The sequence below is a fragment of the Cornus florida genome, unplaced genomic scaffold (assembly GCF_030987335.1).
Source record: "Cornus florida cultivar Cherokee Brave unplaced genomic scaffold, ASM3098733v1 CherokeeBrave_3.0.0_Hap2_Chr01, whole genome shotgun sequence".
Lineage (NCBI taxonomy): Eukaryota > Viridiplantae > Streptophyta > Magnoliopsida > Cornales > Cornaceae > Cornus > Cornus florida.
Genome location: NW_026775571.1, coordinates 109215591 through 109359769, shown reverse-complemented (window position 1 = coordinate 109359769; position 144179 = coordinate 109215591). Strand labels below are relative to the sequence as shown.

General features: G+C 36.1%; 13 protein-coding genes, 2 long non-coding RNA genes and 1 pseudogene across 19 annotated transcripts; 6 read left to right on the top strand and 10 right to left on the bottom strand.

Annotated features, from left to right (window-relative positions):
• Positions 1 to 10597: 10597 nt before the first annotated feature.
• Positions 10598 to 11638, top strand: LOC132280436 (uncharacterized). Its single transcript, XM_059782437.1, has one exon. It carries the CDS (start codon positions 10598 to 10600, stop codon positions 11636 to 11638), a length of 1041 nt encoding a protein of 346 aa, XP_059638420.1.
• A 1515-nt stretch (positions 11639 to 13153) lies between these two features.
• LOC132280420 (uncharacterized) lies at positions 13154 to 13615 on the top strand. Its single transcript, XM_059782436.1, has one exon. It carries the CDS (start codon positions 13154 to 13156, stop codon positions 13613 to 13615), a length of 462 nt encoding a protein of 153 aa, XP_059638419.1.
• A 19864-nt stretch (positions 13616 to 33479) lies between these two features.
• On the top strand, positions 33480 to 37195 carry LOC132280389 (uncharacterized). The gene is made up of 4 exons (XM_059782435.1): positions 33480 to 35725; positions 35818 to 36126; positions 36232 to 36319; positions 36422 to 37195. Exons 1-4 carry the CDS (start codon positions 33480 to 33482, stop codon positions 37193 to 37195), a joined length of 3417 nt encoding a protein of 1138 aa, XP_059638418.1.
• A 537-nt stretch (positions 37196 to 37732) lies between these two features.
• On the top strand, positions 37733 to 38248 carry LOC132313375 (uncharacterized). Its single transcript, XR_009483421.1, has 3 exons — positions 37733 to 37760; positions 37845 to 38083; positions 38189 to 38248. It is a non-coding gene; the product is annotated as an uncharacterized LOC132313375 (long non-coding RNA).
• Positions 38249 to 75782: 37534 nt separating this feature from the next.
• On the bottom strand, positions 75783 to 77741 carry LOC132280343 (uncharacterized). Its single transcript, XM_059782433.1, has 3 exons — positions 77670 to 77741; positions 76747 to 77627; positions 75783 to 76614 (listed from the first exon to the last, which is right to left on the bottom strand). The coding sequence occupies exons 1-3, from the start codon at positions 77739 to 77741 to the stop codon at positions 75783 to 75785; spliced, it is 1785 nt and encodes a 594-aa protein (XP_059638416.1).
• A 4639-nt stretch (positions 77742 to 82380) lies between these two features.
• Positions 82381 to 86056, bottom strand: LOC132313369 (tubulin beta chain-like). Its single transcript, XM_059812104.1, has 3 exons — positions 85337 to 86056; positions 83653 to 83922; positions 82381 to 83221 (listed from the first exon to the last, which is right to left on the bottom strand). The coding sequence occupies exons 1-3, from the start codon at positions 85728 to 85730 to the stop codon at positions 82551 to 82553; spliced, it is 1335 nt and encodes a 444-aa protein (XP_059668087.1). The 5' UTR covers positions 85731 to 86056; the 3' UTR covers positions 82381 to 82550.
• A 3236-nt stretch (positions 86057 to 89292) lies between these two features.
• On the top strand, positions 89293 to 91170 carry LOC132313354 (uncharacterized). Its single transcript, XM_059812083.1, has one exon. The coding sequence runs from the start codon at positions 89623 to 89625 to the stop codon at positions 90970 to 90972; it is 1350 nt and encodes a 449-aa protein (XP_059668066.1). The 5' UTR covers positions 89293 to 89622; the 3' UTR covers positions 90973 to 91170.
• Positions 91171 to 92814: 1644 nt separating this feature from the next.
• On the bottom strand, positions 92815 to 93611 carry LOC132313362 (putative germin-like protein 2-1). Its single transcript, XM_059812093.1, has 2 exons — positions 93472 to 93611; positions 92815 to 93350 (listed from the first exon to the last, which is right to left on the bottom strand). The coding sequence occupies exons 1-2, from the start codon at positions 93581 to 93583 to the stop codon at positions 92815 to 92817; spliced, it is 648 nt and encodes a 215-aa protein (XP_059668076.1). The 5' UTR covers positions 93584 to 93611.
• A 5248-nt stretch (positions 93612 to 98859) lies between these two features.
• LOC132313322 (putative germin-like protein 2-1) lies at positions 98860 to 105804 on the bottom strand. 5 transcript variants are annotated; one of them, XM_059812040.1, is made up of 5 exons: positions 105454 to 105804; positions 103573 to 103692; positions 102736 to 102859; positions 99695 to 99825; positions 98860 to 99540 (listed from the first exon to the last, which is right to left on the bottom strand). In XM_059812040.1, exons 4-5 carry the CDS (start codon positions 99804 to 99806, stop codon positions 99005 to 99007), a joined length of 648 nt encoding a protein of 215 aa, XP_059668023.1. In that variant the 5' UTR covers positions 99807 to 99825; positions 102736 to 102859; positions 103573 to 103692; positions 105454 to 105804; the 3' UTR covers positions 98860 to 99004. The 5 variants fall into 5 exon arrangements, with proteins under 5 accessions (XP_059668023.1, XP_059668040.1, XP_059668031.1 ...); XM_059812057.1 differs by having other exon boundaries at positions 103573 to 103658; XM_059812048.1 differs by lacking the exon at positions 102736 to 102859.
• Positions 105805 to 107249: 1445 nt separating this feature from the next.
• Positions 107250 to 108011, bottom strand: LOC132315853 (putative germin-like protein 2-1). Its single transcript, XM_059814302.1, has 2 exons — positions 107900 to 108011; positions 107250 to 107785 (listed from the first exon to the last, which is right to left on the bottom strand). Exons 1-2 carry the CDS (start codon positions 108009 to 108011, stop codon positions 107250 to 107252), a joined length of 648 nt encoding a protein of 215 aa, XP_059670285.1.
• Positions 108012 to 110366: 2355 nt separating this feature from the next.
• Positions 110367 to 111513, bottom strand: LOC132315761 (putative germin-like protein 2-1). Its single transcript, XM_059814196.1, has 2 exons — positions 111402 to 111513; positions 110367 to 111146 (listed from the first exon to the last, which is right to left on the bottom strand). Exons 1-2 carry the CDS (start codon positions 111511 to 111513, stop codon positions 110611 to 110613), a joined length of 648 nt encoding a protein of 215 aa, XP_059670179.1. The 3' UTR covers positions 110367 to 110610.
• A 2019-nt stretch (positions 111514 to 113532) lies between these two features.
• Positions 113533 to 114311, bottom strand: LOC132315713 (putative germin-like protein 2-1; annotated as a pseudogene).
• Positions 114312 to 121479: 7168 nt separating this feature from the next.
• Positions 121480 to 122933, top strand: LOC132315660 (uncharacterized). Its single transcript, XR_009483764.1, has 3 exons — positions 121480 to 121653; positions 121729 to 121856; positions 122698 to 122933. It is a non-coding gene; the product is annotated as an uncharacterized LOC132315660 (long non-coding RNA).
• Positions 122934 to 124851: 1918 nt separating this feature from the next.
• On the bottom strand, positions 124852 to 125650 carry LOC132315567 (putative germin-like protein 2-1). The gene is made up of 2 exons (XM_059813932.1): positions 125539 to 125650; positions 124852 to 125387 (listed from the first exon to the last, which is right to left on the bottom strand). Exons 1-2 carry the CDS (start codon positions 125648 to 125650, stop codon positions 124852 to 124854), a joined length of 648 nt encoding a protein of 215 aa, XP_059669915.1.
• Positions 125651 to 127827: 2177 nt separating this feature from the next.
• LOC132315413 (putative germin-like protein 2-1) lies at positions 127828 to 128588 on the bottom strand. The gene is made up of 2 exons (XM_059813899.1): positions 128477 to 128588; positions 127828 to 128363 (listed from the first exon to the last, which is right to left on the bottom strand). Exons 1-2 carry the CDS (start codon positions 128586 to 128588, stop codon positions 127828 to 127830), a joined length of 648 nt encoding a protein of 215 aa, XP_059669882.1.
• Positions 128589 to 130745: 2157 nt separating this feature from the next.
• On the bottom strand, positions 130746 to 131525 carry LOC132315254 (putative germin-like protein 2-1). The gene is made up of 2 exons (XM_059813886.1): positions 131414 to 131525; positions 130746 to 131281 (listed from the first exon to the last, which is right to left on the bottom strand). Exons 1-2 carry the CDS (start codon positions 131523 to 131525, stop codon positions 130746 to 130748), a joined length of 648 nt encoding a protein of 215 aa, XP_059669869.1.
• Positions 131526 to 144179: the final 12654 nt, after the last annotated feature.

The window sequence follows — 144179 nt, the reverse complement described above, 5'->3', positions numbered from 1 at the left end:
TGTTGACCTTGTAATTCCAAATATGTCAAATTAGACCACCCTTAAAACTCCATGCACACTACAACTTTTCATCGCAAAATCAGAATGACACATACATGATCAAGTCTAAATGTCCAGGATTACATAGCGTTATGTTTATGAAATTCTTCAGAAAATTCTCGCATCAATACCAAAGAACCAAATCATCAAATGCTTCAGAAAATAGACTCAATTCTTGTGTATGTGTGTGTGTGTGTGTGTGTGTCTATTTATATAAATATATATATATATATATTTTGGTTTTGGGGGGGGGGAGGGACAAACAAGTATTTCATCAATCTAAATCAAGATGTCATATGTTTGTCAAGCATAGAAAAATTTGAGATTGTGCATCGTAATACCATACAATGTATAATTTGAGATCGTGCATCTATAATTCCATATTTATGTTTGTCCGTTGCTGTTGTCATTGAGGTTTATTTCCAAATCTTGTTAATGTACCACCTTGAGTACCACATTGTATAAATTGAGGTTGTGCGTCTATAATTCTATATTTATGTTTGTCCGTTGCTGTTGTCATTGAGGTTTATTTCGAAATCTTGTTAATGTACCTCCTTCAATACCACATTTTCTCTCTTCTTGTGGGACATGAAAAAGTTGTGATTATTGAAAGGTTGAGCATGTTGTGTTTACTTTGTGATAACTGACCAATTTATATGATGAATTTACTAAGGCGCGAGGTCCATATTATTTTACCCCCTGCATTTTGACACCAAATCCTCCAATCCATAACAACAAATTTATCTGATTCTCGAAGTCACACATTCGTTTGTTTCAGTATCAGTTCCAAAATCTGCCCAACTCCAAAGGAATCATTTAAGGAATTTGATACAGCTCTATCTACCACCTTCAAAATGCTACAAGCCTATATATGCAACCCGCTAAACAGATAGAGTTCTAGAGTTCGTAAAGTACACCGCCTCTGCCTTCCTAAAAATCACAAAAATGAAGGTAGCATCACTCAAATTCCTCTCACGTTAAGTTATACCTTAGAGATGTTGCTCAAATTCCTCTCAAGCTGAAAAACTTTGTTATCCCCTTCAAAATTAATTTAGTTTGATCACTCTAGTTTGGTTATATTTCCTGTTTAGGCAGCTAATGAATTCACTAACAAGATTCTGCTTCATGTATGTACCTGAATGTGAGAACCCACCTTTTTTGTGCTTGAAAAAAAAAATAATTACTATATTTTCTCTCACTTCTTTAGCATGCTGTTTTCATTCAAGCTTGAGTGATATCCCCAACACATTTATATTGTTAATTAATGAGCATTATTAATAATTTGGTTTATATGTTGTTTCAGCTACTTGCATACTTTTGCTGAAAGAATGATATTGGGGAAGCATTGCGAAGAAATTCTGTAATGCAAAGAAAATATGGTGATCAGGTCAACAACCATTCCGAATCCTTCTAGTACTAGTACCACTGCATATTTTTATTGTTCAATCACAGGGCAGTATTATGTTTAAGAACAAAATTTTGAGCTGTAGAAGTTTTTGCTGGCTTCAAATTTGCCACAAAAGTTCCAGTTGGGTGATATCTACTATCCGTTAGGACCTTTCTTTTCTTGTCATTTTTATGCCAATGGTTGATCCAGATGGAGAAAGCTATCACCAAGACATTGCATTCTCCTTGTTAATTGGCGGTTTTTGCTTGGTCCAATGTTGTGGATTTTTTTCAAGTATAAAGATGACAATTAGTTTTGCCTTAACTAACTATTGAAATTCTATTGACAGAATGTCATTGCATTTACTCAAAATGGAGCACTTGTGAGTTGCAAATACCGTGACTGCCAGCAAAAAGTTTTGGCAGGTTCTTATGATTAATGTTACTCTAGAAATTTAAATTCAGTAATTAACAAATTTTGGCAAGCTTGAAACACTGGCAATAATTCCTCATTGACTGTGGATCTGTATATTTGTGTTTGTGTCCGTACTTTTGTTCTTTTACTAGACATTTGTTACTGTGAACTCGGATTATATTTCTTTTACTTTAATCTTTTAAAATGTACTCTGATATTAGATTGTCACTACTATGCTGTTAATTTGCAGGAAAAGAAGTAATTAGATTTTAATACTAGACATTACTTTTGTCAACTACTATGCTGTTACTTTGCAGAATTGCAGGAAAAGGATACTGAAAAGATATTCTATGGACGATGATATAAACAACATGTCAACAGCACGAGTGATATAATCATTGTACTGTACTCATAATGTCATACCTTGTTAGTGTTCTGTAGTCTATGGAGCATTCTTTGAAATTTTGTTCTCCATCTGATACTCTGTTTATATTTCTGACTGTAGGTTGAGGGTGAAATGGACAAACTTGCTTAGCTTTTATATATATTGATTTTTTTTTTTTACCTTGGCCAGAAGCGTGCACTCACTTGCCCATGAATACATCCAACTTCCTTTAGACTCTAAAAAAAGCTTCAACCTTTTCACAGATCCCCGGTTGCTCTTCTTGTTCTTCTCCAGCTCCTCCACCACCCCCTGCAAGTCATCGATCACTATCTTCATCACCATAGCTCATGGTACGCGTACGTCCCGGTGTTCCTTTTGTCGATCACAACAATTCAGAAAAGTCATATTACGATTCCAACAACAACAATGATGACTATTTTCATTTCTTCAACCTTTCGGAGCAAAGTCAAATTAGGGTTCCGAAGAATCTTACTATACTGTGGCAGAGGGACCTCCTTAACCCTGATGCCGGACCATGCGTGGGCTCTTCTCATGGCTGGCTGGCCTTTAACCACCCTCGCAATTGCCACCCTTATCTCTGCAACCCTTTAATAGTCTCCCCTCATTTCCCCCACATTCCCCTCCCTGCCGTCGAAACTCTACCCTCCGTTCGCGGCGTTCGCCTCCTCAAATCCGATCACCTCTTCCCTTCCCCTTCTCTCATCACCCGATTCCAGATTTTGGACAGGACTCTCCTCAGTTTCAAGGGGGACTATTCAATCTTCTCCGAGCACAATTTTTCCTTTGTAGAAGCCTGCTATTATTGTGTTCGGAGGCTTGTTATGTCATCAGCCCCATCGCCCCCTCTTCCTCATCAAAACTAAAATTGAACCATGATTGCACTATAATGGCCATTTACGTCAGAGCTTCTGGAGTTGTCTTCTGCAAACCCCGTGATGATAGGTGGACCATCTTGGACTGTTCGCTACAACATTATACTGACATAATGTATTTTAGCAAGGATCAGCGATTTTATGCCATGAAAGCAGGTTGTAGTAGCTTTGAAGCTTGGGACCTCAGAGATCCTTCTTGTCCCAAAAATCAAGTGTTTCATAGTCCTGAATTTTGTCCTGGGATGCTTGAGGACCAATTTCGGAAATCTTATCATTGTATTGACAATAATTTTTTAGTTGAATCCTCTGGGGATCTTTTGCTGCTTTCCAGGTTCATAGCTGTCAGTGTTGCTGAAAATGATGATGATCAGAATGAGGAACGAAAAAATGATTTCATGCACGATGAGGAGGCTTATCGGACTCTGGGATTTGAGGTTCGCTAGTTCGATTTTGATCACAATAAGTGCGAACCGGTGGAATGTTTAGGGAACCGGGCACTATTTGTGGGTTCTAATTGTTCTTTTTCTCTTTCAACTCGCCATTATCCGGAACTGATGGGGAATTCCATTTACTTCACGGACGACAACTATATGCAATTTAACAATAAATATTATGGCCATGATAATGGCATATTTTGCTTAGGAGATGACCGCATAAAGGCTTATTACCCGAGCAGGTTGAAGATCATCGACCCACGTCCAATTTGGGTTGCCCCCAACACAATATAGTTCTACTCAGTAATATATCTACTTTTGGCTTGCTTATTAGGTATCCTTTTCCTCCTTTCATCTAGGTAAGCTTGTTGATTCCTTTTCATTATAGTAGGTTTGTGATTATATAGCAATTTGCCAGATAGTATAGATGTTGGCGCTAGCTAACTGATTTATATTGGGGCATCTTGTTTCATTTAATATGTATTATAGTTTGGATTTCAGCTTTTTATTTATTTATTATTATTATAAAATGTACCGAGTCTTGTGCAGAAGCCACAACACCGTTGAAAACCTAGTTTTTGTTCTTACTTAATCCAAAAATATATATATATATATATATATATATATATATATATATATATAGATTGTTTTTGTTGGTTTATCCTAGAAATTCAAGCACATATATAGACATACATAATTTCCACATAGACGCACACAATTTGAAGCATGGTACGTCGTATTGGTCATATCGGTTGATTCGTAATCCTTTTTAAGAGTCTCATGTCGTTACATATCTTCATGAACCAGTCGACTCATAGAGAAGGTTTTGGGTGCACATGCAATGGCCTGGTGACTGGTCAAACTGGTCAAACGACTCAATTTTTGTATTGAGTTTCACTAATTATTAATTATTGATGAAAAATGAAATTTTAATCCAAATTTTTATTAGAGCTTTGGATTATTCATATTGTTAAGAGAGAAAAGTAGAGAACCCAATGAACCAAGAAAATAGGCACATTGAAAATGCACGTTAACCCGTGTTTGGATTGACACAAATCAATCTAAACCCGCTAATATTCTTGTCATGTTTATGTGGTAAGAATACAAAATTTCACTAACAGACCTGTGGCCTAGCTGGATAAGGTTTTTATTTTTCAAAGGGAGGTCAAGGATTCGAATCTCAGTAGAAGCAGTGTGTGTGAGTCTCAACTAGAAAAAAAAAAAAAAAATACAAAATTTCAAAACGATAAAATTTTGAGATTGAGATTAATGATAAATGTATTGGTAACTTGCACTCACACCTTTTCAAGTTGATAATAAAGATAGGTAAATATAATTTGGAGAGAGTGTGATTCAATTGTCTCTTTAAATTTGCAAACTTGTACAACATTCTCAACATAAGAGTACATAATTGCTATTTGACTTTTGAATTGACTCATTTAAATTATTAAAGTACAATATTAAGCTTTATAAGCCATTTTATTTGACCAAAATGATCATTAGCAAAATAAAAAAAAAAAAATCAAACTCCACCACTATAGCCCCTGATGTCAGGGGCGGAACTAGTAATTTTTAATTGGGATGCAAAACTAGTAATGTAAAATTTAAATTTTAAAATAATATAAAATCATTTTTTTTTTTTGGGTGCATGTTTAATGCACTCATTGAAATTAATGGATTAGTTATACTATGTAATACATAAACAAAATTCTAATACAAAACTGACTTTCCATCTCAAAAAAAAAAAAAAAAAAAAAAAAAAAAGAAAAAAAGAAAAAAAAGAAAAGAAAAGTGAGGATCTATAACATGCTTATTGCTGATGTAGACAAATAATAAATTGACATGTAATATTTAATTACCAAATAAAAAATGGTGTAGATATTCAGATAGTGATTTGATTACTATTTATAATTTGGTAATTAAAATAAGATATGTCAATTTATTATTGGTCCACAACAGCGGTGGAGTATGTTATAGATCCTCACTAATGATAACTTAAATATTGTCCTATCATTTATTATTTAGTAGTAATATACTACCTCCGTCCCACTTTAATGAACGATACTTAGGTCCTCACTAGTAATGTGGACCAATAATAAATTGACATATCATTTTTAATTACTAAATTTAATATGGTGGGTAAATCCACTTACCAAATCACAGAATAGTAATTTATTATTGGTCCACATTATTAGTGAGGATGATGTAGATCCTCACTAATAAGGACTTAAGTATTGCTCCACTTTAATTGTCCTGTTTTAGGAATCGTGACGTGAGCATTAAATATTAAAAGATCATTTTTAGTATTCAAATATTAAATATCACCTTCAAATAATCCACACAAGCTAATCTTTTTTTATTTTTTAGTGTTTACTAAAATATTACTTACACAATATGTCACATTTTTCTTTCACTAAAACAAAGCAAAAAAAAAAAAATGTCACAATAAAATTATACTTGTTCTTTCATTCTTGAGAGTCATTTCCGTCAATTAATAAGAAATTATAAAGATAATTTAATGATTTTGATCAATTTAAAAGTCAAAAGGTAAATAAGTATTTTTATTATTATTGAGATGTCTTTATTCATTTTACTAAATTATAATGTCGTTGCCCAAAAAATACTTAAATTATAAAAAACTGTCTTTAATCCAAACCCGGGTTATCCTCGATGTATAAATCACTCCATCTCAATTACTATTTGGGCAGGGGACTTTCAATTCAAACCCACTAAAATGGGGCTCGTCTCGGATAAGCCGATTGAATATTGAATATGGGTTAGCTATATCCGTTGTTTATATGCCGTCATCAGAGGATTGAAAAGACTGATAGGCCCCCCTCACACCCAACGTCCCCAAATTTGAGGACTTCTCACCACCACCGTTAGCGGTGGTGGGCCGGCGGCTGTTAAGCAACACCAACCAAACTCTTCACTATCCTGCTTCCCTTTTCACATTCTCAAAGTCATTATGTATACGTATGTAGGTGTATATACACACACGTAGGCGAAGCTAATTACAGAGAGAAACATACATATAAAGACCGCTTATGAGAGCCATAACTCATAGCTTACTGGTTTATCTGTATCCACCAACCATTGGAAGGTACTGTGATTTTCTTCAATTTGTTTTATGAATACCTTTTTCAAAGGTCGTATGGTAACTGGGGAGTCAATTCAATTACATTGTTATTTGATAAAATTTGCTGCTCAATTTCTTGATCTGTTCACGTGGCGTCAAATGTTCATTTCAATTTCTCTCTTTGATTCACTGTGTTGCGTATACTTTTGATATTGTACTAACCCTAGAAAAATTAAAACTTCTGTACATCGTTTGTTAACGACCCTGAAGGGATTTGATGGTGGCCTCAGAATCAAACATCGTCAAGATGGGTCTTGTTGAATAGATAAGTGGTTTGAGGTCTCGTGACGAGGAATTTGGGGAATTAGTGAAAGAGTTTGAAACCAGATATATATATATATAAGGGCATTCGGGGTGGGGGGAGAGGTGATTTTCGATTTTTGATATTATATTTTGTTATGAAAAAAAGGATCGAATAGGAGTTTTGAAAATAAAAGAAAAAATTAATGACAAGAAAGTTAAAAAAAAAAAAGGCACACACACAAACGATACAAGAATTTACGTAGTTCGGCTATACCTACATTTACGGGGAGAAGACAAAATAATATTTCACTATAGAAATAAAGAAATATAAGGCAAAGTGGCTCACACTCAAAATCCCATTACACCCAAACTCTTTCACCCACTAATTGATATTACAAACTCACTCAATTGATTTGGGATGCTTCAACACCATAGAGGGCAAGACTATTTATAGCCAAAATGAGACACCAAAATGAGGCTACTTAGTGATCACTCAAAAGACTTGCTAGGCACACATTCTTGGAGGCCAAGAATAAAGCTTGATGAACACATATACTTGGAGGTCAAGAAGATGATGTCATGGGTAATGTAAGCCTCAAATTGAGCCACATGTTCAACAAATCTCCACATTGGCAAAAATTCAAATGAGCAACTGTATCTCTGTAAAACAAACTGTCTTCTCCGCAAAACAAATTAATTAAAAATTTTAGTTAAGTTGAGTCATCCTCAAACTTAACCCTCGGGGTCCCATTCTTCAACCCATGCATGTCTTGCGCAGCCACAAACATACCTCCAGTATTTTTGTCAAACTCTAAATGCTTATCAAAGACACCCTTAGAAATTCCAAGTTTGACATCTCCTCTAGCAACCTTCTCCAACTGCCCACAAACCACCGGTTGGTAATGAAAAGTCATCTTCTCACCCTTGTAAAGAATAGGACGTCTTTGACTTTTCCTCGCATATCTGTTGTGACCAATTACTTGCCTCTTACGCATCTTAATGGCACTCGAATGGACTATCTCATTGTCACTAAGATTATTGCAAGTCAATATCACACCTATTCTCATGGGTCTGCCTCCCTGTAAAGACTGCTGCAATTTCGGTTGCCATTTGAAAACGGATTTCATTCTCCCACCATGTTGTGTAGTCCCCTCACAACCTTTTTGAGAACTAGGATCGTAACTCCTCTTTCAAACTCTTCTTTTACCAAGACCTGAACGCAAATTTCTGCTAGCTATAGAAGACTCTGCAGAAGCTCCACCTGTTACTGTATTCCCTTGGAGAAGATATAAATTTTTCACCTTGGTGCCCTGTAGCACTACAAGAGAATCCATCACGACCATCATTACTCCACCTTCTGTTACAACCTTGTAACCTTTAGAGTCTAACACACCTACTGAAATAAGATTCATCTTCAGATCCGATACATGTCGCACATCTGACAATGTTCTCACTAACCCATTTTGCGTCTTGATCTTGACTGTTCCAATTCCCAAAATTTTGAAAGCTTTCTTGTCCGCCGTCAAAATCGAACCACCTTTCACTTCTTTATAAGAAGAGAAAGAATCCCTACTGGGACACATATGAACGGAGCAACCAGAATCAAGAATCCAACTGTTATTAAATGACGTACCTGAACACGAGGTTGTCATGAGAACATATTCGTTACTTTCTGAATCACTCGTTGTAGCAGTTGCCACAGAAGCTGTTTCTTAAACCTTTTCTTTGCCATTCCCATTCTTTGCCTTTAGTTTGGGACAATGCTTGATGATGTGCCCTATCTCGTGACAGTAGTAACATTCCACATTTTTATGAGATCTAAATTTGCCCCTACTAGCAGAACCCTTTGTCCCACCTTTGCCTCTTACAAATAAACCCTCGGCCTGTTCATCTCCAATATTCTCAGACACCTTTTTCCTCAACTTCTGAGAGTTCAATGAGGATTTAACATCCTCCATACTAATAGTGTCTTTTTCATAGAGCAATGTGGTAATAAAATGCTCATAGAAAGGAGGCAAAGAACACAACAAAATAAGGGCTTGATCCTCGTCATCAATTTTAATATCTGTATTTTTCAAATCCATAATAATATAATTGAAATTATCAATATGCTCCTTAAGAGGCATACCTTCCTTCATACTAAGGGTGTAGAGTCTCTGTTTCAGGTAAAGTCTGTTGGTGAGAGACTTCGTCATATACAGACTTTCCAATTTCAGCCACAACTTTGCCGCCGTGTCTTCATCAATAACTTCACGCAGCACCTCATCAGCTAGATTCAAAATAATCGCACTGCGTGCTTTTTCATCGACCTCTTCCTTGTCTTCATTGGACATAGTTGTTGGTAACTTGCCCTTCCCGAACAACACATTTTTTAGACCTTGCTGAGTCAGCAGGGCCTGCATCTTAATGCGCCAAAGACTGAAGCTAATCTTGCCATCAAATTTCTCAATCTCGTATCTGGTCGACATCTAAAAAAAACTCCCCAAAAAATTACTCGGTGAATAGTACAGTATTTGTGAACAGTACCCGACTAGTTTTTGTGAATAGTACCATATGTGTGAACAGTATCTGTACACAATACACGAACTCGAGCTCTGATACCAGTTTGTTATGAAAAAAGGATTGATTAGGAGTTTTGAGAACAAGAGAAAAAATTAATGACAAGAAAATTAAAAAAAAAAAGGCACACACACAAACGAGACAAGAATTTACGTGGTTCGGCTATGCCTACATCCACGGGGAGAAGACAGAACAATATTTCACTATGAAAATAAATAAATAAAAGGCAAAGTAGCTCACACCCAAAACCCAATTACACCCAAACTGTCTCACCTACTAACTTATATTACAAACTCACTCAATTGATTTGGGATGCTTCAACACCATGGAGGGCAAGGCTATTTATAACCAAAATGGAACACCAAAATGAGGCTACTTGGTGATCACTCAAAAGACTTGCTAGGCACACATTCTTAGAGGCCAAGAATAAAGCTTGATGAACACATATACTTGGAGGCCAAGAAGATGATGTCATGGATGATGTAAGCCTCAAATTGAGCCACATGTTCAACATATTTTGGTTTTGGTAACGTATTTACTGAGGAGTATAGCCATTTTTAGGGTTAGGAATAGGAATAGGGAGTGCTGAATAATTGAAATCTTGTAGGAGAAGAGAGTGGCATATTGGAGGAGTTTTGGGGATCGTATGCTGCATTGCCGCCGTTCTATACTAAAAACATGGTGCAATTATTCCATTCCGGCCGGATTTCACCATTCCACATGTGGTGGTGGTGGTGGTGGAGGTAGTTTGCTCTCTCCGGTCCAATCATCCGAGCATTTTCATCGTCTTGGAGAAAAAGCGGGGACCTTTTCGTTGATACAAAGTTTTTTCTTCTTCTGCTGTTGCTCAAGCAACAGCAGCAGCAAATGTAGTAGGAGTTAATGAAGAGGAGGCACGAGGACCCCTCCCTCTTCAATCAGCACCGTGCCTAATGCTACCTAGTGGCTCTGGTTTGGTTGCTCAAGGTGGCAAAAGGTTCAAACTTATAAAAATGGAGGAAGATGAGAGGGATTACTATCGGTTCTTTAGTATTAGGGAGAAGAAAGTGGTGAAGATGAAGGCCAATGTTATGCTTCCATGGCAAAGGGAATTACTTCCCCAGGATGAGGCCATCTGCTTCGGTTCGTCTCATGGCTGGCTCGCCTTTATCCACCCTCGTAATTGCTCTCTATACCTTTACCCTCCCTCCCATCCAAACCCTACCTTGTGTCATCTCGAGCGCTCGCTACAATTCCAATATTCACACCTCTTCTTCTTCTTCATCACCCATTGTTACTGAATTCAGCATTTGGGGTCAATTCTCACCCATATCATCCCAATATCTGAGTCAGAAACCTTTCTTTAAGAAGATTGTGTTATCCTCAACCCCGTCCCCATTCCCTGCCAATCATCATCATAATGAAAATAAAATCAATAATAATATTAATAATGGAAAGAAGAAGTATTCTTCTGACTCTACTGTGATGGTCATCCAAGGCTACAAGAAATGCAAACTCCCATTCTGCAGAATTAGGGACACCGCATGGACTGCCTTAGATGGTGCAGCGGTATCATACGTAGATGTCATATATTTCAGCAAGGACCAAAAATTCTATGCCTTGTCCACCTCTTATGAACTTATAGAAGCTTGGGATCTCCGCGACACTTCCTCTTCAAAGAACACTACCATCATTTCTCATTTGCCTCCTTGGGTACACCCCACAATGGGCCAACACCAACACTGGCTCAGACATCTTTGCATTCCCAATCACTATCTAGTAGAGTCTTCAGGGGAGTTGCTGATGGTTGTTAGGTACTTTGCTCACTCGTTTGATGATAATGGCAAACATGACTATTCCACTCCCAAGAACACCATTCTGTTTGACATGTATAAGTTAGATTTTGATAACAAGGAGTGGCTACTCTTGCCAAGTTTAGGCGACAGGGCATTGCTTATCGGTCTTAATGACTCTGTCTCTGTCTCTGCTCCTGATTTCCCTGGGTTGGCCAAGAATTGTATTCACTTCGCTAGTCATGCAAAAATCTCGCAACAGTCTCATGATTTGGGTGTCTTCAACTTGGAAGATAACAGCACAACTCCAATATATAAATATGACTTGAAGATTCAACTGTCTTCTCTCTGGGTTGTCTCAACTCAACAATGAACAAAATTGAAGCAACCCCTTGTTTTGTTTTGGTATGGTAGTTTGGACTTTAGACTTCAGAAAAATATATATTTATATATATATATGCATGATTGTTTTTATTTTTGTATACTTAAATTATATACTATATATTTTGCATAGTTCTCGGTATTCTTGCTTACCCTATCTATCGTTTTTCTGTTGGAGCCATACAGAATTGTTTCTTTAGAATGCAGTAATTACATTCTTATCTAGAAATATACCCTTATATATACTAGTATATTGTTAATGTTATTGATGTCATACTGCTTGGTGCAATGAATAGAAATTTTACACTGGGGTATGCATGACTGCACGTTGCAGTCAGTAATGTTTTTTCTGGTTTTTTTTTCATTGATATATATTAGCATCTATACAATTGTTGTAATTCTGGTGAAAAAAAGAATTTAGCAACTATTGACTCCTAATTATTCATTTGTTTTATTCCTATTTGTTGCTGTCAAAGTTAACTATTTGGGTTTTGGAATGGAAGATGGGTGGTAAAGGCATGAAGATTTGTTAGCTATGATTTTTTGGTCAGATGGTTTCAATTGTGTTATCCCACTAAAAATGGGTTTAGTTTTATTCTAAATTTTTGTTAGTATATACTTTTTCATACCCGTGTCATATTTTAGTTGGCTACATATTGGGCTCATTTTCAAGAAGCTAGACAATATATAAGCGAATGTGAAAATGTACAAGGGCTTTAAACTTGAAGGAATCAATGGTAGAAATCAACTGCAAGTAGTTTTTTGTTTTTTTTTTTTGACCACTCTTTGGAAAGTAAGAGCCTGATATCGTTAAGTCATCGGTATGTCGGTTTAAGTAATTTTTATTTATTTAAAATAGTTAGGTATTAATATGATTGCCTATTTTTATTTTTATTTTTTGAATATTAAAGCAAACACGCATTCACTATATTTTGCTCCAATAAGGATCGAACTCAACCTCCCCTTTAGAGTGAAAGCACATACCATCTAAGCTAGAGTCCAAGGCAATATTACCGGGTGCAAATCCACACACATTTCAGCAGACACAACAAAAGGCCAAACATGGGAATCTAAGCATATATATAGACAAAGCAATGTTCTAATTTCAGTAGAAACCATGTATCTTTATTACAACTATTTTATTTTTAGTTATCCATTTCATTTGTTATAGTAATGTTTCTTTCGTTTGTTTATAAAAAAAAAATTGCATACTGTGTTAAATGTTAAGTCTTATGCTTGAATATTAGGCCCTACAGCATTGACCTGAAAGTCATATACCTTTGAAAATATCCAGAGAAATTAAAGTGACTCCATAATAGTCCTCTCCAAAAAAATGTCCATCCAAGAAACAAACACATAAACAATCAAACTCAAATCACCTATTTAGACTCTCTTCCCAACTCCAACCATCATCATCAGTCTTTCCATTCTAATCATCCCTAGTTCTTTTCAGTCTTCAACTTCTACGATCTCTAGTACTTATTCACAAAGCAATAGAAATCTGAAAATGAGAAGCAGAGGACACAAACAGAGCAAATTGAAACAATACATTGGCGCACCTACCAGATTTCTAAGCAAGGCTAGAGACTTTTACGTCGAGAGCATGGTGAGTTTGGATGGGAAGGTAGGCTATGGCAATGTCGTGGGCTGTTCAGCTCCGCAAATGCCCAACTTACCCAACAGTCTATTGAGAAAGAGAAATGATGATGATGATATTAGGGAGCTTTTCCGAACGGTATCTATGTCGAAGGTGGAGTTGGACAGCCATCGGCAACCAGGACGGAGACAGCCGGTGGTGGGTCCGAATGGCATAGGGAGGAGTTACAGCGTTGGGTTAGGAAAGATTGGAACAATTGATGAAGACAAGCCCTGTGATTTTGGGGAAGAAGAGTTTATAATGAAGAGTGATTTCATGTTTGCAAGAAGCAGGAGTTATGCTGTTACAAAGAAGAATGTTGGATATTATTAAAACAAGATTACCAGTACAACTGGGGGGACACGTGGCAAAAATCATTTGGATATTTCCTTCTTCTGTATGTTATTCTTTTATTAAGCTATAAATGCCTTTTGTGATCAATTCTATGTACTCGATGTAAATTAGCCAAAAAAAAAATGTAAGATCAAACAAGTTCAGAGATAGTTCTGAAAATCCACTTTGTGTTTTTTTTTATTTTTTATTTTTTTTTTATTTTTATTTTTTTTTATTATCCTGAATAAATCCACTTTTTGTGTTGGCATCATATTTTTCAAGTTTGTCTATATAATGACAAGCAGTAAATCATGGATCAGTTAAACATAACGAAGAAGCAATAAATATGGCTTTTAAGCGCGCACACATGCTATATATAAAACTTGACGAATGCGGCTAGGCTTAAAAAAAATCTAAAAAAGTACCATCTTCACTCTTGAAAAAGCAGAGTTGAAATAAAAAATTGTGGGAATATTTATTTGGATGGGTTAATACTACTTATATCAATTTTTTATTTTTAATTTTTTTGTTTCTTTCTTTCTTCCTTCGTGAGTTCAGGTCCACCCCGGATCCGCCAGTGCCACAACTACTCCGGCTTAAGACCAGCGTTTTTCACGGGAATGGGAATATAGCTTGCGCGAGGAATGGATGTGTACAAGGCACTTCAATTTTCACAAACATTTGTAACACAAAATGAGTAATCATTTTGGACAAATACACATGGAGATTGAGTCGATTGAACCATCTGTGTTGCAATTTCTTCCACTTCTCGGGATGATATATGCGCTTTGAAACGCTTTTATATTATATATATTTATGAGAAGGCAATTATATGCGCTTTGAAATGCTTTAAAACGCTTTTATATTTCCAACAATTTATCCATTAAAATATGAGAAGGCAATTAAAGCTGGCTTACTAAACAGAACAAGAAAACAAATTATGTCAATACAATACATAAGGAGAATTTCAACTAATATTCTTGCCAAATTACACAATAAAAATTCGACTGTCATGTCCAAATAACACTGATACTATCTTAACCGGTATTTAACATTAATATGGCAAAAAAAAAGTAACGTGTTACAATAAGGTTGGAATGAAACTTTATTTAAGAAAAGGTTTATGAATTCATTTTGAAAAATAATAATAATAATAATAATAATCTAAAAGGTAAAAGACACATTTTAATGCTTGCATTTATTTATTGGATAAATAAAGCGTAAATTGAAAGGAAAAAAATAATTACAGGGGCAAACCCCAGGCTGCATGATGGGCCATGTGCCCATATGCCAAAAATCAAAATCAAAAGCCCGAAATAAAGAGAGTACAGATCCATATTGCCCAAAAGAAAATTGGCCCAAAGTGGGAAACCAGTAAACATGCCATGAATTGGGGTTTGCATAAAACCCACATTTTTGTTGCATTCCATTCTAGATGACCCTTGAGTATGAACCCTGATTAAAGATGTGTTCACGACTCTCGGCAGCTCTTAAACACAATGTACACACATTAAGTCCATCGAAGGTTTTTCCAAAGTTGATAATCCTACCTGAATTGCAAATCCAGAGGCAAACGAAGAATGTTTTGGTACTTGTACCAATATTTGTTAGGAATGGGTTGGGAAATGACTGTGATGGTGTGTTTGAGAGAGTTTTTTTTTTTTTTTTTTTTTTTGTTGTTGGTGAGGTGTCCATTGTAGTATGAGGTCTTTGGTTAACTTCTTAGACGAACAAACCAACGTCTGCTACAAAGAGCAATTGTTATAATGTGTTTTGATACATACATCTTAAATATCTCAATTGAAAAAGTACTCTTGAGAAAAACAAAGTGCTTATAAATAATATCAAAAACTACTACTGAACGTATTAAACACCTCTAACACGCAAATTCTACAATTAACTTCTATGATTAAAGAGCTCACAATCCACAAGTATATAAACAAGGTCTAATGTGCCATTATCACAAGACTCTACTCCAACCAACTAAAATTTTACCCTTGCGGCTCGCCATCTTCAGTAGCTGCAACAGAAGAAAACCTAGAAGCCACAACTCCAGAAGAAGCAGTATTTCCTGTCATTAACAAACACAATTTTTTTTTTAACACAATGTTAGATATGTTGGAAAAAATAGTTCCACAAAAAACTATATATACAACAAGATAAAGAAAACTTTGGCAGTGTTAAATAAATCAAGTGATACATACTTTGATAGATGCGGCGCACAAGAGAATCCAATTTCTACATCAAAATAATAAAAAATTTATTGAAGTTATAAAAAAAATTATTGAAATTCTAAACAAACAGGAGCTTAAAACAAGTGTAAAAATACTTGATATAAAATTTGGGTGTTGAACAATGCAAAACAAGAAACAATGTTAGACATAGAACAGAACTACTACACTGAATAGTACCAAAAGGTAAAAACAAATGAATTCCTTGGTATAGAAAGTTTAATGGCTGATACAAATATGTGTGTGTGTGTGTGTGCGCACGCAAATGGACATGGTGTTTATACCTCATCCTCTGGCCGGAAATACGGAGTTGCACCGCCCTTACGCATTATCGTGAACTCAGCTAAGCAATTTGGATTTGTGCAATCATGTTCCATTTTGGTCCAAGTTAAACCTATACATCTCCCATTCTGTGCCTGTTATATCCAAAACCAAATTAATTAATTAATTAATATACATATAGAGAGAGAGAAAGGGGGACGATAAATAAAATGATCTAATGAATCTTGTCTATAACGAACGTACTACGATTGATTTATCTAGTATGGTGGAAATCATTGACTGTTTGGGCATGCGGTTGCCACAAGAGTTGCACATGATACTCATCGGAAGTTTGCCGAACAATAGCTGATTGGACCAAGACTTTCCCTAGGTCGATGGGGAGGAAGTGGCCGTCGCGGTTCCAACAACCTGCTGATCTGATCGGAAGCGGAGACTGCCATTAGATTTTCCCCTTGGCTCGCTTCGTATTTTTTCCTTACTCCATCAAAACCCTAATCCCTATATATATATATATATATATATATATATATATATATATATTGTAATCCCTAGTATATTTACCTTGGTCGGTGGATGCTATATTTGACCCCAAGCTTTTCTGCCCAATGTTTAGAATTCTCACTAAGACATCTGATCTTCATCACCCCAATACCATACTAAAATAAATAAATTTCACCAACGCTACCTGAGATTTGGCAATATTTTACTTATACTCTATCAATATTTCATAATTTTACCAACCTCCATAAGATTTGAGTTTACTTAGCAAATTGCCCCTTGTCATTGAGCAACTAACAGTTTGCCTGATGTCAGCAGGAAAATATTGGTAGAATTACAAAACTACCCAACTTTTTAAGTTAAAAGTACAATAATATACTTTGCATTTTTTAAGATCATCTTGATTTAATTATCTGTAGTTTGTAATTTGTATCATGGTGTGTGAATTGTGATGTTCAAAAAAACTATAATTCTACACAAGGCAAAGTGAGAAAAATATCTCTAATATTTACATTATGAAAGAATAATACCCCTATCATTTATGTTGTGTATATAAAGTATGTTAAGTTCGAAAAAAAAATGAACAAAGAAGGGTTTGAGGTCACTGCTTTGTTAAAAATTTTGTCATGTATTGTAATACTCCTAATTTTTTGAGTATTTATTTTATTTCATTAAATTGTTCTATTTGAATTAATTGTTTAATTATGCTCGATTATATGATTTAATTATTAATTGTTATTTTTATTAGATGATTTAGTTGTTATTTAATCGTTTGTAATTAAATTAATTGATTATCTATTAGTTGATATTTGGTTAATTGTATTATTTGTCATTACTTGTAATTTAGTTGTATTGTGTGTTGTTTTATTTTATTTTTAGTTTAATTAGTAGAACCAAAGGTATAGGTTTGAGCTAATTGGAAAAGGCCTAAATAAGTTATGTACACTTATGGCCCATGGGAAGGTATATATATATATATATATATATATATAGGTGGATATATATACATATGTGTAAGTATCATATTTGTATTTTACTTGGGAAAGATATACGTGTAGGTGTTTATAATTACTATTATTATTTTAGTTGGACTTAGGTTATGATTTATGGGTTGGTATATCAATTATTTGTCCCATATGTTTATTGTTGGAGGAAAAAGGGTTTGTGTTTTTAGATGAGTTGCAAAGAAAGATTTGGCTATAAAGAAGAGAGAAATAGAAGAAGAAGGTGACCGGAACAAAGAGAATTGGCCGGACATTCCTTGAAGGTTACCGAAATTTGGAGAAGAAGACTGGAGAATTTATAGAGAATTTGAAAATCATAAGGCAAGTTCCTTATCTATCTCTTCCTCTTTGAATCCGAAATCTCCCCATCACATGCTAGACTTTAGGTCTTAAATCAGAGAATTAAATGGGACAAGTAATTGATATGCACGAATTGAATTGAATGATTTTATGTATGTATTTGTTCTTCAACTTGATGGGTTCTTTGATTTAATGCATAAAACTTGTTTTTAATTGTTGGAACTTATGTGTTTTCATTGTTTATATCTTAAGTTCCAAGCTTCAACCTTAGATTTAGTCTATTTTTAATGGGATTTGACCAAGACTGTAGAAGGAAATGTTGATCTACAAGTCAATAGCATCATTTTGGTACCAAACTTGAAGGAATTTGGACATTTTCGAATTTGTGGAAGCTAGGATTTTGATCTCCATTTGAGGTATGGGTGTCTAACCCACTTCTCTTTGTTTCTTATTGAGTATTATTGGTTTAAATGCATGTACAAGTATGTTTAAATTGAAGATTTTCATGTGTTTGTTCTAGGTTAAATAGTGCAGTTATGAATGCCATGACCCGTGCTTGTTAAGTTGTGAGTTTTGGTGCTTAGAAGTTTATTTGCTTCATTATGTGATTATATGCCAAACTTGCGATGCAACTATGATCATTGTATTCATATATGAAGAAATATATGCTCTAGTTGCTAGCTTTTAACTTAACCATTCTATCCTTATTCAAATGCATATTGTTATCTACCATGCTTACCAATTGTTTAAAGAATCGACTCCATGAAGATGTGTATTGATTTTTGAATAGAAATGCCATGATCCTTTGGTGTACAGTGTTTATACATGTATGATAAAATCATGGGAACACTCATTTTAAATCATTAGCATTGGCATTAACATGGTGGTGGGAAATTGAGTTGAATGGCCTAAGTTCAGAATTGATTTCCAAAAGTTTTGATAAAAAAAAAAACTTTTTGAGAAAGGAAAGGCCGGAAGGCGCGATCCGGTGGCAAATTCAACCAAGAGGGAGCACATGCCAATTAGGATGTGTATAATTGAATTAATGAGGCCCTAAATGGTTTTCGGTTTTGAGGCGAAGGATAATTAGTCAATTTCGCCTCGGTAAAATTGATTAGTGATTTTCAGTAATAGGAATTTGAATTGTATTTCATTTTCAACCCTTTCCTTGGTTGTTTGGCTCGCAAAAGTCCAAAATGTGTATTTTAGGTATTTCTTATTGAGAGTGTCACTCACCCCATATACTAAACATTTTCAGGGCATGAGAATGAGATAATGGAGGACGGTCCTCCACAAGCTTGATGAGGCACAATGACCTTTCTTTTGGACTCCATTTTTGTAACATGGCAAACATAGATGGATGACTGTTTTGTAAATGCCCTTATTTTGCAATTTGACGTAAAGACACCATAGTCACCGAAACCTTATTAAATTGGTTTAATAGGCTAATGTGATTAGAATGAGCTCCATTTGGCTCATTTAGACTCAACTCATCCTCCATCCTTGATATTAGATGACCATTTTATCTTAGTGTGACTTCGAGTTCGAATAAGAACCTAGAATTAGAGCATTGTTCGTTAATGATTCGAATCCACCGAATTTGGGTCGTTACAATTTCAACCAAATTAAGGATTAAGCAAATGCCGCAAGTACCATATAAGCGAAATTCCTATCAAAAGCACATCTCTGGTACACGAATAATTAAATAACACGGTTTTTTTTAAAAGAAAAGTAAAAAAAAAATATTGGCGGCAATTTTTTCTGAACATCATCTCTGCTGCTGAAACAGAAGCTTCGAAGAGATTCACCAGTTTCTCTTGTATCAGTTAGCTTTCTTTTTTTGGTAATTGCTAGTTTTCGTTATAAACAATTGAAACAACCCTTTCTTCTGCATATTATCCTTCTGAAATAGGACAGATAACCTATATATGGTCAATTATTCAACTACTCTTTTATACACTTCCTTTGTTTTATACCTATAATGGCAAAATGTAATAATTTTATTTTTATTAAGGATATAAAAACTTCCAAAAAAAAAAAAAATTATAAATTAATTCAATTTAAAAATGTGCTCATGATTAATTTGTTACAACTAATAATCAAAGCTTAACAAACAATTTAGGTGAAATTTCACCAAATGTACAATCAAGTCATCTCATTAGTAACTTTGCATTTCAAAAAACAAGAGAATGATTTTGAAATAAAAATAATTAACTAATATATTATATTAATATTGGTAAAGTGCAAAAAACTTTCTTCAACTATTGTTCTTCAGTAAATAACCCCTGAACTATTGATTTGTTGAAATTAAGGACAAACCTATTACAAAAGACTATTTTACCCTTTCTCATTAAAATTTTCATTTCTTATTAAATTATTTTTATTATCTTTTCTCTTATATATTAATTAAATTATTTACCTTAATTTTGTTATAAGTATCAATTTATCATAAAAATAAAAAAAGATAAATAAATTTGTAACTACCTTTTTCTAAAATGATTATCTTATTATTAAAATTTTATTATTTATAATAAAACGTATTATAACAAGTTTAACCTTTTTTACCGTAGAAAAATATATATTTTCCATATAATATATTGATGAAAAAATTAAATATAAATTTGCAAATTCAAACATAGTTCGGGATGATTTTTTACACTTTACTTTATTAATATTTTAAATATTAAAAAGCCACTTTTATATTATCGGCTAACCCTATAATATTTAATATTTTAAATATTAAAAAGCCACTTTTATATTATCGGCTAACCCTATAATATTTAATATTTTAAATATTAAAAAACCACTTTTATATTATCGGCTAACCCTATAATATTTAATATTTTAAATATTAAAAAACCACTTTTATATTATCGGCTAACCCTGATGTGCTTCGATGGCCAAAGCAATTGCACTTGTGACAAATAGCAGGGCAGCCTTGATATTCCACCGAGACATTATAAATTTTCCCTGAACTGTGATGGATAGAGAGTGTTGTTGGAAAATCAGAGTTGGCCTTAATTTCCACCCAAACTCTAGCAAACCTTGTTTTCAGTTTGCTTGCAGTGATATGATCAGTAAAAAGTGGCTTCCCAATGCTGCTTGTAATGTAACTGAGACCAGGTCCAGTCCAGAAAATAAGATAAAGAAAACTTTGCCAGTGTTAAATAAATCAAGTGATACATACTTTGATAGATGCCTAGGCATACGAGAATCCAATTTCTACATCAAAAATAATAAAAATAATTATTGAAATTATAAAATAAAAAAAAATATTGAAATTCTAAACAAACAGGAGCTTAAAAAAGTGTAAAAAAACTTTATTGGGTGTTGAACGATGCAAACAAGAAACAAGTTAGACATAGAACAGAACTATTACGCTATGAATAGTACCAAAAGGTAAAAACAATAGAATTCCTTGTATAGAAAGTTTAATGGCTGATATAAATATATATAAATATATATTTATGTGTGTGCGCAAATGGACATGGTGTTTATACCTCATCTTCTGGCCAGAAATACGGAGTTGCACCAGACTCAACAACAATTTCCATGCCCTTACGCTTTATCGTGATCTCAGCTAAGCAATTTGAATTTGTGCAATCAAGGTGCATCTTGGTCTATATTTCCCTTTATGTGCTTGTTATATCCAAAACCAAATTAATTAATTAATATACATATATATAGAGAGAGAAAGGGGGACGATAATAAAATGATCTAATGAATCTTGTCTATTACGAAAGTACAAAGATTGAATCATCTGGTATGAAGGAAATCATAGACCATTTGGGCATGCGGTTGCCACAAGAGTTACACATGAGACTCATCGGAACTTTGCTGAACCTTAGGTGCTAATTGAGAGCAAGCCTTTCCCTAGGTCGATCGGAGGAAGTAGGCGTCGCGGTCTGAGGATCTCATCGGAAGCGGAGTCTGCCATTAGATTTTCCCCTTCAGTCGCTTCGTATTTATTCCTTACTCCATCAAAACCCTAATCCATATTATATATATATATATATATAGTACATTTTATTTGGGCCCGAGCTTTTCTGCCCAATGTATAGAATTCTCTCTTTGAAGCTCAAATATTTGGAGACAACTTGGACCCACTAAGACATCCGATCTCCGTCACCCCAATAAGATACAAAAATAAATAAATTAATTTCACCAACACCCTCAGAAGTTTGACAATATTTAACTTACCCCCCATCTATATTTCATAATTTTACTAACTTCCATGAGATTTGAGTTTACGTAGCAAATAGCCCCCGTAGAGTAATTAACGGTTTGCCTGATGTCAGCAATAAAAAATTAGTGGAAATTACAAAACTACCGACTTTTTAAGTCAAAAGTACAACAATATACTTTGCATTTTTTAAGATCATTTTAATTTAATTTTCTGTAGTTTGTAATTTGTATCATGGTGTGTGATGTTCATGTTGGGATTTATATGCCCTGGCATAGCAAATTTTCATTTGGATTAAAGTGACATAAGTTCCTGACGTTTCTGAAATATTTATGCTTTATACAATTTGTGAATTCAATGTATTATGTTTCGATTCATTATAGAATTGATAGTGTCCACTTGATTACAAGAGATATTTATATATGTATGTGATGGCGATCAATACATGAATATAAATAGTAATCATAAATAGTTCATAGTCGGTAATTATGGATGGACTCATAATTAATTAAGACTTGAACTGGATCCGCGTTAGGTTGAGATATATTGCGAGAACCGTCGTATGCAATTGCTCCCTATCACAGTCATGACATTTGACTCTTAAGTATGAGAAAATTATAGACTCTTTTATTAATTAATAATTACTTTGATTTGTTCGGCGGATTCTTCGGGATCTTTAGACCGACCCTTTGGGTGGTTATGTAATTAATAGTTAGATGGTCATATTTTCAATATTTACATCATTGCTACTTGTATTTATTTTGTATTGATTATGGTTGATCACAAAGTAAATTCGAAGGCCTTCGTATGTTTTTAGACAAAATGATTTATTATATATTTATTTATTTAAATTATTATTTTTGTCAAACAAATATTTTATTGTGATCGAGCCAGAAATAATCAATGGTACCAAAATAAATATATTAATTAAGTAGTCGGATTGATGGCTTTATTTATCCGATAACAAATTATGCATAGAGGGGTCAAAGTGCAATATTGACTTAGAGGTTATTTATTATTTAATTGGAGTTCAATTAATTTCTTTTAGTGGAGTAGAAATTAATTTATGAATTAATTGAATTGGGTCCATGGACCGGGCTAATTATTAATTCATTGTAGCCAATAAACACTACAAGAAATATGGGTTTTAGTAACAGTCCTTTAGGGACAGTCCTAAAAACTGTCCCTAAAACCCTATGTTTTAGGGACAGTTTTTTAGGACTGTCCCTAAAACCTTATTTTTTGGCACAGTCTCAAGGACTGTCCCTAAAACCTAACTTGCCCGACCCTAAAACCTTATTTTTTGGCACAATCTCATAAACTGTCCCTAAAACCTTAACTAGCCCGTCCCTAAAACTTTATTTTTTGGCACACTCTAAAGACTGTCCCTAAAACCTAAACTAGCCCGTCCCCAATTCCACAAAAAATAGCGCGGTAACATTTGGCACTTCATTTTTTGTTTGGCGCTACAAAAATATAATATATAAAATAATTTTATTTTATAAAATACTCAAAAGGGGCATAAACTACGTCGTTTAATCATATATCTCATTACATTTGTATACCTAGTCTTCAGTTCTGAACGCTCAAGCCATCACGCCTCTTCCACCGTCTTCTATCCTCTTCTACCGTCTTCCATCCTCTTCCACCCTTTTCCATCGTTGCAGAAGACGGAGGCTCTTCCACCCTCTTCCACCGTTGCAGAAGACAGAGGTTCTTAATCAAACATTCTTTGGGCTTCAATCTTCACCGAATCACAAGATTCAATCTTCACCAAATCTGGAGTCGGCTTGTGGTCTGAGGCTGAATCGCTGTGGGAAATACAGGTTTGCAGAAGCGATTCATTGTTGTTTCGAAGAGAATCTCGGGCTTGGTGGAGACTATCAAAATCAGGAGGTACTATTGTGATGGAACTTTATAAACCCTTATATATTCTGTTATGTGTTCCTTATATATTTCTTGAGATATAGTTGAAATAGATTTTCTGTTTGTTCTTATGTTTTATTGTTACATACTTTTTGAATGGTGTGATCTGGTTGATTTGGCTGCAAATTTTCATGATAATTTAGGTCTTTATTTAGATTCAGTTGTTTAGGAAGCTGCAATTTCATTTTTTCAACAGTTTAAATAAGTTTATTGTTAATTTCTTCAAAGTTACTGTCAACGTATTTAATCAGATCTAGACTATCTCCAATGATGTTCCATCCACCTTGTCTCCTAAATCTTACTAAGAAAGATGCTCCGAGTTCAATGGGGGAACCTTTTTTATTCCCTTTAATACTTAGTCATGATGCTCCTATGTTGACCTAGACACCATACCTTATTAACCCCCCATCTAATACCAATTTTCATACTTTAACTCCTAAGGTTGACCTCAATCTCTTCACCTATCTTTCATTGTTAGTTAAAATGAAAATGTTTTGTTTACCTAAACCATGAACAGAATAAAAGCTTAAATACATTAAGGTTGAGTTCACGAGTCAGACACTTGAATATTTTTGAGGATCGATAAAGTCTCCATCTTCATTTTAGGTTCAACCTGTAGGTGAATCTAGCTAGCTAGCACCATATAATTTTTTATTTTTATTTTATAAAAATAAAAATAAAAATAACTCACAATAATGTCAAACTATTTTATGGTAATGTAACCATATAGTAGTTTGAAATTTTTATTTCTGTCTTCGGCCAATATAGTGCCCAAATGTATTAATCTTAATAGCCATTGATTTTAATTTGTTCTCCTGAAATCTTCCAAACCTTTAGACTGGTAAAGAGTAGCTAAAACTGATAAATGTCTGCCAAACCTTCAAATTGGTAGGAATTAGCTGATGCTTATAAATATGTTGGTCCCAACTCTACATGCCATTAATGAACTTTTCACATCAAACTTCTTTAAAATTAAAATATTTATATATATATATATATATATATATATATATGTCTCAATGGTACTTCCAAACTCCATTAAAAAAAAAAAAAAATTATATGGCTGAAATCAAATATATTGATATCAGATTGGATTACAAAGTGTATTTCAAGTTTGCAAAACTACCAATGCATACTAATCAAATATATTGATATCAAATTGGTGTGTCAATTCTTTTTGGAGTATCTAATCAAATAATATATATAATGTATATATACCAAATTACCAATGCATTTATTTATTTTTTGGGGAAGTTTTTTATTAATTTAGATGTATGTGGCCTGCAAATCCATAGAAAATGGATTATACTCTTCGCACTTTGGATTAAAATTATGGACCTAGCCATTGGATTCTTCCCAACAACTTTCCTCATTACTTTTCTTAATAATTTCCATTATGATTTCAAGCTATTTGGCATCGGAGAAGATGACATACTAATCATATCTACTACAAACTGAGAGCTGGATTGTCCTAATTAAATTTACAAACTACTAGGCAAAAACTTAAGTATGCAAAACTTTCTATTGCACTGTTTTTGGGCTAAACCAGTTAATAATTATTTACCTTTTCATGACAATGATTGTAAGTTAGGTTACAGCAGCCCATAATTCTATCCCTTGGTGGTTATTCTTTCTATTTCTAAAACAAAGACACAATTATACACACACACCCTTTAATTTCACCTTTAATAATTAATTGCTAATTTCCCTTTGCTTTATACTACTCCACTATAACAATTAATTTTTGTAAAAAAACATTTATTTATAGCTTTGAAGAAAATGTCTTTTGTTGGCTTTTCTTGTTGATGATTGAAATGATACTGTTTTGATGCACTGTACGTGCTAAATACTCTCTAAATAAGAGGTTCGTATATATAACAAAATAAATCATGTGTATATATATAAACAAGTGTTCATAAGACACAATCCTCAGTCAAAAAAAGGTCAACAGAGACATTGAAGATGCCAAATACATTGACTTAAATTAATACAAAGGTAATCAAAGTGTAATTTTCATGTCTTTAGCTATTGTTGGTTGGTCCATCGAAACTACTTATTAGCAACTGGCTGGAATAGCAACTGAGTGGAATGCAAGCTGTAGGTGCTTGGAAGTATATGGTAGAGAATTTAGACCTAACCTTTACTTAGTACTTCAATTAATTGACCTAATTATTGAAAGTTTTGATAATGATGAGTATTCTCTTTGAAATTTATGGTAATACATCATTTCTAACCATGTAGATGCATATATCATTGTCTTGATTTTGAGGTTTGAGCACCTTTGGAATTATATGATTGTATTATTCAAAATTTGAAACATATAAAAAAAAATAAAAAAATAAAAACAAAAAAAAAAAAACCAAATTTCCATTTCAGATGTCAAAACTGAAACACCTAATCCTGCTTCTTGAATGACAATGTTAAACAAGTGTGTCTCACCATCTAAGGTCACACCCAACTGCCTTAGTTTCTCACCCAAGCATTCTATTCTCTATCTGTTTTTGTTAATTTTTTTTTTTTACTCTTTTATGATTATGCTTGTTGGTGGGACCATCTAGCTGATTTTTACTTTTAACTCTTGTTTTCCTGGTTTAGATTGCATTATGTTTTGATTGACAACAGACCAATAAGTAGACTTCTTCAAATTCATTTGTTTATACCAAGCCATGCACAATCTATCCTTTGAAAGTAAAAATTCCCAAGCTAAAACACATTTAGCAGCTTTGTCAATGTCAATCAACTTTTGTATGCCCAAACCACGTTCAGATTTTGGAGTAGATAGCTTTTTCTAACACAAACCATGGAGCTTATAAGATTGAGAACTATAACCCCAAACAAAATTTTGCATTCTTCTCTCTATAATGTTAACAACAGCAGCTGGAAGAGAATAAACAGAGGTCCAATACAATACCATAGGAGTAATAACAGCTCTAATCTATTCAACTCTCCCAGCTATAGATAAATTCATACTAGCCCATCTTATGGTAGCTGCTTCAACCTTTTCAATCAAAGGTTTACAATCCAATCTTTTTAGGCCTTTATTAGAAATCGAAACACCTAAATAAGTGAAAGGAAGATTTCCTTGTTTGCATCCAAGAATTCGAAGTATCATGGACTTTTTTCTCATCGATCTAGTAAAAAAAATCTTAGACTTATCTCCATTAATAGCCAAACCAGAAACTGAATCAAAGTGTCTCATCATTCTCCTTAAAGTCAAAACTGAGGCCATGTTGCCCTCCCTACTACAAGAAGGTCATCTGCAAAAAACTAGTGAGTAACCCCAACCTGTGCCCTTCGAGTTGCTTCAGAAACCACCAGATGTCCTGCATCACATTCATTTTGGAACATACCTGAAAGGTAATCTGTCACCAAGGTAAATAAGAGGGGAGATAGGGGGCAGCCTTGCCTAATTCCTCTAGATGATTTGAAAAAACCATAAAGACTACCATTAATTAACAATGAAAACCAAGCTGTGGTAATACATCCCTGAATCCAACCTATCCATTTGCTGCCAAACCTAAATAATTGAAGAATGTGAAACAAAAAGTTCCATTGAATAGAGTCATAAGCCTTTCAGTGGTCCACCTTCCAGACTAAAATAGGCTTAGTAGACTTGGCTCCAAAACCTCTCAATAATTCATTTGCAATGATAATATTATCTTGAATTTTCCTTCCACTTATAAAAGCATTATGTTCTTTCCTTACCAACTGATCCAAAACAGTCCCCAATCTTAAGGCAAGAATTTTAGTAATCACCTTGTACAAAGAATTGCAAAGTGAGATTGGTCTGAACTCCCCTACCTTGACAACATCTTTACCTTTTGGAATCAAAGTAATAAAAGTATTATTAAGCCCCTTATCCAAAGAAGAATGAACAAAAAAATGCAACACTGCATTAGTAACATCCTCCCCAACAATATCCCAATAAACCTTAAAGAATTTCATAGGAAAGCCATCAGGGCCAAGAGTTTTATCAGCTCCCATTGAAAATATAGTGGTCTTGATTTCCTCCCCTGTAATAGGTCTCTCAAGATACCCTGCTTCCTCAGGAGTAAGAACATTCCTAACATACTCTGCCGCTGGAATACTATACTGGCCTTTAGATGAGAACATTTCAGTATAGTAATTTAAAAGCTTATTTCGAATACCAATATCATTATGAATCAAATTACCAACATCATCCTGAAGTTTAGTAATGTTATTTTTCACTCTCCGAGCCTTAATCTGCTGATAAAAAAACTTTGAACATTGATCTTGGTCTTTAATCCAACTTACTCTAGCCTTCTAAAAAAGCAAAAGCTCCTCATTGGACTGAGCAATTTCATATTCTCTTCAAGCGTCATCCTTTTTCTGAATAAGATTATCATTAGAAGGAAACTGAAATAAATCTCTCTGACAATCCTCAAGATCCTTCTTAGCAGTAATTAACCTCTCAAAAACTGAACCAAACTTGGTTATATTCCAAATCTTAATAGCTTGTTTCACCCCCTTTCAGCTTTTTAATAACCCTAGCAAGAGTTTTTATTTTGCTTGAGATTAATTTATGTTATTAGAAAGAAAATAAAAACCAACTAACAATAATAATGGAAATTACAATGAAAGTTGTGAATTTTGTTTAGCATAAAAGAACTTCAAAGAAAAAATAAAAATTATTGACAACCCAAACCCAAACACACAAACACAAACACAAACACACACAAGAATTAGAAAACAATAGAAACTTGAGAGATGAAATGAAAATGAAAAGGAAAAACATGAATCTAAAAACTACCTGGGAGGTCCCAAGGCTCGCACTTATTAAGATCAACATCTGCAATAGCTTTGGACGTGAAAGTAAAATCAGAAACCTTATGAGTTAGATAATAGGTGACGAGTTCTTCATCCGTTGGGTGAAATCTGAACCCTGGAGGAAGACTCTCCTCCATCTCTACCACGACGCGATCGATAAAAAAAACCAAACAAGATTCTGGTGATTTCTTGAAGCTAGCAGAAGAGCCAAACTACGGTTGCACTGAGTTCACCTATAAATGGTACCCCTATTTGTCTTCTATACAGACCTCAACCTTCAAGAAGAAGCAGCCATAGCTAGTCTTTCTTTATTCCATTAATTACAGCTAACACTTTGACAAAGATGGTGCATGAAGATTTAGATTTTTCTTTCGTCAAGAGAGATTTGCAACTATACCACACTATTCAACATGAGCTAGGAAATTGGATTTCCTTAATTGCCATTTGGGATTTGGTGTTATTACTAGGAAACCATGATAGTTTCAAAGAAGTAGACTTGAAATTGTGTTTAATAATTAATTAGGAGTAGTTTTAAAAAAAATTGTACTAAAAGGAATGGCAATTATAGTTTTGGCACAAGGGTTTGAGTCTGATTTACACCTCATAGAAGAAAATTGTTGTTTTAGTGGCATTGCCCAACCACCTTCACCCATTTCTACCCACCAAACCAAGTAGACTGACTGCTGCCCAATCGGAACATAAGCATCAATTTTTTTATTCACACTTGTAAGCTATCGTCAGCATCATATATATCATTACTAGGGTGGTGTGAATTGATATATTCATTAGGCTTGTTTATGTTTTATAAAAAATTTGTAGCTACTTTAATGAGAATTTAAGATGATACATACATATATATATATATATATATATATATATCATTTCAATATATATATATCATTTCAAATTTCTATTGGAAGTGTGATGATATGTTATTTGCTATCGATCATAAACAACCCAAAACCAAGACCACAATTGATATTTGTCCGAATCTATAATACTGATATTTATATTGATATTTGTCCGAATCTATAATACTGTAATTATAATTATTAATGTAACTGATATTGCAATTGCAAATTATAATAGTATTAACACCCAATTTTATATGTTCAAAATCATTTCATTTGAATTCAATAAGAAATTAAAATGTATGACAATCCACATGATAACATTTTATTAATATGTTGCTATTATTCTTGAATTTTGAGTCCAGTAGGTTTTTTTTTTGTAAATGGCTTATATGACCCATTCCACTTATTGCTCAATTTTATACTAGTACTAGTTTAGGATAAGGATTAGATAAAGGGCTCGGAGGAATATAGGATTAAGATATGTGAAATTGGAAAACCATGATATTATCTATTTTAATTCTTCTTTGATTGTCAAATTTCTTCTTTGATTTTACATACTTTCACTGAGAGAGTAAGCTGAATGACGGCACATATCTATTTTTTTTTTTCTCTCTTTTTCTTAGTTGATGATTTTGTTTTTTTCTTTTTCTTTTTCTTTTTAAGTATTTAGAATTTGAACTTAATGTTGGCTGTGGTTGGAAGTATGAAATTGATAAAATTGAAAAAAAATATTTGATTAAATTTTTTTATTACTTTTCTCTAATTTTATTAATTTTAATTCCAAAACTTCAATCTTATACTCCCAAACACATCAAAAATATATATTTAAGCGTAAGGATACACAGTGGTGTGTCGGCAGTCGGCAATTGCATGTGTTATATACATGAATATAATAATAAAATTATTTGGGATGTGAACATCCAGCTGTAATGGGTTTGAGCCTTTTTAGTCCTAGTGGTTTTGACCAATACTCACCCAAGTTTCCTCATCTAACCCAACCCCCCCAAGGAAATGTGGCATCGTCAACACAATGGAAGTCATTAAATGGTTGTATAGTAGTTCCCATCTTTTTAATTCAATTCTATTTACCTTGCCCCAAAAAAAAAAAAAAAAAAAATTACCCTGTATTAGATTGTGAACACCATTGAATATTCTGTTATATAACATTTATTTTATTGAGAAGAAAAATACACTTACACATCAATGTGTCCATTTGGGGACTTTAATCTAGACCGTGAAGATAAATAGGTGTGTAATCTTTTTGTCAAATTAAAAAATAAATATTTACTATAACATTGTAATAGTGTTTGTCTGAAGTCTTAGCATTTAAAGTTGTTAATGTCTTGCAAATGTGGTAGACTAGTGTTAAGTGTTCCATATTATATTAATGGGTATAAATGAGTTATGTATTATTAGCACCACCTAATGACTCAAATTTTTGAGTCAGACTACGAAACACCAGACTAGTGTTAAGTGTTCCATGTTGCTTCTATCCTTGCTCTATCTTTTGTTTGATGACTTCTTTCCTTGTGATGATCGGGTTTGCAGAAGTGATTCTTTGGTGTTTCGAAGAGAATCTCGGGCTTGGAGGAGGCCAGCTATCAGAATCAGGAGGTAATCTAAACCCTTATATATTCTGTGATGTGTTCCTTATATATTTTGTTATGTGTTCCTTATATATTTCTTGAGATATAGTTGAAATAGGCTTTCTGTTTGTTCTTACATTGAGATTGGGAAAGTAAAAACAGAGAAAGTGATTGAGCTGAAAAGTTTTATTGCTCATGCCCCCACAGTTTGAAAATGAGAAATTGAAATAAAGGAAAAACAAATGATTTGATCTTCAAGTTTGTTTTCGTGGCTGGCAGAATTGGATTTTTATTTTGAAAATTTCGTTATATGGTTGATTGTTTAATTACAATTCGCAGAAAGATAATTTATTTTTTCGTTGCAATGATTAATAACATTATGTAGATTACCCGTCACAAAGGGTTTTATTTTGGAATTCAAAAGCCAATTTTATCTTTGGCTTAAATTAGTCATTCACATTTGGACCAAATTTGAAAACTGAATTTTTAAAAACTTGGGCCAGCTTTGATCAACCCAAGAGCTTTTAAGTTTCAGATTTCTTGGTCATGTTTCACCAAATTTTAACTGAGCTATTAATTTTTTTTTCTTTCTTTCTGATTTTATGGTTGGATTAATGGAGTTTAAATAGGATTTATCACTACAAATTTTCAACAAACTCTGTTTCAACAACCATATTTTCTGATTTTGACGATGTGCCTAGTTCAAGAGATTGAGCAGGGAGATAGGAAGAAAAACATAGCTTAAACAGGGAGAGATAAAACTAAATTGGACCGGGCTAGCGTTTGCAGAAGAATAAGAAGTTGCTGTCCTTTATATTATTATTATTATTTTTTTTTTTTTGCTTCTGCTCTTCTCCTATTTACTCCAGATTTTTTCCATTGTTTGAATTGTAATCTTGCAATGTTGTAGAAGCTTTTAAGTCAGTTTGTAGTGCAGTGGTAGAAGTCTTTTTCGCCCATTGTTTAACAAGTTTTGAATTAAACAAATTAGACTGACTACAGTAAACCAAAACCGTATTTGTCTACAGTATACCATAAACAAATTAGAAATTAATTATCTTAAGACTTACCCAAAGCCATGGTGAGAAGGCTATAAACAATTTGCTAACTACTGCCCCAAATTTGAATATTTGGAGCTGATGAATCCCTTCTCAAGCCTCCAAAAAAGATACAATATAAATAAGACTAAATATTTAATGGGGAATAAGTAGAATCAAAATTTACAAGTTTGGCATGCCGACAAGGAAAGGAAGGAAACATTTCTGTGATGGAGTTACTCCACCTTCTTTTCATCCCAAGCCTTCAAATGACCATTAATTTCTCAGAAATATTAGGAGAGGTTGCCAGAGAAGATGTCATTGAAACTGAAGAAGTAAAAACAAAACAAAAAATGACATGATTACTCTTTTCCACTGTTATACAACCTAGAATAGAATCAATCATATATTCATATTGAATAAAGATTTAAATCTCCATTCCATCACTCATTTTATATCCATCTAATGTTATTACATGAACTCAAATTAATAATGAAACAGTTAACCAAATAAAAATAAAAATACAGCGAAAAAATACTTTAACAAATTTCAATTACCAAAAAAACCAATAGAATTGCAGGGAAATTCTATTATGTGCGCTCCCATTCTGGAAACCCTTATCATCTACACAACTTCCAAGATCTACACCTCCATTTCTTTAACACCCTCATCTCTAATTAGAGTTAAGGGTTCCCCAATTTCATGAATATCCAGAAAGACATCTATGTCTATACAACCTGCATACACCTGAAACATCTAAAGTGCATCTAAATCTTCCTCTATCATCCTCTTTTCATTGGGTCAGAAGATAGATCTAGGAAATTATACCTACCAGTGTCTATAATACTAATGCCATGTGACCATGGCAGTGAACCAACAGAGTATGAAGAAACTCCATTTCTTAATTACTATGTCTTTCAATTTTCTTTAACTGTATTTCACTCTTTTTTTTTTTTTTTTTTTGGTTCTTTTTTAAAGAAATGATAAGACGGTTCTTACACTCATTCATTGTTCCTTCCATGATGGGCTCCACACACTTATATACATACACACACACACACACACACACATATATATATATATATATCCTTTATTAACTCTTGATGGATATATGTTCTTTTTTTTCTATTTTTTTTATTTTTTTTTATTTTTTTTGTGTACATTTAAGCAGTTACATGGATAAGTCTTGGATTCATCATCACACTAGGGGAAGTGTAAAGTATTTTGATGGCATACATGACTTCATTGATGTGGCTAGGCGTCATGCAGAAGTAGACGGTAGGTCCCGATGTCCATGTCGTCGTTGCAAAAATAGGACTTATCATCAAATTGAAGAAGTTAAGCAGCATCTCTTGAGAAATGGGATGGACAAGGGGTATACCAATTGGATATATCACGGGGAGGCTCGTCAAAGCAACAATAATGTTAATATTGATGCTAATGTCAGTAGGGAAAATGTCCACGATGAAGATGGAAATGTAGATAATGTGTTTGAATTGTTGGATAACATACAAATGGGAAACTTCACTAATGCACCACAACAAGAAGATTCGCCTGAAGTTGATGTTGGAGGAGGAAGCTTTGATAGATTGTTAAATGATGCACAATGTGAATTGTGGCCAGGTTGTGAAAAATACTCTAAGTTGTCAGCGATATTAAAGTTGTTCCATGTGAAGGTTACAAGCCGAATGAGCAACAAATCATTTGACATGATGCTTGATGCATTTAAGGATATGCTTCCCGATAATAATGTGTTACCAAAGTCTCATTACGAGACTAAAAGCTTGTTACGAGACTTGGGTCTCGGATATGATTGTATACATGCATGTAAACATGATTGTGTTCTATTTTGGAGGGAAAACGCAAGTAAAGAAAATTGTCCACAATGTGGTGAATCGAGGTATAAACCTCACGAAGGTAAGGGTAAGAAAATCCCTCAAAAGGTTCTCCGGCACTTCCCATTGAAATCAAGACTTCAACGGTTGTTTATGTCAAAGGATACAGCCTTAGATATGCGGTGGCATAAGGAGAAACGTGTGAAGGAGACAAATGAGTTAAGACATCCAGCTGATTCAAAAGCTTGGGAAGATTTTGATAGTAAGCATAGTTGGTTTGCTGCTGATCCTCGTAATGTTCGTGTTGGATTAGCAACTGATGGATTCAATCCATTTGGAAATATGAGCAATGCGTATAGTATGTGGCCTGTGATGATTGTGCCTTACAATTTGCCACCTTGGATATGTATGAAGGAGCCATATATATTTATGTCGTTGCTTATTCCTGGTCCAACATCGCCTGGTAATGATATTGATGTGTACATGCAACCTTTGGTTGAAGAGTTAAAAGAATTGTGGCGGGATGGTGTGATGACATATGACGCGTACAGTAAATGTAACTTTAAAATGCATGCGGCAATGATTTGGACCATTAGTGATTTTCCCGCCTATGCGATGGTATCTGGATGGATGACAAAGGGTTATCTAGCATGTCCGATTTGTAACAAAGAAACATGTTCTTGTTTTTTGAAACACGGACGTAAGATATGCTACTTGGGAAGTCGTATGTTTTTATCGTTAGATCACATTTTCAGAAACCATCACAAGCAATTTAATGGCAAAAGTGAAGACAAAGGGACACCAAAGCAGTTGACGGGTGATGATATTCTAGAACAACTTAACCTCATACCCGAGGTTAGTTTCGGAAAGGGGCCAAATAAAAAGAAGCGAACTCGTGAGGAATTTGAACTTAACTGGACGAAGAAGAGTATTTTCTTTGAACTACCTTACTGGAAGACCATTTTGTTGCGGCACAACCTGGATGTTATGCATATAGAGAAAAATATATGCGATAGTGTGTTGGGGACATTATTGGACATTGAAGGGAAAACTAAGGACACATTCAAAAGTCGGTTGGATTTAGAAGCAATGGGGATTAGAAAAGAACTCCACCTGAGACGTAATGGTGAAAAATTTGAGATGCCACAAGCGCGCTACACATTGTCAAAGAATAATAAAAGACAACTATGTGAATGGCTAAAATCAGTTAAGTTTCCAGATGGCTATGCATCGAACATAAGTCGGTGTGTGAATGTTAATAATTGTAAGATATCTGGATTGAAAAGTCATGATTCACACGTTCTCTTACAACGTCTCCTCCCTATTGCTATACGAGGATTCTTAAATTCAGATATTTGTAACACAATAGCTGAGCTTGGTTTATTCTTCAAGGAATTGTGTTGTCGAACTGTCAAAGTGGATGTCTTAGAGGCAATGGAAAAGGACATTGTTGTTATACTAAGTAAGTTAGAGATGATATTTCCTCCGTCATTTTTTGAGATTATGGTGCACTTGGCTCTGCATTTGCCGCGTGAAGCCATCATCGCAGGCCCTGCACAATATCGATGGATGTACCCGATTGAAAGGTGCTGTATATTTTTAGTAAACCAACATTTTTTTTTAACAAGTTTTATTAGTTTGTTATTAAATATTATTGGTTTGATTAACGGTTATGTAGATTTTTGCATACTCTCAAATTGTACGTCCGCAACAAAGCACGTCCGGAAGGGTCCATTGCGGAAGCTTACGTGGACGATGAGTGCCTCACATTTTGTTCAAAATTTCTTGGAGGGATTGAGACAAGGTTCAATAGAGAAGAAAGAAATAGTGAGGGGAACTACAACAATAATTGGTCCACATTTTATGATCTAAAGCAAGTGGTTCGACCGATAGGAGCACAAAGTTTGGACATATTGCCCCGTGCGGACATAGAGATGGCCCGATTGTACGTTTTACAGAATTGTGAAGATGTTTTGTCATATGAAGAGTAAGTAACTCATTGCATGTCATATCTTGTCAGTTTCTATGAATATATAGTGTATTTCTTAATACATGTATACAATTGTATCATTAACATAATGTAATTGTTTAGAAAACACAAGGTAGAACTTGAGAGAGAAAATCCGCGCAATGTTTCTCAAAGACATGCTAAAGAATATTCGAGGTGGTTCGAAACAAAAGTAAGTCCATTATGCACCTATTGTACTTAATTAAATAAAATTCGTTAATTTAATTAAAATGAACTGTCATTCATTTATTTAACACTACACTTCTTTTAATAGATAAAGGAAATGCGTCATCATCAAAAGGAAACAACTTGTGATGATCTGTATTCATTAGCGTGTGGACCTCAATGTCTAGTAAGTCGATATTCCGCGTGTATTGTAAATGGGATTAGGTTCCATACTAAGGAAAGGGAGCAAAATCGACGAACACAGAATAGTGGCGTGTTAGTGAAAGGAGAAGACCAAGATTACTATGGTGCCCTAACAGATATCATTGAGTTAAGATATCCTCTGGGTAGAAAAATTTTTCTTTTCAAATGTGATTGGTTCGACGTTAGGATTGGTACCGGTGTACATAAAGATACCTATTTCACAAGTGTAAATGTAGCCAGTAGAGCGTACAAAAATCAGCCGTTTGTGTTAGCAAATCAAGCATTGCAATGCTTCTATGTCAAAGACAATAAATTACAAGGGACGCGGGAGGTAGTTCAAGATATAACAAGTAGAAGCTCGTTTGATGTACCTGAAAAAGAGGGTGAAACAGGAGTATATGATGAAATGCTCAACACTACGGCATACCAAGAGAGCGAACCAAGCATCGTGGATGGAGTTGTTGAAGCGGACTTGGACATGGATCCATTCCCTTTGAACAGGGACGATTTGGAGGGTGAAACTCTTGATGCTGAAATGATTCAAAAATGTAGGGGTGAAGCAGCCATTAATGATGACTTTTGGGATGTTGAGAATGATGAAGCTCTTGACATTCAATATAGTTCAGATGAGGAACCAGAATTAATGTCTGAAGATGATACTGATATGGATGACATGTGAAGCTTTTTATTCTTGAGCATGTACCTCATTTTATTGTTTTATGATTAATACTTTAAGTGACCAGCTGAATTATATTACCGAGCTTTATCTTTTGAGTTACTTTTTGTTTAAATTTCTCTTTAAGTATTGTTTATGTGCTTCATTAATTTGCAGCTTTGATTTGGTTGACTAAATTAATTGTTATATTTGAGCATTTACTTTTTTTTTTTGGGTTTATGATTATATTTAATGTGATCTATTCAGTTATATTGCCTCTAATTATTGAATTTTTTATTCAATGGAATTATGTAAATATGAAATGATGACTCAGAATATATTTTGCATATGCTTGTTTATTTTGATTTAATTTCACTTGATTCTTCATATCAGCTTGTAAACTAAATTATGGACACCTCCGAGGAACCGATGCGTAGAGTTTTAAGGTCCCGCAGGGCTGAAACTGAGCAACCATCTACAAGTTCACCTCCTACACAACCAAGTGGATTAGGTGAAGATAGGAATTCAACAAATGAAAGAATGGAAGGTGATGGTAGTAATGAGCAGACAGGGCCACAACCAAGTGGAGGTAATTATGCTTCATCATTGATTAACCATAAGTTCTTTTGTAAAATGCCTACGCTTTAATTAAGATGATAAATTTTTTTTTCAGGTCCGATACGAAAAGGGCGTGGAAGAGCAAAAAATGAAGCCTTGCACAAAATTAATGAAAACAATTGGCCAGTTCCAGTTGAGTTTGGAGAGGGTTATATTAAACCTGTTGGTTTAAATAACAAATTATGGACGGCTGAGGTTGGCATTAATACACGAGATACCGAAGCCCTTCTAAAGTATAAAACGTGGAGGGATGTTCCAGATTTTGAGAAAGAGGTCTGCTATGACCATTTGAAGGTAATGATAACCATCATTTAATGCTTGTTTTGGTTAAAAAAAAATCAGAGATTACTGGTCCAATTGGTTACAAATTATAGCTTACTTTAATTTTACATTATAAAGGAGGTCTTTGGAGTGGATGCATACGCAAATGACATTGATTTTAAGCGAGTAAATATGGGAATTTCCAGCGCATTGAGGAAATATAGATATAAATTGAAGTGTCATTTTGAAGAGCATCTTCCGATTGAGAATGCACGCCGCCATCCTTACAATGGTATTGGTAATGCTGTTTGGGAAAAATTGTGTGATACGTGGATGTCACCTAAATTTCAGGTTCAATTTCTTAACTACTTGTTTTTACTATTTAATATAATAACTTCATTCACTAGTTATTTAGGTTTCCTAACTTGTAATATTGTTTGAATTACTACTTAGGAAATAAGTGCAAAAAACAAAGAAAATCGTTCCAAGAATGAGGTTCCACATTATTCTGGATCAATGTCCTTCGTCAGACGTTACGATGATTATGTGCGTAATATACGAAACAATAATTATAAATTTTTTATTTTATATTCTACGTTCTAAACCATATATTTGTCTAATAGTCACTATTACTTTGTACTATAGGTCAAACTCAAAGAAAGGCAGAGCCAAGAAGATGGGGACGGTGAAAGGGAAGAGGATCCTGCTATTCGTTTGTACAAGGACACACATTTTAAGGAACAAGGTGGATGGGCACATGAGAAAGCTAAGAGGAATTTTGTAAGTTAACTATAAGCTACCATGTTAGATTATGAAATTTGGATCTCATAATATTGTCCACATTGATTGATTGTGTTGGATTTGTAATTTATCTGTTTTGCATAGTTCAAATATGTGTCTTATATCTAGGGTATAAATCTGGAGATTTAATAACAACTCATGCCAAATAAATGTTCTATCCCCTTACATTCCATAACTCCAAGATACTTCAAGTCTAGAAACCCCTCACCATCTCTGTCTTGACTCACATTCTTTAAAATTTCCACTTCTACTAAATACATACATGAGATCTTTGGATGTATCATGAAAATTAATGAATCAGTCCATTAATTGGGGTTTCTTGAATTAAAACTTGTTTAGAGTAAAGATTAATTTTAATTAGGGTTTCGTCAATCTTGGTTGTGACTGAAAATTATACCTATAGCAGGAGAGAGAAGAGAGAGAATGGAATAGCTTGTAAATGGAAGCCTCACTTTGCTCTAACAAGTAGTGACCCATTTATATATATATATGAATATATCTGTCTGTCTGTCTGTTTGTGTATGGGGGTGTGGAGAAAGTGAGGTGATTTTCCATGAAGCAACCCTTTTATGCATAAGGTTTATGTGTGGTTGTTACATATATATATATATACACACTTTTATGTTTTATGATTATCTAAATATATATGTACAGAAAGTGAGAAGTGATTTTCCATGAAGCAAGCACTTTAATGTCATAAGCTTTATGTGAGGTTGCACATATATATAATATATAATTATCCGTACTCTTTTATTATGTTTGGGTGGCTGTAACTTTGAAAATCCACCAAAAACATAAAATCCCATTTGTAGGAATGTTAAAGAAAAGATGAATTATTTTGGTGACTCTTGGAGCTTATAGGTCGTATGTCTCCAACCATATTGTGTTTGCATGATTGACTTTATTATCATTAATAGTGATAGGAGATTCTAAGTTTATTATTCAATTAACGTGTATATATATATATATATATATATATATATATATATATATATATATGACGCGCTAAAAGCTTTTTTTAGCTTTTATATATATATTCATATGAGGAGCTAAAAGCTTTTTTTAGCTTATTAGAAAAATATATATAGGTTGATGTTCATCTTTTTCAGATTTATAAGGTCAATACATGGACTCCCAAATGCACTCATTCAAATACCTTCTTTTTTTTTTTTTTTTTTTGGTTATGCTAATATAAAACATTATGCTTATTCTTTTATTTTACCAAACAACTCCAGAGCACAAAAAGACTGGAAAAACAAAATTGGAACTTCACTGTGGCCCCAGAGCCCACCATTAGGATTTTGGAGAGATAGTTGGTTTCTACTAAATGTCAAAATGCATCACTCCTTTTTCATATCAAATTTGGCTATGTGGGTGATGGAATCGCACAACTTGCAACGGGGACAACATGGGCAGCCATTTACCATGTTTGAGAAAGTGCCTTAGAGTTGCAAGTTATAGAAAGTGCCTTGCGTTTTGGCTCCATTCTAATCTATTAAAATACCAGAACCTTAATGATTTGATCAACCATTTTGCAGTGATGGATACTTTTTGTGTGTTAAACTCGTATCAGACCACATTATAATGATAATGGAGAGTTTTTGTGAAAAAATTAGCTCTGTCAAACCCATGGTTTGTTTGCTAATATTTTTCTGGTGCACCAACTACCCACAAAGTTTCTAACAATAATTTCGACAGTAGTGAGCCTTAAATTTATTTAAATGTACAAAATTTTTTTCTATTTGTTGATAAACAGCATGTAATACAAGAAATGCCATACAAGAAATGCCATTGTTTACTGTATGTGCGCATGTTATAAACCGAATCACTTTAATCTCTCTATTTTTATGTGCTGGTGCATGTGTGATTACATTTTCTGTTATTACTTGATTTATTCCTATGCCATATTTTTTTAATTTGATAGCGAACTTAAATATTTTGCAGGATGCAATGAAAGAAAAGGCTGCACAAAATTCTCAAAATTCTGATGGTACGAGTCCATCCATAAATGATGTTGAGATAGTACAAAACCAACTAGGCATAAGGAAGGGATATTGCCGTGGATTCGGACATGGTTTCGTGGCTCCAAAGCGTCAGCGTGCCTCTTCATCATATGATGAGGCTTCTAGGAAAAGGGCCGAAATTGCTGAAGAAAGAAGTGTACAAATGGCGGAAAAAATAGAAAAACTTGAGAAGATGCTTGAGCAGTACCAACAACAGCCGCCACCATGGTTCCTCCAATATCAGCAGCAGCAGCAGCAGCCGCCACCATGGTTCCTCCAATTCCAACAGCAGCAGCAGTCGCCACCATGGTTCCACCAACAACAGTCTCCATCAGATTCCCAACAGCAGCAAACCGCACCAAATTGGCATCAACAACCACCGCCACCTCCAGCAGACTCGTATTTTCAGCAGCCGCCACCAACAACAAGATGGCAATATCAGCTGCCGCCACCAACATGGTCTCACCAGCAAGCACCACCACAACCACCAACAGAATGAATAATGGATCTTGAAGAGGATGAAATAATTTTTTGTGCTACCACATGGTTTTAGTTTTTGTTTAGAAAACTAGAGATTTTATATTTTATGGATCTTGAATATATATATTGTGGATTGATTTTATTCTATGGATAGTAATATTTTTTTGAATGTTATTATGGATCTATTTAGTATATGTTTTGTATGTATGTATCCGGAATGGTTAAATTCACAAATTAAGCATACAATATATATATATATAGACGGTTTAATATAATAATTATAATTAAAAATAATGTATTAGGGACGGTCCTGACCGTCCCTAATACAATAATATATTAAAATATATAATTAAAAATAATGTATTAGGGACGGTCCTGACCGTCCCTAATACATTAATATATTAAAATATATAATTCAAATAATGTATTAGGGACGGTCCTGACTGTCCCTAATACAATAATATATTAAAATATACAATTAAATTAATGTATTAGGGACGGTCTGACCGTCCCTAATACATTAATATATTAAAATATATAATTTAATTAATGTATTAGGGACGGTCTGACCGTCCCTAATACAATATATATTAAAATATATAATTAAAAATAATGTATTAGGGACGGTCCTGACCGTCCCTAATACATTAATATATTAAAATATATAATTCAAATAATGTATTAGGGACGGTCCTGACTGTCCCTAATACAATAATATATTAAAATATACAATTAAATTAATGTATCAGACCGTCCCTAATACATTAATATATTAAAATATATAATTTAATTAATGTATTAGGGACGGTCTGACCGTCCCTAATACAATATATATTAAAATATATAATTAAAATAATATATTAGGGACGGTGTGGCCGTCCCTAATACAATATATATTAAAATATATAATTAAAAATAATGTATTAAGGACGGTCTGATCGTCCCTAATACAATAATATATTAAAATATATAATTAAAATAATCTATTAGGGACGGTCTGTCCGTCCCTAATACAATAATTATAATTGAAAAATTATGTATTAGGGACGGTCTGTCTGTCCCTAATACTCTAGTTTTTGGGGACAGTCATTTAAACTGTCCCTAATTCGTACCTTATTAGTGACAGTCTTGGCCGTCCCTAAAAAGTTTTAGGGACGGTGTTATTTGGGACAGGTTGGACTGTCCCTAAAGGTCAAAAGTATTAGGGACGGTCAACTTTGACCGTCCCTAAAGCTCTTTTGGCACGCAACTTTTAGTGACGGTCCAAACTGACTTTTAGGGACGGATTTGGTACTTTTAGGGACAGTTTCGACTGTCCCTAAAACCCGAATTTCTTGTAGTGAAAATAATAGGCCCAATGGATTCTCACTCATAGCCCAACTTGATATTAGAATCATATTAGATTTGAGACATATGAATTAGAGATTGAGAAGGATTTGTGGTTTCCTTTTCTTTATTTTTATGTTGCCTATAAATATACATGGTCTATGTATATTTTAGGAGTGATTTTTGGAAGAAGGGAAAAGGTATATATTTTCTCTCTCTAGAAAATTATGGTTTATGTTCTCATCTAATGGAGGCTCCCATAAGCCTAGTTTTCCAAGGTCATTCATGGAGGCTTATGAGTGATTCATAAAGGCAAAATCATTACCAAGAAGATGAAGGTCCATGGAAAAGGTGTCTAGCAAAAGGGATCTACAATAAGTGAGAACATTCACTTTAGAGGAGAGATTTAAAGGTTTACTCAGACCTTTAATGTAAGTATTCAATCCATTAATTGAATGATACATCATATTTTTATTTTTGCACAAAACTTGTCTCTATGTAATGAATCAAGATCTATGAAATAAAATCCCTCAAAAAAGTTTTTAAAACTAGCACGTTTCCCAACAGTGGTATCAGAGCATAGTTTGATTCATTACTAGAGATCATGTTTTTATCAAAATTCATCATTCATGGATCCAATTTTGATATGCATATATATTTATTTATTAATGTATGTTGATGTATGTATTAATATATTGATATATATTGATATATAATGATGTATGTATAATTGTGAATGGATGATGATGTGTGTTTGGGCCATGGATGAAGCTTATAGGATAATTTAATGTAATTTTATCTTTGGATGAATGTAATTAAGGCTTTGATTTAGCCGTTTGAAAGTTCAATGATTTAATTTAATTTTTTCCATTGTATTTCAAATTGTAAATTTATTTAAAGCCATGTAATATTCATCAAAGGGTGTTATGAAGCTTCAAGAAGGTCCAAGAGGGTTAAATTAGGCTTCAGGAATTTTCTGGGATTTTTTAGAAATTTTCCAGAATTTTTTCTGGAATTTTTTAAGGCCTAATTTAATTTCTGGAAATTTTTATTAATTTTTCTGGATTTTTCGGCGTTTTTTCGGTGGCCGGAGCATCACTGGCAGTGAGAAGAGACATCGGAGGAGGCTAGAATCAAGTGCAGCTCTATGGTGGTGAGCTTGGCGCGTGAAGAGCACGCGCCAGGAGCTGGAGGCGTTGATGACATGCTGACGCGTGGGTCTTACGTGCCAGCCAAATCCACCTTCCCTCCACGCACGTGCAGGAGCGTGGAGGCGCGTCCCACGCGCCCTAGGCGCGTGCCAGTGCGTGGTGGCGCGTGCCTTCACTTGCAGCATGCCCCAGGCGCGTGCGAGCGCGTGTGGGGCCCTTTGGGCGCGTTCCAAGCGGCGTTTTGCTTCTCCAGACGCGTACTAGCTTCCTACAGGTGTTTACAAACCGTTGGAGGACCCTCGCGCAATACTTAGAGCAATTAAATGTTAAAAGCTGATTCCATTGGCCGTTTTTATTTGCTTTATCTGTCATTTATTGATGTATGTGATGCATGTAATAAATAACTGTTGATTAATTATTATTCATGCATTGGATCCATGATATTTAATTAAATGACTTGATTTATATTAATTAAATTATGAAAATTAAGTGGATCTGATTACTAATTAATTTGAGGGCACTTATTGGGAAACGAAAAATTATTTTTAAAGTGTGCTTCAAATTAAATATTAGTGAATCATTTAGAGTCCAAATATTTTCTAAATTTAATTGGATTAAAATCAAGACGTTTAGCATGCATCATATCATGTATTTGAATAAAATGAAAACCTTAATTATGAATGATTAAAAAAAATTGAGTGGGAGCGGGGATTTTTATACATTGCCCCATAGCCTTCGTTATTAACACCATTGTAATTAGATCTTCAAAAATAAGGCCCCACGCATGATTTGAAGAGTCTTAATATTACAAGAATGGTTGTCTCATGAAAATAAATATATTAAATGTTCATTGTAATTAGATCTTTAAAAATAAGGCCCTACGCATGATTTAAAGAGTCTAGATTATAATGACAAGATATTTAATGTTTTATTTTTCATTAGAGCATTAATAACATTATACACTCAATCTAAAATCAATAGTGTTAGCTCCCCAACGGAGTGGTCTACACTAGGTGATTTTAGAAAGGCTAAACATAATCGGGAATCATTTCATATAGATCGACAAGGCATTGTCTTAAGAGATATGGAGATGATGAGATTTGCCCGCCAATAGCAATAATGAACTTCGCCAACCGAATAAGTTATTGGCATATTGGTTCTCCGATTTTTCATGCAGTGATTAAGGGACCCACATACTATTTTAATGGAAGTGCTCGCCTAATAGTAAATGAATCTCAACAATAGTAATAATGAACTCCTCCAACAGGATAAGTTATTGACATATTGATTGGTTGATTTATTATGCTACAGAGTTGAGGGACCCGCATTAATTAAAAGGGATTGTTCACCAATAATGATAATGATCTCTTGTTCGATTGAGATTTATTATATTATATGGTTAACAAACTCATTTTAATTTAATATGCATGACAGTATTAATAATTCACCTTGCATGTTGTATGAATGCATTTATATTCAGATGAATTATGTCTAATCCATTTTATCTGCTTGCTTACATATTCTATGATATTGGACCTTATTTATAATGACTGGAAAATGAACTTAGATATTTTATTCACAACGTAAGGGTACAAAATGTGTTTACTGCTCCTATACCTATCTCTTTTACTTTGAGATACAAAATTTGACATTAATGCTTTTAATAAATTAGATAAGGCAAATGCTATGACTTGGTGCAATATTCTAGAGTTTAGCTCGAATATACTCCAAAGCTAACATTTGTATTATTTTATTTTCTTCAAGCATCATATTAAATGTCAATGAGATATTTTGGTGAGATTAGATAGAGCATATGCCTAAATACTGTGTCAAATTTAAATACCATCAAGATAGCCTCAAGAACTCCAGTTTGAAATCGAATTTTGGAAAGTGATTGTTTATTATTTAAAAATTGGCTGGAGATCAATAGGGCTGACTTGAGTGGTAAGTTTCAAGTTGACATGATTACTGCCTTGTTACCAAACTCGTTCGATTCTGTTAGAGTGAACTAAATAAGGAATCAGTTTGAGTTCACACTCGCTGATATTCTTATAGAATTGGTAACAGATGAAGGGATAATCAAGAGTATGGGCGTTCCTATCAATCTAACCTAGTCTATACCATCTTCTTCTAGGCCCAAGTGGACGGGCAAAGCAAAGAAGAAGGATGATAATAGGACTAGGCTAGCACAAAACATGGGTATCCAAAAGGTTAAAGGGAATAAGGCAGTGTATGTTGAGGGCAAATTAAATTATTTCTTTTGCTGCTAACTAAAACATTATAGGACGAACTGTCTAAGCAATGACGTGGCATAGGAAAATATATATTTAATCATTGAGCCATGTTATATGGTTGCATCTATTAATTCCTGATGGATAGATTCTAGAGCCACTAAACATGTTTGCAATTCATTGCAAGGATTTCAGGAATCCAGAAGCCTCGATGATATGGATATATATTTGTACTTGACCTGATGTCAAGGTTGTAGCTAAGCCAGTAGGAGTGTTGCATCTGAAATTAGAGAGTATGAGGATATTAGTATTAGAGAACTATCTTTATGCACAGATGTTAGACGCAATCTCATTCTTATTTCACTTTTGGTTTATAAAAACTGTGTTTGTTTTCTAAAATTGGTTTTATAAAATTGAATAGATATGCGATTGCTTCTAGTGCATTGAAAAATGATTAATATACTATAATCACAAGCTCTTAAGATTTGCAGGATGTAGAAACTAATGTTGCATCTTCTAGATTGAATGTTAAGAGAAAAATTGTTATTCCTGACTCATTGTATTTTTAGTGTCTATTTTTGGATTGTAATCAGTCAAAATGAGATTCAAAGATTGGTCAAAGAAGGTTAATTACCTAGTGAGGCAGAGGAGCCTAAACCAAACTTGTGAACCCTGTTTTGAAGGATAGATAACTCTAAGGGCTTAATCAACCAGATGAAATAGACATAAAGGACAATTGGAGTCGGTACACACTGACACGTGTGGTCTTATGAACATCCAAGCAAGATTACTCACGTTTTGGATAAGTTTATCTGATGCAACACAAGTCTTAAACTCTTGGTATATTCTGAGAAGGTCAAGACTGATGTGGAGCACAGATTAGGTAAACTTATCAAGACACTTCGATCTGATCGAGGATATGAGTATTTCTTAGGATAGTGCAAAGACTATATGGTCAATGAGGGTGTTGTATACCAGTTTTCCGTAATTGACGCTAAATGCATTTAGGTGTCAAATAGGAATAACAGAATTCCACTTAACATGGTTAGATCTATGATCAGTTATGCTATATTATCTCTTTCATTTAAGAGTTTAGCGTTAATGACATCGATACGCATTATGAACTGCACTCCATCTTAGTCTGTCTCAAGGATACCGTTGAGTTATGTTTTTGACTAAATCTTAGTTTGAATCACATGCACATATGGGGTAGTCTTCCACATGTGCGCTTGATATGGACAAGTAAGTTGGAAACAGATCATACGCATGATAGATTTGATAGCTACTCTAAAAGTCACTAGGACGGATTATTTTATGATCTCAATGATAAAAGTTAATTGTTTACACTCACTGTTTATCTATAGGAGAATCATATTATGAATCACATACCTAGTAGCATAGTGTTAGAGAATATGGTATGAGTACCAGATGTACCACATATGAACACCCTTAGTATAGAGATTTAGAATTATAGATGAATTCCCTATTGATGCTTCAGCATTGTCTAGTACACAGATTCCTTCATCGGTACATTAATGTAGTGGGAGGATAATTATCTAATCCGACAGAATCATGTTTTTAGGTGAGACCGTTATGGACATCCCTGTTAAACATGAGTTGGACCCAGTAAGCTACACAGAAGCGTGAACCGATATGGATACAAATCATTTTGGCGAGTTACTATGAAATCAGAGTTGGAATCTATGTATTATAATAAATTCTGGGATCTTGTAGAACTTTCTAGTAGGGTGATTCCTATGGAAGGCAAGTTAATCTACAAAAAGATACCAGAAGATTTCTTAGTAAATAAATTATGAGTGTACAAGGGAATGTCATTATTTTTCTGATTCTATATATATTGATGACATCCTACTCATATAGAATGATGTGGAAGGTTTATCATCAATAAAGAGGTAGTTGTTTAATTACTTTTAAATGAAGGATTTTTCAAGATGTAAGCTATATTCCTAGGATTAAGCTTTTGCAAGATCGGGTTAAAAGGAAAATATGCTTATCTTAATAATCCTACATTTATAAAGTTTTGACCAGGTTTGGTATGCATAACTTAAAGAATGAGTTCTTGCTTAATTGATATGGATTGCTCTCTCTATTAAGTAGGTTTCCAAGACTAGCAGAGGAGATTGAGCAAATGAGACTGGAACTATATGCTTTGGCATATGGGAGTCTCATATATGCCATGGTCTATACCAAACAGGACATCCGCTACATAGTAGGGATAGTCAGTAGATATCAGTCCAATTCTGGACTTGATAACTGGTCTGTTGTGAAAAATATCATTAAGTACCTAAGGAGAACCAATGATATCATACTCATTTATGGATGTGATGATATGGTCCTAGTCAGGTATGCTAGTTCTGATTTTCAATCAAAAGTAGATACTATGAGGTTCATGACTTAGTGTATGTTCATTTAATGGAAGGGAAATCAGTTGGTAGATTGTTAAGCAGATTTCAACTGCTGACTCAAACCTATAGGTGGAATACATTGCAGCCTTAAAGGCGGCAAATGAAGCCTATTGATTTTATCTCACTGATTTAGAGGTTGTGGAGTATACTAGCCTGCCTATTGAGCCATGATTGATAATAGTGCAGAAGTAGTCCAAACCAATAATCCAAGGTTCCATAGAGGAACAAGGTACACTGAGAGGAAAGTATCATGTCCTACATGATATTGTTCGGCAAGAATATGTACTCATGGCTATGACATTGCATTGGAGCACAACTTTGTTGATCCATTTACAAAGGTGTGATTGATCAATAATTTTGATCATCATTTGGATAACATTGGAGTTAGGTGCAATTTGAATTGGCTATGAGGGCAAGTGGGAGCTGTTGGGATTTATATGCCCTGGCATAGCAAATTCCCATTTAGATTAAAGTGACATAAGTTCCTGACGTTTCTGAAATATTTATGCTTTATACAATGGTGAATTCAATGTATTATGTTTCGATTCATTATAGAATTGATAGTGTCCACTTGATTACAAGAGATATTTATATATGTATGTGATGGCGATCAATACATGAATATAAATAGTAATCATAAATGGTTCATAGTCGGTAATTATGGATGGACTCATAATTAATTAAGACTTGAATTGGATCCGCGTTAGGTTGAGATATATTGTGAGAGCCGTCGTATGCAATTGTTCCCTATCACAGTCATGGCATTTGACTCTTAAGCATGAGCAAATTATAGATTCTTTTATTAATTAATAATTACTTTGATTTGTTCGGCGGATTCTTCGGGATCTTTAAACTGACACTTTGGGTAGTCATGTAATTAATAGTTAGAGGGTCATATTTTCAATATTTGCATCATTGCTACTTGTATTTATTTTGTCTTGATTATGGTTGATCACAAAGTAAATTCGAAGGCCTTCGTATGTTTTTAGACAAAATGATTTATTATATATTTATTTATTTAAATTATTATTTTTGTCAAACAAATGTTTTATTGTGATCGAGCAAAAATAATTAATGGTACCAAAATAAATATATTAATTAAGTAAGTAACGACCCTAGCTGATGCCAAAATAAAAAAAAAATTCAGCATGACCTTCGCTAAAAATCGTCTTACAACAACCTATTTAAAAGAATGATAAACCTGTCCCAACACAAATATCATATAATACACTCCCTGGTAGTGCAACCATATACTATATCATTCAAGTATCATAATTACAGTCCCAAAATACAAGATTAATATCGAACGTCCATGTTTACAACGTTTATACAACTTATGCTAAAATTACAGTCTATAATTATAATTACGATAACAAGGGTCCACAAACATTTATGCCGAATATAACAAACTAAGGTTTTACAAAAATATGGGACTTAGTACACAAAATGGCAAAAAGTCTTCTAATCCAAATTAGCCCTGTAGTGGAACGTCATCCGCCACTTCTTTTCCGTTTCCTGGAAAAAATTTATTAAATAATAGGGTGAGCAAGTTGCTCAGTAGGTAGTACCTAAGACACACCTCTTGTGTCCCCGTGAATCCAAACAAAGAATAGGACAATAGGAATTTGGGGTCATGTAAAGCCGGAAAAACACAATATCAATTCTAAGTTCAAAGCAAATAAATTTCGTGCCATGAATGCAATGTTATGCATGTCACTCCCCATTTTCAGAAAACATCATTACTTCACAAACTGTTAATATAACCCGCCCTTTGGTGACTCCGCAGCGACACGAGAGAAGGATTGGCTACTGCCCCTGACCTTTGGTACCCCCGCAGCGTCATTTGGGGCCCAGGTAGCTCAACCACGCTAGGGTAATCTCCCTAGTTCCCTCTAGGCTATATTAACACACCGGTCCTTTGGTGACTCCGCGGCGACCGGGTTTTTCTCAAAAGCCAATTCATCAAATTCTCTCCAAAATCCCCTTTTTCTTTTATTTCAAAACACTTTCCCTTTTCTTTCATGCCCAATGCTTGTGTGCATATATGGAAATGGAGAGAATTTTTTTAACGCACAATTTACAAGCTTTTACATAATTTCTGACAAATTAATTGGCATAGAAAACTAACACATTAAGCATGTTTTTATTTTATTTTCTTTCATTTTGTTATTATTATTATTTTCATGCAATTCAATTAAATACACATTATAATTCAATTAAATACACCTTCTCACATGTTTCATATATATAATCAAGTCACTTTAAGGAACAATTATCACAATATAGCATGCTAGAATACTAATAGGATACTAATCAAGAAAAAAAATAATTCACAAAGGGGCAATCATCACAATTTAGCATGCTAGGGCACTAATCAAGAACAATTAACTCACAAAGGAACAAGATTGTAGGAATTAGAGACCCCTACCTCACTTTTAAGCAAAATCCCCAATTTCTTCACCTCAAACCCTAGGATTTCGAATCTCCTATAGTGCACCAATCAAAGAATTGCTTCTATCAACGTGTTGATCTCATCGTGGGCTTCGAATAGCCGCAAACGGCTCTTAAAAACACCAAGAAATGAGGGAGAAATCAAGAGTGGAAGTTGCAAAAGAAAAAGAAAAAAAGAAATACAGAGGCAGCGAGAGAGAGAGAGACCTGCCGAGAGAGAAAGTGTAATGAAAACAAAATGGGTCTTCATCCCATTAACCACATGTGCCTTAAAATAAGGTGGGCCCCACAGCTAACATAAAATAAAAAAAATCTTTTAACATAAATATATAAGATACAGGCATTACATTCTCCCCAACTTTAAAAAAGATTTCGTCCTCGAAATCAAGACATACCTGGAGAAGAAAACAACTTTGGATACTTGGAGCGAACCTCCTGTTCGAGCTCCTAAGTAGTCTCCTCGACTCCGTGGTGTCTCCAAAGGATTTTTACCATCGGTATCGTCTTCTTCCTCAACACCTTCTGTTGTGTGTCAAGTATCTGAACTGGTCCTTCCTCGTAGGAAACATCCTCATCAATGTCTACATCAACCCAACTCAAAATGTGAGATGGATCTGGCTCGTACTTCCGTAACATCGATACATGGAAAACATTGTGGACCCTGTCCAACTGTGGTAGCAAAGCAAGTCTGTAGGCAACCTCTCCTACACGGTCCAAAATCTCAAACGGTCCAATGAATCGTGGCGACAACTTGCCACTTTTCCCGAATCTCATCAATCCCTTCTATGGAGAAACCCGTAGAAAAACATGGTCTCCCACCTCAAAGGACAACGGTCGTCTCCGCTTATCCGCATAGCTCTTCTGTCGGCTCTGAGCTGTAAGTAACCTCTGTCTTATCAACTTAATCTTCTCAGTAGTCTCGAGTACAATATTGGGTCCTAAGGCGGCTGTCTCGCCTACCTCAGTCCAACAAACAGGATACCTACAAGGTCTACCATACAACGCCTCAAATGGAGCCTTCTGGATGCTCGCCTGATAACTGTTGTTGTAGGCAAACTCAATAAGTGGAAGGTGATCCTCCCAACTACCTCCCAAATCAAGTACACATGCCCAAAGCATATCCTCCAAAATCTAGATAGCACGCTCTGACTGACCGTCTGTCTGTGGATGGAATGCCGTACTAAGATGCAACGCTGAACCAAACGCTGCTTGAAGTCCTTCCCAGAACTTCGAAGTGAACTTAGCATCCCTATCTGACACAATGGTTACAGGGACTCCATGTAACCTTACAATCTCTTTCACATAAAATACACCAAGCTTCTCTGCATCGTCTGCTGCCTTAATAGGCAAAAAGTGAGCCGTCTTGGTCAATCTGTCAATGATAACCCATACGGCTTCATTGCCCCTCCGTGACCTTAGAAAACCTGTCACAAAATCCATAGCGATATGTTCCCATTTCCACTGCGCTACAGGCAATGGTTGCAATAAACCGGCTGGTCTCTGATGCTCGGCCTTCACCTGCTGACAGGTAAGGCATCTAGCCACAAACTATGCAACATCTTTCTTCATCCCGTTCCACCAATACTGACGTCTTAAATTATAATACATCTTGGTACCACCTGGATGAACTGCAAAGCGGGAAGTGTAAAACTCCCGTAAGACGTCCTCACGACAAACCGTGGGAACCACTAATAAACCCCTGAACCGTAGACCCCCATCTGCATGTAAGGCCCAATCCTTCACTATCTCACCACTAGAGATCAAAGCGTGAATAGCATCTAAATCTGGGTCCTGTCTCTGTGACTAAATCACTCATACAACAAGAGTAGGCTGAGCCACAAGACTAAACAAGAATGCTGGCTCACTGTCAACATCATCATCAAAACACTGCAATCCCATCTCTGCCAGATCATTAAGCATCTTCCACTTCCGAATGGCCAAACAGGCCAGAGTTCCATGAGATTTTCAGCTTAAGGCATCAGCTACAACATTTGCCTTGCCCGGATGATACTGCAAATCAAAGTTGTAATCTTCCAAGTACTCAACCAATCGTCTCTGTCTGTTGTTTAAGTCATTTTGGGGAAAAAGGTACTTGAGACTTTTGTGATCTGAAAATACCTCGAATCTCTCACCATACAAGTAATATCTCTAACACTTCAAGGCAAATACAACTGCCGCTAACTCTAGGTCATGAGTAGGGTAGTTGTACTCGTGAGTCTTCAACTGTCGAGACCCATAAGCCACTACTCTACCATCCTGCATCAACACACATCCCAACCCGTCACGTGAAGCATCACAATAGATCACATAACCCAAGCCACGCTCAGGTATCACCAACACTGGCGCCGTAGTCAATCTCATCTTCAACTCCTGAAAAGATGAATCATAGGCCTCATTCCAGACAAACTTGACCCCTTTCCGGGTCAAACGGGTCATAGGAGCTACCAAACGGGAGAAATCCTTCACAAATCTCCGATAGTAACTCGCTAAACCAAGAAAACTGCAGATCTCAAACACATTCTTGGGTCGCTCCCAAGTCAAAACTGCTTCAACCTTTGATGGATCAACTGATACTCCACCTTCTGAAACAACATGCCCCAAAAACTTCACCTCCTGTAGCCAAAACTCACATTTCTCGTATTTGGCATACAATCGGTGCTCCCACAAAATCTGTAAAACAATACTCAAATGGACCTCGTGATCTTCCCGAGTCCATGAGTACACAAGAATGTCATCCACGAAAACTACCACAAACTGGTCCAAGTAATCGTGAAAGACGCGGTTCATCAAGTCCATGAATGCCGCTGGCGCATTAGTCAAGCCAAAAGGCATAACAAGGAACTCATAGTGTCCATACCGTGTACGGAATGCTGTCTTCGGGATATCATCATCCCTAACCCGCAACTGATAATAGCCAGACCTCAAGTCAATCTTCTAGAAACAACTGGCTCCCCTCAACTGATCAAATAAATCATCTATCCTTGGCAAAAGATACTTGTTTTTTATGGTGGCTTGATTCAACTTCCAGTAATCAATGCACAACCTCAAAGATCCATCTTTCGTCTTAGCAAATAAGACCAGTGCGCCCCACGGTGACACACTCGGTCGGATGAAACCTTTCATCCTCAAATCATCAAGCTGCCTCTTCAATTCTTCCAATTTAACTTGGGCCATTCGATATGGTGCCATAGAAATCGGCACGGTACCTAGCATCAAATCAATAGAGAACTTCACTCCTCGGTGTGGAGGCAACTCTGTCAAATCCTCCGGAAACACGTCCAGAAAATCACAAACAACCGCAGGATAATCCTCTTTCCCAACATCATCTTCTTCAATTTTATATTGATTTGTTATTGATTTCCACCAAAACTTGGCATCCTTTGTGAACTTGTAAGTGGCTAGGATAATTTTCAAGTGATCCTCCGTCACATCCATAGAAGTTAATTGAGTTTCAACTTGCTCCATGTAGTCATCTGCTATCATTGGATCCGCACCGCCCTCAAACATAACCGGCATTAGCTGAGAAAACCCCTTAATAATCTTGAGACGCTTCTGAGCTGGCGTCTCCTCAACTTGAACTGTAGGTTGTGGTGCCGACTGCGACTGAGCAGCAATCGTTGCCCTCACGACATTTTGTAACAAACGATTAAACTCCAGTGCCACAGAACCTTCACCCACTTCTACGGGTGCTTCAACATTATCCCTCCTTGTGGGGACAATTCTCGGGGGAATCAAGTCCCTAAGAAGTGTGTCCTCATCATTTAGCTCCTCCGGATTGGAGCTGGAGCTCTCACTAACATCACCCCTAGTCGGTCTAGGGCCAACTTCCCTGATTTCCTCACGCCGTGACATCGTTCTATAAAATAAAGGAAACAATTCAATAACAATAACACTAAGGTCCAACCGTGAACAACCCAACGCAAAAACATATTGTACAAACATTTAGCATGTAATACTATGCAATGAACACATTAATGTAAGCATATAAACACATAAGCACGTAAACAAGTAAGCAGTTAAACATGCTTTTTCACATAGCAAAACACTTTTCCAAACAAGGAAATAACAATGCAAATGACTTCCCAGACAACCCTAGGCAAGCCTCTACCCGTCGTCCCAATGGTATTCGAACCATGGCTCTGATACCAAATTTGTAACGACCCTAGCTGATGCCAAAAAAAAAAAAAAAAAAAAATTCGGCATGACCTTCGCTAAAAATCGTCCTACAACAACCTATTTAAAAGAATGATAAACCTGTCCCAACACAAATATCATATAATACACTCCCTGGTGGTGCAACCACATACTATATCATTCAAGTATCATAATTACAGTCCCAAAATACAAGATTAATATCGAACGTCCATGTTTACAACGTTTATACAACTTATGCTAAAATTACAGTCTATAATTATAATTACGATAACAAGGGTCCACAAACCTCTATGCCGAATATAACAAACTAAGGTTTTACAAAAATATGGGACTTAGTACACAAAATGGCAAAAAGTCTTCTAATCCAAATTAGCCCTGTAGTGGAACGTCATCCGCCACTTCTTTTCCGTTTCCTGGAAAAAAATTATTAAATAATAGGGTGAACAAGTTGCTCAGTAGGTAGTACCTAAGACACACCTCTTGTGTCCCCGTGAATCCAAACAAAGAATAGGACAATAGGAATTTGGGGTCACGCAAAGCCGGGAAAACACAATATCAATTCTAAGTTCAAAGCAAATAAATTTCGTGCCATGAATGCAATGTTATGCATGTCACTCCCCATTTTCAGAAAACATCATTACTTCACAAACTGTTAATATAACCCGCCCTTTGGTGACTCCGCAGCGACACGAGAGAAGGATTGGCTACTGCCCCTGACCTTTGGTACCCCCGCAGCGTCATTTGGGGCCCAGGTAGCTCAACCACGCTAGGGCAATCTCCCTAATTCCCTCTAGGCTATATTAACACACCGGTCCTTTGGTGACTCCGCGGCGACCGGGTTTTTCTCAAAAGCCAATTCATCAAATTCTCTCCAAAATCCCCTTTTTCTTTTATTTCAAAACACTTTCCATTTTCTTTCATGCCCAATGCTTGTGTGCATATATGGAAATGGAGAGAATTTTTTTAACGCACAATTTACAAGCTTTTATATAATTTCTGACAAATTAATTGGCATAGAAAACTAACACATTAAGCATGTTTTTATTTTATTTTCTTTCATTTTATTATTATTATTATTTTCATACAATTCAATTAAATACACATTATAATTCAATTAAATACACCTTCTCACATGTTTCATATATATAATCAAGTCACTTTAAAGAACAATTATCACAATATAGCATGCTAGAATACTAATAGGATACTAATCAAGAAGAAAAATAAAGCACAAAAGGGCAATCATCACAATTTAGCATGCTAGGACACTAATCAAGAACAATTAACTCACAAAGGAACAAGATTGTAGGAATTAGAGACCCCTACCTCACTTTTAAGCAAAATCCCCAATTTCTTCACCTCAAACCCTAGGATTTCGAATCTCCTATAGTGCACCAATCAAAGAATTGTTTCTATCAACGTGTTGATCTTGTTGTGGGCTTCGAATAGCCGCAAACGGCTCTTAAAAACACCAAGAAATGAGTGAGAAATCAAGAGTGGAAGTTGCAAAAGAAAAAGAAAAAAAGAAATACAAAGGCAGCGAGAGAGAGAGAGACCTACCGAGAGAGAAAGTGTAATGAAAACAAAATGGGTCTTCATCCCATTAACCACATGTGCCTTAAAATAAGGTGGGCCCCACAGCTAACATAAAATAAAAAAAATCTTTTAACATAAATATATAAGATACAGGCATTACAAAGTAGTCGGATTGATGGCTTTATTTATCCGATAACAAATTATGCATAGAGGGGTCAAAGTGCAATATTGACTTAGAGGTTATTTATTATTTAATTGGAGTTCAATTAATTTCTTTTAGTGGAGTAGAAATTAATTTATGAATTAATTGAATTGGGTCCATGGACCGGGCCAATTATTAATTCATTGTAGCCAATAAAATAATAGGCCCAATGGATTCTCACTCATAGCCCAACTTGATATTGGAATCATATTAGATTTGAGACATATGAATTAGAGATTGAGAAGGATTTGTGGTTTCCTTTTCTTTATTTTTATGTTGCCTATAAATATACATGGTCTATTTATATTTTAGGAGTGATTTTTGGAAGAAGGAAAAAGGTATATATTTTCTCTCTCTAGAAAATTAGGGTTTATGTTCTCATCTAATGGAGGCTCCCACAAGTCGAGTTTTCCAAGGTCATTCATGGAGGCTTATGAGTGATTCCTAAAGGCAAGATCATTACCAAGAAGATGGAGATCCATGGAAAAGGTGTCTAGCAAAAGGGATCTACAATAAGTGAGAATATTCACTTTAGAGGAGAGATTTAAAGGTTTACTTAGACCTTTAATGTAAGTATTCAATCCATTAATTGAATGATACATCATATTTTTATTTTTGCATAAAACTTGTCTCTATGTAATGAATCAAGATCTATGAATTAAAATCCCTCAAAAAAGTTTTTAAAACTAGCACGTTTCCCAACAGTTCAAAGACACTATAATTCTACACAGGACAAAATGAGAAAAACACCACTAATATTTACATTATGAATGAATAATACCCCTATCATTTAATAATCCCAATGGATAATCATTTTGGACACATACACGTGGAGATTCAATCAGTTGCAGTTTCTTCCACCGCTTAGGTTGAAATGTGTATTTAATAGTATATATTTATATTCAAATGATTATGTTTTATTTTTTTAGCCGAATTTTTATAACATATGTTTTTACACTCATATTTTTTTAATACGTTTTTTTTTCCCTTGCTATAATTTACTAACTATGATCTAAACATTGATCAGTCCATAACACCCACTTACACATTTTAGAATTTATAAATTAAAAACAAAAAAATTGTATACATGATTACTGGATTGTTAATATTAAGTCTCAGGTTTTTGTAATGGAGCTTTTTTTTTTTATCTATAAATTTTTTTAATGGAGTTTGTTCTTTTATGGATACTAAGATATTATATTTATTGTCTTTATTAAATATCTAATGAGTATGTTATTAGCATCATTTTTTTTTTCTCTATTTTTTCTTTGATTGGAATTGTCAAACAATTTGTCCATTAAGGGGAATTTTAACAAATATGCTTGCCAAATTACACAATAAACCCCTATTTAACATTAATTTAACTTTTATGTCCAAATAACATTTATCAGCTAAATCCAGGTTCCATTCTTCGAATTTTTTATTTTCTGATCTATCTTCACTCTGGGACATTGTTGCTAGATTGGAAAGGGTCATTTGTACCCCATGTCCAGGTGTTCCTAACTCTGGCATTCCGGTTGCACCACCAGCCTTAACGGTGGACCACGCGCCACGAGCCCAAGTTGATGGGCGAGTGGGTAATGATTTCCCCCCATTATTTCAAAACACTGCAAGACTGCGAGATCCCTGGATTTGGGGGATCCTCACATCCTGTCAACTCCTTCAACAGCTCTTTTTGTGGGACACCCTATCCTAGGCAACTAGACAACAAACCATAATAAGAGCCAACCAATTCCATTACATTCTAACCAAATATATCCTAATCCTCAGTTACCTTAACACGAGGTCCATGCACAAGACCCCACTTTTAGCACCAAACCATTTGAAGGGCCACGTACGAAGGAGAACATGTTGAAAGGTGACTCTAAAAGTTGGTCTTCAGTGGCACAAACCCCTAATGACATGTGGAGTTTCCAGTTCTTTGAGCAGGGAAAGAGAGATGGACTACTTACTGTGGAACCTCCGGATGAGGTGTGTAAGGAAGGAGCTTCTTGCTGGAGGAATTGTCTTATGGGGTCGTTTCAAAGGAAGATGCCATTTAAGCAAGTTTCAGCAATGGCACACAAGTTGTGGGATAACAGGGGTTTGCAGAAAGTTGTGGTGAACAAGGTAGGTACCTTTTTCTTCATGTTCGATAATGATGATAACTGTTTGAGTATTTTGGCTCCAAGACAGTGGTTCCTTAGAGGTAAACCCATCTCACTAAGGGTTTGGCAATCAAACCCACCACCTCTTGCACAAACTAACCAAGACGAGTAATCTAAGGCTGTTTTAGTGTGGATCAAATTGTGGAATGTACCTTTTGAGTTCTGGACTCCAAAAAGGCTTAGCTATGTGGCTAGTGCCGTTGGTAAACCTCTTTTTGCAGATGCTAACACAAGGAACAAGAGCAGACTCGATTATGCAAGGGTGTGTGTAGAAGTTTCTCCCTCTTCTTCCCTTCCATGCAGTTTCCATGTCAGGAAAAGATGTGGGGAATTGGTTCTTATCAAAGTCCAGTACACTTGGTTCCCATTGGTATGCTCTTTGTGTTCTTCCTTTGGTCACAATGATGACAAATGTGGTTGCAAGGGTTCAAGCCATGAGAAAGATTTGCAGGTTCCTGTTGACACTTCTTCCCAACAATGGCAGCTGGTTAAAAGGAAGAAATCTTGCTCTAACACTGCGGTTTGTCTTCCAATTCCAAACCCTTTTACTGCAAATGCTGCAGAGGATACATAAGCTCATGCTTTTACATCAAAGGAGATTATTTGCTACATTGAGCCGATAGTTGGAATTCAAGGAATGGAGCATAAGTCCCCTTCCTCTCTAAGCCATAAAGAGGGAAATTATGTGACTACTCAAACAGATAAAAGGAAGGCCATCTACCTTGTGGTGGACCTCTCCCCAAGCAAAAAGAGTTCAAAATCCCCAATCTCAACATAGGTTGAGCCCATTCACAAGCCAAGTAAGGCTTTTTTATCCGACTGCATGAGTGTCCCTCATCCTATTCCAACCTCCAACAGCTTTGTTGCTTTGGAATGTATGCTTGGCTTGATGTAGGAAAGTGCTCCAGTAGGATTATAAGAGGATGTACCAGCAACTTTGGTTGATACTGAGGGTGAGGAGGATATTTCTTTACCCAACTTAAGCTCCCATGATCCCACTTACTCTCCAATTATAAACAAAGCATCTAAGCTTAGGAAACCAATGCATACCAAACACTCCAAAGCAGAGAAGAAGCACAGGGTTGGAATCTACAAAGTTTGCACAGCAGCTAATGTTGTTACCCTTAAGGGGTTTAGGGGGTTGAAGGGTCTCACATCATTATCTTCTCAATGATTTAGGCAGCATGGAACATTAGAGGGTTGAACTCTCCCTTCAAACAAGTAAAGGTTAGAAAGCTTATCAGAGATTTTGAGTTGTGTCTTGTTGCTCTCTTTGAAACTAAAGTGAACTCTTGTTATGTTGATGGCATCTATAAAATTATTGCTCCTTCATGGTTGATAAGGTGTAATTACACACCATCTGTTATGGGTAGAGTGTGGATCCTTTGGAACCCTGCAATGCTGTCCTTATTGTCCTCAACTGAAACTAGTCAAGCCATTCACTGCTCAGTCTTTCTAAATGAACCTAAGGTCAAATGTTTGGCATCATTCATATATGTTTTCAACACTGTAGTGGAAAGAAGGCCTCTTTGGAGGAGTATTAGTCAGCAAAGTGACTCGAGTATGCCTTGGATCCTAATGGGGGATTTCAATGTGTTACTTATGTCAATGAATCCTTTGGTAATGCTCTGAGATGGATAGATGGTATCCATGAGTTTAGGCAGTGTCTGCATGGGAATGAATTTGAGGACTTAAAATATAATGAGATTTACTTTAGTTAGACAAATAATAGTTTTGGGTGTGCAAATATTTCGAGGAAGCTTGATAGAGTTTTGATCAACCATACATGGATGAATTTGTTTCCACAAGCTGAATGCAATTTTCTACCTCATGGAATCTCAAATCATTCACCTATGGTGGTTAAGTTAGGAATTACATCTCCTAGAAGGAATATTCCATTTAGATTTGTTAACTTTTGGACACTTAACCCTAAATTTCTTGGAATTGTGACCCAAGGTTGGCAGCTGGAAGTGTCTGGTTCAAGGATGTATTATGTGGTTAAGAAGCTTAGGGCTCTATAGCATCCACTTAGGCTCCTGAACAAGAATGAATTTGGTGGTATTTCAGAAAGGGTGGAAGTTTGTAGAAGTAAGTTGTACCAGTGTCAGCAAAGTTTGGACTTTAATCCTGCAAATGATCAGTTAAGGAGTGTAAAGAAGGAGCTTGCTGCCAAATTCTCTTCTCTTTGTCTTACTAGGGAAATTTTTACAAACAAAAGGCACAAATTTTTTAGTTGAAGGAAGGTGACCAGAACACATCATATTTCATGAAGAGTTTTTCATCCAAAGCCAATAGAAGGAAAGTGTTGTCTCTTGAAGACCCTTATGGTGATGTGCTGCAGGGACAGGAGTTGCAAAATGCTTTGCTCTTTCACTTCCAGAATCTTTTAGGCCAGAGCTCATATGCCTATCCAGTTATATCCTCTTTTTCTGAACTGATCACTAAGACTGTCCCAAGTCATTTGCTGTCATCTCTCAGTGTCATTCCCTCAGATATGGAAATTCAGAACTGTCTTCTTTCATTTCACCCTTTCAAGAGTCCAGGACCTGGTTTCAATGCATGTTTTTTCAAACATACTTGGAGCATTATTGGGCATGACATTATTGCTGCAGTTAAAGATTTTTTTCACCTCTAGAAGGATGCTCTGTGAGGTTAATTGTGCTTATATAGCCTTAGTTCCCAAAACAGCCAACCCAACCTAAGTCAATGACTTCAGACCTATATCATGTTGTAACCTCTTATATAAATCCATATCCAAGCTACTAGCCACAAAACTCAGCCTTTTTTTTTCCTTCAATCATAAGTATTAATCAAAATGCATTTGTTAAGGGAGGAAACATCACTGAAAATATTATCATGGCACATGAACTACTCAATGGATACCATAGAGCCTCACATATCCCTAATTATACAATCAAGGTTGACCTCAAGAAAGCGTTTGATTCAGTTCATTGGCAGTTTATTTTGGATGCCCTCTCACAGTTTGGTTTTCCAAATATTTTTGTCCATTGGATCTCACAATGCATCACCATACCATTCTATTCCTTATCTTTAAATGGGGAGATGTTTGGTTTCTTTAAAGGGATGAGAGGCCTGAGGCAGGGGGATCTCATTTCCCCTATGTTGTTTGTTATTGCTATGGAGGTCCTTTCACTTTCCATTAACAATACCACTATGCAGAACCCCCCCCTTCAAGTTCCATTGGAGATGCAGCAAATTGTCCCTAACTCACCTAGTTTTTGCTGATGATGTGTTGTTATTCTCACATAGGAATCTTGTCTCAGTTTAAATTTTAGTATCATCTATGGAGAGGTTCTTCAGTTGCTCAGGATTTTCAATTAATTGTCGCAAGAGTCTTGTTTTCTTCACAGGAGTGGATCAATCTACTAGGGCTGCCATTCTTGCCTTGTTACAGTGTAAGTTGGCTCCCTCTAAGTTACATATCTTGGCTTGCCTCTCTCTTCAACTTTAACTAATGCTAGGGAGTGTCAAACATTGGTGCATAAGATCACAACTAAAATAGGTAAATAGATCTCAAGATTCCTATCCTATGTCAGTAGGGCAGTGCTTATTAAGTCAATTATATGCTCCATGAATGCTTATTGGTCTCGAACATTTGTTCTTCCCAAGGCTATGATTGAGCAGGTTAACCATGTTCTTAGATCCTTTTTTTGGTCTGATGTTGAGATGAAGAAGAGGGGTGCTAAGGTGGCTTGAACCTCTGTTTGCAAACTAAAATGTTTGGGGGGTATGGGGTTTCCTGATCTTGAAATGGTCAATTTGGTTGCAAGTCTCAAACACATTTGGAATCTGTTTGCTAGAAATGACAGCCTCTGGGTTGTTTGGGCTCATAGGTATCTTATAAAAGCAAAATCATTTTGGACAGTTAAGGCATCTACCTTGAGTTCTGGGTTTTGGAGGAGGTTACTTAAGTTGAGAGGGATGGCTAGAGGATTGATGAGGCACAGAATTGGGGCAGGCACTAACACCATGATGTGGCTGGATTATTGGTTACCAGATAGACCAATTTGTTCACAGTTTAACCTATCTGATGTGGAAATTCTTCATCTGGATCCTTTCATCACAGTTGATAGCCTAATTTCCAGCTATCAGTGAGCAATCCCACCTTCATCTCAGCATCTATAGTTCTTTCATACACAAAGATTCATATCCCAACTGCAAAGTCTTCCCTTGCCTAGTGCCAAAAGGGATAATGTGATATGGATCCCAAGTCCCAGCAATCAGTTCTCACTAGCACATACAATCAACTACCTTGCACCTCCCTCAATAGCCTTTACATGGTCTTATCTGATTTGGTTTAAGAACAACATCCCAAAGCATAGTTTGATTACCTGGCTTGCTTGCAGGAATATGTTATACACACTGGATTCAAAGCTAATGAGAAACAAGCACTATATTAACACATATTTCCTTTGTCTTGCTGGTAATGAATCACTGGATCATCTATTTTTTCAGTGTAGCTTTAGTGCTCACATTTGGGTGTTTATTCAGTATGTAACAGGGTTTTACATTGCTCCAGACAATTGGGGAGATTTAATTAGTTGGTGTTCCATCACATGGGGCTCTAAGAACTTCATCCACAAGCTTCTTCTCAATGCAACAATTTATTTTATATGGGTGGAAAGGAATGCAAGGATCTTTAGGAACAAGACCAATTCTTCTCATCAAATTATTTGTCACATTAAAAGTTGTGTTAGATCGAAGCTGGCATCTATGAAACTAAGGAATGGAGGTCAACTCAGAGTGCTGGGAACTCAGGATGACTTATTGCTGTTGTATTTACAAGGGTGTTCATATGCAGGTGGGCAAACTTGGTGCCTACCTGAATAGGATGTTATGTTTGTATAGGGAATTTGTTTTCTGCTTAGGTTGGGTATGATGTTGTATGTTGATGTTGTTTGCCTTTTGTGTTGGCTATTTTGTGCCGGTTGTGCCCTTGTTTGGGCTGTCCTTTGTACATTCTCTTTTTTGATTTATTAAAGCTTACCATTAACCAAAAAAAAAAAAAAAAAAACACATTGTCGATAGTATCTTAAACCACTATTTAATATTAATATGGCAAAAAAAGTAATGGCATATCCCATGCATGACATGCCAAAAATCAAAATAATAAAAAGAATACAGATCCATATTGTCCAAAAGAAAATTGGCCCAAAGTGGATACCAGTAAACATTCCCCCACAACCCATAGCCCTGGGTGGGAATCCATCAACAAGCTCATAGAACCGTCTTTGCAGAAAGGTTGGTGAAAAATGGTTTGTGGTTCATGGTTTGGGATAGTTCAGTAAATTCCAATCCATGAACATTTCTTGATTGAAAATAGTTTGATAATTGCATTCATCATCTCCCCCCCCCCCCCCCCCCCTCAAATTTTCAAATATTTTTAATTTCCCTTTGAAAAAAAAAATTACATATATCCCTCTTCAAATATACAATATATTTTCCTTTTTCTAATTTTTGTTTCCTTTTTCAAAAAATTTCTTTTTTCACTTCTGTATAATTATGTATTTTTCTATTTTTTTAAACGATGACATTTGTGATTGTATTTAATTAAAATATTATTAATTAATAATTTTGATTTTTATATTTGTAACTATATTTTTTTACGGTATTTATTTAGTACATTATTTTACAACTATTTGTTTCTTATTTGCCTTTTTGATTTAAAAAAATTATATTGTCATATTTATTATAAAAAAAAAAAAATTAGAGTGCATATTGTCCCCTTTGAAATAAAATCCTGGCTCCGCCTCTGATGGAGGTGTGCTTTGATTTTGGAAGATCCTATGTGCTCTCTCCAAATATGGTATACAAAACTTGCCATTGTTAGCTACCAAATAAGAATCTTACTAAACTTTGTCTTCTGTTTCCAATTTGAAGATGCCCAAATTAGGAATTCTTTCCATAAAATAGGGTTTGCATAAAACCCACATTTTTGTTGCATTCCATTCCAGATGACCCTTGAGTACGAACCCTGATGAAAGCTCTTAAACACAATATACACACATTAGTAGATAATCCTTCCTGAATTGCAATCCAGAGGCAAAACGAAGAATGTTTTGGTACTTGTACCAATATTTGTTAGGAATGGGTTGGGAAATGACTGTGATGGTGTGTTTGAGAGAGTATATTTTTTTTTTTTTTGTTGGTGAAATGTCCATTGTAGTATGAGGTCTTTGGTTAACTTCTTAGATGAACAAACCAACGTCTGCTAAAAAGAGCCATTCTCATTGAAAAAATAATCTTTGAGAAAAACAACTGCTTATACCCACCACCATATAGAGAAACAAGCCCATTATTAAACACGCTCTTAACAGGCAAATTCTACAATTAACTTCTATGAAACACATTCAAATATCACAAAGTTATTTTTGCAATTAAAGAGCTCACAATCCACAAGTATAAAAACAAGGCCTAATGTGACTGCCATTATCAAAAGACCACTCCAACCAAATAAAATTTTACCCTCGTCATCTTTAGTAGCTGTTCATGGCCACATATCTTTCCTGCTAAGGAACAGAAGAAGAGCTAAAAGCCACAACTCCAGAAGAAGCAAGATTTCCTGTCATGAACAAACATAATTTTTTTCTCAATATACAAGTATATGAGATAAAAACCCATGAAAAAACTGATCATCTCCTTATTCTGCTTAATGGCCAAGATTATAAGATTACCAAACTCACTGAATATGAATTGGCACATCATACCACTCGTAAGTACATTAACCAGTTCAAGTATGTTTCCATTCCATATGTTGTGTGAAACAAATCAAGTTTCAATTGCAGAAATAGCGCTCCTCCAAAGGTCTTCAGATATTATTCTTGTCTTGAGCAAGGCCAGTAAAATCAATAAATACGGTTCTTAAAAAGAACAAAAAAAAACACAGAGAAAAAAGTAGCACATGGAACTGTTTACCAGGACTCACTGTGGCTTTAAAGGTTGAAGACGTAATAAATTATAGAAGAAAGTCTAAAATGAAAATGAAGTGAAGCACGTTGAATCGATTGGATCAATTGTTGACGTCTCCCTGTGATGATATGGTTGCGATGAGAGAGGATGGGGCATGACTGAGGATGTTTCAGAATTCTCACGTGTGCATTGCTAAAATGACACCCTTTAAATTAGGGTAAGATGGTGATTTGCAAAATCTCACTTTCATTTCAGTAAATAAGGGTAATTTGGTACTTTCAAATAGATGTTCATTTTTTAAATTAAAGGTGTAGGGGATACATACCTAGTATTAGGTCTAAAATACCCCTCCATCCCAAAATTGACCAAGTTTTATCAGAAAATTGCAAAATCCTTGCCCCTAAGTATTTTGAGGAAATTCACTACAACCTCATATCAAGATTAATATGAATGATGCAATTCCAAATTAAAGTCAGGTCAACCAAAAGGGGTTAATTACATGGTGAAGTTATAATATATTTGTGCAATGAACACATTTTTGGAAATAATTAAAAAAAGAAAAAGATCTAACAAAATTATATTAAAGCCACACGATGACTCAAAATCAAGGCTCTTCAGAAGCCACCTAGAATTGAACATCTAGGAAGACAATGACAGCTCTTAAGATTAATTCACTGGAAATAACAAGAAAGGATGAAAAACTTCTAACACATGTAGTTTTATAAAACCATTTGTCTCTTCTCAATTCCAAACATAGCTACAAGGCAGACGTACATGTCCACCACATAATCTGCATTATTGCACATTTTACACGTGTCATCCTAAATAACAGCTCAGATGACCTTCCAACTTCCATTTTGTATACAACTGGATAAATAATGTTATAAAAACAAAGGTTCAAGAGACAAGAATCATTGAGTCGATGTGTTCGACGACGAATCTCACAATACCTGCCCATTAAATTTAATGTTTTTATCAACTTAAGAGACCCTAACATCGAAGAGGTTCACATACAAGAAAAACACGATATTTCAAATTGAATTTTCAAAAATAAAATAGAATTCAAAAATCGATTAATAATATTCATGACGGCAGTAACACAATGTTAGATATCTTGGAAAAAATAGTTCCACAAAAAACTATATACACAACAAGATAAAGAAAACTTTGCCAGTGTTAAATAAATCGAGTGATACATACCTGGATAGATTTCTACATCAAAATAATAAATAAAAAAATTATTGAAATTATAAAAAAATTATTGAAATTATAAACAAACAGGAGCTTTAAAAAAGTGTAAAAAACCTTTATATAAAATTTGGGTGTTGAATGATGCAAAACAAGAAACAACGTTAGACATAGAACAGAACTACTACACTATGAATAGTACCAAAAGGTAAAAACAACATAATTCCTTGGTATAGAAAGTTTAATGGCTGATACAAATATATATAAATATATATTTATGTGTGTGTGCAAATGGACATGGTGTTTATACCTCATCCTCTGGCCGGAAATACGGAGTTGCACCAGACTCAATAACGATTTCCATACCCTTACGCTTTATCGTGATCTCAGCTAAGCAATTTGGATTTGTGCAATCATGGAGCATCTTGATCCAAGTTAAACCTAAACGTTTCCGTTTCTCTGCCTGTTTCCGTGCCTGTTATATCCAAAACCAAATTAATTAATTAATATACATAGAGAGAGAGAGAAAGGGGGACGATAATAAAATGATCTAATGAATCTAGTCTATAACGAACGTACTAAGACTGCATCATCTAGTATGAAGGAAATCATAGACCATTTGGGCATGCGGTTGCCACAAGAGTCGCACATGAGACTCATCGGGAGCAAGCCTTCCCCTAGGTCAATGGGGAGGAAGTGGGCGTCGCGGTCCGAGGATCTCATCGGAAGTGGAGTCTGCCATTAGATTTTCCTCTTCGGTCGCTTCATATTTATTCCTTACTCCATCAAAACCCTAATCTCTCTCTATATATATATATACGGTAATCCTTAATATATTTACCTTCGTCGGTGGATGTTTTATTTGGGCCCGAGCTTTTCTCCCCAGTGTATAGAATTCTCTCTCTGAAGTCTGAAGTAAATACTCGTATATTTGGAGACAACTTGGATCCACTGCACATCTGATCTTCATCACCCAATTACGATACAAAAATAAATAAATTTCACTTACACCCCTGAGATTTGACAATATTTCACTTACACCCCCTCTATATTTCATAATTTCACCAACCTTCGTGAGGTTTCAATTTATGTAACAAATGACCCCCTGTCGTTGATATGTAAGTATTTCAACGTCTTCTCTCACCTCACGTGGCTTGCGTAAGTTTTCTCTTCAACATCACAAAGCTGTACGTATTCCAACACTCAACGAGAACCATTACTAAGAAAGACAGTTTGGGGCTTTCATTACAAGAGACTGCGATTCAACAGAAAACCAAAAACATATAACAGAATAAAAATAAAAATAAAAAGAGAGAGAGATCGTGAGAGTGTGTTCTTCAGTTCTACCCTTTGGGAATCAAAGTTCCGTTTTTTTCTTTTTCTTTTTCTCCAAAATAAAGTCAGATTATATGTGAGAAAATTTTGAAAATTGTATCGAATCAACTTTCAATTGCGCTCAATGTCATGTGATGAACATACATACCCAAATCAGAATTTATGTGAATAAAATTGGTAGATCTAAACAATAAATAAACAAATAGATGACATGACTTGTAATGGGTTTGTGGTCACATTTATGTTACCTAAATCTATATGCGTGTATATATAAGTTTCTATTGAAGTTTTTATTTGCAGATTTGATATTTGTGTTTTCTGGTCAATTGCAGTGCTCTTTATTTTTCCTTTTTTGTTTCGAAATCTGTGATTGAACAAAGTTCAGATTTAGAATGTGAATGAAAACTCATTCCGTAAAGAGAAGCCGTCGAAATCTTTGATTGAACAAAGTTCGATTTGATAATGTTTAATGAACTTGACGTGACTTTTGTCATGTGAGATTCGATGAGAATTCGGGATAACCATTCGGTTCCTATCACTACTTGTTGAAGATGGATTCTGGGCAACCCGGATCTGATCTGACTTCCTGAATAAAGAGAAGAAAAAGTGATCCTACAAACACCGGTGTGTTACCGGTGGAGTAGGCTCCGACGAACAAGTCGGTGTGAATGATAATCTCTCTGGAGAAATCGAGATATTGAGTTAGGGTTTTTTGCCTACCTCCGAACGTCGATTAGCCCTCCCTATTTATAGGATTTGGGTCAGGATGTTACGTAGCGTCCACGTCGTCCTTAATCCTTATCATAATCTGTTGGCCTAATCCTTATCGTATTCTGCAATTCTTATCGTAATCTGTAACCCTTATCTTAGTCGTAGTCCTTATCTTAGTCTGTAGAGCCTATCTCAATCTTATGAGATAGCGCGTTACTTTAACGATCTTCCCCTATCCACGGGTAATTAAATTATAATCATCAGTTGCCCCCCGTTTCGGAGGATTGCTTGTCAAACCACCGGAACGTTAATTCCCAAATATGACATAATAACAAATAGCTGGAATTATAGAACCGTTCACCCTGTATTTCTAAGTTGGTTTGATTGTGAAATAGTAGAGCCTTATCCATTAACTTGACTTAGATTGTTTTCCTTTTTTTTTTTTGTAGGACCGTAGTTGCCTTTGAAATATTTGTCGTAGTGCCTCATTGGCAGGACCGTAGTGCCACATTGACAGTTTGTATATATGGCAGGCTGCCATGATGGCAGCCTACCTTTTGGCACATAGGTAACTCATGCAGGGCTACCAGTGTGCTTGTCCTATTCGAACTCCGAATCCTATTCTACCTTGTAAAAGTAAAATAGCCCGCAAAATAGCCCGCTGAGAGCTGCTTGTCCCTCACGAAACAGATTTCTATTAGAATTCCACCAGAAATACTTTCCTTATCTGTTTACGTTCTTCTGCTATAAACCGAGATGGTTCGAGTAAAATTCATTCAAATTACTTCCATCATCCAGAAAGCCAGGTAGTGCCAGTCGTAGTGATGTGGTAAGTTCCATGCCCTCGTTTTCTTCCTGCTTCTATTTAATTCGTTGTTACTTTTTCCTCCAACTCAGTATACCAAGACCAAAGTTAAAAAATTTTATAGGTCACTGTGAAGCTAGGCTCTTGCATATAGTAGCGTGTATTACTGCCAGCATGTTTTACCCAGAATCTAACACTATGTCAGATGAGGAACACCGCCAGTCTGATTCGGCTTCGTCAGAGACACATCTGGTACAGGATATAGCAGGCTCCCTTACCTCACAGGATCTGGATCGGATCAGGCAAACTTATTCAATTCCAGATAGTGTTGCTCTCAGACTTCCTTCACTTGATGATAGAGCGTCCTCCTTTTACCCAACTGAGATTTGTTTCTATGAGTCTGCTTTCATTGCCGGATTGCGTTTTTCAATCCCTCTTTTTATTAGGGAACTGTTGCGTCACCTTAATCTTGCTCCGACTTAACTCTCCCCGAATGCCTGAAAAACAATGATGGGTTGTTTAGTTCTGTGGCGAGCTTGTTGTAAACCTCGCTCACTATCCAAGAGTTTCTTCATTGCTACATTCCCAAAAGGGGTGACTAGCTGTACTTCTCCCCACGGGACAGAATTCTTATCTCTAGAATTCCCCTTAAGCACAAACCATGGAAAAACAGTTTCTTTTTCGTTTCTGGTGATGACTGGGAGTTCTTTCTTGAAGAAAGTGTTTTCTTACGAATAGGGACTTCCATTCCTCGTGCGTGGTGTAATCAGAATTCCACCGGTGAGTTGTCCATAATGATACCCTCTTATGTTTTAAAACTCAAAGTAAATTTTGTTTGAGTTATTAACAAAGTTGTTGTTCTTTCAGGCGTTAAAGAGATTGCCGTTTCATCTGATGATCCCCAGCGAATAAAGGAAGCCTTTAACTACCCAGTGAGGGACTGGTTTTCACTCGTGACACCTCAGACTTTGTTTACCCATGGGATTGGTCCTCAGCCAGTTGGCAAGTCCTCTGTAACTATATCCCGAAAACTTAATAAGAGGCTTCTAGCTCAGTTCAAAGAAGGCTCAAGTGACTTCCCACCTACTTTCCCCGCCAAGAGGAAAAAAAAGAAGCCTACTATTACAGCACAAAGGGTCTTACCTGTTTCAGTTGTTTCTCCACACGAATCCGACTCGTAATTCCCTCATCAGCTTGTGGATGGGACTATGCCACTCCTTACTGAAGCAGCGGTACTCCCCTCAGATCCTTACTCTTCAGCAGCATCTGTTCTAGGCAATGCTCAACTTGCTTTTAAGAAGATAAGCGAGTCTTTGTCGAAGGAGGATATGATGTATCTGAATTCACGCCCTCCAACTGAGATTGTAGACCGACTCATGCATGATCTCGCACGGGTTAACTCTCGCACCATCCTCTATTTTTATTTAGCTTTTCTTTTCCTCTTCATTGTAACTTTTTATTCCCACGTGCGTACAGGTGAATACACACGCGTATTACTTGTCGTGTCTAGCTGTAAAAGGAGGAGAGCATTACACCAATATGTTGGCTTCTACTCGCTCCCAACACCAAGCCGATTTACAAGTGGAACGTGATAAACATGAGGTCGCTCTACAAGCAATGCATGCTGAGTTAGAAACAGAACAAGCTTGTCATGCATCTTATGTGCAAAAACTCAACAAGGAGATGTCCCAGAAACTAATGGTGGAAAGAGCCAATGCAGTGGGTGAGTTTAAAGCCTCACCCACCTTCAAGGAGATTATGTCGAAGGCCTACTTTGACGGCTTCGAAGATTTTCGGAATCGTGCTGCTTTTGAATTTGCAGACCAAGACTTCTCTGTCATTCAACTAGATGAAACGAGTGATTCCGAATAGGATAGATGTGTAGCCATTCATTTATTTGCTCCCATGTTTCTCTTTGTGCTTGAAACTTCTCTTTCTTTACAATCAGTTTCCATTTATATTTGTAGGGTTGATAAGTAGGAAGGACAGTTATTTTTTGTCATTGCGATTGCCGCATTATGTTATTTTATTGACATCTTTGGTCGGCTCATCCCTTTGATAAGGAAAGTAAATTAAGACGAGTTTTACTCAGCTCGTCTATGTAATGAGGTAAGTAGATGTATACGAGCTTCACTCAGCTCCCCCTTTAACAAGGGAAGTAGATTACTATGAGCTTCACTCAGCTCACCCTTTAACAAGGGAAGTAGATTACTATAAGGTTCACCCAGCTCACCCTTTAACAAGGGAAGTAGATTGCTATGAGCTTCACCCAGCTCACCCTTTAACAAGGGAAGTAGATTGTTATGAGCTTCTCCCAGCTCACCCTTTAACAAGGGAAGTAGATTATTATGAGTTTCACCCAGCTCACCCATTTAACATGAATATCTTAACATATCAAAATGATAATGAATTATTTGAAACAACTGATCCAAGTAGGGAATACTTTATTAAAGCCAAAGTTGATAACAAGGCTATTGAAGACATTCATTCGTAGAGAATGAAGTAATTATTGTAACTAGAAGTATTAGCAAAAATAAATAATAAATTGAGACTAAACTGAAATTGTTTACTGATAATATTTCTTTAGATGCTCAACATTCCATGGATGAGGCAGTGGCTTTCCCTTTAAGTCCTCCAACCAGTATGTTCCTGGTCGCTGACATCGCGTAACTTTGTAAGGCCCTTCCCATTTGGGACCTAGTTTCCCTATGGTTGAATCCTTAATTGCCTGAGTAACTTTGCGGAGTACTAAATCTCCTACTAAGAACCTCCTAGGCTTGACCCGAGCATTGTAATACTTGGAAACCTTCTGTTGATAGGTAGCCATCCTAATCTGGGCTAGGTATCTCCTTTCTTCGATTAGGTCCAAGCTTACTTCCAACTCCCTTTCGTTCTGCTTGGGCTCGTAGTGCTCCGTCCTAAAGCTTGTTAGGCCAATCTCTACGGGTACTACTGCCTCACTTCCAAACGCTAAAAGAAAAGGGGTTTCCCCTGTGGGAGTCCTTGCAGTAGTACCGTAAGCCCACAGTACACTCGGCAGCTGCTTAGGCCACAGTCCCTTTGCAGCATCAAGTCGAGTCTTGATCATCTGAAGGATTGTTCTGTTAGTGACTTCGGCCTGTCCATTCGCCTAGGGATGTCCTGGCGATGAGAAATGAATTTGAATCCCGAACTCGGAACAAAATTTTTGAAGTCAGAGTTATCGAACTGTTTTGCATTTTCTGTGACAATCACTCTAGGAATCCCAAATCTGCAAACTATTGATTTCCATACGAACTTCCTTATATTATTCTCTGTGATCTTGGCCAGAGGCTTAGCTTCTACCCATTTAGTGAAGTAATCAACCATAACAATGGCATACTTAGTCTGCCCTTTGCCTTTGACGAGAGGGCCAATCAAGTCCATTCCCCATTGAGCAAATGGCCATGGTCCTGACATGGGAGTCATCTCCTCTGACGGTTGTCTCGGGATGTTGGCAAATCGTTGGCACTTGTCGCACTTTTTAACGAAGTCAAGTGCATCTTTCTGCATGGTGGGCCAATAGTATCCTTGTCGGATGGCCTTGTTTGCAAGTGACCTACCCCCAGCATGGTTTCCACAAACTCCTAGGTGGATCTCCCTCAAAATGTAGTCAGCTTCCTCGCTAGAAACGCATCGTAAATACGGCATGGAGAAGCTTCTCTTGTAGAGCACCCCTTTGATAAGCGTATACCTAGCTGCCCGCATCTTGACCTTTCGAGCTTCTACTCGGTCTGTTGGTAGCACCCCATCCTTGATATATCTGATGATAGGATCTGCCCATTCCACACTCAATATCGCTTATTGCACTTCAATTTGTCTCTCCTGAGATATAAATGGTTCATCCAAATATTCCAGTGGTATATTCTTATTGATCTCAAGTTCTAATGCAGTAGCTAGCCGGGCTAAAGCGTCTGCTTTCCCATTCTCTTCTCGTGGTATTTGATGAATTGAGAATCTTTGGAAGTGATTCTTTAATTCCTTCACCTTTTGTAGATAACTCTTCATCTTCTCGTCTCGTGCCTCATATTCCGCTTGAACTTGTCCAGCGACCAGCTGGGAGTCGGTGTACACCTTTAATTGCTCAACCCCTAGGGCATTTGCCACTTTTAATCCTGCTATCAAGGCTTCGTACTCTGCTTCGTTGTTGGTTGCTTTGAAACTAAACCGAAGTGCGTACTGTATATTTTTTCCATCTGGGGAGACAAGAACAAGCCCGGCTCCGCTAGCCTGAGCAGTAGATGACCCATCCACGAATAAGTCCCAAACTACTTCTGGGCCCATCTGCTCACTTAAACTTGGTTCTGTCAAAAATTGGGGTTGTTTCTCCTCTTCTGGAAGGGTAAACTCAGCTAAGAAATCAGCCAACACCTGAGCCTTTACTGCTGTTCTTGGCTTATACTGAATGTCAAACTCCCCTAACTCTACTGACCACTTCATCAATCGACCAGAGCTTTCTGGCTTATGTAGGACCTGTCGAAGGGGTTGATCTGTTAGGACCACTATCGTATGCGCTTGAAAGTATGGTCTCAGTTTCCAGGCGGACACAATTAAAGCAAAGGCCAACTGTTCCATCCTTGGATATCTTTCCTCCGCACCCCTAAGTGCTTTGCTTACGAAGTATACTGGCCTTTGGACCCCTTCTTTTTCTCGTATCAGAGCTGAACTGACAGCTGTCGTGGAGACTGCAAGGTATATGTATAGTTCCTCTCCCGGTATGGTTCGAGACAGTAGTGGGGGAGAACTAAGGTATTGCTTTAGTTCTTTGAATGCTTGCTCACATTCTGGGGTCCATTCAAAAGCCTTCCTTAGCACACGAAAGAAAGGTAGACACTTGTCAGTTAACCGAGAGATTAGCCTACTCAAGGCAGCAATCTTCTCTGTTAGTCGTTGTAGATCCTTGGTTGATCTTGGCGATCTCATGTCAATGACTGCTCAGATCTTCTCTGGATTGGCCTCAATTCCTCTTCTGTTTACCATATATCCCAAGAACTTTCCTGAGGAAACCCCAAAGGCACACTTGTTGGGGTTGCGTTTCATCTTATGACTCCTAAGTACCTCGAAGGTCTCCTGCAGGTCAGTCAAATGGTCTTCAGCTTTTAAGCTTTTCACCAACATGTCATCAACATATACCTCCATGTTTCTACCAATTTGATGCTTAAACATTGCATTCACTAACCTCTGGTATGTTGCACCAGCGTTCTTGAGCCCAAACGACATTACTTTGTAATAGTACAAACCTCTATCAGTGATGAAGGCCGTTTTTTCTCTATCTGAGGTGTACATAGATATCTGGTTGTATCCAGAATATACATCCATGAAACTTAATAGTTCGTGTCCAGCCGTTTCCTCAATGAGCATATCGATTCTTGGGAGAGGAAAGCTGTCCTTCGGGCAAGCTTTGTTAAGGTCGGTGAAATCCACACATAGCCTCCATTTTCCATTTGCCTTCTTCACTAGGACCACATTTGCCAGCCAGTCGGGGTAGTACACCTCTTGAATAAAGTCGGCTTTTAAGAGCTTTTCCACCTCTTCTGATATAGCCTGATTCCTTTCTGGAGCAAAAGTCCTCCTCTTTTGTCTGACAGGTTTGAAGTTAGGATTTATATTTAGGTGGTGCTCCATGACAGTGGGGTCTATACCCGGCATGTCTTCATGTACCCATGCAAATACGTCTTGATTCTTCCTGAGGAATTGAGTAAGTTCATCTTTGATACCTGGGGGGAGTAAAGACACTATACTCACTTTTTTCTTGGGCTCACCAAGGATGACCTCTTCTAGCTCCTCTGTAGGTTCCGCTCTATGAAAGTCTGGTCTATCTTTCCCTTCCAGCCCTTCAATCGTAAATGCCTCTTGCGATTTTATTTTTGAGAGAGACGACATAACATTCGCGAGCCATTGTTTGGTCCCCTCTTATCTCTCCCATACCATATTCAGTTGGGAAACGCATCAGGAGATGGTAAATGGACGTGATTGCTTTCATAGCATTCAATGTCGTTCTCCCCAGGATAATATTATATGATGATGGGCAGTCCACCACTACAAAGTCCACCATTACAGTGACCTGTTTTGGATTGGCTCCTGTAGTAACTGGAAAGGTAACTGCCCCCAGTGGATATACTTTGTCGCCTGAAAATCCCACCAGTGGTGACTTCATGGGTCGGAGCTTCTCTCGGCCAATTTTTAATTTCTCGTACGCCCTAAGAAATAGTATGTCAGCCGAGCTACCATTGTCTATTAGTATTCGTCGAACAGTGAAATTAGCAACGACCATGGAAACTACCAGAGGGTCATCATGGGGCTGGTGAATTCCCTTGTCATCTTCTTCAGGAAAGGTTATGACCGGCTCCTCAACTCGAGGTAATTTGGTTGGAGGACTTGTCATTCCAACTTCATTCACCTCTGAAAAACTCCGAATTCTCCTAGCATGAGCCTTCCGAGCTGAACTCGTCTCACCACCACCAGCGAAGCCACCCGATATAACTTTGATCTCACCCATTGGTTGGTGTTGAGGAGGGCGATCATCTCGGCCCTCCCGGGCTGGGTTGGAGCCTCCTTTTCCATTTCTAGTTGTGAATTTGCGTAAATGACCTTTACGAACAAGGTTCTCAATCTGGTTTTTGAGGTCGAAACAATCCTCTGTGTTATGTCCATGGTCCCGGTGAAACCTACAGTATTTATCTCGAGACCTCTTTGTTGGATCAGCTTTTAGCTTTGGTGGCCATTTCAATGATGCGTCATCTTGAATCTGCAGAAAGACTTGCTCTACAGATGTATTTAGGGGGGTATAGTTATTTTACCTGCCTGGGCTCGCTGGGCGGCGAAACGATCTGTCAGCCTGGTTGTTTGAGAATTTCTTGTACTTCAATTCCCTTTCCTCCCTAGTGCTAGGTGCTAGCCTCTTCTTATCCGACCTCTTATCTTCACCATCTTTGTTTTTTCGTGCATTCATAGCATCGTCAACGTTCATGTGCTTCCGCGTTCTAACCATCAACTCTGTCATGCTTGTAGGGGCTTCCTTTGATAAGGAAAATAGGAACTTAGAAGTCTGAAGTCCTCCCATAAAGGCTGTGAGGGCAACTTTGTCGTCCACATCTTCAACTTGCAGCATTTCAGTGTTAAAACGACTTAGGTAATCACGAAGGGACTCTCCCTTCTGCTGCTTCACATTAAGTAAATGTGTTGCTGGTCTCCTGTGCTTCTGCCCAGCGATGAAGTGTCTAATGAATTGTTTGCTCAACTCTTCAAAGTTTTCAATGGAGCCTGGCTTTAATTTATTGAACCAGAGACGAGCCCAACCCTTGAGTGTGGTAGGGAAAGCCCTGCACATAATCTCGTCCGGTACGGCTTGCAAATACATAAGAGCTTTGTAGGTCTCTAAATGGTCGAGAGGGTCCCGCGTCCCATCGAAGCTCTCAAGAGTTGGCATCTTGAATTTGCTAGGCAGAGGACAACTCATAACAGCTGGGCTAAAAGCTAGGTTAGTCTTTTGTACCATATCGTTCACTGCAGCGTGGCCCTTCCCTTTCATCGCTTGCATGACATCGTCAACCTTGGCTTTCAGATCCTGCAACTCTAAATCGAACTGAGTGGCGTCCTCAGTCTTGTCTCCAACATAACTAGAAGTATCTCCACGGAGCCTGGTGGTATTTTGTTCAGGGGACCGATGGTGATGGCTCCTCTATTGACCCCCTATTTGACTAAGCTCAACATCGTTGTTAACCTTACGAGAGTCATCGTTGGGTACTTCACTGTTTCTCTCCTCGTTGGGGGAGGCTAAGCGTTGCAGAATCATCGCATTTTGCTGGACTAACTGGTTCACCAGTTGTTCCAACACTGCGACGCGTTCCTGATCATTTGGGACGACGGGGGGTTGCCTCGTTGAAGTCCCTGCATCAGAAGCCTACAACCCTTCGCCTTCGCCAGCAGCCAGACCAGATCGCAATAGAACCATGCTTTGTTTAGAGAACAAAAATAAGTTCCCACAGACGGCGCCAACTGTTGAAGATGGATTCTGCGCAATCCGGATCTGATCTGACTTCCTGAATAAAGAGAAGAAAAAGTGATCCTACAAACACCGGTGTGTTACCGGTGGAGTAGGCTCCGACGAACAAGTCAGTGTGAATGATAATCTCTCTGGAGAAATCGAGATATTGAGTTAGGTTTTTTTATCTACCTCCAAACGTCGATTAGCCCTCCCTATTTATAGGACTTGGGTCAGGATGTTACGTAGCGTCCACGTCATCCTTAATCCTTATCATAATCTGTTGGCCTAATCCTTATCGTATTCTGCAATTCTTATCGTAATCTGTAACCCTTATCTTAGTCGTAGTCCTTATCTTAGTCTGTAGAGCCTATCTCAATCTTATGAGATAGCGCGTTACTTTAACGATCTTCCCCTATCCACGAGTAATTAAATTATAATCATCACTACTCTTATAAAATAGTACTTTACAATTCCATGCTCTCTACATCACTTTTATTATACCTTCTCTTAATTTTATTTTATTTGACATGCATTTTTATATGAACCATTTGGACTGCCAAAATGCCAAATGGGCTTTTTTTTGAAGGTTTTTTTGGTATAGTTTTGACGAGTCCATTTTGACATAATAAGATTCTATTTCGATTAGAAGTAGCTTAACTCGCAACACAACAGATTTGCTATTGATGTTTTTTTAGCCAAATTCTATTGTTTAGGGTCCTGAAAATTGTATCTTTCCTTTTGAAAGTTAGAAATCTAAAAGGATTTAAATTTTTTTATTATAATTTTTTATCAAGTTCCCATTTGTTTTTGTTAAAAGTACAGATTTGAATTCTTTTATTTAGAATTCCTTATTTTAAAAAAAAAATTAAGCCTTGCGCTCTAATAATAGTATGTTAACTACTCTTTAATACATAAGCTTAAGTTGTAAAGTACGTGTAATTTTAATATTTAAATAAAGAGTAGTGATTTCAATGATATATATTACTAGGGCTGTTGTCTTGCAGAGTTTGGGAGTTCATTTGATAAGAATGGGGCGGTTTGGATAAAATGATTTTAGTTCATTTATTTCTTGTATGTATTTACATCTCTGTTTTGGATTTGTTCTCTAAAGTATTGCCTACCAGTATTTATTTATTTTATTTTTTTATGCTGCTGACTTTGAGAAGAGTTTTTTAATTTTAGAAAACTGAAAATTGTACAAATTCTTTTTTATTTGATTCAGTTTTATGAAAACTTAGTTATAAAATGTTTGTTTTCATAAAATTGTTTTCAGAATTACAAATCAAGTTAGTACAAAAAATTGAGTCACTCAGCTCCCTCAAATTTAAACCCAACCCAGCCCAATCCATATTTTCAAAATGAAACTATTAATAAATTATTTTTCAAAATTTTTGGGCTGAATTTTGGTTGAACTAGGGCTAGATAGAGATTAGTCCCAGCAGGTTAAAGACATATACATACCTTCCAAAGTGGATGGTGAAGGTTTAAATCCTTAAAGGAGGATAAAGTGAATGCTTGTATATGTGTGTTTTTCCAATGAAGGACCCCAAAAAAAAAAATCCTCAACTCATTTCACCTCCAAATGCCTTTTTTTATTTTTATTTTTCCATCTCTCCTTCCACTTGTTGGTCTTGGATTTGGTTTCTACGAGTAAATATACATGCTTATATGTTACTATATAAGGTCATGTAAGATTTATACCAATATGCAAAATCAATATTACAAAATAAATACTACGTAAAAAATAAGGCAATTGATAAATATATACACTATATAATAGTCTAGTGAATCGAGGTCTGGACAGGCCCAAAACACTTAATCATGTCAAAGCCCAATCCAAGATTACTGATGGTTGTACACCCAACCTTGGGCTAGGTAATCCATACCCTATAAGAATAGGACAAAACGGTAACAAATTGACACTTGTTCATTGATAAATATCTTCCGTACAAATTGCGATAAATAAGGAAATTCAAGATTAATCAGTTGTAGAAGGAGATAGTCGGGTCAAATCAGGGTTGTTTAAAAGGAAATTATTTTTTTTTTATTTTATAAATTTACCCATTAAAGTCATTTGAGCTCAATAGTTATTAATGGCTAATCCAAATAAAATAAGTTTTCTAATTTAGCTATAGGCAAGTACAGTTTTTTCTGCTGGCAAGGGAGCAGTTGAATTTGTGTAAATAGATAGAGAGAAAAAGAGAGTGATTTGGCATGTGTGGGTCACAATATTAAATAGGGGCATTTTTGTCATTTAAATTTATAAATATTTTGTATTAAAAAAATGAGCGTAAATTGGTCAATTTGTATGTGTTAGAAATCAAGAAATAAATTTTTTTTTTTTTTTTTTTTTTTTTTTTTTAGTGCTAAGATTTAATATCAAAGCATCCTAAGATAAAGGTTGTAGGTATGTCTGTTACTGTGCTTATCATTTACGAAACTTTATGTTCCAGGTTAAGGTTTCAGCCATTTTTATACTCTAAATTAGGATTTTGTGAGACTTGTTTGGTTCAGTTTTCTATAACTTAAAATAAAGGAATTGTTTACTTTTCTCGTCTGATTCACTGGACTATTATATAGTGTATATATTTAGAAACATATACAAATAATTTAGTTTCAGTTACTCCTTCAAGTAATTAGCATTTAAAAGTGCACTTAAAATGACATTTCAGAAGTGTTAACTGTAATTTGTTTTTGATAGTGCTGAGATTTAAGACCAAAGTATTCCAAAACCAAAGTTGTAGATGTGTCTGTTACCGAGCTTGCCTTCAACCAAATTTTAACTATCTTTATGCTTCAGGTTAAGGTTTTAGCCTTCTTTATACTACAGGTTAGGGTTTTCTTAGAGCTGTTTGGTTCAGTTTTTTAGAATTTAAATTAAAAAAATTATTAAAATTTTGTTTGATTGAGTGTTATTTAAAAGTGTTATCTACAATAGAATTTTTGATTGAGTGTTATTTTTTACTTTTTTCATCTGATTGACTATTATATAGTGTATACTTTTGGAAACATATACAAATAAGTGATTTAGTTTCAGCTACTCCTTCAAGTAATTAGCATTTAAAAGTGCACTTAAAATTGACATTTTAGAAGTGTCAACAGTAATTTGTCTTTTTTTTTTGATAGTGCTGAGATTTAAGATCGAAGTACCCCAAGATAAAAGTTGTAAGTGTGTCTGTTACATTGCTTGTCTGCTACGAAACTTCAGCCGTCTTTATGTTCCAGATTAAGGTTTCAATCGTCTTTATACTCCAGATTAGGGTTATGTTGCTTGGTTCAGTTTTCTAGAGCTTAAAATAAAAAAATTTATTAAAATTTTATTTAATTGAGTGTTATTTACAAGTGTTATTTACAATGGAAATTTTGATTGAGTGTTATTTTTTTTCTTTTCTCATCAGATTCACTGGACTATTATATAGTGTATATATTTGGAAACATTTACAAATAAGTTATTTAGTTTCAGTTACTCCAAATAATTAGCATTTAAAAGTGCACTTAAAACTGTCATTTAAGAGAAGTTTGTTTTTTTTTTTTTTTTTTTTTTTTTTTTTTTTTTTTTTTAATGTTGAGATTTAAGACCAAAGCACCCCAAGACAAAGGTGGTAGGTGTGTCTCTTACCGTGCTTGCCTTCTACTACGAAACTTCAGTTGTCTTTATGTTCGAGGTTAAAGTTAAAGTTTCAGCCATCTTTATGCTCCAGGTTAGGGTTTTGTAAGACCTGCTTAGTTCAGTTTTCTAAAACTTAGAATCAAAAAATTGTTAAAATTTGTTTAATTGAGTTTTATTTACAAGTGTTATCTACAATAGAAATTTTGATTGAGTGTTATTTTTTTCTTTTCTCATCTGATTCACTCGACTATTATATAATGTATATATTCGGAAACATATAAAAATAAGTGATCTAGTTTCAGTTACTCCTTCAAGTAATTACTTGTGATTAATTGTTTTAGGGTTTTTAAAAGATGGAAATGAGATCATCGATTATTATACAGGCATCTATTTTAAAAAACGAAAACAATCCAAATTGGAAATATAGAATCAATGCGTTACAAAATTTGTTAATTTAAGTAGTCTGTATTTCTTAGAGCAAGGATCGAACCCTAATAAATATTGTGGCTAAAATTCCAATGAAGTTTGGGATAACATCCGACACTCCTCAAGAGAATAATGAATTGTACTAATCTTCACCCAAATGGCTGCTATGCAATCCCTTGTGCCAGAATTAATTAATTGTACTGATATTTGATGAATGGTGGGTTCAGTTCTAGAAAGTACCGGAATTTGATGAGCGATGGGTTCAGTTCTAGAAAGTACCGGAAATTTTCCCGCCCTGGGTTGATAGAGTAGAGTCTATCGCGTATTTCTCTTGGGAAAAAAAGAGATCCTCTCAATGAAGCAGTGAAAAACCGAGCAAGCAGAATTCTATCCTTCCAAACAGCATTAAGCTTCAGATAAAAAAAATTTGATTCACAATACAAGAAGACCCACAAACCATTCACATCAACTATATCAATCTATTTAGTGATAGAAACAAAATTACTCTCCGCCAAAGAGCCAACAGAATACAAAACTTAACAGAATAGCAGCTCCAAACAAACTGAAATTACAAAAACACTTTATTCAGCAATTTCCTCTTCTTCCTCCTCATACTCATCATCATCAGCAGTGGCATCCTGGTATTGCTGGTACTCAGCCACAAGATCGTTCATGTTACTCTCAGCCTCGGTAAACTCCATTTCATCCATTCCCTCACCGGTGTACCAGTGCAAGAAAGCCTTTCGCCTGAACATTGCTGTGAATTGCTCACTTACCCTCCTAAACATCTCCTGAATTGAAGTTGAATTACCCATGAAAGTAGATGCCATCTTCAGACCCTTTGGCGGGATGTCACACACACTAGACTTAACATTGTTGGGTATCCACTCAACAAAGTAGGAGGAGTTCTTGTTCTGGACATTTATCATCTGTTCATCTACCTCTTTTGTGCTCATCTTACCACGAAACATGGCTGAAGCAGTTAAGTAGCGACCATGACGTGGGTCAGCAGCACACATCATGTTCTTAGAATCCCACATTTGTTGGGTCAGTTCGGGGACAGTGAGATTCCGGTACTGCTGGGAACCTCTGGAGGTTAAAGGAGCAAACCCAACCATGAAGAAGTGAAGTCGTGGAAATGGAATAAGGTTAACCGCAAGCTTGCGAAGGTCAGAGTTCAGCTGTCCAGGGAACCGAAGACAGCATGTGACACCGCTCATGGTAGCAGAGATCAGGTGGTTCAGATCACCAACTGCAATACGTCAGGGCATGGTAAAATTTGGCGTAAGAATGAGTGTATGTATATTCCGCCAAATATCCAAATCATTTAAGTTAAGATCTTCCACATCATCTAAAAGGACTGGAAAGCTTATGTTATTTTTATTAAATGTCCATTCAAAATTTTGATGTTTTCTTTGCTTGTAGATGTAAAAAGTAAAATAAAGAGAGATAAATGAGCAATTCCTTCTGAAGTCAAATAACAAAACTAAAATTTCAGTTGGCACATTGTGGGAATCAAATGTCTTTCAATATGGGCAAAGAATACCTATCAATTTCCAAAAAAGATAATCGGATAATTGTATGTTTCCTCCCTTGTTTCTAATTAATATGAGTAGAATAACCAAAATTCTTTCTAATAGATCAACAATTGTTCAGCATATAGAGCAACAAATTTGAACTTACAAGTGGGGGTTGCAAGCTTCAGAGTACGGAAGCAGATGTCATACAGAGCCTCATTGTCCAAAACCATACATTCATCAGCATTCTCAACAAGTTGATGAACAGAAAGGGTAGCATTATACGGTTCAACAACTGTGTCAGATACTTTGGGAGAAGGAAACACTGAAAAAGTCAACATCATGCGATCTGGATACTCCTCCCTGATCTTGGAAATGAGAAGGGTTCCCATTCCAGAACCAGTTCCCCCACCCAAAGAATGACAAACTTGGAATCCTGTCAATAAAATAAATTCAGTGCATTAAAAAGAAAGAGGCATTACTATATTGTGACTGATGGATGAATACAAAACTGCAGCATTACCTGAAATTTCATGTTTATAAAAAATATACTTTATATTGTTAAAAAAAGAAGAAGAAGAAGGGACAAGCTCAAAAGTACAATGTTGCTCATGTCAGGCAGACTGAAATCCTCTAATCAACAGTAAAACCAAAGAACTAATATGGATCTCCAACATACTCTAAATTGTTCTACTTTCCTACTTACAACAGATCTGCAGAAAGCAATCAACTGATCGAGTCATGACATGTATAATATATAGTCTACAAATTTATGACATACAATTATATAAAGGTGTCACTGTTTCTCAAAGCAAATCACAAGTTTTAAGGGTTACTGCACATGCTCTAGAAATCTGCAGGATTGCCACTTAGGTCTTCTCTATGTTGAATAACGTCTTCAAAGAAAAGGCATATGGATATCGTGCCACTGAATGATAGATTAACAGGAAAGATAAATCAAATGCCATAAACAAAAATATATTCAGATCACGAGAAAACAGAAGAATAAAATTTAAAAAATATGAATCTGTGTACGAAAATGACAAGCTATCTTATGAGAGAGAACTGTTCATTCAAAGCTGTGACTACGAATCAGCAACTAAGCTTTGAATCATTGACATACATAATTCAGAAGAAAGAAGAAGAAAATGACATTGATTTCCAAAGTAAATTGAAGACAAACCACAAGGAAACAATTATCTCAACAACGATTTGAAGTGGAACATTATCACAATGCAGGCCAGATCAATACCAACTATAACATTATACAAGAACCAATCGAAACCTTAATTTCCATCTAGCACCATGAAATTATCACTTGATCATTAAACCATTATCAAAGCCCAACAACAAAACCTATGAAAATAAAGAAAACCACAATAGAAGCAAGCAATTTACACAGGCCACAAGCAATCACAATGTTGTCAGTAAATTTTCTAATTCTCTAACAAATACAAGGTAAGCAACAAAGAAAACAAACCCTAAACTTTCAAAAAACTTTCAAAGTAATGTAAGTTCAAATCCAACAAACCCAATCATATAGACAAAACCAACAATTCGACAACCAAAAAGGAACACACATATAATCAAAGCAACAAAACCCACATATAATACAAACCCATATTTCTCTATAATTCCATATCTAATCAATCCAATACCAAAAACATAAATCAAATTACATTAATCCCAAATAAAATCTACAATAAGAAAAACACAAAAGAACAACTATGCCCACATAAAGCAAACACTAATTTAAATATTAAAACATAGGAAACTAAAGGAAAAACATTTTAACTATTCAAACACATACATGATTAATGAAAATGTACAAGAACAAGTTTCTATATTACCTTGTAAGCAATCACAATTCTCAGCCTCCTTCCTGACAACATCAAGAACAGCATCGATCAGCTCAGCTCCTTCAGTGTAATGCCCTTTGGCCCAATTGTTTCCCGCACCGGACTGTCCGAAAACGAAGTTATCGGGGCGAAAGATCTGACCGAAGGGTCCAGATCGGAGGGAGTCCATGGTGCCCGGCTCGAGATCCATGAGGACGGCGCGTGGGACATATCGGCCTCCACTGGCTTCATTGTAGTAGACATTGATGCGCTCGAGCTGAAGCTCAGAGTCGCCGTTGTACTTGCCGGTGTAATCTATGCCGTGCTCGTCGCAGATCACTTCCCAGAACTTAGCTCCGATCTGGTTGCCGCATTGGCCTCCCTGGATGTGGAGGATTTCTCTCATTTTCTCGAGAAAATGTTTTGATGGAAAGTTTGAGGCGTTTTTTGGTTGGAGGAAATGGAGAGAGATCTGAGAGGTTTAGAGATAGAGACAAAGGGTCGTTGACGATGAACGGAGGACCGGGAATGGAGGGAATTGGGGGAAGAAAATGGTGGGGTGGTGTTTTATAGTGGGGTTTAATTTCAATTGTTACAGGTATTGTTTGTTGATTGCCACCTATGCAGTAGTACAGCGCAAGTAGTGTACTGCAGAGGATCTTCACTCCCTACTCGGATCTGGTGTCCTGTCCATATGGCTAGTTTTTTTTCTTTGAGTGGAGAATTCAAGTCTCTCCAAATACAGTGTGATTAAGAAAAATAATAATTTTATCTCGTAAAAAAATTAAGAAAGAGGATGTTATTGGGCATTTGAAGAGCCCAGACCAGACAATACATATCAGGTCGGCTACATTGGCCATTGGGATAGGCCCTGTTTAACCTTCTGATAACCCAATAGGTAATTTGTTTATTTTCAAGGCCTCAAGGCCTGATAAGAGCCTAAACTATATATCAGGCTTTCACCACATAACACAGTTATCAGGTTTGATGGATTGGATTAGCCCAAACTTGTAAGTTTGTAACTGTAAAAAAAGGTAAACAGACACCATAAAAAAATTCAGTTAAAACAAAAAATTATTACCAAAAAAAAAAATGAAAGAAAGAAATTTGTCAATTACACCTATTGATTTCAATAATTATTAAATTATACTATTTGGTTAAGCTATGACAGAATAACTGGTCTTAGTTGTTAAAGTAATTATACGCGTTGAGATTTTAGAAGAAAATATCCCCAAATATATATATATAGACGTGTTTAAAAAATTATGAACATTGCTAACAATTTCTTTACCATGTAGAAAACCGTAAATAACTTTTTTAAAAAATATTAATATTCTCGATTCTGCTAAAAAAAAAAAATTAACTTAATTTTTTTTTTTCTAATGCCACACATATTGGGGAAGTGGTCAATCATCATGATAAGCACGAGTTTCCCATGTTACACTTGCTGTTTACCCCAGCTTTTGTTTAGAGAAAGGCTAAAGAAAGCACATTCATGCACTGCCCACAAAGTGAAGGGACCCACAGACCAGCTGGCTTCACTTAACTCTCACTCCACTTACCATGGGGCATTATTATTATTGTTTATCAAATCATTTTCATTTTTGTTGTTTGTCTTTTTCAACCTTTTAATGTAATAAAGACACACGCTAGTAGTTGATACTCTACTTTTCCATCTTTGTTACAATATTGAAAGAATTTCCCTCCATCGATCCTTTTGGGGGAGAATGGTGGGACCAATAAAAAAAATATCTTAACCTTTTATTTTTCGAAACTGAAAAAATATCTAAACTTGCTTGAAAAATAGTCTTGGAATATGCATATAACAGTTGTCTTCCATATACTTTTGTGTACTTAGATTATTTTTTAATGTCATTAAATTAAAAAACAGTAACATGGAATTACATTAAATTAAGAATGCAATATCATTTATTCAAACATATTATATTTCTAATTTAATAGTATTATAGTATTGCATCCTGATATAATAAGTGATATTATATGTAACGCAAATATTTATGCTAATATTGTATTACATTATGAATAATGCTTGTCTTAGGTCGTACAAGAAGAGGTAGTCCAATAAAACATCAACATTTGTTAAAAAAATTTAAGATAAAAAAAAAAAAAAAAAAAAAAAAAAGAAGAAGAAGAAAGAGAATGGCTGATAAAAAAAACCCATCCCTTACTCTCTCACACCAACTCTTATTACGTTAATAGAAGAAGAAAAGAAGTGTCCCTCTCTCACTGTAAATAAACATCTACACATATCTATATGTGTGTGTGTGTGTGTATATATATATATATATATATATATATATACTTTTTTATGTGTGTTGAAGTTTCTTTTAAATTAAGATTATTGCTTAAAATCGTGAGATCAAATTTAAAATCAAATAAAATTATATTCTCTTTATATCTTTCTCTCTCTAGATTTCAGTATCGTTGATTGATTTATAATTTGAATTGACCAATGGTCGTTGCCTTCATCTCAGGGATGAAATAGTTAACCATTCTACTACGAGAAGCATTTGATTTCATACACCTCCACCCGTGTTACTTTCGGTAATATCGTATTATGACTCCGACAATAAGTTCAGTTCCAAATCCATAAAGCCTAATCGAAATCGGATCTATTCCAGGAAATGGGAGGTCGTATGCCAGCGGCCTTTCCATCGTCGTCGAACTTTGTTGGAGAGCTTGTTGATACTTCGAGATAGGAGACAGCTTGTACATTTTTTATTCTTGGTAGTCATCTTTTTCTTTTATCTCACAATTTTAATACATGTTAGAAATTTTATTGGGCCACCTCATCGTAAAAAGGAAACATTTTTCTTACATTATTGTGTCCTTAATTTAACGGAATATTTACGCTGGCTGGATCGTAATAAATAGCAAGACTAGATTTAAAATATACCAGAGTATTTGAGAAAATCCCATCTCTTGTGAAAATATAATGGGTGTGTACTCATCCATTTATCCCGGTAAAGAAAGACTTAGTGTTGACTAATCATATATAACACCTAATAAAGGATAAAACAGATAAAAATAGCCATTAATATTAATGGATCAATTAATTCATATAAATTATTTACCAAACACATTACACACCAAACACATTACACACACACAAAAAAAAAAAAAAAAGAAAAAAAAAAGAAGAAGACATATTTCAAGAATTGTAAGCACTTTAAATTGCAAAAAGGAAAGATCCTTTCTTTTTCGTTAGGAAAATCTCCTCCACCTCTCTTGTCTTTTCTATCTTTATTTTTTTTAACTAGCTCATCTGTTTCACACCTTTGTAGTATATGCTATGAATAATTGAATACACGTTGTTAGTTAAATATTCATTACTAGCTTTGCTAGTAAGGCACGTTGATTTGAAGGCTCAATTAAAAATCGCACATGGTGCATTAACTTTGTTCGATTGGAATCAATTTTTGAAAAAGACTTTTGGCATATATAATTGCACTATATTTTGTAAATTGAATAGGAAAATATGTTCTAAAACTTAAACCAAAAAATGTGTTTTATTTTTTAGGTAATATTGCAAAATTGAGGTTTAGTAACCTAGGATTACCAAAGACAATTTCAAAAGAAAAAAAATATGTATGTGAATTTCTTGGTAAAGTAATGAAAGTGAAAAAAAGAGAGAAAGTAATCATTTGAAAAGATAAGATTAAAATAAGCTTTTTGATAAAATAAAATAAAAATAAAAATAAATTTTCAAAACGATACAGTTTTTCAGCATACGGGTATTTGAGTAAGAAAAAAACAAAAAAGAAAAGTAAAACCATCTCAAAGAATTTAAAAAAAAAAAAAAAACTAATAATAATTTTATAAGTAATTGTCACTTTTGTGGTCAGCAAAATAAAATTACAGGCACAAACCGATAAAACCGTCCAAACACATACTTATCTGTCACTTTCTCAAGAAATAGAGAACACGATATATGCATTCATTCCCTGTCCAGCTCTCTTCCTCACGCGGTCATTGACTCGACTATGTCTCTCTATACTTTCTCTCTCATGAAATTTCACAGGGCTTTCAGTTTTCACACCATCTCCTGTAACAATTGATTATTTATACCCTTAATCATTTCATCTCTTTCATTCACATCCTCTCTCTAATTTACTTGTGGGGTGGGGGTATATGTACATACACATATATTTAATTCTCCATGAAGATTTTAAGAATTTCTATTGATCAACGTGTATTTCTTGTTCAATTGAACCCATTTGAGAATCGATTGAGTTTCTGATTTCATTTGTTTGCTCTATCGATTTGCTATAGAAATCATGCCTTTTCCATGGAAGAAAGGAAGCAAGCGCACGCGAATCTCTCAATTGGTTGCTGGTCATCTCAAGTCGCCCAAACGCGGAGGTTCGCTCGTCGTCGAGACCGGTTTTCCGACATCTCTCATCGATCTCTTCGTCAAGAATCGAGACCGATTGAAGAAGAAGAAGAAAACTAGGTACGACGCTTCCGATCCGATCCAGAATCAACCCTCAACGCCTTTTGAATCTTTTCCGGCATCGCCGAGGTCTAGTGTTTCGGGTGACGAATTCAAGAACGCTAAACAGAGTCCTTTCAGGGATTTGAATATTCCGAGTGCTTTGGGTGTGGGTGATGAGATTGAAGGTGGTGGTGGTGGTGAAGTTGCAGATGCGAATGGGGTTTTCATGGCGGTTTTGAAGATTTCACTCGTGGTGGTTTTGGCTTTGGGGACGAAGAGATTTGCGGTTGGGATCACCATGTCTGCTTTTTTGCTAATTTTTCTAGAGTTTGCAGGGAAACATGGATGTAAATTGTCGAAACCATGTGCTAGTGTACAGAAGAGATTGAATTCTCTGATCCAAAGCGTTCTTTGGTTTTTCAGAATCGGAGGGGAGAAGTTTGTGAAGAAAGAAGAAGAAGAGATTAGGGTTTTGAAGGCACCAATTGAACAAGAAACAATTGTTTTTCACGAATTGAGTGATTCCAATGAAGAATTTATAGTTTTACAATCCAATTCTGTTTTAGTGCCTCCAATTGTGGAAATACAGTGCGTGAAAGATGATTTTGAAGGAGAGAGAAAAGGGGGATTTGAAGAATTGGATACAAAAAAGGAGATTACCAAGAAAGAAGAGGATCGTGTAGGTGATGTTTCCGACAAGCAACAACGTTCTCGCAGTGCTAAGATAAAATCGAAGATGAAAAAACTTGTTCCGAAGAAGTTTCGTGTTTCGAAGAAGAAAGGACAGGATTTGAAAATTGAAGAACGTATTTGTATGGCAGATGATGTGTTGGTTGTGTCAGAAGTACAAGAACCGGAAGAATGTGGTGACGAATTGTCGTTGTTATCGAGTGCATTGTGTGATCAGGAAGATGGTGATGATGTGATTAGTAATTCTACTGAAGTGTCGCGGATTGAGGTGGAAAAGGAAACAGAGAAGAATTCAGGAACAGAGAGGAATTTATGGTATCTCATTCTTGTTCTGACTGTTCTTGTTGGGCTTGTAGGTGGCCGGGTAATGGCGCTTGTTCTTACTGTGTCGTCGTGTTTCATGCTGAAATCGGCTAGAGCACTATGGAGATCTGAAAAGATGCCCCTGTTCAGGTCTCCTACCAAAAAATCTACTTGCACTTTAGAATACCCTTGTTTATAGATGCCTTTTTTCTTTTCAATTCATGTTGTTTTGCTTCTTATGAAGTGTTCTTTCAGCTTTATATTATATCCTGAAAGTTTAAACTGACTGAAGATTCAACCTATGGTTGGCAATCCGACTTGAGGTGTTGTATTATGAACTGCAGAAAATGTAGATGCAAAAGTTATAATCAATGAGATGATACTTTTTCTTTTGTCACTGTGATTTGACTGTCAATGATGCTCATATGTACAATTATGTAAATTGAAGCTTTCTCTTTAATTTAATATTAAGCCCATTATTCGCATTTCAAGTAATCTCTTCAAGCATTGTTTTTTGCTGATATGAATGAATGAGAAGTTTGTCCTAAGTTCTATATTGTTGTTATGGGATTGTTCAAGTGATTCCAACTCTATAAATTTTTGGGTAGTCATGGATGATTAGATTTTTCTTAAATTTGATTAACCTCGTTGCTCTGTTTGTTGCTAAGATGAAAGAAGAGAATTGGAAAAGTGGAATTTGATGTCCCTCGTTGCTCTATTTGTTGCCACATAACTACACGAGGGTTGGCCAGCCTATGAAGATTCATGCGTGAAGTTGCAGTTGTAAGTCATTTTTATTTTTTTTCAGTTGCTTTTCCTTTTTTCCTTCTTATTTTCCTCCCATTATCTGTCTTTTTAAAGAGAAAAAACATCATATGCAAGTATATGGGGTATTGTAGAACTATTGTTGAAACTACACATAGGAGAGAGGTTAAAAGCTACCATAACAGTCATAGTTACAAGTAGATGTCCATTCACTTTGTTTTATTCTATTGTAGTCTAAATTCTATGATCTTACATTTGGAAAACTTGATTGGTTCCTCAACATTCACCACATCCTTCCAACTATATACCCAAAGATTTGGGCTTTAGATTTCTTCATCGAACCATCTTTCCTTAGCTGAGTATTGACCTTCCATATTAGATTTCTGTGGTGCCATCTTGACAATCTTGTTCTGTGCCTTAAAAACTTTTTGACAGCATGGAGCTCATCTGGATAACAACATTTGTAGTGATGCTTTCGTTTCTTATCCATTCGCCTGTCTTATTTTTTGGAGATCTCCTCCTCCTAAAAAATGTATAGATTAGGTTAGCACTCTTAACTCATGCTAGCACTAAGTTGATGTTCACGAGCTATGAGTGTTAACCCCTCTTTCTGTTGTAACAGCTCAATCCTGCTCAAGAGAGCAATTGCAGAACCGTAGTGCTCAATATTTGGTTGAATATTGAGAAACCCCACCATCCTACCTCATCAACTAGCCCAAATGTCTTTATGCTGCTAATCTACCAAGAAAAAAGTCGCCTTATTCAGCCTAATGCCATGTCTTTCAATCAACTGAAAAACCTTAAATTTTCTGAATACATGTTGATCAGAACTGTGCCAATAAAAGCATCCTGTTTTATATTGTTCTGGAGGATATGTTGTGTGCTTATTAGTAATATCCTTTATATTGTGTTCCCAGTTATTAGGCATGTTAATCTGTTTAAAGAAATTCAGTTACATTTTGAATTATATAAATTGCTTTGGTCATTTATGTTATAATTCCCAATTTTTACTACTCTTAAGCCTGTTTTAGTGAATAACTTAATTGTTGACATGCATATATTAAACCTCAGCAGAATAGATTTAGCATAAATCTGTAGTACAACAGAAAACACATTTTAGATAAATATAAGAAGCTTTATAGGAAGCTGAATGGCATACCAAGCTTCAATATTGACTTGCACACAATAATGAAGAAACGACGTAACAGAAACCAGAGACAATGGCATAGCTATTGCCTCGTAAACAAATTGAACTCTTCGTGGACTCATTACTCATCTAGAATGGTGCTTGAAGGCTTTTAATTATGCTCTTATCCACCTGGAAAGCCTTTGCAAGAACATCAGTAGAAATGGAAGGGTTTGATCCGAAAACAACATTTGCGATGGTGTTGACACCAGGGTTCTGGCTGCTCAAGCCGGAGATAGAGACTGCATTTCCACTTCCCACATTTCGCTGGAAGTGGACAAGCCCTAGTGGGAAGACAAAAACATCACCCTTTCGAAGGACTTTTGAGATGAACCGGTTATCTGGGTTGGTGGTCACAAAGCCAACCTCAAGGCTGCCTTCTATTACTGTCAGTACCTCTGTGGCACGAGGGTGCGTGTGAGGAGGGATAACACCCTTTGGTGCATAGTCTAAGCGTGCCACTGAGATGCCAAGGGTGTTAAGGCCAGGTAATTGAGCCACAGTGACAGGGGTCACCTTAGAGCCAAGGGGGTTGGACGTGTTACCAGCTAAATGGAGACCACTGAAGGAGAAATGATCAGCTTTTACCATCTTAGGATCCATGCAAGTTTGACCATTTACTCGAACTGAAAAAATAAACGTAGCAAGAATTTATTCATCAAAGTAAACAGTTAACTTATTGAAAGTTATAATGCAAAATAAAGTTGATTGTAGTGTGCAATTGTTGTATGCAATTTGGTTCCTCACCTGAGCTAGTTAGGTCTGCGACGCAGAAATCTTGCAAGGGACTGGGCTCAAAGGCAGTTACCAGAGCAAATGAAAAAGCTAGCAAACTCAACAAGAAAATGTAGAGTGCCATCTAAATCTTCAAGAATAAGCTATTCCTATCTGAGTAGTTTATCCAGTTTGAGGTGCAAAACAAGCATGTCATGCAATTCTTAAATAGAGATGGTTGAAATGAAGAAGGAAGAAGAAGTCATCACTAAAGATAATATGCCGACTAATATACAAATTAAAGTACATTACATAAAACTATGACAGAAAATGCTTCTCTGTATTCCAAATCTCCACGAATTATTCTCCATCTTCCATAGGTTTTTTTTTTTTTTTTTTTTTTTGGGTAAAATACGCTTATCTCCCCTTTTGAATGCCTAAATAACTGGGACCTCCCTCTAGTTTAAAAAATAATAGACCTCCCCTGTAGTTCTGGTTTGAGTAACACTAACCTCCCTTGTCATAAAATTCGTTACATTGTTTACTGATGTCATATTTGAAATTTACTTAAAACCTAATATTGCCCTTGGAAAACTTGAAAAGACATTTTTTTGTCCATTTCGTTGTATAGTTATCATTTAATACCTTCGGGCCAAGATCAATACCGACAGGAGAGGGCAGTGTAATTTTTTAAATTATAAGAGAAGTCTCTGTTATTTAGGCATTCAACAAGGTGGTCATTGTAATTTACACCCCCTCGTTTTTTCCCGACTAAGGTTCTTATTCCATAGGTGTGAATTTGGAAATTATTCATTTGCATGTTATGTTGAGCATGCCATTCCAAATGTTTATGATACTAGAATATATGGTTCCAATATATATGTTAAAAAAATCAGGTAAGTTAAAGCAAGAAATATAATAAATACATTCTTATGGATCAGTTTGTGGTTACTATAACAACCAGTGGTTACTATAACAACCATTTTAAGAACTTCATAGTTATTTAAATCCATTTCCTTCTGTTTGTTCCTTTTGTATCTTATTTACTTATTTAGTCATCAGGCATTCTATATCAAGTCTGGGCCCAAATTGGGTAGTTATAGACAGATTCGTTATCATAATACTTGTTTAATGAGTTATTCTTGCAGATAATGAGAAGATTAACAAGTCATATTGGCCTGGGAAGGGTAAAGCTCAAGCCATTAATTAGTCAGGTGTATACCACATATTTTGTCTTGAATCATTAGAAAATATATTTCGATAAAATATAAAGATGGATTTTGTTTCTCTCCTTTTATTTAAATCTTGGCCTGTATTCATCTATTCAATTTTAGTGATACCTTTAATGAACAAAATCAGAAAGTATGTTCTGTCACTAAGAGCTACTCCATCAATGCTCTTTTTGGCGAAATTGGGCCAATTTTTGGAGATTAAATGCTCCAATGGACTATGGGAAAGGTGGCCCCAAAGAATGACTCTTAATGGTGGTCTCTAGAAAGTAAGAGTGGCTTGGCGATTGGGCTCACTTTTTGTGGGCCCATTTTTATTTTCTTTTATTTTTTAAATTCAGGCCGGAACACTATTCCTAAGGGCATGTTTGGCTGAAATAAAAGTTAAAATTCAGATTTTTTGCTTACTTTTTTTTTTTTTTTTTTTTTTTTTTTTCCTTTAAAATAATTGAACCAAAGAGCCGTTAAGACACTATTTGGCTGATACAAATAGTGCCTTAAAGGCTTTTTTAGGCCAAAAAAAAAAAAAAAATTAAAAATTGAAAAAAAGTGATTTTTTTTTGTTTTTAAATTTTTTAATATTCCTATTGACATTATAGCCGTTAGGAAAAAGTTAAAAAATAAATTTTATTTTAAATTTTAAAAATATTAATATTTTAGGAGAGCGAAAGTTCACCATTAGAGTACATGCGATAGTTAAAATTTAGATACTTTAAAATGCTGACGTGGCTATGAGAAATGTTTATGTGGCTATTGAAAAATGTTGATGCGGTAAATTCGAAGAGCCTAATTTTAGAGTCTATTGGAGATGCCCTAAGCTTGTTGCTATTGATTGAGAGGACTCGCTATCAATTAATTACTTCTGTAATCTAGTTCATCTTCATAAGATCTGGCATAGAGACGGTATAAATGGTTGGGTCAATAACGGGTCACGACCCGTTAACAAAACAACTAATTAATGGTTAATTTAGATCTATTACAAGAAGTTAAATACAGAATTTGTTGAAAACAAAAGAGACCAGCACATAAAATCTGTACTAGTCTTATAATCTCATGCAATTTTAGAGCATCCATATGACCACTTTAGTGGTTAGTTTGGCTATATGGGGCAAGTTTTAAAAATGGGTTGGTATGGGGCTTTCATGTGGCTAGCCCACACCAACCCATTTGGCTCGCCACATATAGCGAGTAAGTTGGGGGATTGCTAGTCGTCTATATTTCTCTCTTTAAAATAAATTAAAATATAATATAAGTAGTTAGTTCAGTCAACACCATATCTTCTGATTGAACTGGCTACTTTAGTAATTAGTCTATAATTCTTAATACTTGCAAAAGTGGATAGTCAAATTTGACTCTTCATGCGAGATACTCTTACATTTCTTTGTTGGGTGCCCATTGATGTACTCTACGATCCCTTAAGCATGATAGAGAAGAATGCAATGATATGATATCTGGATCTTTAATGAGGAGGTGTTTTGACTCTCTATGCTGATTGAATAAGTGCACTATGTTTCCTAAACTTTTAGAACACAAAAATTGTAGTTTCATTAAGTTAGAACCAATAAAGTTACAGATGGCATAGAAGCCAAGTTGTTTTAATTACACAGGAGTTTCAATTTGTGCTTTATATAAAATTTATTTTCAAGAACAAACATTTCTACTTTAAAGTTACCAAAAGAATTGAGATGTGTCATTGGTAAGTGAAGTATCTTTTGAATACTGTGCTCCAATTAGGGATGGAAGTTGGGCAGGTCCAACCTAGTCTCATCCCAACCCAGAAGTCAGGTTGAGTTGAGCCGACACGAGGTCAACCCAAATCTGGGCTCCAAATAACCCGAGCCTGAATAATTTTGGGCTGAACGGGTTTACCCAGCCTAAAAATTTTTGGACCTGGGGAGTCCCAATATAGAGAATTTGATATTAGTCCATGTAAGCATCTGCAATATATTTTACTTTTTTTATAGGGAAAATTCCTGTATAGTCGTACTTTTTAAGTCCAAAGACAATTAAGTCCTAAATTTTATTTTTTTTGGACAAACAAGTCCTACTTTTATAATTTATTTCCAAATCAGTTCAAATTTATTTTATTTTCCAACATTACCCTTATATGGCCACTGACTTTCCTTTTTTATTCTTTCGGTCTCTCTCCTCTTTCCTCTCTGTTTCTCTCTCTAAGGCTATGTTTGGTAGGGTGAGTTTGAAGGGGGAGGATAACATTAGTTACGACGGAAAGGGAAGGGAAGGGAAGGGAAGGATAAGTTTAATCTTCAATCGTGTTTGGTTGATTAACGAAGGAAAAGAAAGGGAAGAATAACAATCATGTTTGGGAAAAGAAAAGAAAGGGAAGGATAATAATAAATTTACTATTATGTCCTTTTATATTTTAAAAGATGAATTTTGAGATTTTAATATGCAACAACATTTTTGCCCCAAGAGGAGTCGGCTCAAGTAAAAGTGGAGGAGGCTCTACTTTAAGTAGAGGAGGCTCCAATATGAGTAGAGCAGGCTCCCAAAAATGGGAGGCGGCCTCCTTTCAAGAAAAATTGTTCTGGGAACCAATTTTAGCTACTAGAATGAAGATCAAGTGTGTGTTTTTTTTTCCTTTCAGTTTCCATCGCTGTTCCAGTTCGGGTTCGCCGTCGCCATCCGCCTCAAAAAATCAAAACCCACATCTTTTAGTTTCCATCGCTATTCCAGTTCGGGTTTGCCATCTGCCTCAAAAAATCAAAACCCAAATCTTTCAGTTTCCATCGCTGTTCTAGTTCGGGTTCGCCGTCCGCCTCAAAAAATCAAAACCCACATCTTTCAGTTTTCATCGCTGTTCCAATTCGAGTTCGCCGTCCGCTGTTCGTAAGCTTCCCGCGCTAAATACATGTTCAATATCAAGTGCAATTTTGAGGGTAAAAGTGGCGTGACAAATATTATATGAGCCATTGCCTTCCCTTTCCTTCCTTATCCTCCCATTTTTGGAAGGTTAAAGAAATTACTGTACATTGTTACGAAGAACCCATCCAAACCTTCCCTCTCCTTCCCTTTCCCTCCACTCACCTTACCCAAACACAATTTTTTCATAACCCTCCGTCACCTTCCCTTCCCTTTCCCTTCAAACTCACTCTACCAAACTGAGCCTAAACTGTCATGCCGTCCAAGCCACCAGAGGAAGAAGAGACCGAGCTGCGCTGATTGTATTGGTTGTTGATTGTTAATTTGATGAGTTGAGGATTGTGCGCAAGAAAGTATAGAAGGGTGGTACCAGAAAAGGAGATCAGTTTACTTGCTTGTCTACTCTTCTTCTACTGATGCTGCTACTCTTATAGTTGGAGATTAGTCCATGTTTGGCAATTGGCTTTAACAAATTCCACCATAGTTTTATGTGCAACTTTAAAGCATAGAAAATGAAAATGAAATATTGAGTTTGATTTGATCTGAGAGAGGTGAATTTTCATCTTTTAGGGTTTGGATCTAAGAACGGTGGTATGACATCGTTGCCTGTTGAACAGACCGGCGAATCGGCTGCCGCGGCGGCGGCGTCTGATTCTCAGAGATCAATCCTTACGTCGTTCCTCACCAAAACCCATCAACTCGTCGAGGATTCGTCCATCGACGACTTCATCGGCGGCGGCGGTGGCGTTTTTGATTTGTTGATATGTATACTGTTTTGGTTGAATTTGTTGTTTTTATTTTGGGTTTGGATTTTTAGGGATTTAAAAAGGTCGTGCCTGATCGGTGGGAATTTGCGAATGAATGCTTCCGGAGAGGTGAGAAGCTGCTTCTCGAAGACAACTATTAATAGAGGAAAGTTTAGAGAGAAACATAGAAGTGAGAAGAGAGGAGAGACCCGGAAGAAACCCAAAAAAAATAAAAAATCAGCGGCCCATACAACGTCAATTCTCATGTTTGTAGATGATTGGTACTTTAATAGTAAGGGTAACATTGGAAAATAAAATAATTTTGAACTGATATGGAAATAAATGGTAAAAGTAGGACTTATTTGTCCTCTTAAAATTTTTTAGGACTTGATTGCCTTCGGACTTAAAAAGTAGGACTAACAAGAAAATTTACCTTTTTTTTTTATATGCAATAAGAATTTATAAATGAGGTGCATTTGCTGGATGAAAGATTATATAAAAGAACACATAAATGAACAAAGTAGATCTCCAAGCAGTCCAATAACAAGTTGAATCAATAGAAATTACCCAACAGAAACGATGAAATTATTGTAAATTTTGCAGTCCAACATTACAGATTTCAATACAGAATTGAGGATATTAACAACAAAAAATGAATTACAAAAGCCACACAAAAACACATGGATTCTTCGTGAAGTTAATGATCATCTAGAATTGTGATTGAAGGTGATCAATGACGTTCTTGTCCACCTGGAAAGCCTTTGCTAGAACATCATCAGATATAGATGGATTTGATCCAAACACGGCATTGGCGACAGTGATGACACCAGGGTTCTGGCTGCTCAAAGCAGAGAGCGAAACAGCAGTTCCGTGACCAACATTTTTTTGGAAGTGAGGAAGTCCTAGTGGGAAGACAAACACATCACCCATTTGAAGGACTTTTGAGATAAACCGGTTTTCTGGGTTGGAGGTCACAAAGCCAACCTCAAGGCTGCCTTCTAAAACTGTCAGTACCTCAGTGGCACGAGGGTGCATGTGAGGAGGAATAAGACCCCATGGTGCATAGTCTAAGCGTGCCAAAGCGATGCCAAGGGTGTTCAGGCCAGGTAATTGTGCCACTGTAACGGGTGTCACCCTAGAGCCAAGGGGGTTCGAGGTGTTGCCAGCAATATGGAGGCCACTGAAGGAGAAATGACTAGCTTGGACAAGCTTAGAGTCCAAGCAGGCAAGGCCATTAACTCTAGCTGAAAAATTGCACAAAACACATGAGAAACAAATGCCAAATCAAAGGCTTCAATTGGATTGGAGAAAAATTAATAAGAAGCTGAATGATATATAATGTAATATATAGCTGACAGAAAGTTAAAACATGTTCATAAGTAATAACAATGTCCCAACCTGAACTAGAAGAATCTGCAACACAGAAATCCTGCAAAGGGCTAGGCTCAAAAGCCAATGAAAGAGTGCAAGTGATTGCCACCAAAGTTAATAGCAGAATGTGGCTTGCCATTTTACTCCGCCTGATTCTCCTGTAGTAAATACTTAAGTAAAGAAGAAGATACTGGAAAGCAAATTGCTAAGAGACTTGAGGACGTGAAAAACAACCGTATGGGCTCGCTCTATATATAGAAGATGGAAGTGTTTGATGTTTTTGGATTATATAAAGAAGAAGTCAATAGTGGGATAATCTGTATGGCACATTCAAGCCTAGCCGGCAGGCATGAAATACTCACCAATTCTGACGTGTTAAACATATGAATCGAATTCAGTGAGTTAAAATATAATGGTGCAGTCCAAGAAACTTACTTGGTCAAAGTATCAACATCTTGGACCAACATATTGGAAGAATGCAATATATAATTTCTGCTACTCCCCACCCTTATAATCTCTTATTCTTAAGCTAGGCTAAGCTTAACATCATTCTACGTGTACTAGGAACATCTCATCAAGAGGCATGATTGCGCAGGCCTGAAATTGGGGCTTGAGTTTGCTTTTGGTTCCAGAAATGCCTTCTAATAATAGGTTTGGCATACTAATTCCCGCCTCCACATACGAATTTAGGCTTAATATGACATTCAAAGAAAATAGAATATCATGTAAGAAGAATGATCGGACCATGATATATTGTTTTGGAAATATCTGACTGTTGAAGCAGTAAAAACCGTCATTTTATGTTAAATGAAGAAGATAAAAAAAGAAAGAAAGAAAGAAAGAAAGTAAATTCCTTTTTACACTGATGATCACAACTATGATAACAACTAACCTTTCCCACGATGACAAATAATATTATCATTTAGAAGACATTATGTTTCTTAACAAGTACAAAGTATGGATAACAACTAAGTACAGATTTTGTCTTTCACCAGTACAATAATAGGCCGGCATGACATATTTCGAAACAGTTCAAAATTTGAATTTTGTCTCTCTATTTCTGTAAGCATCAAGAACCTATTAGGGTGCACCATATTATATATTATACTTGGTTGATAGATTCAAGTTTAGTTTAAGCAGTATCAGTGATACCTTTTTTTCCTAGTTGGTATTCACACACACTTGTCTCTTCTAAGACTTGAACCCTTGACCTCCCTTTGGGAAGTAAAAGGCTGATATCGTTAAGCCACTGGTTCGTTGCTAAATAAATATTTGTCTGAGCCCGGGTTTCGAACCGATATCAGTGGTACCTTTCATACACAAAGTCAGAAACTATGTTCTGTCACTAGGCTCTTTGTAGTCTGGTACTTTATCTTCATTAGATCTATGCTAGATTCATTACAAGAAGTTACATATAGAACTTGTTGAAACAAAACAGCCCCAAACGCATAACATCAGGACAAGTCCATTATGTTTCCCAAATTCTTTGAACACAAAAATTGTAGTAGTTTAATTTAGTTAGAACCATAAAATTAGACCCATAAAAATTACGGATGGCATAGAAGCCAAGTTCTTTTAAGGAGTTCTAATTTGTGCTTAATTTAAGAAATTCTTGTCAAGAACATGCACTTCTACTTAAAAGCTACCAAAGAGTTGAAATTTGTCATTGATAAGTGAATATCTTTCGAATGTATGAGTCCCACAGCATTTTTTAATGTACCATCATATAAAAAGTTTGAGATTGGTCCATTTCAGTGTCTGCAATATATTACACTTTCTTTATATGCAATTCAAATTTGGATCTGAACTGCATTTGCTGGACTAGGCATTTAGATTATAGAGTTATGAAGGCCATTGTATAGAAGAAGAGCAACAGACAGTGAACTGGCTAACCTTTGAACATGCATTCAAAGATTAGAAGTTCACCATGTGTTGTTCCTACCCATGACTTATACTGCATTGCATTTCACTGATTCAAACATTTAGCATTTCAGATATTATTGGATGAATTGCATAGAGATGCATGGTAATTACATATGCATAAGATGCAACCATTTCATCCAACTGTGCTCAACGCTTAAAGTAGATGAAGCCAACAAATGAAGGATGAAAGGTAAGATAAAATAGCATACAAATGACTGGCTCTGCAGGTTCACTAACTTGCGCCATTTTTAACAATCCTTTTTTATTATAACTGAAAGTTCTAATTCTAGTCATTCTAAAGATATACGTGTGGTTGGAGTGCACAAAATAGGATTCTGATGGTTGGATAACCTAACAAAGAAATTTTGGTCACATTATGGTTCAACAATGCATAGATGAAATTTGAAAATCCAAATGTTAGACAACTGGATCTCTAAAGTAGGTCTTAGACTTAGTCTGACTGAATTCATTTTAGTCCAGACTTAAAGGTATACTGGAATCTGATATACCCAACTGTAGCTAGAAACTAGTCAACTGGATTGTTTGAAATCAGAGTTCCAGGTAATACTGGAATCTAATATAGTCGACTGTTTTTCTGAATAGAGGGATGCCAGCGTCGCTAACAGTCGAGCTACGTGTCAGCAACTTATTGGCTGCTGACTTTTGTTAATTTTTTTATTCTCAATGTTTTGTGCCGGTGCCTTTTAGTTTACTTTTTTATTTTTATTTTTTGGTTCTTCTGTCGGTTCTTTTCTTCTCTCTCTCCCCCTTCTCTCTTTCTCTCTCTATGTCCAAGTTACCGGCGGGCGGTAAGGTCGATGGAGCAGAGCTGATCTGGGTGAGGGAAACACAAAGACAAAAACAAAAACACACACAGTGATTTGTGACTGAGAGATCCGAGATCCCATACACACTGAATTCTTCTTGATTTTCTCTTTTCCCCCCTCTATAACATCCCGCTTCTTCTGTATCCCTTTCTGTAAATCATCTGTCTTTCAATGTTTATTATTTTTTGGGTTAGTTTTTTTTGGGTGATTTTTTAAATGAACAACAAAAAGCAAACTTAGAAACAATTTTAAATTTTCAAGAGAGCCAGGTGTTTTTAGAACAGAGATCCAGTTTTTTTCAACAAAAAGCAAACTTACCGCCTCTCTCTCCTCAATCTCCACCGTCCGATGAATCAGCCGTCAATCGGCTCATCGGCGCCGAGACCCATCACATGCCCACCCAAATCAGCTCCGCTCCATCAACCTTACCACCCGCCAGTACCTTGGAGAAGGGGGAGAGAGAGAAGAAAAGAACCGACAGAAGAACGAAAAAATAATAAAAAGTAAACTAAAAGGCACCGGCATAAAACACTGAAAATAAAAAAATTAACAAAAGTCAGCAGCCAATAAGCTGCTAACACGTAGCTCGACTGTTAGTGACTGACGTTAGCATCCCTCTTTCTGAATATTTCCCTAGTACAGTAGTTGATGAGACAGTTGTCAAACCAGTCTCCAACCGACACTGAAATTGGCCTTGCAAATCTCAAAGAAGGAAATCGGGAGCAAAATCACACACTTGGAGACATAAAAGAAACAAGAACTAGTCGACTGGATCTGTGTTTCAAATTTAGGGAAGCTACTGGAGTTCACTTAGTCGACTACATATGGAAACTAGTCGACTAGATTAATTTAGCTTTCTTAGTTGGAGCACTGTTTATCCACTTAGTAGACTGGTCTAAGGAGTTAGTCGACTAGATCATGTGAAATATGAATATTTGAGACATTTGTGGCTTAAACATGCGTTTGATCAATCTTGAGATCAACTAAAGCTTTATAGAGTGAGTCACGTGAGTTCAAAGCATAAGTCAATGGATCAAAGGACCTTTAAATGATACATTTCATTTCAAGTGTGGGTCTTAGAGTCGACTAAGTCATGAGTTGAGCTTTCAAACTAATTATTTCAAAAATAACTTTACAAGACAAATGAATGCTCACCAATGACTAAACTAGCCAAGTCTCGATCTTCAATCTTTAAGCTTTGGATCCATCATCGTATGGCTTGAATCAACTCTGTCATTGATCTTGAATCACTCGAGTCAAACAAATATAAATATCCTGTTGATAAACACACTCAAGTATAATATTAAATTCACATATAATGGTTTGTTCTAATCAAATTTATTCAAATACCCTTGGAATGAAACTTTGGAGTTCCACTTTTTATGATGACAAATTACTAATATGTTTATAAAAATAATAGAAATCATTGAAAATGCTACCCCTATCAAATTCACAATTTGGGGTTGCTCCCCCATCAATATGCTTAAAATGAATATTAAAATTGCGCATTTTTCAAATCTAGCATATTTTCATTTCAACTCATATAGACAGTAATGTTCAACTGAACAATCTCAATTATATCACTAAGACAAGAATGATGCAAATTTGTCAATTCATATAAGATATCCATTCATTTAAATAACACAAATATTTTCATAAAGTCAATATGCCATAAAATATATTCACCATCATACTAAAGTCAGCATCAAAAGAACCCAAATAGCATTCACATGAGTCAGTGTGACAACATGTCCCATAAAAACAACGAAAATACCTAAATAGTCAATAAAACCACAAAGTATCCAAACAACAACATATCAAGTCAACAGAAATATCCTAAGATAAGAACCACCACATCAACAGACTACATTCTCCCCCCTTTGTCATCATAAAAAATACCAGACATGTAGAATCAAGGCTGATGAGGAGTAATACCCAAGTAATCTCTAAGATCATCCGATCCCCTCTCTGTTGTCTCGAGACCGGTAGCTAGGTCTGTTACACGAGTGTTTAGGCAAGGCTGACTAGGAGTAATTCCCAAGAAATCTCTAATATCATCCAATCCCCTTTCCATAATCTCGAGACTGGTAGCTAGGTCGCCTATATGAGTGTCCAGGCATATATTGCCACCCAAATTAGTAAAGCCTCCTCTCAACTCGAGAAGAGAGAGCAACCACGGCATCAATCAACTGGCCAAGCAACAAAATGCTCTCGGAAGGCTGCTGTTGTTGAGATGGTCCAGTGGGGCCTGCTGGAGGAGTAATATTAATCTGCTGCTCAAACTCCTCCTCACCACCACCAGCCCTTTCTGCCTCTATCTCCTGTACTGACTTCTTCACCCAATTGCCCCGCCCATCTTGCTTGAATTTCATTTGTTTCAAGGTCGTTAATGTGAAACGGTCAGAGGGAGCTACCTCTCTCTGGTCTGCCTCAAACTCTAATGGCACCTCAAAAATGCTTAGAGCAATCCCATAAGGGAGGATAGAGCCCTGCCTCTCGTGACAATCCCACATATGATGGAAAATGAGGAAAGGGAGACTCATTCGTTTACCATTGAGGACACACCAGATGATGAAGATGTCCATAAGGCTAACGTTAGTCCTACTGCCCCCTGGGGGTAAGATAGCATATCCAATGACAGAATGGATGAGCCTGGCCTCTAAAGTAAGTTAGCTTGCAGAGGGTTTAAATTGGTCAGAAATTGTGGGATCCCCACAAATTTTCCTAAGTGCCTCTAATGGATTGAATTCTTTGTATAGGGCCAAATCATTGGAAACATTAAATTTTAAATCCCCTTCTGGGACTTTTAGTATGGTGGCAAGGGTTGAAACATTGAACCTAATTTTCTTCCTTTGACAGTGGATTCTAGGGTATTATTTTTTTCTTCTTTGAATTCAAGATGTGTATAGAAGATCTTGACTAAAATGCGGTAGTAAATTCGGTCCAATTCAAGAAAAGTGTGCCACCCAATAGTCTTAAACAAGTTAAAAATACAGAAGCCATTCTCAGTACAGAAGGAGGAGGCGAGAACTTTACCACAGATGAGTGTTCGGAGCATGAAGTCCGTCGTGTACCGCTTCTCGTAGTCGGAATTCACGAAGAGAAAGGGTTCGTCATCAGGAGAAACATCATTCCTTTGCTTAGACCGTTTATCATTTTTTTGATCCACCAATATTATGGGTCTCTTGTCTTTGGATTGAGATCCGTCTTCACGAATTCTAGCCATTGTAGATGTTTGGGAAGTGATTGGAAGTTTGGAGAGGATTTATGGATGTCTGGGAATGATTAAAGGAGGTTTAGATGGAATAGATAAAAGACTGGGAGAGGCATGTTGTGTTGCTGTGGCTATTGGAGTGTGAAGTGTGAACATAGTCTCAACTCTCAACTCTCAACTCTCGTGAGTCTATATATAGTGAAACAGACTTGTTTTTAAATGAAAATATTACTCCGAAAAAAAAAAAAAAAAAAAAAAAGTTTAATTTCAATAACCTTGCTTGTCTAGATTTTTGTAATGTATTAGACTATTATCTTACCATTTTACACTTTTACTCATGAATTTGTGTATATAATATATTGTCATTTCATATATTAAAAAGGCAGTACTGATATTCTATTAATTTTCTCTCGCTAATATCAATTTGTTATATAAATTAGAATCAAATAAGTGGGATGACAAAATTCAAGAAGGGAAGTAAAATTTATCCTATTAAAAAGTGGCTTGAAATAAAAGAAGTTCTTTTTTGTTCTCAGAGCTTGAAATAACTAGCCAATTAGTCGTACTTTATATCTAAATAAGTTGGGCTAAATTTATTGTTTCCGACTCCAATAAAGTGTCCAATAATAATTCTTATATAATGATCAAAAAGATTGACTTGAAAGCCCATGGATACTATGAAAATAGAACTTTTGAATCTTAAATTATGGAGAAGTTCACTATTTGATATAATAGAGATCGATACATGGTAAGTGAAATTCCAACTTCAAGATCGGCGAGCATAATGAAACCAATCGATCTCATCGAGCACAAAGAGCTAGGGTTTGTAATATTGTGAAACGAAGAGAGAGAAGAGCATAGAGAGCGACTAATGAGTGACCTTATTTTGAGGCACTTTCAAATTGGCCTAAGTCCTAAAATTTGGCCTAAACATAGTGCCAAAACAGACCTTATTTTTTTTTTCGTTTTTTTTTTTTTTTTTTCTCGGAGAGTCTTGATTTGCCTTAGCTATCAGTTGCGAATCTGACAATTCTTGATTTGTTTGGGGTTGGGCTATATTCGTTGTACTTGCTTTGTGTAGGCCTTAATTAGGCTTGTAGTTGTCCCATTATTTTGGGCTTCTTTAAGTTTGTATGTTTTAAATTTGAGGCCCATATCGACATTTTGTTGTAGACTTGTAATGTAAGGTGGGCCAAAAATTGAGGCCTTCTAATTTTGGAGGCCCTTGGTCACCTTGGGCCAGGGCCTGCCCTAGAGCATAACTCCACAGTCCACTTGGTTGTGTTTTCTTCTTTCTCCTTATTCCCTTCTTTTATAAATCGATTTAGTTATGTGGATAAATGTTGTAATTCGTCACTTTAATTCGTTAATCACTGTGTTTTACGGGACAATTTGCTTGTAAATTTTCATATAATAAAACCAAAATAAAGCAACTATTTTGACAAATAATACAAAAATATAAAGCAAGTATTTAGAAGAAGCTTATTAACATTCCAAAAGATTTAAAGGGATCTTCAATTTTAACTTGCACATAGTAAAAATGAAAAAAATACATCACAAAAGCAAATGCAATCACCACACAATCAAAATGAATTCTTCGTCATGAACTTGAGCTTCTTTAGAATGTTGATTGAAGTTGATCAATGACTGTCTTGTCCACCTGGAAAGCCTTTGCAAGAACATCACCAGATACAGATGGATTTGATCCAAACACGGCATTGGCGATAGTGATGACACCAGGATTCTGGCTGCTCAAAGCAGAGAGCGAAACAGCATTTCCATATCCCACATTTCTTTGGAAGTGAGGAAGTCCTACTGGGAAGACAAACACATCACCCTTTTGAAGGACTTTTGAGATGAACCGGTTTTCTGGATTGGAGGCCACAAAACCAACCTCAAGGCTGCCTTCCAATACTGTCAGTACCTCGGTGGCACGAGGGTGCATGTGAGGAGGAATAAGACCCCATGGTGCATAGTCTAAGCGTGCCAAAGCGATGCCTAGGGTGTTCAGGCCGGGCAATTGAGCCACTGTAACCGGTGTCACCCTAGAGCCAAGGGGGTTCGAGGTGTTGCCAACCAAATGGAGGCCACTGAAGGAGAAATGACCAGCTTGAACAAGCTTAGAGTCCATGCAGGCAAGGCCATTAACTCTTACTGTAAAGTTGCACAAAACAAATGTCAAATATATATAAGACAAATATGAAACTGAATGACATATAGCTGACAAAAAGTTTGAACATGTTAATAAGTTATAACAAATGTCACAACCTGAACTAGTAGCATCTGCAACACAGAAATCCTGCAAAGGACTTGGCTCAAAGGCAAATGACATGGTGCAAGTGATGGCAAGCAAAGTTAATAGCAGAACGCGGTTTGCCATTTTACTCTGTCTGATTCTCCTGTATACTAATATACTTATAGTAAAGAAGAAGATGCTGGGAAGCAAATTGCTAAGAGGACTTAGGGATGTGAAAAACAACTGTATAGGCTGTCTCTATATATAGAAAGATGGAAGTGGTTAGTGTTTTTGGATTATATGAAGAAGAAGTCTATAACGGGATAATCTGCCGATTGAAATCCATACTTATATCAGAAGGTCTGGCATCTGGCACTAAATACTCAGCAATTTAAACATATGAATCCAAATCAGTGTGATAAAATATAATGCTGCAGTCCAAGAAACTTACTTGGTCAAAATATCAACATCATGTACCAACATATTGGAAGAATGCAATATATGATTTATGCAACTTCCCACCATTATAAACTCTAGTTCTTAAGCTAGGCTAGTCTTACACCCTTCTACAGTTATTAGACATATCTCATTAAGAGGGAAATTATCCTCACCTTAGAGTGCAGGAGACCCTTTTTTTTAAATAAAAAAAAATTATTATTATTATCTTTTTATGATTGCAGTTGGCTGAAAATGGGGTTTGAGTTTGTCTTTGGAAATATTGCTAGAAATGTCTTCTAATAGGTTGGCATACTATTTCCCGCCTCTGCATTCCAAGAAAATATTATGTCAGAAGAATGATAGCACTATTCTAAATGGTGTTTGGAAATATCTAACTGTTGAAGCACCAAAAACTGAATTTTTATGTCAATGAAGTCCTTTTCTGCACTAGTGATCACAAGTACGATAACAACTAATCTTCCCCATGATGACAGATAATATTACTATTTATTTTACACCTCAAATTAGGTTTGTTCTGGTTCTGTCTGATTATATATACTTGTTGGTTTCACTGATTTCTAGAACCTATAGTCCGTAGAGAATACAAAAAATCCCAAAGACATGCCTCAGCACCCCTACTCTGGACATGGAATACCAGGGTAACTTCCAATATATAATACAACCAGTACATATTAGTATACCTTATATGCCTTGAATAATTGAAGAATTTAGTGTTTTGATGGCCCTTAAAATCGACGAGCTTTTAAAATTTCCCAGTTATTGCCCTAGTTTGTCACTGATAAAATGGAGAAGGATCTTCCACTGCAACTTCGAAACAATTCTAAAGCAGTGAAAAATTGCAATTGAATTAAAATAATCCAGAAATAAACCTGACAATTTTCCATTTCCAGTCTGGCCTTGAGATCATGTCATCAAGGTATTCAATAATCTTTACTTTATATAAACAAAATTTTCTTTCATGTGCACCTATTAAGCTCTGAAGAGTATGTATCTGCGGTGATTATATAACTACTTTATGTATCGCGGTGGTTTTGGATCAACATAAATGGTTGGTGATTAAACAGCAGCAGAACTTTGGAATTGCATTGATTTGCTTAAGGATAAAAATATTTTTCATGAAGAGAGACCTGTGTTAGATTTTTTGATGCTAGGCTCATTACAAGAAGTTATATACAGAACTTGTTGAAAATAAAACAGCCCCAAACATAAAATAAGGACTATTCTTGTAATTTCTTGTAATCTCGTAGTGATATATATAGTCTATCATTCCAGCAGCATGATAGAGAATAATGCAATGCAATGATATGATATATTGATCTTAAATAAGGAGGTAATTTCAAGTCTCTATGTCAATCGAATAAGTCCATTATGTTATGTTCCCCTATTTTTTTGAACACAAATTAAAATTGTAGTTTCATTTAGTTATAACCATAAAAATTATGGATGGCATAGAAGCCAAGTTGTTTTAGTTACAAAGGAGTTCCCTTTGTGCTTAACTTGAAAAATTCTAGTCAAGGACATACACTTCTACTTAAAATCTACTGAAGAACTGAAATGTGTCATTGGTAAGTGGAACATCTTTTGAATGATACTCCACAGCATTTCCAAACGCTCCATAAATTTGAGATCTGTCCATTTCAGTGTCTGCAATATTTCAGACTTTCTTTATATGAAACTAAAATTCGAAAGTGAAGTGCATTTTCTGGACTAGGCATATAGCTAGAATATAGAGTAGTTATGAACTCCAGAATTAGAGGAAACTGAAAGCTATTGTCTAAAGAACAGCAACAGGCAGTGAACTGGCTAGCCTTTGAACATGCAATTAAACATTAGAAGTTCTTTATCTTGAAGCTGACTTCACCAAGTGTTTTTCTTACATGAGGTCTACGCTGCATTGTATTTCACTGTTAGAATTGATATATAGTTGCGCGGTAGTTATATATACATAAGATGCAACCATTTCATCCAACTTGCTTAACATTTCAGTTGTTTCCTCAACTTATTAATCACTCTGCTGTTCATGGATTGACTACTTGTAAATTGTGATATATCAGGACCAAAAATCAACAGAATGAATGTCCAGGATATCCAAAAACAATACCCCCCCCCCCCCAAAAAAAAAAAAAGAAGGTTGAACCAATATTAATTTTGTAGTCCAATAGAACACCTTTGAATATATATATTTTTTAAAGTAAGAAAACAAAATGAATTACAAAGGTCTCACAAAAACAAATGCAATTACCAGACAATCAAAATAATTCTACATGAACTTGTAGCTGATCATCTAGAATTGTGATTGAAGGTGATCAATGACGTTCTTATCCACCTGGAAAGCCTTTGCAAGAACATCACCAGAGATGGATGGATTTGATCCAAACACGGAATTGGCGACAGTGATGATACCAGGATTCTGGCTGCTCAAAGCAGAGAGCGAAACAGCATTTCCGTATCCCACATTTCTTTGGAAGTGAGGAAGTCCTACTGGGAAGACAAACACATCACCCTTTTGAAGGACTTTTGAGATGAACCGGTTTTCTGGATTGGAGGCCACAAAACCAACCTCAAGGCTGCCTTCCAATACTGTCAGTACCTCCGTGGCGCGAGGGTGCATGTGAGGAGGAATAAGACCCCATGGCGCATAGTCTAAGCGTGCCAAAGCGATGCCAAGGGTGTTGAGGCCAGGTAATTGTGCCACTGTAACGGGTGTCACCCTAGAACCAAGGGGGTTCGAGGTGTTGCCAACAAGATGGAGGCCACTGAAGGAGAAATGACTAGCTTGAACAAGCTTAGAGTCCATGCAGGCAAGGCCATTAACTCTTGCTGTAAAGTTGCACCAAAAAAAAATTTGAGAAACAAATACTAAGGGGGTTCGAGGTGTTGCCAACAAGATGGAGGCCACTGAAGGAGAAATGACTAGCTTCAACCATCTTAGAGTCCAAACAGGCAAGGCCGTTAACTCTTGCTGTAAAATTGAACAAAACAAATGAGAAACAAATTTCAAATCTAAGACTTCAATTGTAAGGCAAATATGAAACTGAATTATATAGAATGTAAAGTAATAACAATGTCACAAACCTGAGCTAGTAGTATCTGCAACACAGAAATCCTGCAAAGGGCTAGGCTCAAAGGCAAATGAGAGAGTGCAAGTGGCAATCAGCAAAGTTAGTAGAAGAACGTGGCTTGCCATTTTACTCTGTCTGATTCTCCTGTATACTAAAATATGTATAGTAAAGAAGAATATGCTGGGAAGCAAATTGCTAAGAGGACTTAGGGATGTGAAAAACAACTGTATAGGCTCTCTCTATATGTAGAAAGATGCAAGTGGTTGGTGTTTTTGGATTATATGAAGAAGAAGTCTATAACGGGATAATCTGCCGATTGAAATCCATACTTATATTGGAAGGTCTGGCATCTGGCATGAAATACTCAGCATTTAAACATATGAATCCAAATCAGTGTGTTAAAATATAATGCTGCAGTCCAAGAAGCTTACTTGGTCAAAGTATCAACATCTTGGACCAACATATTGGAAGAATGCAATATATAATTTCTGCTACTTCCTACCCTTATAACTCTTATTCTTAAAACAGGTTAAGCTTAACACCATTGCAACATCTCATTAGGAGGGATGATTGCACTGCCCTGAAATTGGGGCTCGACTTTTCTTTGGAACTATAGGTTGGCATACTAATTCACACCTCCACCGATACTGACTGTTAATCAAATAATTACTTTTTTAGCCTAGTTTACCTTCATTATATCTATGCAAGATTCATTGCAAGAAGTTACATACAGAACATGATGAAAACAAAACAACCCCAAACACAAAGCATCAGGACTATTCTTTTGATCTCATGCAATCTCATAGTAATGTTCATTTCTTTGTTGATTTTTTTTTTTTTTTTTTTTGGGTAAGTAAATTCTAACTAAATATTTACATGTATGAAGATGATTCGTTTCTTTGTTGGGTTCCTATTGGGTACTCTACCATCCCTACAATATGAATATGATAGAGAAGAATGCAATTAAAAGATATGTTGATCTTAAATGAGGAGAAGTTTCAACTCTGTATGTTAACTGAATAAGTTCATTATGTTTCCCAAACTTTTTGAACACAAAAATGGTAGTTTCATATAGTTATAACCTTGGATGTCATAGAATCCAAGGTTTTTTTTTTTTTTTTTTAATTACAAAGGAGTTCCAATCTGTGTTTCATTTAAAAAAATCTTGCCAAGAACATAGACTTCTACTTAAAAGCTACCAAAGAATTGAAATGCGTCTTTGGTAAGTGAATATCTTTTGAATGTATGAGTCCCACAGCATGTTTACATGCACCATCAACCCATCATATAGAAGGTTTGAGATTGGTCCATTTCAGTGTCTGCAATATCACACTTTCTTTCTATGCAATTCAAATTTGGAACTGAACTGCATTTGCTGGACTAGGCATTTAGATTAGCAGAAACTGAAAGCCATTCTTTAAAAGAACAGCAATAGGTGGTGAACTGGCTCACCTTTGAACATGAACTTAAACATTAGATATCAAAAAGCTGAGTCCACCACGTGTTGTTCCAACCCTAGATCTATGCTGCATAGCATTTCACTGATTCAAACATTTAGCTTCTTGGATATATTAGTAGAATTGTTTATGGATGCGTGGTAATTATGCATGCATAAGACGCGACCATTTCTTCCATTTTGCTTTACATTTAAGTAAATGGAGAAGGAAGAAAGGGTGGATAGAATTGCATATAAATGATAGGTACTGCAGGTTCCATACCTTATGCCATTTAAAACCATCCTTAATTGTCATAATTGAAAATTCTAATTCTAGTCATCTAAAGTTATACATGGGGTTGAGGTGCACAAAATAGGAGTTTCATGGTTGAGTTGGCAAATGAAGAAATTTTAGTCACATTATGTTTAATGGAATGTGTAGATGAATTAATGTTAATGTTGATTTATGTTATAATTGTTCACTTTAATTATTAATCACTCTGTTTTACGCAGACAATTTGCTTGTCAATTTTCAAAAATTGAAACCAAAAATCAGCAGAATGGATCTCCAAGAAGTCCAAAAAAAAGTTGAATCAATATTGACTTACACATAGTAACAATACAAATGGATTACAAAAACTAGCCACACAAAAGCAAATGCAATCACCACACAATCAAAATGAATACTTCATCACGAACTTGAGCTTCTTTAGAATGTTGATTGAAGTTGATCAATGACTGTCTTGTCCACCTGGAAAGCCTTTGCAAGAACATCACCAGAGATAGATGGATTTGATCCAAACACAGAATTGGCGACAGTGATAATACCAGGATTCTGGCTGCTCAAAGCAGAGAGCGAAACAGCATTTCCGTTTCCCACATTTCTTTGGAAGTGAGGAAGTCCTACTGGGAAGACAAACACATCACCCTTTTGAAGGACTTTTGAGACGAACCGGTTTTCTGGATTGGAGGCCACAAAACCAACCTCAAGGCTGCCTTCTAATACTGTCAGTACCCGTTGGCACGAGGATGCATGTGAGGAGGAATAAGACCCCATGGTGCATAGTCTAAGTGTGCCAAAGCGATGCCAAGGGTGTTCAGGCCAGGTAATTGTGCCACTGTAACGGGTGTCACCTTAGAGCCAAGGGGGTTCGAGGTGTTGCCAACAAGATGGAGGCCACTGAAGGAGAAATGATTAGCTTGAACAAGCTTAGAGTCCATGCAGGCAAGGCCATTAACTCTTACTGTAAAGTTGCACAAAACAAATGAGAAACAAATGTCAAATATAAGGCAAATATGAAAATGAATGACATATAATGCAATATATAGCTGACAAAAAGGTCGAACATTTTAGTAAGTTATAAAGATGTGACAACCTGAACTAGAAGGATCAGCAACACAGAAATCCTACAAAGGGCTAGGCTCAAAGGCAAATGACAGAGTGCAAGTGATAGCCAGCAAAGTTAATAGCAGATTGTTATTTGCCATTTTACTCTGCCTGATTCTTCTGTACTAATATACTTGTAGTAAAGAAGAGGAAGCTGCAAAGAAAATTGCTAAGAGGACCGGGGATGTGCAAAAAAACTATATGTGCCCTCGCTATATATAGAAGATTGAAGTGGTTGGTGTTTTTGGATTATATGAAGAAGAAGTCTATAACCAGATAATCTGCCAACTGAAATCCAGACTTATATCAGAAGGTTTGGCACCTTTAAGCCTAGCTGGCCTACATAAAATACTCCAACGCTGATTTTTTAAACCTATCAATTCAGTTCAGTGTTTTAAAATATGATGCTGCAGTCCAAGAAACTTGGTCAGAATATCAACATCTTGGACCAACATATTGGAAGAATGCAATATATAATTTCTGCAGGCTTAACACCATTGTATAGTTACTAGGAGCATCTCATTAAGAGGGAAATTATCCTGACCTTATTTGTGATGTCTGTGTATTTATTGTGTGTGTGTGTAGTGTAATATAAAAGTAAAAGAAAAATAATTTAATGGTGGGGCCCACAAGGCACTTTAGAAAAGGGTCAAGACCATAAAGTTGGTCTCATTTTCCTGATTCCCTTTCTCTCTCTTCGTGCATCTCTCTCTCAACCCGTAAGCTCATTTTTCTCTTATTTTTTGGTTTCAACTTTGAGGTTAGATTTCTCACTCATTTCTTGTTGGAATTAGGTTCCGTTTGAGGCAAAACGAAGCTCGTGTCAAGCTCTATACATCCATACCATCAATTTCCAGTTTTGAGTCTTACTTGGAGCTCGAATTTGAGGACCAATTTTCTAAGGTTTTGGTGCAATCTTGAGGTAGGGGCCCTTAATTCATGAAATCTTGTACCTTAGTGAGTTAATTGTCTCTAATTGTTGTTTAATTTGATTAGTTGTTTAAAATCTAGAGAATTGTTGATATGTATGCATATATGTTAGTTGTGTGACTATATTTGTTGATTGTTCTATGTGAAGCATGTTTAGTACTTGATTATATATGTTCATTGTGCTAGAACTTGTTATGTATAAGCATGTTATGACTTTCTTGATTATTCTTGCGAATTATGCCATGTTGCTTAAATTGGATAAAGTATGGAATGATGAACTTGTGTATGTCATTGAGGTATTCATGCATTAACATTGGGCAGGAAAAGGGAAAGAATTGATTTACTTCAAAAAGGGGAAATTTCGGGAAAGTGTTTTTGATGAAATGATTTTATGCGAAATCCGGTCGCTGCGGGGTTACCAATGGGCCGGAGGTTAATATAGCCTAGAGGGGACTAGGGAGTCGCCCTAGTGTGGTTGAGCTAGCTGGGCCCCATAATGATGCCACGGGGTTATCAAGGGTCAGGGACACTAGCCAATCCTCCTCTCGTGTCGCGGCGGGGTTACCAAAGGGCGGGCTGTATTAACGTTTGAAAGTGATGGTTTTGAGAATGAAAATAGGGAGTGTCATTGACATGCATTGCATTTCATTGCATTGCATTGCATTATTTATAATTGGAATTGAATTGTATGTTATATTTGATCCCCTATGTTGTATGATCCCTATCTCCCATTGGCCTATGCTTTGCTTGAATTCACAAGGACACAAGATTTGTGTCTTAAGTGTCTCTGCTGAGCTATATGCTCACCCCTATATCTATATTTTTTTTTTCAGGTCTTGGAAAAGAACCGGTGGACGACAATCCACCCCAACTTTGAAAGTTGCTAGAGGAGCATTTTCCTTGTTATTTTGTAATAGACTACTCATTTGTTCATCCCTCATTTTTTGTAAAATTTCAAAGGTGTAATGATGTAAATTTCTTTTGAAGAACCATGATCATGTAATACACTTATGATACTTGATGACATATGGGATACGAACTTGATGATATGTAACTTGTTGATGAATGGAAGGATAATCCTAACTTGAAGCATTGTCTAGATTAGTAGGTTGTATCATTATCTTTTGTTGCCGTGAATTCGGAAATTAGTTGCATGACAGGTTAAATATGCATTTAAACAGGTTGCGGTAGGTTCATTTTTAGGGGAGGTTATGCCGAATTTTTTTAAAAAAAAAATTCTTGGCATTAGTTTTGGGATCTTTACAAATTTGGTATCAGAGCAAAGGTTCGAAAACCTTTAGGACGACGGGTAGAGGCCTACATAGAGTCGCATGGGATGTTGTTTGTATTGTTTACTTGACTACTTGCTACGTGGTATCTTATTTAAATGAGCATGCTTAACTGCCTATGTGCTTACTTGTTTATGTTAAAATGTTTTTTGCATAGTCCTACATGCTAAGTGTTGTACGGTATTAATTCTTGTTGAGTCATCCACAGTGGACCTTAGTGTCATGTTTCTGAATCGTTTTCTCGTTTTATAGCACGATGTCACGGCGTGAGGAACCTAGAGAAGTTGGCCCTAGGCCAACAAGGGGCGATGTTGGTGAGAGCTCTAGCTCCAATCCGGTGGAGCCAGTTGATGAGAACATGCTTCTTAGGGACTTGATTCCCCCAAGAGCTGTTCCCCCAAGAAGAGAGAATGTTGAAACACCTGTACCCGTAGAAGTGGGTGAAGGTTCTGTGGCACTAGAGTTGAATCGATTGTTGCAAAATGCCGTGAGAGCAACTATTGTTGCTCAGCCGCAGTTGGTACCACAACCTACGGTTCGAGTTGAGGAGACTCCAGCTCATAAGCGTCTCAAGATCATTAAGGGGTTTTCTCAGCTGATGCCGGTTATGTTTGAGGGCAGTGCGGACCCAATGGTAGCCGACAACTACATGGATCAAGTCGAAACTCAGTTGACCTCAATGGATGTGACAAAGGATCACTTGAAGATCATCCTAGCAACTTACAAGTTTGCTATGGATGCCAAGGTTTGGTGGAAGTCGATCACTAACCAGTATAAGATTGAAGAGATGAGTTGGGACAGGTTCAAGGAACTGTTTTATGAGAAGTACTTTCCGTTTTCCAAAAGATGGGAGTTACAAGACCAGTTTCATAATCTTATTCAAGGGAACATGTCAGTGGCGGAGTATGAGAACAAGTTCACCTCACTCTCCCGTTTTGCTCCAGAAGTGGTGAGAGATGAAGCTAACAAGACTCGGAAGTTTGTCTCGGGTCTTAATGATCGAATGAGGCCGTTGTTCACGGCACAGTTTATTAAGGTTTACTCTGAAGTAGTGGAAAGGGCTTTGATGCTGGAGGCTGACAATAGAGAGAAGGATGCAAGAAGAGAGCAATTGAAGCAAAAGAGGGGTGCAGGGCCATCCTCAGAGGGATCTTCTTGGAAAAGGAATAAGGGCAGTCCATCTCAGTTTCAGGGGCAACAGTCTACAAGATCTGCTCCTACCACTCCTATGCCAGCTGGACCTGACAGGAGTGCAGTTGTTTGTTATCAGTGTCAGCAGCCCGGACATTACAAGTCCAGTTGTCCGATGAGATCGTCTTCAGTTTCGTCAGCTCCGAAGGCTTGTTATGGGTGTGGCCAGCATGGTCACTTGATTCGTGATTGTCCGGGTCAGAGAGCAGGCACCATTAGTGGCAGAGGGTCACAGCAGAGGCCGTCACAATCGGCTACAGTTCAGTCAGGTTTCAGACCACCACCACCACAGCCTACTATGTCTTCACAGGGTTCACGATCAGTTAGGAGTGATACTCCTACTATGTCAGTGCAGCAGTCAGGTGTTCAGGTTGGCAGTCCTCAGGCACAGGTACCACAGGGACGTGTTTTTGCACTGGCACAGACCGATGCATCTTCTGGACCGTCAGTTCTTCGAGGTATATTTCCAATGTTTGGTTGTTGGGCCCGTGTTTTGTTTGACTCTGGTGCATCTCATTCTTTCATTTCATCATCATTTGCACTTGCATCGGGGTTAGAGGTTAGTTTCATGGATCGGGCGTTATGTGTTGATACGCCAGTTGGGGTTTCAGTGTTATTGAGCCGAGTTGTGCGGGATTGCTCCATTGTGATAGCCGGGCGGACCTTTGTGTTTGACCTTATCCTCCTGGAGATGACTAGCTTTGATGTCATTCTCGGGATGGATTGGTTGGCTTCATTTCATGCCACGATCGACTGTTACAGATGAAGGGTTACAGTTTGCACTCCCGAGGGAAACTGTTTCTTTTTCGTGGGAGATCGGAGTGATTCCCACATTTCATCGTTTTATGGAGTTCGTAGACGAAGTCATGGTGATTATTTCTTAGCTAGTCTTCTAGCCGAAGAAGATGATGTCGTGGAAGAAGTTTATCCGGCGATTGTTTGTGACTTCTTGGATGTTTTTCCAGAAGATTTGACAGAGTTGCCTCCACACCGAGAAGTGGAGTTCACTATTGATTTGATGCATGGTATTGCGCCGATTTCTATGGCACCAGTTGAATTGGAAGAATTGAAGAGGCAGCTTGATGATTTGAGGATGAAAGGTTTCATCCGACCGAGTGCGTCACCGTAGGGTGCACCGGTCTTGTTTGCTAAGAAGAAAGATGGTTCGTTGAGGTTGTGCATTGATTATCGGAAGTTGAATCATGCCACCATCAAGAACAAGTATCCTTTGCCAAGGATAGATGATTTATTTGATCAGTTGAGGGGAGCCAGTTGTTTCTCGAAGATTGACTTGAGGTCTGGCTATTATCAGTTGCGGGTTAGGGATGAGGATATCCCGAAGACAGCATTCCGTACACGGTATGGACACTATGAGTTCCTTGTTATGCCTTTTGGCTCGACTAATGCGCCAGCGGCATTCATGGACTTGATGAACCGCGTCTTTCACGATTACTTGGACCAGTTTGTGGTAGTTTTCGTGGATGACATTCTTGTGTACTCACGGACTCGGGAAGATCACGAGGTCCATTTGAGTATTGTTTTACAGATTTTGCGGGAGCACCGATTGTATGCCAAATACGAGAAATGTGAGTTTTGGCTACAGGAGGTGAAGTTTTTGGGGCATGTTGTTTCAGAAGGTGGAGTATCAGTTGATCCATCAAAGGTTGAAGCAGTTTTGACTTGGGAGCGACCCAAGAATGTGTTTGAGATCCGCAGTTTCCTTGGTTTAGCGGGTTACTATCGGAGATTTGTGAAGGATTTCTCCCGTTTGGCAGCTCCTATGACCCGTTTGACCCGGAAAGGGGTCAAGTTTGTCTGGAATGAGGCCTGTGATTCATCTTTTCAGGAGTTGAAGACGAGATTGACTACAGCTCCAGTGTTGGTGATACCTGAGCGTGGCTTGGGTTATGTAATCTATTGTGATGCTTCACGTGACGGGTTGGGATATGTGTTGATGCAGGATGGTAAAGTAGTGGCTTATGGGTCTCGACAGTTGAAGACTCACGAGTACAACTACCCTACTCATGACCTGGAGTTAGCGGCAGTTGTATTTGCCTTGAAGTGTTGGAGACATTACTTGTATGGTGAGAGATTCGAGGTATTTTCAGATCACAAAAGTCTCAAGTACCTTTTCTCCCAAAAGGACTTGAACAACAGACAGAGGTGATGGGTCGAATTCTTGGAGGACTACAATTTTGACTTGCAGTATCATCCGGGCAAGGTGAATATGGTAGCGGATGCTTTAATCCGGAAATCTCGTGGAACTTTGGCCAGTTTAGCTATTCGGAAGTGGAAGATGCTTGAAGATCTGGCAGAGATAGGATTACAGTGTTGTGATGATGATGCTTGCAGTGAGTCGGCATTCTTATTTAGTCTTGTGGCTCAGCCTACTCTTGTTGTACGAGTGATTGAGTCACAGAGACAGGACCCGGACTTAGATGCCATCCACGCTTTGATCTCTAGTGGTGAGACAGTGAAAGATTGGGTCTTGCATGTAGATGGGGGTCTACGGTTCAGGGGTTTGTTGGTGGTTCCCACATGTTGTCGTGAGGACGTCCTACGGGAGTTTCACACTTCCCGCTTTGCAGTTCATCCAGGTGGTACTAAAATGTATCACAATTTGAGACGTCAGTATTGGTGGAGCGGGATGAAGAATGATGTTGCACAGTTTGTGGCTAGATGCCTTACCTGTCAGCAGGTGAAGGCCGAGCATCAGAGGCCAGCAGGTTTGTTGCAACCATTACCTGTAGCGCAATGGAAATGGGAGCATATTGCTATGGATTTTGTGACAGGTTTTCCAAGGTCAAGAAGGGGCAATGAGGCCGTATGGGTCATCATTGACAGATTGACCAAGACGGCTCACTTTTTGCTTATTAAGGCAACAGATGATGCAGAAAAGCTTGGTGTTCTTTATGTGAAGGAGATTGTAAGGTTGCATGGAGTTCCTGTAACCATTGTGTCAGATAGGGATGCTAAGTTCACTTCGAAGTTCTGGGAAGGACTTTAAGTAGCGTTTGGTTTAGCGTTGCATCTTAGTACGGCATTCCATCCACAGACGGACGGTCAGTCGGAGCGTACTATCCAGATTTTGGAGGATATACTTCGGGTATGTGTGCTTGACTTGGGTGGTAGTTGGGAGGATCACCTTCCACTTATTGAGTTTGCCTACAACAACAGTTATCAAGCGAGTATCCAGATGGCTCCATTTGAGGCGTTGTATGGTAGACCTTGTAGGTCTCCTGTTTGTTGGACTGAGGTAGGTGAGACAGCCGCCTTAGGACCCGACATTGTACTCGAGACTACTGAGAAGATTAAGTTGATAAGACAGAGGTTACTTACAGCTCAGAGCCGACAGAAGAGCTATGCGGATAAGCGGAGACGACCGTTATCCTTTGAGGTGGGAGACCACGTTTTTCTACGGGTTTCTCCACGGAAGGGATTGATGAGATTCGGAAAAAGTGGCAAGTTGTCGCCACGATTTATTGGACCGTTTGAGATTTTGGACCGAGTAGGAGAGGTTGCCTACAGGCTTGCTTTGCCACCACAGTTGGATAGGGTCCACAATGTTTTCCATGTATCGATGTTACGGAAGTACGAACCGGATCCATCTCACATTTTGAGTTGGGTAGATGTGGACATTGATGAGGATGTTTCCTACGAGGAAGGATTAGTTTAGATTCTTGACACACAACAGAAGGTGTTGAGGAACAAGACGATACCAATGGTGAAAGTCCTTTGGAGACACCACGGAGTCGAGGAAGCTACTTGGGAGCTCGAACAGAAGGTTCGGTCCAAGTACCCAGCGTTGTTTTCTTCTTCAGGTATGTCTTGATTTCGGGGACGAAATCCTTATAAGTTGGGGAGAATGTGATGTCTGTGTATTTATTGTGTGTGTGTAGTGTAATATAAAAGTAAAAGAAAAATAATTTAATGGTGGGGCCCACAAGGCACTTTAGAAAAGGGTCAAGACCATAAAGTTGGTCTCATTTTCCTGATTCCCTTTCTCTCTCTTCGTGCATCTCTCTCTCAACCCGTAAGCTCATTTTTCTCTTATTTTTTGGTTTCAACTTTGAGGTTAGATTTCTCACTCATTTCTTGTTGGAATTAGGTTCCGTTTGAGGCAAAACGAAGCTCGTGTCAAGCTCTATACATCCATACCATCAATTTCCAGTTTTGAGTCTTCCTTGGAGCTCGAATTTGAGGACCAATTTTCTAGGGTTTTGGTGCAATCTTGAGGTAGGGGCCCTTAATTCATGAAATCTTGTACCTTAGTGAGTTAATTGCCTCTAATTGTTGTTTAATTTGATTAATTGTTTAAAATCTAGAGAATTGTTGATATGTATGCATATATGTTAGTTGTGTGACTATATTTGTTGATTGTTCTATGTGAAGCATGTTTAGGACTTGATTATATATGTTCATTGTGCTAGAACTTGTTATGTATAAGCATGTTATGACTTTCTTGATTATTCTTGCGAATTATGCCATGTTGCTTAAATTAGATAAAGTATGGAATGATGAACTTGTGTATGTCATTGAGGTATTCATGCATTAACATTGGGCAGGAAAAGGGAAAGAATTGATTTACTTCAAAAAGGGGAAATTTCGGGAAAGTGTTTTTTATGAAATGATTTTATGCGAAACCCGGTCACTGCGGGGTTACCAACGGGCCGGAGGTTAATATAGCCTAGAGGGGACTAGGGAGTCGCCCTAATGTGGTTGAGCTAGCTGGGCCCCATAATGACGCCGCGGGGTTACCAAGGGTCAGGGACACTAGCCAATCCTCCTCTCGTGTTGCGGCGGGGTTACCAAAGGGCGGGCTGTATTAACGTTTGAAAGTGATGGTTTTGAGAATGAAAATGGGGAGTGTCATTGACATGCATTGCATTTCATTGCATTGCATTGCATTGTTTATAATTGGAATTGAATTGTATGTTATATTTGATCCCCTATGTTGTATGATCCCTATCTCCCATTGGCCTATGCTTTGCTTGAATTCACAAGGACACAAGATTTGTGTCTTAAGTGTCTCTGCTGAGCTATATGCTCACCCCTATATCTCTATATTTTTTTTCAGGTCTTGGAAAAGAACCGGTGGACGACAATCCACCCTAACTTTGAAAGTTGCTAGAGGAGCATTTTCCTTGTTATTTTGTAATAGACTACTCCTTTGTTCATCCCTCATTTTTTGTAAAATTCCAAAGGTGTAATGATGTAAAATTCTTTTGAAGAACCATGATCATGTAATACACTTATGATACTTGATGACATATGGGATACGAACTTGATGATATGTAACTTGTTGATGAATGGAAGGATAATCCTAACTTGAAGCATTGTCTAGATTAGTAGGTTGTATCATTATCTTTTGTTGCCGTGAATTCGATCGGAAATTAGTTGCATGACAGGTTAAATATGCATTTAAACAGGTTGCGGTAGGTCCATTTTTAAGGGAGGTTATGCCGAATTTTTTTTTTAAAAAAATTCTTGGCATTAGTTTTGGGATCGTTACATTATTGGTCCAGGATCACAAATAACTTGGATATATATATATATATATATATATATATATATATATATTTGTGGAACTATTGCCACAAAGGTCTTCTCATAGGTTGGCATACTATTTTCTGCCTCTACGCATGGATTAGGTCTTAATAGAACATGCCAAAGAATAAGAATGTTGTTGTCTGACCAATGATAGCACCGTTCTATCTTGCTTCGAAAATATTTTACTTCTAAAGCAGTGAAAAACTATCATGTTATGTCAATGAAAAAGATAAAAAAAAAAAAAAAAAAAAATTATAAAAATTAAAAAAAAAAATCTTTTTCTACACAGATCACAAGTGCGATAACAACTAATCTTCCCCATCATGACAGATAATTTATTGTTTATATTAGATCTCAAATCAGGCTTTTCTGATTGTCTGTTTGATCATACTTAATGAATTCACTGATTTGTGGAACCTGTAGGCTTTAGATAATACAAACTTGCCCAAACATATGCTTTTGTATCTCTATTCTTAACATACGATGCCATTGAATCTTCAAAATAAAACAACCAGTCCACTTTAGCACTTAAAAAGTAGCTTAATAGATAGAACTTGTTACAATGACATACACAAAATGGAAAAACCTCTTCCACTGAAACTTCAAAACGATTTTGAAGCATTAAAAAAATCATGTAATTGTATCTGTTTCTGACTGCATGTCAAAAAGCTTTGAATTTTGTCCATTTCTCGGCTGTTCTTGTGAGAGGTCTGACACGAGATCTTAGGAATGGTTCACTGCAGAAATGACTACCATAAGGCTACAAATATTTTCTTGCAGAGAGATTGGAGTGCTTGGTTCACAAGTACATGTCTTAAGGATTGTCTGATAAGTGCTATTTTCTTGACATGCTTCTCAATGATTTAAGAAGCTTCAAGAGACTGAGGTTTAGACAGGTAAAGGGTTGCCAATTAAGTCGAGTACTGTATTGTTTACAACTTTAGGATGCCTCGAGTTATTTGAATATTAATCTCTTCCAAAGAGCCAAGAGAGGTTCCTTATATGTTTTTGGAAAGGAGAGAAACTTGAGCTGTTGTGTATAGAATTCAAGAGAAGAAATACTCTTTGACAGCACAGGTAGCTCTTCAGTGATGTACTGCAGTCACATTATTGAATTATATGAATTGCTTTGATATTTATATTATCATTGTTCGCATTATTAAGTACTCTTCAAACTTTATCCAAAACCACATAATTTCTTCGTGGCAAGCTTACGTACTAAATTTCTGATTGAAGACAATCATTATACTCTTATCCACTTGGAATGCCTTTGCAAGAACATTGTCAGCAATTGATGGGTTTGATCCAAAAGCAGCTTCTGAGATGGTGATGGCACCAGGGTTCTGGCACTTATCCACTTGAATCATGTGAATTGTTATGTTAATCTGTATTATAATTCTTCAAAATCTCATATATAAAGACCTAAAATCAAAAACATTGATCTAAAGAAATTTCAAAGCATGGAGAAATCAATATTAAATATATAGCCTAATAGAGCACCTATTTTGAAAAATAATACAAAAATATGAAAATCTTTAGAAGAAGCTTAGTATAATTCCAAGAGATTTAAAGGGATCTTCATTTTTAACTTGCACATAGTAAAAATACAAAAATGCATTACAAAAGCAAATGCAATCACCACACATTCAAAATGAATTCTTCATCATGAACTTGAGCTTCTTTAGAATGTTGATTGAAGTTGATCAATGACTTTCTTGTCCACCTGGAAAGCCTTTGCAAGAACATCACCAGAGATGGATGGATTTGATCCAAACACAGAATTGGCAACAGTGATAATACCGGGATTCTGGCTGCTCAAAGCAGAGAGTGAAACAGCATTTTCATATCCCACATTTCTTTGGAAGTGAGGAAGTCCTACTGGGAAGACAAACACATCACCCTTTTGAAGGACTTTTGAGATGAACCGGTTTTCTGGATTGGAGGCCACAAAACCAACGTCAAGGCTGCCTTCCAATACTGTCAGTACCTCCGTGGCGCGAGGGTGCATGTGAGGAGGAATAAGACCCCATGGCGCATAGTCTAAGCGTGCCAAAGCGATGCCAAGGGTGTTGAGGCCAGGTAATTGTGCCACTGTAACGGGTGTCACCCTAGAACCAAGGGGGTTCGAGGTGTTGCCAACAAGATGGAGGCCACTGAAGGAGAAATGACTAGCTTGAACAAGCTTAGAGTCCATGCAGGCAAGGCCATTAACTCTTGCTGTAAAGTTGCACCAAAAAAAAATTTGAGAAACAAATACCAAATAGACTTCAATTGGATATAAGGCAAATATGAAAATGAATACTACATAATGCAAGATACAGCTGACAGAAAGTTAAAACATGTTAATAAGAAATAATTATGTCACAACCTGAACTTGTAGTATCTGCAACACAGAAATCCTGCAAAGGGCTAGGCTCAAAGGCAACTGACAGAGTGTAAGTGATAGCTAGCAAAGTTAATAGCAGAATGTGACTTGCCATTTTTACACTGCAAGTAATTATAGCAAATAAGTTAATACTAGAAATCAGATTTCTGAGAGGACTTGTGGATGTGTTACCAAAGCTCTATATGATCTCTATATATAGAAGGGAAGTGGATGGCATTCAAATTTAAAAATGAAGAAAAAGTCTTTAACAGGATAAACTGCCTGCTGAAACCACACACACACATATCAAAAGATCCGGCAAGTTCAAATCCTAGGCGGCATAAAAACATTCACTAATTCTAATATGGTAAACATACGAATCCAAAATATTGCAAAATATTGCATCATATAGTTTCTGCAACTTCCACACAATTATATGTTGCCATTTGGCACAAACTTAACTATTTTCCACCACCAGTTTCGGATTTAACTAAGTTACGAAGTCACACACCACTATATTGTTTTGGAATATCTTGGTACTTTCCATTGAAACAACCAGTGGCTTGTGGTATCGTTCGGCTGCAACTGCTTGGCAGCCCCCCATATGGTCTGTCCTGATCTCATCCAATTCACATTTTTGGGGTTAACAGGTATAGTGCTTTGAATTAGTAAGTGATACCTCAGTATAACAACCACATTTTTTAATAGATATTACAAGCTTTTTAGAAAGATTAAAAGGATTATGCATCCCAAGCTTTGATATTGACTTGCACACAATTAATTAAAACTTCATAAAAAGGGCAGATAACAGCACATTCATTGCCAATTTGCCCCACAAACAAAATGAAACTATTCATGGCTCAATCCTTCTTGCTTAATTGCACTTGGAGAATAACATTATTAACTACCATTTTTTTTATTATTATTTATTTATCTAAGAGTTAAACAGCAGTACAATCATGAACAGCTAACTCCCAAAGACTAGTAGGAAAATCACAATCTCAAGTCATCCATTCCGTTCTTCTCATAATAATTTGATTCCATGTGAGCAAGTTTATTAGCCTCTCTTCCCACCCAACTCAAATAAAATTGGGGATGCTGATTCGAAAGAAATCGAATATCCCCCTTCAGGCCTTCACTATTATAATAGAGGTAGGCTGCATTGAAGATTCAGTAACAAGAAGACAATCCCTTCCAATGACAACATCTTGAGGATTCCATTTGATAGCCCATTTAATTGATTGCTAGCAACTAAGGCTTCTGCAAATAAAGCCTAGGCCACCTCAGAGAAGAAACACACAGCTGGTTTAGGCAGCTAAGGTTGACAGCAACATGGAATTCCAGAATCAAATTCTGGTTTTAGAGGATTAAATGCGATAACGGCTGCAAGCTAGTTCAAATCTCAGTCATGAAAAAGTAAGTTGTATGCCTAATTCATTTTGTGAACATTAAAGGAAATGTATATTGTTGCTATAACCTTCTTTTCCAAGCCTTTATAGAATAATGTACATCAAACCAGTATAACATATTGATTTCATCCTAAATAATATCTTCCTAATATTTTAGTCTTGCCACAAAAGCATCACAAACCCATTAAGGTGCACCATATGTGTGTGTGTTCTGCATGCCTAATCAATTCAATTTCAGTAAGATCATTCAGAAATTTGGCGTGTTGGGATCCGTTTCAATATAACAAGTCAAGAATTATATATAATGTCATTTAGTTAATTACAACTGAGACTAAAGAGTGACATGAAATATTTGTTTTTTAGTCTAGTTTGTCTTCAATGTATAGATCTATGCAGATTCACTAAAGGCATTGAGGCTAACTTGGTACACATGCTTTATACCCTAATTACCAGAAAGTAAAAGAAAACACAAGTCACTAGCAAGCGAGCGAGTTTAATTTATTACTAGGATTTATCATTTGGTACTATTGTTGAGAATGTGTTTTGAACTACTGAAAGCATGTAAATGGTTGTGTAGGAAAATGAAGAAATTTTATGCATTATTGAATCATGTAAATTGTTATTTTAATTTGTATTATAATTCTTCAAAATATCGTACATTAAGACCTGAAATCAACAACATTGATCTTAAGAAATTTAAAAGCAAGGGGAAATCAGTATTAATGTTATAGTCCTACAAAAATATGAGAATCTTTAGTTCCAAGAAATTTAAAGGGAGCTTCAACACTGACTTGCACATAGTAACAATACAAAAATGAATTACAAAAGCAAATGCAATCACCACACAATCAAATTGAATTCTTCATCATGAACTTGAGCTTCTTTAGAATGTTGATTGAAGTTGATCAATGATTTTCTTGTCCACCTGGAAAGCCTTTGCAAGAACATCACCAGAGATGGATGGATTTGATCCAAACACAGAATTGGCGACAGTGATGATACCGGGATTCTGGCTGCTCAAAGCAGAGAGCGAAACAGCATTTCCATATCCCACATTTCTTTGGAAGTGAGGAAGTCCTACTGGGAAGACAAACACATCACCCTTTTGAAGGACTTTTGAGATGAACCGGTTTTCTGGGTTGGAGGCCACAAAACCAACCTCAAGGCTGCCTTCTAACACTGTCAGTACCTCGGTGGCACGAGGGTGCATGTGAGGAGGAATAAGACCCCATGGCGCATAGTCTAAGCGTGCCAAAGCGATGCCAAGGGTGTTCAAGCCAGGTAATTGTGCCACTGTAACGGGTGTCACCTTAGAACCAAGGGGGTTCGAGGTGTTGCCAACAAGATGGAGGCCACTGAAGGAGAAATGACTAGCTTGAACCAGCTTAGAGTCCAAACAGGCAAGGCCGTTAACTCTTACTGTAAAATTGAACAAAACAAATGAGAAACAAATTTCAAATCCAAGACTTCAATTATAAGGCAAAAATGAAACTGAATTATATAGAATGTAAAGCAATAACAATGTCACAAACCTGAGCTAGTAGTATCTGCAACACAGAAATCTTGCAAAGGGCTAGGCTCAAAGGCAAATGCCAGAGTGCAAGTGACAAGCAGCAAAGTTAGCAGCAGAATGTGGCTTTCCATTTTACACTGCAAATAATTATAGCAAAGAAATTGATATATGAAATCAAATTGCTCGGAGGACTTGTAGATGTGCTACAAAAGCTCTGCAGGCTTTCTATATATATAAGGGAAGTGGATGGTATTCAAATTTTAAAATGAAGAAAAAGTCCATAACAGGATAAACTGCCGGCTAAAAGCACACACTGACACACATATATATCAAAAGTTCCAGCAAGTTCAAAAACTAGCCGGCATAAAAACATTCACTAATTCTGACATGCTAAACAAACAAATAAATTTTTTTGTGAATTGGTCAGAATATCATTATGTCGACATATTGCATCAACATCATGGAGCAATAAGATATAATATATTTTCTGCAACATCCACACAATTATATGTTGACGCTTGGCACAAACTTAACTATTTTCCGCCTCCAGATATGGATTTAACTACGACAGAAAAACGAAAACCACTAAATTGATTTGTAATTTCGTGGTACTTTCCACTGGTACAACTACTGCTTGGCAACCCCATGGTCTGTCCTGCACTCATCCGAATCACTTTTTTTGGGGTTAACAGGTATAGTGCTTCAAATTAGTAATTGACACCTTAGTACAAGAAGCACATCTTTTAATAGATATGACAACCTTTTTAGGAACTTAAATGTGTCCCAAGTTTTGATATTGACTGCGCACAATTAATTAAAAATTTAAAACTACACAAAAAAGGCCACATAACAGCACATTCATTGCCAAATTGCCACACAAACACAATGAATTTCGTCATGGCTCAATCCTTCATGCTTTATAGTTACTGCTCAATCCTTCATGCTTTATTGCATTTGGACAATAACATTATTAACACATTATTCTGACCGTATATTTTGTTCTAAGAGTCACGCAGCAGTACAATCTTGAACAACAACCTCCTGAAGACTAGTCGGAAAATCACAATCTCAAGTCAGCCATTCCTTTCTGCTCGTAATAATTTCAGTCCTTCACTACTGCAATAGAGGCGGGCTGCATTGAAGATTCAGTAACAAGATGACAATCCCCTCCAATGACAACATCTTGAAGAGTCCATTTGATAGCCCATTTAACCAATTGCTAGCAACTAAAGCTTCTGTGAATAAAGCCAAGGCCACCTCAGAGAAGAAAGTGTCACAATTATTTTGAGGATCAAAAGTGATAATGGCTGCAAGCAAGTTCAAAGCTCAGCTAGGAAAAAGTAAGGTGTATGCCTAATTCATTTTGTGAACAATAAAGAAAATGTACATTGTTGCTACAACATTCTGTTTTAAGCCTTTATAGAATGTACATCAAACCAGTATAACCTATTAAAATTATCCTAAACCATGTCTTCCAAATATTTAGTCTTGCCACATAAGGTGAGGTGCACCATATGTGTGTTTGTGTGTTTTCTACATGCCTAGTCAATTCAATTTCAGTTAGACTGTTCAGCAATTTCGTGTATTGGGATACCTTTCAATATAACAAGTCAAGAATGATATATAATTTCAATAAGCTAATTACAATTGATAATAAAGAGCCAAAAAAAATATTTTATTTTGTAGTCTAGTTTCTCTTCAATATATAGATCTTTACAGATTCACTCCAGAGGAGTTTTTCATAGAACTTGCCAATAACAAATTTATTCCAATGGGGAATCCCAGCTTCATTGAGGCTAACTTGGCACATGCTTTATACCCTAGTTACCAGAAAGTAAAAACAAAACACCAGTCATCAGCAGCGAGCGAGTTAAATTTATTACTAGGGTTTATCAATTTTTTGGTACTATTGTTGAGAATGTGTATTGAACTACTGAAAGCATGTAAATGGTTGTGTAGGCATATGTAGAAAGAAATTTTATGCATAATTGAAATTTCTTATTATCAATGTTGTTGATTTTAACTTACCCGGAAAAAAATGTTGTTGATTTTAGGTCTTAGTATGTGAGATTGTGAAGTATTATAATATAGATTAAAATAACAATTTAAAGTAACACAAAAATATGAGAAGCTTTAGAGTGAGCTTAGTAACATTCCAAGAAAGTTAAAGAAGACTTCAATATTGACTTGCACATATATAGTAAAAATACAAAAGTTTGATTTTGGACAAAAGCAAATGCAATCACCACACAATCAAATTGAATTCTTCATCATGAACTTGAGCTTCTTTAGAATTTTGATTGAAGTTGATCAATGACTGTCTTGTCCACCTGGAAAGCCTTTGCAAGAACATCACCAGAGATGGATGGATTTGATCCAAACACAGAATTGGCGACAGTGATGATACCGGGGTTCTGGCTGCTCAAAGCAGAGAGTGAAACAGCATTTCCGTATCCCACATTTCTTTGGAAGTGAGGAAGTCCTACTGGGAAGACAAACACATCACCCTTTTGAAGGACTTTTGAGATGAACCGGTTTTCTGGATTGGAGGCCACAAAACCAACCTCAAGGCTGCCTTCCAATACTGTCAGCACCTCGGTGGCACGAGGGTGCATGTGAGGAGGAATAAGACCCCATGGTGCATAGTCTAAGCGTGCCAAAGCGATGCCAAGGGTGTTGAGGCCAGGTAATTGTGCCACTGTAACGGGTGTCACCTTAGAGCCGAGGGGGTTCGAGGTGTTGCCAACAAGATGGAGGCCACTGAAGGAGAAATGATTAGCTTGAACAAGCTTAGAGTCCATGCAGGCAAGGCCATTAACTCTTGCTGTGAAGTTGCACAAAACAAATGAGAAACAAATGTCAAATATAAGCCAAATATGAAACTGAATGACATATAATGCAATATATAGCTGACAACAAGGTCGAACATGTTAGTAAGTTGTAACAATGTGACAACCTGAACTAGAAGGATCAGCAACACAGAAATCCTGCAAAGGGCTAGGCTCAAAGGCATATAAGGTAGTGCAAGTAACAACCAGCAAAGTTAGTAGAAGAATGTTGCTTGCCATTTTACACTGCAAATAATTATAGCAAAGAAGTTGATATATGAAATCAAATTGCTCAGAGGACTTGTGGATGTGCTATAAAAGCTCTATAGGCTCTCTATATATAGAACTAAAGTGAAGTGGATGGTATTCAAATTTAATAATGAAGAAAGTCTGTAACAGAATAAAGTGCCGGCTGAAACCACACACACTGACACACACATAAATCAAAAGATCCGACGAGTTCATCCTAGCCGAGCAGCCTGCGTAAAAACAGTTAGCTAATTCTGATACACTAAACATACGAATCCAAATTTGTATTAAAATACATTGCTTCTAGCGCTATCCAAGAAAAATACTCCTTAAAAAAAAAAAAAAAAAGAGAGATAAATACTTGGTGAAAATATCATTAACATATTGCATCAACATCATGGAGCAATAAGATATATAATTTCTGCAACTTCCACACAATTATATGTTGGCATTTGGCACAAATTAACTATTTTCCATCTCGAGATATGGATTTAATTTTAAACCACGATGACAAAAGAGATTTCGTAGTACTTTCCATCCACCCAAACTCGTAATAATCATACCACTCTGTCTACCGGGGCACCTCTCAAGTGGGGCACAGTTGGGCGCCGGCGGGCGCTCGACGTGGTAGAAGTTCAAGGACTGAGTCATGTGGGAGAAGAATACACCTCTAACTGTTGGGATTTATATGCCCTGGCATAGCAAATTCCTGATATTTCTAAAATATTTATATTTTATACAATTGGTGAATTCAATGTATTATATTTCGATAGTGTCCATTTGATTACAAGAGATATTTATATATACGTATGTGATGGCAATCAATGCATGATATATAAATAGTAATCATAAATGGTTCTTAGTCGATAATTATGGATGGACTCATAATTAATTAAGATTTGAATTGGATCTGCGTTAGGTTGAGATATATTGCGAGAGCCGTCGTATGCAATTGCTCCCTATCACTGTCATGGCATTTGACTCTTAAGCATGAGAAAATTATAGACTCTTTTATTAATTAATAATTACTTTGATTTGTTAGACGGATTCTTCGGGATCCTTAGATCGACACTTTGGGTAGTTATGTAATTAATAGTCAGAGGGTTATATTTTCAATATTTGCATCATTGCTACTTGTATTTATTTTGTATTAATTATGGTTGATCACAAAGTAAATTCGAAGGCCTTCGTGTGTTTTTAGACAAATGATTTATTATATATTTATTTATTTAAATTATTATTTTTGTCAAATAAATGTTTTATTGTGATCGAGCCAGAAATAATTAATGGTACCAAAATAAATATATTAATTAAGTAGTCGGATTGATGGCTTTATTTATCCAATAACTAATTTTGCATAGAGGTGTCAAAGTGCAATATTGACTTAGAGGTTATTTATTATTTAATTGGAGTTCAATTAATTTCTTTTAGTGGAGTAGAAATTAATTTATGAATTAATTGAATTGGGTCCATAGACCGGACCAATTATTAATTCATTGTAGCCAATAAAATAATAAGCCCAAAGGATTCTCGCTTATAGCCTAACTTGATATTGGAATCCTGTTAGATTTGAGACATTTGAATTAGAGATTGAGAAGGATTTTGTTACGACCCGACAATTTCAATAAAATCCTCAATTTATACAGTTTCAAAGACATCAAAATACACCCAGAATCATAAAAATTGTCCTCTCTTTTATACAAAAATCAATTTTCTCAAATATACAAAAAATCTCTAATAAAATATATAAAATCCTGCAACGCCAACTCTTCATCCTAAGCTTGTATCTACAATCCCCGTCCATCCTCGGTATCTGAAACTGGAGGGTGGTGAGACAAAAAGTCTCAGTAGGAAAAACCATAACAAGAATCTCATGGAGGTTTAATAAAACAGTTTCACAAAATAAACATATACAGGTGAGTATAAACAAAATAAATATGCATTTAATCAAAACATTTCATAAAACATTTAATCAAAACCTCCCCATGCCATTCAAGGTATAGAGAACCCTATACTGAAAATCATCAAGCCTCAAGCTCCGGCCTCCTCTGCAACTCTCGGGTCACTCACTGTCTGCTCAAACTATCTCTGTCTTCACTCTATTTTTCCCTCTCAAACTCTCTGTCTCGGCTCACTCTATTTTTTCTTCTGTTTTTGCGTACACACAACACTCTCAATTTCTAAGCCAAATGAACCGACACAATGCACAAATATCAATTAAAAAAAACTTCAACTCGGTCCCGCCACGCACTATCTTTTCTTATCATTTCGGCAATTCCACATGCACCATCAGAAAACAAAACCAATTTCAACCAAATACAGTCTCACTCTGAAACGTTAGACAACCCATGTGAAAAGCTAAGAAAATCAACTTGTGGGACCCACGAAGTCCCATTCTTTTTTTTCGACCTTTTCTATTTTTGGGCACCAGGTACACCCTTTGGCAGGATACAAAATATATATATAGATATATATAACAATAATAATATTATTAATATCATAAGTCAAAAATAATAATACTTCGTCCATATCTTCACATCATTATACCAAAAGCTTACTCCAAACCCACGTAAACAAAGCTAGAGAAAAAGTGGCCAACAAGTCTCATTGGTGGGACCTACTAAATCATTACAACTTTTTCTTCATCTCCCATCACAATTCAGCTCCTGCTCCTCTTAATCCGACTGACACAATATATATATATATATATATATATATATATATATATATGATAAAATTAAATCAAAGTTCAAAACCCACTAATTTTAATAAATAGTTAATAAATATAAACAGTCTAAAAATCATAAAATACTTAAATTAAAAGCTCAAAAATTCGGATCATCACAGATTTGTTGTTTCCTTTTCTTTATCTTTATGTTGCCTATAAATATACATGGTCTATGTATATTTTAGGGGTGATTTTTGGTAAAAGGAAAAAGGAACCTATTTTCTCTCTCTAGAATATTAGGGTTTATGTTCTCATCTAATGTAGGCTCTCACAAGTTTAGTTTTTCCAAGGTCATTCATGGAGGCTTATGAGTGATTCCTAAAGGCAAAACAATTACCAAGAAGATGGAGATCCAAGGAGAAGGCATCTTGCAAAGGGATCTACAATAAGTGAGAACATTCACTTTAGAGGAAAGTTTTAAAGGTTTACTCAGACCTTTGATGTAAGTATTCAATCTGTTAATTGAATGATACATCATATTTTATTTTTGCATAAAACTTGTCTCTATGTGATGAATCAAGATCTATGAATCAAAATCCCTCAAAAAGTTTTTAAAATTTGCACGTTTCCCAACAGTGGTATCAGAGTATGGTTTGATTCATTATTAGAGATCATATTTTTATCAAAATTCATCATTCATGGATCCAATTTTAATATGCATATATTTATTTATTGATGTTTGTTGATGTATGAATTAATATATTAATATATATTGATATATGATGATGTATGTATAATTGTGAATAGATGATGATGTGTGATTGGGCCATGGATGAAGCTTATAGGTTTTCGAATGTAATTTTATTTTTGGATGAATGTAATTAAGGCTTTGATTTAGCCATTTGAAAGTTCAATGATGTAATTTAAATTTTTTTTTTTCATTGTATTTCAAATTGTAAATATTTTTAAAGCCATGTAATCTTTGTCAAAGGATGATATGAAGCTTCAAGAAGGTCCAGAAGGGTTAAATTAGGCTTCAGGAATTTTTTGAAATTTTTCTAGAATTTTTCGGAATTTTTCTGGAATTTTTTGGGCTTAAATTGTATTTTCTGGGAATTTTTTATTATTTTTCCTGGATTTTCCAAGATTTTCAGGCGGCTGGAGTGCGCCGCCGTCAATAGTGGCGCCGGAGACAGTGGCCAAGAGATCCGGTGTGGCGCGGTCCACATGCGGCCGCATCAACCACCCTTGGATCAAAGATCACCCCTGGAGATGATATGGTGCAGCGCACCTACATAAAAAACGGAATGCAAAAACCAATAGACACGCGCGTAAAGGACACGAGCTGACCATGCCAGGCCTAATCAGGCATGTGCAATGCGTTGGCCCTTGGCAAACGCGCTTGGGTCCGCGTCATAACGCGTGGAAGTGCTTCAAAGCGCGTGGACGCGCGTCAGAGCGCGTGGACGCTCGTCAAGGCGCGTGGAAATGCTTCAGAGTGCATGCTTGGCACGTGGGGCTGTTGATTTGCTTCCTGCTTATGCACCATAGCATATGATGGACCCTCAAGCATGAATAAATGCATTTTTGAAGATATTTATTGCCCGAAAGTGGTATTTAATATTATTCTCCATTATTTAAAGATAATGGGAGTTTAATAGGGCGCAATAATGATAGCATTTAATAATTATTTAGTTTTTAATGTTAAAAGCTAAATCCATTGGCCATTTTATCTACTTTATCATTTATTTATCTATCATTTATTGATGTATGTGATGCATGGAATAGATAATTGTTTATTAATTATTATTCATGCATTGGATCCATGATATTTAATTAAATGACTTGATTTATATTAATTAAATTATGAAGATAAATTGGATTTGATTGCTAATTAATTTGAGGGCATTTATTGGGAAACGGAAAAATTATTTTTTGTAAATTATTTTAAAATAATGCCTCAAATTAAATATAAGTGAATAATTTAAAATCCAGATATTTTCTAAATTTAATTAGATTAAAATCAAGGCGTTTAGCATGCATTAAATCATGAAAAGAAAACCCCAATTATGAATGATTAAAAATTAAGTGGGAGCGGGGATTTTTATACATTACCCCATGGCCTTCATTATTAAAACCATTGTAATTAGATCTTCAAAAATAAGGCCCCACACATGATTTGAAGAGTCTTAATATTACAAGAATGGTTGTCTCATGAAAATAATAATATTAAATGTTCATTGTAATTAGATCTTTAAAAATAAGGCCCTACGCATGATTTAAAGAGTCTAGATTATAATGACAAGATATTTAATGTTTTATTTTTCATTAAAACTTTAATAATGTTATACACTCAATCAAAAATCAATAGTGTTAGCTCCCCAATGGAGTGGTCTATACTATGTGATTTTAGAAAGGCTAAACATAAATCAGGAATCATTTCATATAAATAGACAAGGCATTGTCTTAAGAGATATGGAGATGATGGGATTTGCCCGCCAATAGCAATAATGAACTTCGCCAACCGAATAAGTTATTAGCGTATTGGTTATCCGATTTTTCATGCAATAGTTAAAGGACCCACATACTATTTTAATGGACGTGCTCGCCTAATAGCAAATGAATCTCAACAATAGTAATAATGAACTCCTCCAATAGGATAAGTTATTGACACATTGATTGATTGATTTATTATGTTACAGAGTTGAGGGACCCACATTAATTAAAAGGGATTGTTTACCAATAATGATAATGATCTCTTATTCTATTTGAGATTTATTATATTATGTGGTTAACAAACTCATTTTAATTTTGAATATGCATGATAATATTAATAATTCACCTTGCATATTGTATGAATGCATTTATATTCAGATTTATTATGTTTAATCCATGTTATCTGCCTGCTAACATATCCAATGTATGTGGACCTCATTTGTAATGACTGGAAAAGGAACTTAGATATTTTATTCACAACGTAAGGGTACAAAATGTATTGAATACTCCTATACCTAATTCATTTACTTTAAGATACTTAATGAGATGTTTTAGTGAGATTAGATAGGGCGTATGCCTACGTACTATGTCAGACTTGAACACCATCAAGATAGCCTAAGGAACTCCAGTATGAAATTGTATTTTGAAAATGATTGTTTATAATTAAAAAATTAGCTGGAGATCAATAGGGCTGACTTGGGTGGTAAGTTTCAAGTTGACATGATTATTACCTTGTTACCAAACTCGTTCGACTCTTTTAGAGTGAACTAAATAAGGAATCAGTTTGAGTTCACACTCGCTGATATTCTTATAGAATTGGTACAGATGAATGGATAATCAATAGTATGGGCATTCCTATCAATCTAACCTAGTCTATACTATCTTCTTTTATGCCCAAGTGGACGGGCAAAACAAAGAAGAAGGATGATAATAGGACTAGGCTAGCACAAAACATGGGTATCCAAAAGGTTAAAGGGAATAAGGCAGTGTATGTTGAGGGCAAATTAAATTGTTTCTTTTGCTGCTAACGAAGACACTAAAGGACGAACTGTCTAAGCAATGACATGGCATAGGAAAATATATATTTAATCATTGAGCCATGTTATGTGGTTGTATCTATTAATTCCTGATGGATAGATTCTAAAGCCACTAAACATTTTTGCAATTCGTTGCAAGGATTTCAGGAATCCAGAAGCCTCGATGATATGGAATATATTTGTACTTGACCTGATGTCAATGTTGTAGCTAAGTCAGTGGGAGTATTACATCTGAAATTAGAGAGTATGAGGATATTAGTATTAGAGAATTATCTTTATGCACAGAAGTTAGACGCTATCTAATTCTTGTTTCACTTGTGGTTTATAAAAACTGGATTGTTATTTTGCAAAACTGGTTTTATATAATTGAATAGATATGCGATTGCTTCTAGTGCATTGAAAGATGGTTAATATACTGTAATCACAAACTTTTAAGATTTGCAGGATGTAGAAACTAATGTTGCATCTTCTAGATTGAATGTTAAGAGAAAAATTGTTATTCTTGACCCATTGTATTTTTAGTGTCTATTTTTAGGTTGTAATCAGTCAAAATGAGATTCAAAGATTAGTCAAAGAAGGTTAATTACCTAGTGAGGCAGAGGACCCTAATCCAAATTTATGAATCCTGTTTTGAAGGATAGATAACTCTAAGGGCTTAATCAGCCAGATGAAATAGACATAAAAGACAATTGGAGTCGGTACACACAGAAACATGTGGTCTTATGAACATCCAAGCAAGATTACTCACGTTTTGGATAAATTTATCTGATGCGACACAAGTCTTAAATTTTTGATATATTCCGAAAGTGTCAAGACTGACGTGGAGCACAGATTAGGTAAACTTATCAAAACAGTTCGATCTGATCGTAGATATGAGTATTTCTTGGGATAGTGCAAAGACTATATAGTCAATGAGGGTATTGTGTACCAGTTTTTCGCAATGGACGCTCAATAGATTGAGTTGTCAAATAGGAATAACAAAATTTCTGCTTAACATGGTTAGATCTATGAACAGTTATGCTACATTATCTCTTTCATTTAGAGTTTAGCGTTAATGATGTCGATGCGTATTATGAACTGCATTCCATCTTAGTCTGTCTCAAGGATACCGTTTGAGTTGTGTTTTTGACTAAATATTAGTTTGAATCACATGCACATATGGGGTAGTCTTGCACATGTGCGTTTGATATGGACAAGTAAGTTGGAAGCAGATCATAGGCATGCTAGATTTGATAGCTATTCTAAAGTCACTAGGATGGATTATTTTATAATCTCAAAGATAAAAGTTGATTGTTTTCACTCACTGTTTATCTATAGGAGAATCATATTATGAATCACATACCTGGTAGCATAATGTTAGAGTATTTGGTATAAGTACCAGATGTACCACATGTGAACACACTTATTATAGAGATTGAGAATAATATATGAATTCCCTATTGATGCGTTAGCATCATCTAGTACACAGATTCCTGCATCGGTACATTGATGTAGTGGGAGGATTATCATCCAATCCGACAGAATCATGTTTTTAGGTGAGACCATTATGGACATCCCTGTTAAATATGAGTTGGACCCAGTAAGCTACACGGAAGCGTGAACCGATATGGATACAGATCATTTTGGTGAGTTACTATGAAATCAGAGTTGGAATCTATGTATTCAAATAAATTCTGAGATCTTGTAGAACTTTCTAGTAAGGTGATTCCTATGGAAGGTAAGTTAATCTACAAAAAGATACTAGAAGATTTCTTAGTAAATAAATCAAAAGTGTACAAGGGAATGTGGACATCCTACTCATTTAGAATGATGTGGAAGTTTTGTCATCGATAAAGAGGTAATTATTCAATTACTTTTAAATGAAGGATTTTCAAGATGTAAGTTATATTCCTAGGATCAAGCTTTTGCAAGATCAGATTAAAAGGAAAATAGGCTTATCTTAATAATCCTACATTGATAAAGTTTTGACCAGGTTTGGTATGCATAACTCAAAGAATGAGTTCTTGCTTTATTGATATGGACTACTCTCTCTAGTAAGTAGTTTTCCAAGACTGGCAGAGGAGATTGAGCAAATGAGACTGGAACTATATGCTTTGGCATATGGAAGTCTCATATATGCCATGGTCTATACCAAATAGGACATCCGCTACATAGTAGGGATAGTCAAAAGATATCAATCCAATCTTGGACATGATAACTGGTCTGTTGTGAAAAATATCATTATATACCTAAGGAGGACCAAGGATATCATACTCATTTATGGATGTGATGATATGGTCCTAGTCAGGTATGCTAGTTCTGATTTTCAATCAGAAGTAAATACTATCAGGTTCATGACTTAGTGTATGTTCACTTAATGGAAGGGAAATCAGTTGGTAGATTGTTAAGCAGATTTCAACTGCTGACTCAAACCTGCAGGTGGAATATATTGCAGCCTTAAAGGCGGCAAATGAAGCCTATTGGTTTAATCTTACTGATTTAGAGGTTGTGGAGTATACTAGCCTGCCTATTGAGCTATGTCGTGATAATAGTGCAGAAGTAGTCCAAACCAATGACCCAAGGTTCTATAGAGTAACAAGATACACTGAGAGGAAGTATCATGTTCTACATGATATTGTCCGGCAAGAAAATGTACTTGTAGCTAGAACATTGCATTGGAACACAACTTTGTTGATCCATTATCAAAGGTGTCATTGATCAATAATTTTGATCATCATCTGGATAACATTGGAGTTAGGTGTAATTTGAATTGGCTATGAGGGTAAGTGGGAACTGTTGGGATTTATATGCCCTGGCATAGCAAATTCCTATTTGGATTAAAGTGACATATGTTCTTGACGTTTCTGAAATATTTATGTTTTATACAATTAGTGAATTCAATGTATTATATTTTGATAGTGTCCATTTAATTACAAGAGATATTTATATATATGTATGTGATGGCAATCAATGCATGATATATAAATAGTAATCATAAATGGTTCATAGTCGGTAATTATGGATGGACTCATAATTAATTAAGATTTAAACTGGATCCGCGTTAGGTTGAGATATATTGCGAGAGTCGTCGTATGCAATTGCTCCCTATCACTGTCATGGCATTTGACTCTTAAGCATGAGAAAATTATAAACTCTTTTATTAATTAATAATTACTTTGATTTGTTCGGCAGATTCTTCGGGATCCTTAGACCGACACTTTGGATAGTTATGTAATTAATAGTCAGAAGGTTATATTTTCAATATTTGCATCATCACTACTTGTATTTATTTTGTATTGATTATGATTGATCACAAAGTAAATTCGAAGGCCTTCGTGTGTTTTTAGACAAAATGATTTATTATATATTTATTTATTTAAATTATTATTTTTGTCAAACAAATGTTTTATTATGATCGAGCCAGAAATAATCAATGGTACCAAAATAAATATATTAATTATGTAATCGGATTGATGACTTTATTTATCCGATAACTAATTATGCATAGAGGAGTCAAAGTGCAATATTGACTTAGAGGTTATTTATTATTTAATTGGAGTTCAATTAATTTCTTTTAGTGGAGTAGAAATTAATTTATAAATTAATTGAATTGGGTCCATGGACCGGACCAATTATTAATTCATTGTAGCCAATAAAATAATAAGTCCAAAGGATTCTTCCTCATAGCCCAACTTGATATTGGAATCCTATTAGATTTGAGACATTTGAATTAGAGATTGAGAAGGATTTGTTGTTTCCTTTTCTTTATCTTTATGTTACCTATAAATATACATGGTCTATGTATATTTTAGGGGTGATTTTTAGTAGAAAGAAAAATGAACCTATTTTCTCTCTCTAGAATATTAGGGTTTATGTTCTCATCTAATGTAGGCTCCCACAAGCCTAATTTTTCCAAGGTATTTCATGGAGGCTTATGAGTGATTCCTCAAGGCAAAACAATTACCAAGAAGATGGAGATTCAAGGAGAAGGCATCTTGCAAAGAAATCTACAATAAGTGAGAACATTCACTTTAGAGGAAAATTTTAAAGGTTTACTCAGACCTTTGATGTAAGTATTCAATCTGTTAATTGAATGATACATCATATTTTATTTTTGCATAAAACTTGTCTCTATGTGATGAATTAAGATCTATGAATCAAAATCCCTCAAAAAGTTTTTAAAACTTGCACGTTTCCCAACACTAACAACTACCTACGAAACTTTTCATTTTCGAGTTAGATTTGGGAATAATCAAACTATCCATCCAACTCCTGGATATCCAATTAATGATAGTTGTTGATTATTTAGAAGTATGAAGATCTTAATCATATATATATTTTTAGTAAATTTGCATATATATTTTTTCAATAAACTACAGCAAATTGAATTTATATTAAAATTGATTTGAATAGTCAGTTACGTTAAAAGACAATGCTCCTGAATTATTGGTGGTGTGGGTTATAACGATAGTAGCTTCGAAGCCTAATGCGCACCAAAGTGGTAAGGATGATGTAATCTTTATGATTTTTGCCATTTTCTATTTTTTGAGATTTTTTTTGATTTTTCAAAGTTATTTTCGTCTTATCTCGTTTTGCATGTCGGACACCCTGAGGTGTGCCGGATTAGTCCCGAGAGTTAGTTGGAGCATTTCTTGAGTTCCGGACTCTTGAAAATACATTAGTTGCCATTTCAATAATTTTCTCTTTTTCGAGCAGGGAGGTCCCTATGGGGACCAGTTATCGGAGTCGTTGGGTACGAAAATTTTATTTTGGGTTTATTGCATTTCATGCACTATTTTTTTTATGTACAATTACTTAGTTACATGTTTATTTTATGATTGTATATTAGTTAGTGTAGATAAATATATAAATGTTAATGTTAATATTATATTTTAGTGACTGTGGGACCCGCCACTAATGTAAACCATTACATAAGACTTGAATCATTTTAGATGATCATCAGATCATGTCCCTCGCGCAGTGCAGTCTCTTTTTGTCATTTTTATTTTCCTTTTCATTTCACCACACTTTGAGTTTAGATGTAGCATATATTGTTGGGATTTAGACTTTGCCACTAGAGGCAAAGTTGACGAGTGCGTTGAGGCCTACGTTTTGATCCGAGTAAAGTTCAATTTGGCTACTTTTGGAATTTCGCATTTAGAGGTTGTTTTGGGGCTTTTCTTCTTCATTGAGATAAGGGTGTTCTAATCCATATATGCTTTAATTTTTTTATTCATTCCCCTATAATTGATGTATATTATGTTTAATGGTGATTATTTCTTGAAAAATTGCTATGATGTTATATATATGAATTTTATTTCTATGTGAGTTTCATATTTAAGTGATAAATTTGTATATAATTTTTTGATTTAATATGAGAAGCATGCTTAAGTGATTATGTTCTTGTCCTACGTGCTTAATTGTTGAAAATTTGTGAATAATAAGCATGCTATAATTTTGTGAGAACTTTTTTTTTTTTTTTTTTTCATTGGCATGCAATATTGTTAAGATTAAATTGTATGAGATTATGGCAATTTGGGAAGCACGAAGTATTCATGCATTCCATTGGAAAAGAAAAGGGGAAAATGTTTTGAAAAGAAAATGAAAATTATTTTGGGAAAAATGTTTTGAAAATGCTTTACGAAAACCTAGACGCCTAGGAGTTGCCTAGTGGTCCGTGGCGTTAATGTGGTCTAGAGGGGACTAGGGAAGGACCCTAACGTAGTTGAGCTACCTAGGCCTGAAACGACACTTTGGAGTTGCCATGTGGTCGGCAATAGCTAGTCAATCCTCCTCTCGTGACGCCATGGAGTCACCATGGGTCGGATTGCACTAACGGTTTGGGAAGGTGAAATGGAATTGTTTTGAAAATGGGAAGCGACATTGGCATGACATTGCACTCCATTGGCATACATTAGGTATTATAGTTAGATGATATTTATATATACTTGTTGTTGTTGATGTTGCTTTGTTTATTCCCCATGACACGAACCCGTTACTTTTATTCTATGCTTTATGTGGATTCACAGGGTCATTAAGAGACACACCTCTTACTGAGCCGTTGTGCTCACCCTATTACTTTAACATTTTTCAGGACACGGGACGACGATCTACCATAGGCTTAGACGGGGTTGGAAGCCTTTATTTTGATATCTTTTATATTACAACTTTAATATTTTGTAAAACCCTAGTAAGACCTTGTATAATGTTATGATTATTGGACTTATGACTACAACTATGCTTCATGGACTGGAAATTAATTGAACTTTAGCTCTTTTGTAAATGATTATGGGGAATCATGTATGATTATTTTATTATTATATTCATATGGATGAATGGGATGATGTGGGATTATTTTGATGCAGATGATGTTGTTGTTGATTTTGGCTTGTCATAGCTTTTGATTATAGTGTATGTTGAGATAGATTATTGCAGATTTAAGGCCTTTAATGAGGCCAATGTGTT

Bases quoted from the DNA above. Each gene is read 5' to 3' on its own strand.
- LOC132315853 (XM_059814302.1), bottom strand. From the start codon at position 108,011: ATGGCAAACCGCGTTCTGCTATTAACTTTGCTTGCCATCACTTGCACC. The intron at 107,786-107,899 runs GTTGTGACATTT...GCAACTTTACAG, and splicing joins TGCAGATGCTACTAGTTCAG to TAAGAGTTAATGGCCTTGCC.
- LOC132280420 (XM_059782436.1), top strand. From the start codon at position 13,154: ATGAGAAGCAGAGGACACAAACAGAGCAAATTGAAACAATACATTGGC.
- LOC132315761 (XM_059814196.1), bottom strand. From the start codon at position 111,513: ATGGCAAGCCACGTTCTTCTACTAACTTTGCTGATTGCCACTTGCACT. The intron at 111,147-111,401 runs GTTTGTGACATT...GCAACTTTACAG, and splicing joins TGCAGATACTACTAGCTCAG to CAAGAGTTAATGGCCTTGCC.
- LOC132280436 (XM_059782437.1), top strand. From the start codon at position 10,598: ATGAGGCCATCTGCTTCGGTTCGTCTCATGGCTGGCTCGCCTTTATCC.
- LOC132315567 (XM_059813932.1), bottom strand. From the start codon at position 125,650: ATGGCAAGTCACATTCTGCTATTAACTTTGCTAGCTATCACTTACACT. The intron at 125,388-125,538 runs GTTGTGACATAA...GCAACTTTACAG, and splicing joins TGCAGATACTACAAGTTCAG to CAAGAGTTAATGGCCTTGCC.
- LOC132280343 (XM_059782433.1), bottom strand. From the start codon at position 77,741: ATGATTCTGCAACGCTTAGCCTCCCCCAACGAGGAGAGAAACAGTGAA. The intron at 77,628-77,669 runs GTTAACAACGAT...GGGGGTCAATAG, and splicing joins CCAACGATGACTCTCGTAAG to AGGAGCCATCACCATCGGTC. The intron at 76,615-76,746 runs GTAAAATAACTA...TAAATACTGTAG, and splicing joins CGCCCAGCGAGCCCAGGCAG to GTTTCACCGGGACCATGGAC.
- LOC132313322 (XM_059812040.1), bottom strand. From the start codon at position 99,806: ATGGCAAGCCACATTCTGCTATTAACTTTGGTGGCAATCACTTGCACT. The intron at 99,541-99,694 runs GTTGGGACATTG...GCAATTTTTCAG, and splicing joins TGCAGATTCTTCTAGTTCAG to CTAGAGTTAATGGCCTTGCC.
- LOC132313354 (XM_059812083.1), top strand. From the start codon at position 89,623: ATGCCTTTTCCATGGAAGAAAGGAAGCAAGCGCACGCGAATCTCTCAA.
- LOC132280389 (XM_059782435.1), top strand. From the start codon at position 33,480: ATGGATAAGTCTTGGATTCATCATCACACTAGGGGAAGTGTAAAGTAT. The intron at 35,726-35,817 runs GTGCTGTATATT...ACGGTTATGTAG, and splicing joins TGGATGTACCCGATTGAAAG to ATTTTTGCATACTCTCAAAT. The intron at 36,320-36,421 runs GTAAGTCCATTA...TTCTTTTAATAG, and splicing joins CGAGGTGGTTCGAAACAAAA to ATAAAGGAAATGCGTCATCA.
- LOC132315413 (XM_059813899.1), bottom strand. From the start codon at position 128,588: ATGGAAAGCCACATTCTGCTGCTAACTTTGCTGCTTGTCACTTGCACT. The intron at 128,364-128,476 runs GTTTGTGACATT...TCAATTTTACAG, and splicing joins TGCAGATACTACTAGCTCAG to TAAGAGTTAACGGCCTTGCC.
- LOC132315254 (XM_059813886.1), bottom strand. From the start codon at position 131,525: ATGGCAAGCAACATTCTTCTACTAACTTTGCTGGTTGTTACTTGCACT. The intron at 131,282-131,413 runs GTTGTCACATTG...GCAACTTCACAG, and splicing joins TGCTGATCCTTCTAGTTCAG to CAAGAGTTAATGGCCTTGCC.
- LOC132313362 (XM_059812093.1), bottom strand. From the start codon at position 93,583: ATGGCACTCTACATTTTCTTGTTGAGTTTGCTAGCTTTTTCATTTGCT. The intron at 93,351-93,471 runs GTGAGGAACCAA...TTATTTTTTCAG, and splicing joins CGCAGACCTAACTAGCTCAG to TTCGAGTAAATGGTCAAACT.
- LOC132313369 (XM_059812104.1), bottom strand. From the start codon at position 85,730: ATGAGAGAAATCCTCCACATCCAGGGAGGCCAATGCGGCAACCAGATC. The intron at 83,923-85,336 runs GTAATATAGAAA...TTTTATTGACAG, and splicing joins GAATTGTGATTGCTTACAAG to GATTCCAAGTTTGTCATTCT. The intron at 83,222-83,652 runs GTAAGTTCAAAT...GACGTATTGCAG, and splicing joins GAAGCTTGCAACCCCCACTT to TTGGTGATCTGAACCACCTG.